This window comes from Ceratotherium simum, chromosome 7, assembly GCF_057802395.1.
Source record: "Ceratotherium simum simum isolate JZ-2026a chromosome 7, ASM5780239v1, whole genome shotgun sequence".
NCBI classification, from domain to species: domain Eukaryota; kingdom Metazoa; phylum Chordata; class Mammalia; order Perissodactyla; family Rhinocerotidae; genus Ceratotherium; species Ceratotherium simum.
In genome coordinates this window covers 57,137,012-57,281,190 of record NC_141906.1, presented here as the reverse complement: position 1 = coordinate 57,281,190, position 144,179 = coordinate 57,137,012, and the positions used below count along the sequence as shown (strand labels likewise).

Here is a 144,179-nt window from a genome sequence, read left to right as displayed (position 1 = left end):
TGTGTGGAGATTAAATGAATTAACATTTGGAAAATGCAGCAAAGGAATTTCCTGCACTAGCATTGTAATTGACCCATCGCTGACTCTTGGAATCTTGTAATTTCCATTGCATTGATTATTTCAGTTACACTAGAGATTAAGGCATCATTAAATGTGTCAGACCCTAAGTGGTCACTCAATAAATATTTAGTAAAGGAATGGACAAACATGAAAGAATAAGCCCACCTATTCTTCGCCTGGGGAAGCTATAAGAATTGAGTAAGATCACTTGTGACTGTAGCATTATTCATTCACAAATGTTTTCACATTAGTTTCACATGATTTCACAATCATGGTCATCATAACTTCTTGACATTATTGATTGGGAAGAAAATAACTAGCAGCAGGTCTGCAATCTTTCCTCTTCATCGTCAAACTGCCCCTCTGTTCTGGTATCCTCACCCTGTACCTCTTTAAAATTACCCTCATTTAGACCTTCGGTTGGCCTGGGGAGGCCAGTTCACTGACCTCTGCCTTATAAATAGATCTGTCCCAGTGTCCCTGAGAGAACACTTGACATTCTGTCCACTCTGCTCACCCAGATAACACCTTAAAGCAAATCCCACATTTATCTGTGGTGGTATTGATTTTTACGGGGCCAAACCCATTGGGGCTGAAGTAGGAAGTGACTTATTAAATGGGAGACAAATGGGATAGTACAGAGGAAGAACTTCAGAGCTCTATTCAATGAAAATCTCTATCTCTTGCTGCAACAATTGTGGCTAAGAAAAGGTAATAATGTGCCAAAAGATTAAGGAGCCAGTCATCTGTCTCTCTCCTTTGGATTTCCTTCTGCTTCTTTTATAATATCTAAGCTCAGGCTTATTGTTCCAGCCTGAGAAAGCTGAGAGTTTGTGGCTTGGACAGATCTACAACAGACATTATGAAAAGATATTTTATGTCATTTTTCTTGAGCGTGCATGTGTATGGGTCTGCGTGTGCTGCAGGCATGCTTGCACACGTGTCCTTGTACGTACATGGACTGCTGTGCCTTGCACTGACTCTTTCACTCATTGGAATGGCAAGATGTGAGATTTTTATCTGGAAATTAAGGAAACATGAAGCGGGTCTTTTTGCTGACTTTGGTTTGAGGATGTGTAGAGAAAAAGAAATACAATGTACAGGAACTCTCTATTGGGCTTTGTGTCCAAATCACTGGGTAATTTAAAGGTTGACTTTACTCTGTTTTCCATTATTTCCTACATATATATATATATATTTCTTCAGGAAACCTGGCAGGTAGGAGAGCTGGTTGGGTCAGGGCAGAATTTAAATATTCTCGGTACTCTGTACAGAATCCCATTATCATATAACATTTTAATGGCATTTCAACCTCTTACTTCTCGAAAAACTAACTTCTTAGGGTTCCTTGAATATGAGCTTAGAGGTATTTTCTTGTGTCTCCTGTTTTCTTAAGGTAGTCTTGAAGTTGGATTCATATTATGAGTGTTCCCTTAAGCTCCAAATCAATTGTTACCCAGGGCTATAGCAATGAACTCAAGGACAACAGGAAAACACTGCCAAAGATAGTAAACAGCTTAGACAGTACAGTAGAGAAAGGTTCACAGCATACGGCATAACTATAGTGACTTTTTTCTTCCTATGATAAGAAGAAGGATGCATCCAGAGAGTGTGGGTGTAACTTATCTTTAAACCCTTGCAAGTGGTTACTATTTTAATTCCTCTCAACACTCTGAAGCTTGAAAAACAAGAATATAAAGACTGACTTTTTCCTGAATTATGATCAGATAGGGACACACTTTTGTTACATTAGTAGAAAAAAATCCAAGCGTGGATTTAGAGTGATTAAAAACCAGTTCATGAAGGGAGTCCCCAATGCATTTCACTAGTATTAATAAAACAGATTTCCTCATAAATCTCCTATGCTTCTTTTTGGTTTCTGTAGACAGGCTAAGTCTCCAGGGTTTCATCTCAATGCAGGTTTAATTTGTCTCATTTCCACCTCTGTGGGAGAATTTCTGATAGTTGTCTAGATTTTCTAAAACATCTATTTTAGAATGGTAGCCCATATTTTCATTTGATACTTAAAATGCCTATTTCTAAAAGAAACGGGGGGAATATTTAGTTGACTGTAATGTAAATTTGAGTTTAAAGAGTTCTGAAGGTTTATGTCCATTACTGAAGGAAATAATATCAATAACTAAGATTTTAACGAAAAGGAAATCCTCAAAATTTGATGCGTATGTATAGATCAGAGATGAAGATCTTTGACCTAAAAATGGAAAGCAAAGTGTTTAATCTAGTCAATCTAAGATTGTTTCCACTGTACACAAGAAGCAAAAGGATAATTTTCCTTGCCATGCAGCCTGTGGATATTGTATTTAATGAGAACAGTGAATAACAAAAGAACACCACTTTGTAAACTGGAACAGAACTGATTTTCATTTATGAGTTCTTTCCTAGAAAGCACTGGGATTTGGAGGTGAATTCACAGGGTTAATGTGAAAGCAATTTGCATAGCACTGAAGAACTCTCCAAGGGACAAGTAAAACAAAAATGCACTTCAGTTAAAAAGATGTAGGAAGATAACTATATAACATTGTACACAGTACCTATTCAATCCTCTACACAGAATTTAATTAGAATTTTTTTCTGAGGTGGAATTCAAACATATTAAACAATGTTTTCTAAAATATTTTAAAGGTTTTATTTATTATTATTCATTAGCCAATCTATTTTACTTTCATTGTAATTATCCATTGCTGTCTTTAGGCACCATGTGTTGACAAGTGTGACCTCAGCACATAGTGTCTTTGGTGCTCAGGCCTATACCATCTCCATGAACAAAGTGTGGTCGGCTACATGGCCTCTATTTTACAGCTATGATTCAAACAGTCATATAAGAACAAAAAAAGACAAAGATCAATAGTAATTTGATTTTGCAAAAAATCTGGATAGCTGACTTAGTCTGTCAGCTTGAAGTTCACTTTTATTGGAGTGTTAAAGTAAATGCCCAACAGGCTAAATTCATGGTAATCAGAATCTTTCTGAGATGGTTTAAATGTGGGCATGCTTTAATTAACGATTGATTTCACAGTACATTAAAATGAGTGATTTCTTAAATTCTCAATGTCTCTTATACTAATTGCCTGAAGCTAAGGAAAACACCTGAAGCTTAGTCAAGGTCTCATTGTATGCACCTTTTCTAGGACCTCACTGCCTCCTTGTCTATTGGCATATTTGGAGGAGATCTAGCCTGGAAATTAAGGCAATCTTGACCACATTAGTTTCTTTGGGCTTTTGTTTCTTCAAAACTAGAATCTAGAATGGGGAACTGAAAATAGATGACATTAAAGCACTAACATTTAATTTCATTTACTTCTCTGTTTCTTTACATGAAAATACTTATAGCTTAATTAATGCTATTATGAGCACTCCAAAGGCTATCGTAATGGTAATAATGGTATATTCAGATTAGGAAAAAGGAGGAAAAAGATATTGATAGATTAGAAGTTTAACTTTTAGCATATAATATATTTCTGTGTATGTAACCATGAAATTGACTTTATCCTGGTTGTATGATAGGTTTGACTTTGAACTTATTTTATGCTTGGTATTTAGCGGACAGTGACTTGATATTTGCCTCATGAGTTTGAAGATCAAATTATCTTCTTCCTTGCCTGACAGATTTAAACATCAGATAATCTTTCCAGCCTTCTGTGACAGAGGGTGTAACACCCGCCCTCATGTGAAACTCCTGAAGGCTCACTTCAACACAATCCGCCTTTCTAGACCTCATCTCGCCTCTCTATTCCACATAACTAACATAATGGTATGATTCATACGTTTTTAGTTTTCTTAGATTTAGCAACCTCTAGAGGGACAATATTATATTTTATGAATTAATATAAAATAATTTTTAAATACTCCTAGTCTAGAAGACAATGGTTGAAAAAAATAAGGCTAATATGAAACACAGTTGTTATGTTCAGTTGTTAGTTCTGATGTAAAATGAAAGTAGTTTTTCCCCCACATTTGATGAAACTCCATCTGTTGGAAAGTCAACAAAAAAGATCATCTGGATGATATTGTTGGGGGAAGAGGGGGAATCTCCCTCTGCTCTTTTCCTTAAGGTTCTTATGGCTGGCCAAATAATTAACAAGACAGGTTAGCAGGAGAAAGTAATACCAAGTTTAATAACATGTATACATGGGAGAAAGCAGGGACACTGCGTTTCTCCACACAATAGCAGAAATTCTCGTCTTAAATACCATGTTCAGCCAATGACAAAGGAGGATGTTGGGGGTGGGGGGAGTCACAGGAGATTACCACTAAAGCACAGTAAACAAGAGTAAGGTTATTATGCAGATTTAAGGCCTCACCTTCCACATTGATAAGCCTCTAGAAATGAGGCCATCCCCCCTCTTCCCAAAACAGAGAGGGAGATACCTTTACAAATGGAGATTTCCCTTATAAATGTAAATGATTGTCTGTCAACTCCTCACAGGGCCATCCAGAGAATGTGGCCAGAGAGACAGAATTTCTGATAAGATGGGCTTGTTGATGCCTTTCCTATTGCAACATTTATCCTACATTATCTTTACAGCCATCATGATAGATCTGTTCCAGGAAGGAGCCACCATGTCAAATTCTTTAGACAGTTAGTGGGGGAGGTCAGATATCCCTCAGAGTAAACAATCAAGGTAAAGAGATATATTTTAGGATGGTCAAATCTTGATCTCCCACAATATCAATGACAGTAAACCTAATTTATTATTAGTAGGTAGTAACTTGCAGAAAACAAAATGAGTTTTGTAAATGTACATTGTTTGTATTACTATCTACCAACCACTATTTTTAGGAAAGGATGAAAGAGTTACACAATTCAATGCAGGAGCAACTAAATAAGAAAGAAAAAATAGAATTTATGGTTACTATTCAGAGGGAGTTTTATAAAAAAATTTTAAAGTCCTAGGCTTACTGAATAAGCATTCTTTTTTTAAATGGTTTGTGATTAAGTTTTAGTGAAAGTTATCTTCTGAGTGAGGTTACTCAGGGAAAAGTGTGAGCCAAACCTTTGTAAATAACTCTAAACTGCTTTCTTGTAGGTAGTTTTGTTTTCAGCAAGCATTTACAATGCACACTCCTGATTTACTCTTCTGTTTTGTTGAGCCTTAAATCTGCATGAAGTGCATGATCAGTGTTCTGAACGTCTGTTGACAAATACTCTTAAAGAAAGGACTGTCACTCAGAATACTGTCTGAGCTCTCACACTGTATTAGCACTGTCATGTCATATTCCTTCCTGGCATATCAAGGTTATATTTAAATCTCTTCTTCTCTGCTCTCATATATTCACACGCCTTATTTGAAAATTCCCCTGAGCGTAGAATGCTGCAATTGCATACAAAAATACATGGGAACTGTGACTACATTTGAAATATGGCCTTAAGAATTGTGTCTGATCCTGGTAAATTTTATTATACGTGTATCAATTCTGAGATTTTCTATATATTGATTATACAGTAGATAATCATTTGTGTCTGGTTTCTTTTGCATGACATAGTGCTTTTGAGATTCAATCATGTTTTTGCCTGTTTCTGTAGTTACTTCATATTTATCGCTTATTAATATTAATATTAATTAATATTAATTATTCCATTGTATAAATTTACCACAACTTGTTTATCCAGTCACCTGTTACTGATCAGTTTGGTTGTTTCCAATTCTTGATGTTTAGGAATATAACTGATGTAAGCATTCTTGTGTAAGTTTTTTGTGGTTACATATTTTCATTTCTCTTGAGTGAATACCCAGGATTGACGTTGAGGGATCATATGGGAAGTGGATATTTAACTCTGAAGTGGCTCTAGACTTTTGCATTCCTGCTAGTGATGCATTAAGGTTCCAGTTACTCTGCATCCTCACCAACTTGGAACTCTCATTCTTTATAATTTTTGAAATTCTATTAGAGGTGCAGTGGATCTAATCTGGGTTTTATTTGGATTTCCCTGATAACTAATGATATTCAGTATGTTTTCCTGTGTTTATTGGCCATTTATTAATCTTCTTTTGTAAAGTTTCTTTTAGTTTTTTACATTGAGTTGTTTTTTAGTATTGAGTTTGTGGGGGAATAGAGAGAATCGCCCTCTGCCCTTTCCCTTAAGGTTCTTATGGCTGGCCAAACAATTAACAAGACAGGTTAGCAGGAGAAAATAATACCAAGTTTAATAACATGTACACATGGGAGAAACCAGGGACACTGAGTTTCTCAACACAATGGCAGAGATTCTCATCTTAAATACTACCTTCAGCTAAAGACAAAGGAGGATGTTGGGGGTGGGTGGTGTTTTGGGATTTCAAAGGGGAAGAAGACAATTTACATGAAGAAAGAAATGTAAATATTTGTCAGACAATGCTTTGCAGGGCAACCTATAGAGAATGTGGTCAGAGAGACAGGAATTATAGTAATCAAGAGTATGTACATTTTGGGCCGGCCCCATGGCTTAGCGGTTAAGTTTGTGCACTCCGCTGCTGGTGGCCCGGGTTCGGATCCCGGGTGCACACCGATGCACTGCTTCTCCGGCCGTGCTGAGGCCACGTCCCACATACAGCAACTAGAAAGATGTGCAGCTATGACATACAACTATCTACTGGGGCTTTGGGGGAAAAAAATAAATAAATAAAATTATAAAAAAAAAAAAAGAGTATGTACATTTAGGTCTTCTTCTTCCGTCCTGATAAGAGTTTTCACAGATAAGGTCACCCCCCTCTTCCCACTACACTGACGGTGATACTTTTACAAATGTGAATATTTGGTAAACAGAACTTTGTTAAGAATGGGCTTAGTGAGGACCCTGTGAGTCTGTCCATACCCAGAGTTAAATTCCTTTAGGCAGTTAGTGGGGGAGGTCAAATATCCATCAGAGAAAATAATCAAGGTAAAGAGACATATTTCAGGGTGGCCAAATTTTGATCTCCCACAAGTTTCTTTTATATTCTAGTTTCAAGTGTCTTCCAGAGATGTGTATTGGAATGTTTTTTACAAGTCTATGTCATGCCTTTCCATGTTCTTTAATGTTATTTTTTGAAAAGTAGATTTTTAAATTTGCTCAAGTTACATTTTACCTTTTACATTTCTCACTTCCTTTTTCAGACATATAACCTTACAGCAGCTTAATTCCATTTACCCAACCTCATCCTTTATGTTTTCATGTATTTTCCATCCACATATGTCATAATCACCACCTAGCACTGTTATTATTTTTCTTAAACTGTTATTACTTATAAAGAAATTACAAGAAGAAACCATGATTTTTAATTATTTCTGAAGCTCTTTATTCTTTCTTGCAGATCCAAGGTTTTATTTGGTTTCATTTTCCTTCAGCATGAAGAATATCTTTTAGTACTTCTTGTAATGCAGGTTTCCTGGTGATAGATTCCTTCAGCTTTCATTCATCTGAAAATGTCTTTATTTCAACATCTTTTTTTGAGGGATGTTATCATTCGAAATAATACATTGGCATTTTCATTATTTTCTTTAAATTTTTCCGAAGTATCACAATTATGTGTCTACATGAGGGATTTCATTTGTTTATATTCATCCCAGTTGAGCTCCAAGAATTTCTTGAATCGGTAAGTTGATTTTTTAAAATCAAATTTGGGACTATCATGCTTTATTTCTTCAAATATATATATATATATATATATTTTGGCTCATCCTCATTCTTTTCTCCTTCTGGGTATCTAATTACTCTTATGTTAATCCATTTAATAGTTTCCCCCATGTTCCTGAGAGTCTGTTATTTTTTAATCCTACTTTGTCTGTTCCTCAGATTGGATAATTTCAATTTACTGCCTTCTATTTCACTGACACTTATTTTCTGACACATTCAAACTACTATTGAGTTAACTTAGGAAAATTTTCCTACTAATTTTGACACTCTTTACAGTTTTTAAAACTGATATTTCCTATCTGTTTATTGATTATGATAATATTTTACTTTAATATTTTGACTATGTTTTCCTTTGGTTCTTTGAACTATTTGCATTAAAGGCTTTGTAAATGCAACATCTATGTGATCTTGAGGTGAATTTCTATTGAGTGATTTGGTTTGCTGATGTGGTAGGTGCAAGTTTAACTATTTAAGATAGTGCCAACCTCTGTTCCGAAGTTGTACCATTTTACATTTTCATCATTAGCATATAAAAGTTCCACTTCTTCCACATCCTTTTTAATACTCTTTGTGTTTTTTATTTTTAATTTTAGCTTTTCTAATAGTTGTGTCTCATGGTGGTTTTAATTTATGTTTCCCTAAAGAAAAATGATGTTGAACATTTTTTCATGTACTTAATTACTATCCACATATCTTCTTTGTTGAAGTATCTGTTCAAATCTTTTCCAATTTTTAAGATTGAGTTGTTTGTTTTCTATGGAGTTTTGAAATCTTTTTATATGTTCTAGATAAAAGTCCCCTATCAGATATATTATTTACAATCATTTTATTCCAGTCTGTGGCTTATCTTTTGATTCTCTTAAAATTCTCTTTCAAAGAGAAGAGCTTTTTAATTTGATGAAATCCAACTTATCCATTTGTTCTTTTGTCTATCATGTTTTCATTGCCATATCTAAGAAATATTTTCTATCCCAAGATCACAAATGTTTTTCCTATGTTCCTGTAAAGGTTTCAGGGTTTTAGGTTTTGAATTTTGACCTGTGATCCATTTTGAGTGGTTTCATATATGTGGTGAAAAGTATGGATAGAAATTGTTTCATTTTGTTTTGTCTATGGATATCCAATTGATGTAGCACAATTTGTTGAAAAGACTACCCTTTTTCCACTGAATTGTTGAAAATCAGTTGTTCATAAGTTATGGATCTATTTCTGGACTCTTTGCCATTCTGTTGTTTTATTTGTTGATCACTATGTCAATACCATGCTGCCTTGATGACTGTAGTGTTTTAATAAGTCTTGAAAACAGGTAGTGTTAGTTATACAATTGTATCCTTTCTCAAAGTTGTTTTGGCTATTCTAGGCCTTTTGCATTTCCATATGAATTTTACAGTCAATTTAAATGGGATTTTGAGATTGCCCCAAATGTTTATATCAATTTAAAGGTGAAATGACATATTAATAATATTGAGTCTTCTGATGCATGAACATGGTATGTAGGTCTTCTTTGATATATCCTAGCAATTTTTTTGTACTTTTAAGTGTACAGGCCATTCACATCTTTTGTTAAATTTATTCATAAGTAATTCATATTTTTGATATTTGATTTTTGTGTATTTATTTTGTATACCTTAAGCTTGCTAAATTCACTAACTCACTATTCTAGTTTTTTGTCTTTGCCTTTTTCAAAAGAGATTCCATCAGAAGTCTTTCATTTCCTTCCTCCCTCCCTCCCTCCCTCCCTCCTTACCTCCCTCTCTCTCTGCCTCTCTGTCCTCTTTCTTTCTTTCTTCCTTCCTTCCTTCTTTCCTTCCTTCCTTCCCTCCCTCCCTTCCTTCCTTCTCCTATTGCCGTGACTAGAACTTTTAGGACAATGTTGAACAAAAGTTGTGAGAGAGAATACATTTACCCTGTTCCTGATTTTAAGGGTAAAGAATTCAATCTTTTAGCATTAAGTATAGTGGTAACTATCAGTGTTTTTAAGATACCTTTTGTCTGATTTAGAGAGTTTTCTTCTACTTCTAGTTTTCTGGGGCTTTTCATCACGAATGGATATTGGATATTGTCAAGTGTTTTCTATGCATTATTGAGACATCACATAATTTTTCTTTTTTAGTTTTTTTAATATGGTGTTTTACATTAATTAATCTTCAGATGTTAAACCAGTCTTGCATTCCTGAAACAAACCCTAGTTTATCATGATGCGTTATTCTTTTTCTATATTATTGGATTTAGTTTACTAAAATTTTATTTAGAAATTTTATATCAATATTTATGAGGCATATTTGGGTTTTTCGTGGGAAGGTTTTTAACTATAAATTAAATTTCTTTGATAGATAGTGGGATTTAGGTTACCTATTTCTTCTTGAGGGAGCTTTGGTAATTTTTGTCTTTCAAGTCATTTTTACATCTCATCTAAGTTGTAAAATTCATTGGTATAAACTTTTTAAAAATATTCCCTTGTTATCCTTTTAATATTTGTGGAATTTGCAGTGATGCTATTGCTTTCATTCCTAATATTGGTAATTTTTGCCTTTTATCTTTTTTCCATATTATTTGGCAAAAGGTCTATCAATTTTAATGATTTTATCAAAGAATCAGCTTTTGGGTTCATTTATTTTCTTTATTTTTCTGTTTTATAATTTATTACTTTCCATTCTTATTTTTATTATTTCTTTTCATTTACTTAGTTTGGGTTTCATTTGCTTTTCTATTTTTAGTAGTTAAGAGTGGAAGCTGAGATCGTTAATTTGGGGACTGTCTTCTTATATAGGTTTTTAGAAGCACTGTAAGTACTGCTGTAGCACTGAATGCCTGGTATTTTAATGACATATTATATAGATATCTTTCTGCCTTCACTGGACCAGAACTCCAAAGTTCCTGGTACAACTTGACATTTTGTATCTTTTTTGTGCTTTCAGTCTCAGAGCAGCTGATCTCTAGTAAACCTTGAACAGTCTCATCCTTAGCCTTTAGACTTCTGCCCCGCTTCCCTTCCCATACATCTCCTTCTTCTCTGATAACCATCCCCACAAATTATAGCTGCTTCAACTGCCCTGAACTCTGATCTTTGCCTACTCAGGTCAACTTGACTTCTTGGTTTCCATTTTATTGTGCTTCATTCTAGAAATTGTTCCTGAAGTACCAAGATGGCCACAGGGCTCACCTCTTGAGTTTTCCCTCTTTCAGGTATCACTGGCTTGCACTGCTCATTTTCAAATGCTGAAAAACAGGTACATTTTATATTTATTTACTTTTATGTTGAAGTAGAGAGAATGAAAACTGATATATTTATTTGAAGGGTCACTATTCAAGACTATCTAATTACCCAGGTGAGACCACCATCTTAGAATGCCTAAACTTTCTGATTCTGTACCAAAGAAATTCTGCTATATTTGAATGTCAGAGTAATTTTGCTATTTCATCAGGTAAACGTCTTTATTATTAATTTTTATTTTATCATTTTATGCTTAACTTTTCCTTGTGCTTAACTTTCCACACATTATAATTTAAGCCCTTTGGAAAGTGCAATATATCTTTATTGACACAAGTTTGAACTGCAGTTATGTAGTTCCAGGTGAATAGGGTGCAGAGAAATTCTTTCAATCACTCTTTCATGCACTCTATCTCTTGAGATTTTTGAATGTTAAATCCCAGCAATTGTTTTCATGTGTTAAACAAATGCAAATTGTAGAAGATGATTACTAAGCAAAAAAGAAACTGCACTCTCTAGTTCTATTATGATGACATGACATTCCAGATTCCATGAAAGAACGGATAAGATGGAAATGGTATTTATAGTTGGAAGAAAAAGACAGTGGTATTCAAATGGGGGTTAAGAATCATCTACTTTGGAGTAGCCAGGGTTACTGAATGGGGAGTATAAGCTACAAAGTGAAAACAAAACAAAACAAAAAAGCATAGTTTAAGCAACTGAGAAAGAAGATTGTGGCAGTGGGTAAGAGATTACTAATGAAAACATAATTAATATTTCCTTAGGATCAATACTATTTTAGACCAAGGACGAAGAACTCTGGTAAGAAGTTTTACTAAACTTGACTCCTAAATGCAATAAAGGTAGACCATAGGTGGCTTATCAAAATAATGTTAAGACTTCTCTGTTTCTAATTTGAATTACATATATTATTTGTCTAAAGCGGAAGGCATTTTGTTAAAAACATAGCTTTGAGGTAAGAAACGTGTGGATTCAAATCCTTGTTCTAGTACTTAAAAGAAATGTTATGTTAGGAAAATTACTTTTGAGATTCAGTTTCCTCTGTAAAATGAGTGTGGTAGCATGAAAGTTTGTGGTAGGAATTAAGAATTAAATGAGTTAATTTATATATTGTTAGCATACGATCTGCTATACAAAGAGCATAAATTAGAAATAATGTGTTATTTTTTTATTATTAATATTGCTATCATTATCATCTCTGTCAGTCAAGAAATCTATCCTGAGAGTTGGTTGCATCTGTGATCATTTGATAAGAAAAGGGGACACAGTGATAAAGGGGTAAGATAGTTCTTAGATGGGAGACACAGGAAAGAACTTAAGCCCTTAGAAGTAGGAAAAATGAGAAGTAGACTGAGGATGTGAGAAACGTGTTGTGCTGACAGTAAATATGAAACCTAGAGCATTATATAGTGTCATAGCTGTAGTAGATTATCATCGCTGTACTCGTCTTTACAAAAGCCAGTTGTATTTTACTTAGTTTTCAGATAAGTAAATTAAAAAATAATTATCCCATACTTTGCCCTTGTTGTGACTATTTGGGTGGAAAGAATACAGAATGTGTCATGTTTGAAAAAACAATGGAAAAAGATTATCTTATATTTCAAGTGTTAAGAACATTTGCAAAAAACATATCGGAAAGGTAATCAATGTATTTCTGTAATTAAAATCAAATTGAAGTGTGACGTAGAACTTTTGGAAAGCAATTTGGCACTCTAATACAATGAGCCATAAACTCCCCATGCCATGTGACTTAGTAAGACTATTTCTGGAAAATCATTCAACAAAAATAATCCAATATATAGGGAAATCTGTATGCATTAATATTTTTGTCTCAGTATTATTCATAATATTAAGCCTCCAACTTACACTAAATATACAGCAATAAGGAAATTATTGATAAATTGTTAAATATTATTTATAAAACCATTTATATCATTAAACTATGTAGTAATATAAAAATAAAACTATTTTGTATATTAAATTCAAAATTTTATGTTTACAGAATTGTTATAATAACTTAAAAGAAATAGAGAGTCATAAAATGGAGAAACGCACTAATGTGTTAGCATACTGGCATTGTGTGAGTAGAGAAATTAGAATAATTTCTTCTTTATTTTTATCATTTTGTCTAAAATTTTTCAATAATGGAGTAATTCTCTCTTATGAAACAAATATTTTCTCTTATGAAAACATAAACTATTTAATTTGAAAATAAGAATTGGTTGTGCCTCTTCAGGAATTCTTGTTTAGCATAAACATACATAAGCTGTAATGACATAGATTCTCTGGTTTAGGTGCAAGTTAAAGTTCATACAATTTAGATTCTAATCTAATACTTATTTCTCCTAGAATCTTCTATATAATATAGTCTTTTGTAGCTGAACTTCCAGCTTCAGCACATTTTATTATGAGAATGGTTATGGTCTCTGTTTTTTCAGTCCATCTTTCAAAGAGCTGAGAATATTCTTTCTTTTGTTGATTCAAAATCAGTCCTCCTATAGTCTATACTCATACTTTTAGAGATATGAGCCCACTTCTACATGACAGTCTTCCAAATGCATAAAGACACTAATCATACAAAAACAAAACAACACACAGATTCTCATTTACCTGCATTGAGTCTCCTCAGTATTTTGATCACACTATTCTGAAAGCATTTGCAATTTATCTCTAATCTTTCTTAAAGTTATTCACTCAGAGTTGAATACATTTCTGTAGCTTTGGTCTCACCAGCTCAGAACAGAAAGAGACCATCATCTGTCTTTCTATTACTGAAGCTTAAAATCCAGTTAGCTCCTTTTGGCTTCATAAGTAAAACATTTTTAAAACGGCATAGTTTATAAACAGAGTTTGCCTTTGAGTTTTAACCTTGATCACAACTGACTTTTTCACGAAAAAGTAAAATCAAAGCCATTTCTATGCTTCTCATCCTCTCAACTTTCAGGGAATCAATACAACTACCAAAAACATCCCACAAAACATGCATTCCAACTCAATAAGGTGTTAGTGAATCAATACAAGAAAAGAAAAATTATTTTATGGGAACAGAAACTTACACTCTGTTAAATTTAACTGCTTAATCATACTGTGGACTACATTTTTAAATATGTCTTGATGGAAAGGGAACTATATCCAAGGCTTTTCTTTGCTATGTTTTCATATAGTTCTTATGGCTAAAAGTATGAAGATATTTATAACACATTTTTTATTTCTTGACCAAAAGATATATTATTCATTGATTGAGGCATATGAGGTTTGTTCAACCTGTCCTTTTCTTACTTAAGATCCTCCCTTGAATCATAGTTGACATAAATTAATGTAAGTGAGTACTTCAAGAACTGGCTCTTTTCAATTCTCTTTAAGTTCTCATTGATGACTTTTTCTTGGATGGAATCTTTAGGATGGATATACAGCATGCAGCATATAACTGTGCTCAATGCACATCAGTAAATTGCTAGTGTACTATGCTTACTAAAGTCCAGTTTTCCAAAAATGTTTTTTAATTGTCACTTTTATTTTAGAGCCAGATCGTCATCCTTGTAATCTTAGGTTGGTCATTTTGTCTTTGTCTGTAGAATAGCTTGTCTACATTTTAAAAATCCTGACAAGGATGCTATATACTTTCCTGGAACTCTTATACACCATACTCTCAGCTGAGTTATTCAGCTCTTATGCAAAAAGACCGTTTGTTGAAGGACCTTGTATCTTCTCACAGTTTATTGATGGACAGTGATGCTGTAGAATAGTGATGACTGGCCAGAGTCACAGCTTTAAACTGTGGACTAAAATTGGACAACCAACAATGCTTGAATTCTCAATCTACAGCTTTAAACACAGGGTACAAAAGAAAATAAGTGGGATTAAAAAGCCATTCTAGAGAGAAGGTATATTATACTGGAGTGAGAAAAATATATTAGTCATCACTTGAAGCACTATGCAGTAGGCGGATATATTTCATAGGCACAGATCAAGAACTAGTCTGTCCTCTCTCAGTACTATACAATAGATTACGTTAGCACACTCTGAAACAATACCTGTTTCTCAGAGGTTGTTAACTAAAAAAAATATTTTCATATTCCGTATGGCCTTTTTTCCAGCATTCTACTTCATTGCTCAAATTTTTATGATTCCATAAGAATACAGTCCCCTTTTAGGCAATGATGGAACTTTGGCTAAAAGCAAGCTTATTTATGTCTCAATTCTTTGGGTCTACAGATAAGGACTTCTCTCTTGATAAAATGTTTTGCATTGTAAAGGGATTCCATAGTGATAAGAAATTAATTGTACAATGGAACACTTAGTACTTTCAGAAAATTGAAATAATCTTCAATAGTATCACCCACCATCACACACAGATTCACACAAACATACATACACACACCACATTATATTTCTTAATATCTTGAACTAAGATTATATTATCATTTTTAGGTTTACTTATTTCTGTCTCTCCAAGTAGAATACAAAGAAAAGGTTTTGTTTGTTCAATTGCTAAAACTACAGTGTCCAGTAGGGTGCCTGGCTCAAAGTAGGTACTCTGTTATTTTTTGTTAAATAGGATAATTAATGATTCATACTATATGAATAGTTATTTAATTATTAAATGAATAAGTGATGGAATGTATAAATAATTGAATTACTAATTGTGATATTAGGACTTATCTTCATTTAACAAACATAGGAAGAAATAACAGGGCTTACTTAAAAACTTAAATAGTAATTAAAAAAAAAAACATTGGGTCTATTGGCTCCAGATTTTCTGATATTTTTGTATCAATGATTGAACTAGGAATTTTTAAAATGGCAATTGGTTTGTTGGCATTGACTTCTTAGCAGTGAATATGAAACAGCAGCAAGAAATCTAAAGGTAAATATCTTTAAAAATTTGGAAACATAGTTTTAATGAAAAGTAAGATGTCAAAGAGAAAAAAAATGGTTATTATTTATGTAGAACTGTTAGAAATTATTTGAGTGCTTATATTCACTGAACAAATCCAAGAGTTAAATTTTTGGAGGTTTAATACGGATATATTTAATAGTGTAGGGGAGCAGAATTCGTCACCCCAGAATGTGTATCTTTGGCCTGATTTTTTTTTTTTTGGTGAGGAAGATTAGCCCCAAGCCAACATCTGTTGCCAATCCTCCTCTTTTTGCTGAGGAAGATTGGCCCTGGGCTAACATCTGTGCCCATCTTCCTCCACTTTATATTTGGGATGCTGCCACAGCATGGATTGACAAGTGGTGCACATGTCTGCACCTGGGACCCAAACCCATGAATCCCAGGCCGCTGAAGTGGAGCATGTGAACTCAACCACTATGCCACTAGGCCGGCCATGGCTTGATTATTTTTAAGAACAAAAAACTCAGGAAGGAACTTTGAGCTTTCCCCTTAATTGCCTACAAGAATTTAAGATAGAAGGCCTGTTTCAGGCAGGAGCTAATACCATATACAACTATAATATAATATGAAGTAAGTGTGGTAGACAGGTAGGAGCCTAGCCAGGCCAATTTGATGAAAGTCCTCTCCCCATTCCATTGTCTTTGCAAGGCATGGCAAACATTTGTTTACCAAACATTTGCTTTTCCATCTCCATGTGAATTGCCTTCCTCCCCTTTAAGTCCCAAACCATTACCCCAACATCCTCTTTTGTCTTTAGCTGCAGATGGTATTTAAGCTGGTGGCTTTGGCTATTTTTGCAAGTCACTCAGTTTTCCTGGGTTTGTCCCATGTATACATGTTATTAAACTTGTCTGATTCTCTCCTGTTATTCCATCACATGTCAATCTAGAAGAACCTAGAAGGGTAGAGGAACATTTCTTCTTTCCCTACAATAGGATATACTCAGGTAATACTGGAAGTTTCTATCAGTTTTCCTGGTTGTTGTCCCTAGTTACCGATTCCTGAACTTAATCTCAAGTGCCACTGGTCTTCTTCTAGTGAACTCAAAGTCTCCAATCTGATTTTTCTTTTAGACTTTACCTTTTAGGTTTCAATCTGAAGCTACTGTTATATACACATATGGATATACACACATATATGCGCATATATATTTATATTTATGTCATATATTTCTCCGAAACTGTCTCTGCATACTCATCCTTTATTCCCACTGAATCTTGTGTTGCCCTGCATAAAATTTTATTTGCTAGATCCAAACTAGTATTCCCATATGCCACTTTAATTTTATCATCTACTTTTCTGAGATGATTCAATGATACATTTACTCAACAAACATGTATAGAATACCTTCCCTAGATTTTTCAAGTATATCACTTTAATGAAAGAGATAAATATCTTTGTTCTCATGGAATTTACGTTATTGCAAGGAGTAACATGTAACAAACACTAGACATCCTAAATAAGCTGATGATGTGGTTTAGTAGAAGCTGATAAGAGCTAATAGGAAAGAAAAAGGAGAGCAGCCTATGGGAGATCTGGAGTACGGAAAGGAAATATTAGCAACGATTTTAAATAGGTTATTATATCAGGGATTATTAAGGAGGTAAGATATGAGTAAGGAGATAAAGAAGGTAAAGAGTTAGCCTCACAGATAAATGACCAATCAGTTTCAATATATGTAAGATAATTTGAAGGCAGAAGTGACCGAATAAGGGGAAAATCATGACTGCTCAGTTTAAAGGCCTAGAGATAATGCATTATTCAGAGACATTTTGTATTTGAAGTTCTTAGTGAGATAAACCTTAAGGGATTCAGTCAACAGTTTGGAATTCAAGTGCAGCTCTTTTTAGCAAATTTAGGAATGAAATAGACTTTCTTTTCTGCATCTGACCACCCTTTCTCTGTTTGGGGCATTTCTTCACCTTATGGGGGAGTTTCTTACTCTAGAAATAAAAAAGATGCCAGGTAAATACTTTCCCAGCCTTTCTTGCAGCCAGAGTCCACATGCATGATCAAGGCTCCACTAATGAGATTTATCTCGATTCTAAAATAGAAAGCCAGTAAGTATGGGTTGTAATTAGTATTTGGGTGGTGAACATGATGTAATCTGTGCAGAAATAGAAGTATAATGATGTACACCTGAAACTTATACAATGTTATAAACCAATGTTACCGTAATAAACAAAAAATTAAAAAAAAAAAAAGAAAGCCGGTAAGTGAAGAAACAAGGATGATACAGACTCCAGTTTTTTGAGGGGGCAGCAGAGCAGCACTTGCATCAGAGGGAGGAATGGATGCAATTAATGATGTTAGAGCTTCAGTATCCGTGCCTAATGGTGCTCTCAGGAGACCATTTCTGTGGAACATTAGTGGATTTACTCCTGGCCGTTTACCTTCCAGACCAAGCTCTGTAGCCCTCCCCAAAATTCTGTGTTTAACCAAATATTCTTTAATAAATGTTTTTCCCGCTTAATTCAGGCAGAGTTAGTTACTCTTGTTTGCAAAAAAAAAATGTATTAACTGATAGGAACCAAAGAGAGATATAGACATCATATACAGATAGGCATAACAATTGAAATCAAAGGATGAAGGTTATTGTATCAGGGATTATTAAGGATGTAAGAAGAATACAAATTAAAGAGTAGAGAACTAAGGAAGACAAAAAAAAGATTGAGTGGGAATATTTCATGAGTTACTTGGAAGAAGAAAGAAGAATCTGAGCAGAAACAGTCTGAATATGGGAGAAAAACCAGTGAATGCTTTGTAAATGGGGATAAGATTAGAAACTATTTCAAGGAAGAATCAAATTCAATAGGGATCATTGGGAAATTTATTGGAAACTTTCAAGAACGTTTTTTGAATAAAGAGATCATTTAATGATATTCTCACAAACTCACATCCACCTAAACTGTGAAAGCACCATAAGGTAATCTGATTATCCAACTAATATTCTTTCTGCTAAACCAACCATATTCACTCACAATTGATGTCATATGATTTAGTGCTTTATTGCTTCATTTATATAAATACAAATTTGCCATGCCTGCTAGGATACAACTTCCAAGAGAGCAGGCAATAGTCTTCATATATTCTTTAGGTCCTAGTCTAAGATACTGCACGGAGGTGTTCTCCAAATTCTTTAGGTATCCTCTTTGTGTTTCCTGGTATCCCTTGCCCCTACCTACTTTTGCTGCCCTTGCCCAGCTCTTAACACATGCATTTTTCAGACTTCATTTCAGACATGCAGGGAATGATCACTCTTTCTCTAGCTTCCTCATAGGGTGTAAGATCAATGCTGAGAAGGTAAGCCCAGAAGACAAGATTACCATCCCTATCCATAAAGCAAGGGGCTCACTCTGACAGGATCAGGCCACTCTCCTTGTCTCCAACTCCAGAGCAAAGGCTCCGATGGTTTCCCCTGGTAGATAGGCAAACCATAAAAACAGAAAGGTCCAAGGCTCTCGCTAAAGGAACAGACTTAATTTGAAGTCGAGTGTGGTGAAGTTAAAGCTGAAAGTTGTTCAAAAACCAAGTCACTTTTGGCGGTAAGCAATGAAGAGCAATAAAGCTAAAATTTAGGCCAGCAATGTTCTCAGAGAGAACCAGGTCAAGAGATAGCCAAAAAGAGCTGTCCTGTGGTCAGAATAAACCTCAAAGACTTGTCTCAAAAGCAGCTCTGATATGGGGCTGAGTTGGATCAGACTGTGGAAGCAATTCATACCTCAGGGCATCATTGAAAACAACAGTGATCAGCCTGCAATTAAAGGGAACGAAAGGACTGGATGTGACACCAGCAGAGGAAGACAACTCAACAGACAGTTGAAGGAATGAGACAGTCAAATTGAATCCTGCTAAAACCAGTCATTCCAGGCTGACTGTCTACTGCCTAAGGCTGCACCCTCTGAGGAACAACAGTAATGGCTTCAAATTGAGGAGGAAACAGACTTTACTAAAATAAACCAACCAAGTCACTAAATAAGGGAAAAACAATGTTGAAATTCATGAATATCTCAATGGTTTGTTGTAAGAAGGAGAGATTTTGACTTAAGTGAAGAACTGAAAAACATTTTTTTTTTTTTGTGAGGAAGATCAGCACTGAGCTAACATCTGCCAATCCTCCTCATTTTTTGCTGAGGAAGACTGGCCCTGGGCTAACATCTATGCCTATCTTCCTCCACTTTATATGGGACCCCGTCACAGCATGGCTTGACAAGTGGTGTGTCGGTGCGCACCCGGGATCCAAACCAGCAAACCCCGGGCTGCCACAGCAGAGTGTGCACACTTAACTGCTTGCGCCCCCGGGCCAGCCCCTTGAAAAAACTTGTTTTTAGACAATGATTTAAAAGGTTGTCAAGGTCAAGTTGAAATATTCATGCACACATGACTGATAAGGAAAAAGATATACTTGCGGCCTGGCCCGGTGGCATAGTGGTTAAGTTCAGCGCGATCTGCTTTGGTGGCCTGGGTTCATGGGTTCGGATCCCGGGTGTGGACCTTCACCACTCATCAAGCCATGCTATGGTGGCAACCCACATACAAAATAGAGGAAGATGGGCACACACGTTAGCTCAGGTCCACTCTTCCTGAAGCAAAAAGAGGAAGATTGTCAACAAGTATTAGCTCAGGGCCAGTCTTCCTGACCAAAAAAAAAGAAAGAGATATGCAAGCCAGAATTTGGGCCAAATATCCAGAAGCATTCCTTTTGTCATATACGGTATGTAGTTTGAATATGTGTCTAGAAAATGTCCTCAGCAGTGTTGAAGCAATGATATTCCTTGGACCAACTCAAAGGCTATACACGATATTTTCTGAATCTCCCAGAATATTTTACAACAACTCTCAGACAGAATATGGGGATGCATGTTACGTGCTTGTAAAGCAATTGTTTTAATGCTAATTCATCACTCCAATCTCATAACAATATTTGAGATTTTTATGTTATTTGAATACAGTAGTTGATATAGTATTTGAATTACTACTTAAAATTCATTATAAATTTCTCAACGTAGATATTTATTTAAAAATGAAAATTCAAGTTGCTACCATCCAGCTTAGTTTCTTAAATGAAATTAATTGAAAAGTATCTAAGAACTACCATGATTCAAGAAATATCATCTAATTTTGTATTACTATCAATAGAAAATCAATTATGTGAATATATGGATTATAACAATACGATTCATAATTTTGCTTAAATAAGGGTCAGAAAAACATGTATGATTTATTTATACTTAACCTTCCGTTACTAGCTAACATTTGTGTAATTTTTATCTTATTTTAGGTTCCCCAAAATCAAAGCCTAAAGACAGCATTAGAGTGCAAATATTTTCTTTGGAAGTTGATCCCTGGAAGCCTTATGACAAAGTGGGGAGGAAGGAGAAGAAAGGAAAACAAACAGAAGGTGGGCTGATTAGCAGGTTACTAGTAAGAGCAGCAGGGGCTCACTGGGGATCCTCTGAGAGGCAAGTTAGAACCCAGATCAGAAGCGTCTCACCGCTGAGCCACCAAACAGAGATATTTAACTCCACATTTCTGCTCCTCCTCCACTGTCAGCCTCTCTACTCTAGAACACGTCAAGCCTGTCCAGTTTCAGATTTCTACCATCTGAACTGCACATGAAAGTTTCAACAAGTCACATATATAGTTCTGATTATTTCTATCTTTCAGGAGGAGGTTTCTCTCTGATCTTTACCTTTTTGAACTGGACACCTGGTGTCTCCATTATGCACGTGTATGTTAGCAGTTAGCCCAAGATTTGAGCAGTTTATGTTCTGAATTTGGGTCTTACTCTTTCTAAAGTTTTCATGCTGTCAGGATTTCCCTTGAAATCTGATCTCTATCATGTTTAACCATAAGGGTGTACTTTCTCACAGATTTAGCCATAGGTATTCAACAGTGCCCTTGGGCCAATAAACCACAAACTCTCAATTCTTACCTGTTCCAGATTTAGTTTTTCAAAATTAGTATTTCCAGCTACTCTCTACTTTTGGAATCTTTTCATTTTCTTGACCTTTTTATTTTTTTATCCAGTGTTTTGTAGTTGTTATCTGCAGAGGTTCTCAGAACCACTTCATTCCTCTATCATTACAGGAACTTGACTTTCAGTAGTTTTGTAAACTTATACCCTGCATCACTTCTCTACCTAACACACCCTACAAAAGTCTCCTCCACACTCTTCTGTGTATAATCCTTGTAAGATAGTTGAACCATCTTTTTAATGCACACAAGTTTTGGATTTATTTGACGTGCATATCATAATTATTTTACTTTTGAAATGAGTTGCTGGAACTCATTCATCTACTAAGTGACAGGAGCAGAATAAAAACTCTTCTGACTCAGAATCTCATGCTGTCTTTTCCTTTTTTTTTTTTTTTTTTGTGAGGAAGATCAGCCCTGAGCTAACATCCGTGCTAATCCTCCTCTTTTTGCTGAGGAAGACTGGCTCTGAGCTAACATCTATTGCCGATCCTCCTGCCTTTTTTTTTTTTTTTACCCCAAAGCCCCAGTAGATTGTTGTATGTCACAGTTGCACATCCTTCTAGTTGCTGTATGTGGGACGCAGCCTCAGCATGGCCAGAGAAGCGGTGCGTCGGTGCACTCCCAGGATCCGAACCGGGCCACCAGTAGAGGAGCATGCGCACTTAACCACTAAGCCACAGGGCCGGCCCTCCATTTTTTTTTTTTTTTACCTTGTATAAAACAGGCAGAGCCTAACAACTCTAGTAATATTGTTCCTACAAGGAGTTTCAGGGTATAATTAAAATATGTGATGTGGGAAGAAAGAGTTGATCTAATTCATATACGCATATTGTGTGTAAGAATTTCCACTGCAGGGGCATTGATTGTTGATCAGCAGCCTCTACTTAAAGGAGTCCAGTGATAAGGAATAAAGTTTTCTATGGACAGTAACATGGAATATCAAAAAATATCATTGTTGGGGGCCGGCCTGGTGGCGCAAGTGGTTACGTGCACATGCTCCGCTGAAGCAGCCTGGGGTTCACTGGTTCGGATCCCGGGTGCGCACTTAGGCACGATTTGTCAAGCCATGCTGTGGCAGCATCCCATATAAAGTGGAGGAAGATGGGCATAGATGTTAGCCCAGGGCCAGTCTTCCTCAGCAAAAAGAGGAGGATTGGCAGATGTTAGCTCAGGGCAGATCTTTCTCACCAAAAAAAAAAAATCATTGTTGGATATCGCTAGAAAGTTCTTTATATAAAACCAAAATTTTCTTTCCTATAGCTTTGAAACATTGGTCTTAATATTGCTTTTTAGAACTACATGGAAAAGACAATTCTCTTTAATTCTTTTCATGAATGGCATTTTTATGTTTGTTATGGACTAAATTGTGTCCACCAAAATTCATAGGTTGAAGCCCAACACCCAATGTGATTGTATCTGAAGATAGGGCCTTTAAGGAGGCAATGAATGCTAAATGATGTCATAAGGATGGGGCCCTAATCCAATAGGACTGATGTCCTCATCAGAAGAGGAAGAGATACACGGGGAGCACAGGAACAGAGAGAAGGGCATGTGAGGACATGGAGAGAAAGCAGGGGTCTACAAACTAAGGAGAAAGAGCTCACCAGAAACCAACCCTGCTGGCAACTTGATCTTGGGCTTCCAGTCTCAAGAACTGTGAGAAACTATATTTCTGTTGTTTAAACCCCTCAGTCTCTGGTATTCTGTCATGGCAGCCCAAGCTGACTAATGCAATGTTGATTTTTTTTTTAAGTGACTGACTATGATTTGTTTAATAGTTGCTTAAGTGACATGAGTTTCAAAATATCCACTCATTTGTTGCAGGATCTCAAAAATATGGTGCTCAAAACAAAGTGCAGATGTATCTTTGTTATTATATGTTATCTTCCAAGTGAATCTTTCAAATAAAACATTCACGTAACTAATATCTTTTCAGGATGATCTGCTATTTATATCATCTATGTATTTTTAATTTCACATTTCTTTTTTTATTTCTAGAATTTTTTTTGTTTCTTTTTGAAATATTCCTGACCAGAATCACTCATTTCCTTGTCATAATATGGGTAACATCATATATTAATTTAAACCTATTAAGTATGATTATATATTATATGTAATAATTCCAGAAGGTATAAAATTTGTGGGTATGATTCTGAGGGCCTTCACTAGTGGTGGCTTGTTTCCTCCAATAATTTTTTGTTTTTCATGTGTGTGTATGTGTGTGAGCTAATATTCTTTGAAGTTTCATAATGGATAACCTTTGAATTCTTTCTCTTTCTCCAAGAGGATTTGTGTTTGCCGGTGCCAGGAACTGGGAGCAACGGCAAGACATGACAATTTGAAACAAAGTATTTGTCTTGAATTTCTTTGGATAACATAAGTAGTAGGAAGTCTGTACTGAATTCACTCTACATGTGAGAAAACTTTTAGTTAGACATTATTAAGGGAGGCTAATATTTTTTTCCTCTCATTCACCCTCAGGTAAAAGATGAATAAGATAAGTAAAGCCCTCTTTCTCTTTTCTGGTTAAGTTTTTTTCCCCTCTAAAGATGTCGCATTTCAGAGGTTCCAATTTTACATGGAAATCTTCCATTTATCTACAATCATTTGACAGATTCCATAAAACTCATTCTTTAAGCCGTAATGAATAGAGTGATGTCCCAAGGGTAAATAGTAGCTTTAATACTTCTCTCTCTGGATTTGTGCTCTCTTGCTGTTTCTTTCCTTTGATGTTTTTCTTTACCATGTGGGTAGTTTGCCTCTGCATTTGAAAGTATACATTTTATCCAGAATTTTCAGTATTCAAAACAAAGTGAAGTTCTATAGACTTTTATCATCTATAGTGCCTAAATGGAATTCTAGAAGACATTCTGTCTTTAAAATTGTGTTTTTATTAAAGCAGACCTACCCTTCTTTTATATGTATAACTTTATTTATTGAACAAAAGTCTGTGATTGTTTATTTATTTCTGCTAAAGTTAATAGTGTTGAATCTATCCTGTGGGAGAGTAAGTCAAGACAATTTTTTTCGGCTCAAAATTTTAGAAATCATTTGTGTTTGTGCTCACTGTATAATTAAAGTAGATATTCACAAATCTATTCTTAGACACAAATTCAAAGGGATTGCACCAATGGCCCCAAGTTAAGAACCATCTCAAGATGGAACTGAAACATAACCTACATTCTGAATTTTCCATTACTTTAAGCAGAACATATAAAAATAGACACTGAATTTCCAATATTATTGAATTAGATCTCACAATTTAATTGACAGTGGATTTTCTGAAGAAGAATTATTTTTAACCACTGGAAATACTGTTATTGCCTGGTTTAAAAAATAGCACTAAACATCTGATCTATAATGAAAACAAGAGTTCACATATTTGGTCACTTTTACTCGTCTCCAAAAGTAAGAAATTATTAAAATTGTTTTGAAAATTTTTGAACCACTCAAAAACAAGTTGAACATCTTTGCTGACCATAAATAGAAAAGAAAACTCAGATTAAGAAGGGGTTGAAGTCAATGAGAGGTCGGTCTCTAGGGAAGGAAGTGGAAGAGGCAGCCAGGAATTCAAACTTTAAAGGAAAAAGGAATCTACTCACTTTATAAAATATGGAGCGACCAGAACATAATGAAAACTGATAAGGCTGTGGTTTGTATTGAATTATTGCTCAGGAGGACAAGGTCAATGACAGACAACCAAGCAACCTAGATCTGGACTGACATCAATACACTTGAACTGCCAATGTATATGTCACCTGGTCTGAGCTGGGCAGTCACATGAATCTGGTGGAAGCAATCAAAAGCTATCATTCGGGGACAAATGAGGAAAGAGAGATTAAAAAAGGAATCAAAAATTATCACACAAATTCCTTCTTAAACTTAAAAGAGAGAAGTCAAAGCATGAAAAGAAAGTTAGCAATTTCAGAAAGCCAATTCACTCAACAGAGGAATTTGCCACTTGAGATCTTCAAGTAATCAAGAAATCTACTGTAGAGGAATAACAACTTTGGAAAGCACATATAACAATGTTATAGAGATAAAGGGAAGAATGATATCCAAAAAATGAATAAAATATTACAAAGGGAGAGAGGAACACAATGATAAAGAACAGCTAGAAATCAAAATAACCATTATAAATAATAGAAATAAAAAAGTCATTAAAAGAAAATAAGGATGAAATAAATTTTAGACTTTTCACACAAAAAAATAATTTTTTCAAGATAGTCTTAAAATTTATCCATAATGCTGCACTTATAAATATGGAGGTTGACATGTTGAAAAAGATACTGAAGAGACTCAATTGAATTTAAGAAAAAATGTCAGCATATGATTTTACAAAAACAAAACAAAATACAAAAATTAGCAAGCATAATGGAGACAAAATCTTTAAAAACACGACTGAGAATTTTCCTGAATTAAAGGACAAAAAGAATCTTCATATGAGGAGTATATTTAAAGTACCAAAGAGAAAAAAATTAAACTATGTGCACATAAAAGTTCATAAGAATAGCAAAACAATAGGATTTCAAATACAGAGAGAAAAAAATTGAAACAACTAACAGGAATGGCAGATTATCTACAATGGAATGCCAATTATCTTATTATCTTATTAGCAATAGCAATTGACTAAGAGTTATACATATTTTAAAAGTGCAAAAGAAAAATAACTGACAATCATTCTAAAACTGTGAACAAAAAATATCTTTAAAAATCTTCACGAAGTTTACTACCCACATGTCCTCCTTGAAATAAACACTAAAAGATATATCTCAGCAAATAAAAATGTGAACACAGAGGGAAAAGGGTGATGTGAGAAGCAATAATGAGCCCAGATAGTGATAAAATATCTTTATAAAATTAATCAGCATTTGGTTTTAAAAATAAATAATTACATCTAAATTTTGTTTTTGGAGAAGACATAAATAACATAAAATGTTAGCTAACTGTGTCATGTTAAAGTGGAAAGAGAGACAAAGAAATGTAGTTAAAGTTCTGATCCTACTTTGTTGGATGATATAAATACTATGGAATTTTAGATTTGCTCAGTTAAAATAAAGTGAGAGAAAAAATAAACACAAAAATAAAACTGATGTCATAAATTTAATTTTATAAAAATAAATATATTATTAACATAAAGAGAGTAATTATGTAAGGATAAAAAACTAGTCAATTATAAAGATATAAAAATCACAAACTTATACGGATCAAGCAATATATAAAGCAAAAACTGACAGAATTATTATAAGAAGTTAGAAAATACATAATTATAATGACAAATTTTAACATACACTTCTGAAAAACTGATATATTAAGAAGGCAAAAATATACTAAGACTATAAAGAATTTAACAGTATAATAAAAATCTAAGGACTCATTAATGGGAAATATGTTATCAAATTCATTTACTCTTGAAGGAAAATAAAACAAAACAAAATGAAAAATTTTGAAAATTAATATATCAAATGATCAAATAAAGATAAAACACAATAAAAATAGGAGGAAAGAAAAAAGTTATAGATGCAATTAATGGAACATACTAGAGATAAATCTGAATAGAAATGACCATCTAAGCTAAAAGCTAGTACTCTGAAAAGAAAGGTATGAAAATTGACAATAACTATAAAGAAAATTGAATCGTGTTTGGAGTACTCCAAAATGGAATATAGTAAAACATTAAAAATTTGAATAATCAAACTAATATAAACATATGTATATTAATAAACGGAAAACAAAATGGATAATTTTCTAGAAAATAATGAATTATCAAATCAGCTCAAACACAAGTAGAAAATCTAGGAAGAATGACATTCATTAAAAAAATTAAACCACTAAACAAAAATTCATATTTAAATGATTGCATAGGTGTTTTTAACAAAAATCCAGTGAACAAATCTTCTTTTTCCCAATTTATTTTAGAAAGGTTAATATAACTTTCAGAAAAAGATGTTCAAGGATTAAAATCAAACAAACATACAAACCGCACACCACAATAAGGTAAAATAAAAATTCCAAAACACATATTAGTAAGTCAAATCAATCAATATAAAAATAACTATTATGTTATAGTTAACATTGATTGATTCTAAGAAGCAAACATAGTTTCACATAATAAACCAATTGATATATTATTTTAATTGATTAAATGTGTCACACCTAATGGTGATCTCAATACATGCAGAAAAATCTTCTGAAAGAATTCAACCCTCATTATTTTTAGAAATAATATTCACATACTATAAAACTCACCCTTTAAAAAGTACTGCAATCAAAAAAATAAATAAATAAATAAAAATAAATAAATAAAATAAAATAAAATAAAAAGTACAGTCTGGGGCTGGCCCAGTGGCATAGTAGGTAAGTTCACGCGCTCCACTTCTGTGGCCCAGGGTTCGCTGGTTCGGATCCTGGGTGCAGACTGACTTACCGCTCATGAAGCCATGCTGAAGTGGCATCCCATATAGAAGAGCTACAACTCTACAACTATGATACACAACTATGTACTGGGGCTTTGGGGAGAAAAAGGGAAAAAGAGGAAGATTGGCAACAGATGTTAGCACAGGGCCAATCTTCCTCAAAAAAAACGTGCTAACAAAAAAAATTGTACAATTCAATGAGTTTTAGTACAGTCACAAAATTGTGCAACCATAACTATGAATTCCAGAATATTTTCATCAACTCAGAAAAAACCCAGTACCCATTACCAACCACTTCTCATTCCTTTCTGCCCTAGCCTCTGGCAACTACTAATCTACTTTCTGTCTCCATGGATTTGGCTATTCTGGATATTTCATATAAATAGAGCATAAAATATGTGGCCTTTTGTATCTGGCTCTCTTCATTAAGCAAAATGTTTTCAAAGTTTATCTATGTTGTGGCACATATCAGTACTTCATTCCTTTTCATAGCTGAATAATGATCCACTGTATGTATATACCACTTTTTTTGTTAATCCATTAATCTATTAATGGAATCTTGGATTTTTTTTCATAAATTAGCTATAAACAATAATGCAATGATCACTGGCACACAGGTATTTGAGTCCCTGTTTTCAATTCTTTTGGATATATACCTAGGAGTGGCATTGTTGAGTCATATGGTAATTCTATGTTTAGCTATTTGAAGAACTGCCAAACTGTTCTCCAGAGTGAATGTACCATTTTGCATTCCCACCAGCAATGTACGAGGGCTTCAATTTCACCATATTTTTGTCAACACTGTTGTTTTCCTCTTTTTTTTTTTTTTTTTAATTTCCCATCCTGAAGATGGCGGCGTAGGCAGACTCGGAACTCACCTCCTCCCGTGGACACAGCCAATTTACAACTACTCGTGGAAAAATTACCCCTGAGACAGAACTGAAAACTGGATGAGAGGAACTCCTGCAACAACAGACACTCCTAACTGGGGAAGAAGAGGCAGAGACTCCCTTCTGGAGAGGAAAAACGCCACCTTCACAAGCCGCCAGCTTCACGGCCGCCCCGGAGCAGCTCACATGTTCGCAGCCCTCCCTGGAGGCGCGGGGTCCTGAGCCGGGGAGCGCCCCCGCTGTGGGCATTTTGTGGACCCAGCACAATCGAGACCAGCGGCATAATATCTGACTTTGCCTGCTACTAAAGCATTGGGGAGTACCCCCAGAAAACCCGGTTCACAAAGAAACTAAAACTGGCTCTTAAAGGGCCCACGCACAAACTCACCCGTTCCAGAAAGCATCCTAAAATCACCAGAAAGAAAGGCGCACAGTGCTTCGGTGACAAGAGACTCACCTAATAGGCCCTGAGTGCATCTCGGTGAGGGGTGAGACCTCTCCAGGGACTGGGACATTGGCGGCGGCCATTGTTGTGGCCTGGTGTGAGCGTGCTGACACAGACGCCATTGGAGTTCTCCCTGAGACCTGCTAGCCCAGGGTCTGCTCCACCCGCTAGAGCACCAATTTAATCCAGCTCAGCCAGGGCAGGCAGCCCACCCTAGAGACTAGCCCCACCCTACAACAAGCCCTCAGGCAACGTGTGGGCCTGCATAGATTGGTGACTGGATTCTCTGCATCCTGGCAACTGAGCCGACTTGAGCTGGGCAGGGTGTGCACAAGGAGTGGGTGGAGAGTGTGGGGTGGTGACGGAGTGTGTGGGGCTCCCGCCGTGGAGAGACTGGGTCCGCTTGGGGAGGTCAGGGCACTCACACGGGGCAGGACTGTGTTGACTGTGTGTGTGGACCTGTGGGCAACAGGGCTTGTCAGCTGCAGAAGACTTGTGCTTCTCAAAGACCCACATAGGAGGTTTGCCCCACCTTCCAAAGCCTGAAACAATTGGGTGCTCCTGTGCCTGAGGCCAGCCCCACCCAGCTGCAATCCTCAAAGAGCTGACAAGAGACCTAATAGGCTAGAGGTTTACAGCAATTATAAGGCCCTGAGACTAACAACCTGCCACACTGGGGGCCTACTCACTTAAAAGAAATACTGCAACACAAATGTGGTATTAGAACTTACAGCCAACTGTGCTGGGGTGCCCCACACCTGATAAAGAGACTGAAGGGCCCACAACAACTACAAGCAGCTGAGCATTACAACAGCTGGCCAGGAGCATAACTCAGCCTCCCTGGGCGCCTATAGGGAGAGCTAACAAGCCACAACAGAAGGACACACGTAGCCCACATAGGGGCCACCCCTGGAACATTGAGAACTGAGGGAAGCACACTGGAAGCCTCCTAAGGCATCACTTACATAAGGTCACCTATCCAAGAGCAGGAGACGTAGCTGACCTACCTAATACGTAGACACAAGCACAGGGAAAGAGGCAAAATGAGGAGGCAAAAGAATACATTCCAAGTAAGGGAACAGGACAAAACCCCAGAAAAGGAACTAAGTGAAACAGAAATGAGCAACTACCTGACAGAGAGTTCAAACTAAGAGTGTTAAGGATGCTCACTGATCTGGGGAGAAGAATAGATGAACTCAGTGAGAATGTCAACAAAGAAATGGAAGATATAAAAAAGAACCAATCAGAAATGAAGAATACAATACTGGAAATGAAAAATTCATTAGAGGGACTCAAAAGCAGAGTAGAGGATACAGAAGAACGGATCTGTGAGCTGGAAGAAAGACTAGAAGAAATTACCCAAGGTGAACAGGTAAAAGAGAAAAGAATTAAAAAGAGTGAGGACAGTCTAAGGGACCTCTGGGACAACATCAAGCGCACTAACATCCATGTTATAGGTGTCCCGGAAGGAGAAGAGCGAGACAAGGGGGCAGAGAATCTATTTCAAGAAATAATAGATGAAAACTTCCCTAACCTAAGGAAGGAAACAGACATCCAGGTACAGGAGGCACAGAGAGCCCCAAACAAGATAAACCCAAAGAGGCCCACACCAAGACACATCATAATCAAAATGTCCAGAATTAAAGATAAAGAAAGAATCCTAAAAGCCGCAAGAGAATGTCAAGTTACATACAAAGGAAACCCCATAAGGCTATCAGCTACTTCTCAGCAGAAACCTTACAGGCTAGAAGAGAATGGCACGATATATTTAAAGTGCTAAAAGGAAAAAACTTACAGCCAAGAATACTCTACCCAGCAAGGTTATCGTTCAAAATGGAAGGAGAGATCAAAATTTTCTCAGATAAGCAAAAATTGAAGGAGTTTGTCACCAAGAAACCAGTGTTACAAGAAATGTTAAAGGGACTGATTTAAGGGGAAAAGAGAAGACCACAAATAGGAAAAATTATCTATTTCTACGATTAGAACGTAATGGATACAAATGCACAAAAATGAGGTTAGATATGATATCAAAAACATAAAAGGAGGGAGGAGGGGAGTTAAAGAGTACAGCTTTCAGACAGAGGTCAAACTAAAGTGACCATCAATTCTGTATAGAAGAAGTAAGGAACAGAGAAGGACTACTAAAACACTGAGGAAAAAAAAAAAAAGTTAAAAATGGCAGTAGGTACATACTTATCAATAGCTACTTTAAACGTCAATGGACTAAATGCTCCAATTAAAAGGCATAGGGTGGCTGAATGGATAAAAAAACAAGACCCATATATATGCTGCATACAAGAGACACACTTCAGACCTAAAGACACTCACAAACTGAAAGTGAAGGGATGGAAAAAGATACTCCACGCAAATGGCAATGAAAAGAAAGCTGGGGTAGCAGTACTCATATCAGACAAAATAGACTTTCAAGCAAAAACTGTAAAAAGAGACAAAGAAGGGCATTACATAATGATCAAGGGAACAATCCAACAAGAGGATATAACACTTGTAAATATCTACACACCCAATGTAGGTGCACCTAAATATATAAAGCAATTATTAACAGACATAAAAAGAGAAATAGACAGTAACACAATAATAGTAGGAGACTTTAACACTCCACTTACACCAACGGATAGATCATCCAAACAGAAGATCAATAAGGAAACATTGGCCTTAAACGACACACTAGAACAGATGGACCTAGTAGATATATACAGAGCATTCCATCCAAAAACCGAAGAATACACGTTCTTTTCAAATGCACATGGAACATTCTCCAAGATTGATCACATATTAGGCCACAAAACAAGTCTCCATAAATTTAAGAAGATTGAAATAATACCAAGCATCTTTTCTGACCACAACGGTATGAAACTAGAAATCAACTATAGGAAGAAAATCAGAAAAGCCACAAATACATGGAGATTAAACAAAATGCTACTGAACAACGACTGGGTTAACGAAGAAATCAAAGAAGAAATCAAAAAATACCTGGAGACAAATGAAAATGAAAATACGACATGCCAGAATTTATGGGATACAGCAAAAGCGGTTCTAAGAGGGAAGTTTATAGCAATACAGGCTTATCTCAACAAACAAGAAAAATCTCAAATAAACAATCTAACAATGCACCTAAAGGAACTGGAAAAAGAAGGACAAACAAAGCCCAAAATCAGTAGAAGAAGGGAAATAATAAAAATCAGAGCAGAAATTAATGAAATAGAGACCAAAAAAACAATAGAAAAAATTAATAAAACCAAGAGCTCGTTCTTTGAAAAGATCAACAAAATAGACAAACCTTTAGCTAGACTCACCAAGAAAAAAAGAGAGAAGGCACAAATAAGTAAAATCAGAAATGAAAGAGGAGAGGTTACAACAGACACCTCAGAAATACAAAAGATTATAAGAGAATACTATGAAAAGCTATATGCCAACCAATTCGACAATCTGGAAGAAATGGATAAATTCTTAGAATCATACAACCTTCCAAAACTGGATCAAGAAGAAGTAGAGAATTTGAATAGACCAATCACCAGTAAGGAGATTGAAACAGTAATCAAAAACCTCCCCAAAAATAAAAGTCCAGGACCAGACGGTTTCCCTGGTGAATTCTACCAAACATTCAAAGAAGACTTAATACCTATCCTTCTCAAACTCTTCCAAAAAATTGAGGAGGGGGGGAAGCTCCCTAACTCATTCTACGAAGCTGACATTACCCTGATACCAAAACCAGACAAGGACAACACAAAAAAAGAAAATTACAGGCCAATATCACTGATGAACATCGATGCGAAAATCCTCAACAAAATACTAGCAAATCGCATACAACAAAATTTTAAAAAGATTATACACCGGATCAAGTGGGATTTATTCCAGGGATGCAGGGATGGTTTAACTTTCGCAAATCAATCAATGTAATACACCACATTAATAAAATGAAGAACAAAAATCACGTGATCATCTCAATAGATGCAGAGAAAGCATTTGACAAGATCCAGCATCCATTTATGATAAAAACTCTGAATAAAATGGGTATAGAAGGAAAGTACCTCAACATAATAAAGACCATATATGAGAAACCCACAGCTAATATCATCCTCAATGGTGAAAAACTGAAAGCTATCCCTCTAAGAACAGGAACCAGACAAGGATGCCCACTGTCACCACTCCTATTTAACATAGTATTGGAAGTCCTAGCCAGAGCAATCAGGCAAGAGAAAGAAATAAAAGGGATCCAAATTGGAAAAGAAGAAGTGAAACTGTCACCTTTTGCAGATGACATGATTTTATATATAGAAAACCCTAAAGAATCCACCAGAAAACTTTTAGAAGTAATAAGTGAATATGGTAAAGTTGCAGGATACAAAATCAACATACAAAAATCAGTTGCATTTCTGTACACTAACAACGAAGTAGCAGAAAGAGAAATTAAGAATACCATCCCATTTACAATTGCAACAAAAAGAATAAAATACCTAGGAATAAACTTAACCAAAGAGGTGAAAGATCTGTACACCAAAAACTATAAAACATTTCTGAAAGAAGTTGAAGAAGACACAAAGAAATGGAAAGATATTCTGTGCTCTTGGATTGGAAGAATTAACATAGTTAAGATGTCCATACTTCCTAAAGCCATCTATAGATTCAATGCAATCCCTATCAAAGTTCCAACAACATTTTTCACAGAAATAGAACAAAGAATCCTAAAATTTATATGGAACAACAAAAGACCCTGAATAGCTAAAGGAATCCTGAGAAAAAAGAACAAAGCTGGAGGTATCACACTCCCTGATTTCAAAATATACTACAAAGCTATAGTAACCAAAACAGCATGGTACTGGCACAAAAACAGACACACAGGTCAATGGAATAGAATCGAAAGCCCAGAAATAAACCCACACATCTATGGACAGCTAATCTTTGACAAAGGAGCCAAGAACATACAATGGGGAAAAGAAAGTCTCTTCAACAAATGGTGTTGGGAAAACTGGATAACCATATGCAAAAAAATGAAAGTAGATCCTTACCTTACACCATACACAAAAATTAACTCCAAATGGATTAAAGACTTGAATGTAAGACCTGAAACTGTGAAACTTCTAGAAGAAAACATAGGCAGTACGCTCTTCGACATCAGTCTTAGCAACATCTTTTCAAACACCACATCTGACCGGGCAAGAGAAACAATAGAAAAAATAAACAAATGGGACTACATCAAACTAAAAAGCTTCTGCACAGCAAAGGAAACCATCAACAAAACGAAAAGACAACCTAACAATTGGGAGAAGATATTTGCAAACCATACTTCTGATAAGGGCTTAATCTCCAAAATATATAAAGAACTCATGCATCTCAACAACAAAACCTACCAACCCAATTAAAAATGGGCAAAAGACCTGAACAGACATTTCTCCAAAGAAGATATACAGATGGCCAACAGACACATGAAAAGATGTTCAAAATCACTAACTATCAGGGAAATGCAAATCAAAACTACAATGAGATATCACCTCACGCCCGTCAGAATGGCTATAATTAACAAGGCAGGAAACAACATGTGTTGGAGAGGATGTGGAGAGAAGGGAACTCTCATACACTGCTGGTGGGAGTGCAAACTGGTGCAGCCGCTATGGAAAACAGTATGGAGATTCCTGAAAAAATCAACGATAGAACTACCATATGATCCAGCTATTCCACTGTTGGGTGTTTATCCAAAGAACTTGAAAACACCAATTTGCAAAGGTACATGCACCCCTGTGTTCATTGCAGCCTTATTCACGATAGCCAAGACTTGGAAGCAACCTAAGTGCCCATCAAGGGACGAATGGATAAAGAAGCTGTGGTATATATACACAATGGAATACTACTCAGCCATAAGAAACGACGAAATCCAGCCACTTGTGACAACATGGATGGACATTGAGGGTATAATGCAAAGTGAAATAAGTCAGAGGGAGAAGGTCAAATACCGTATGATTTCCTTCATTAAGTAGTAGATAATAACAACAATAAACAAACATAGGGACAGAGCTTGGATTGGTGGTTACCAGAGGGGAAGGGGGGAGGGAGGAGGGTGAAAGGGATAATTCGGTACATGTGTGTGGTGATGGGTTGTAATTAGTATTTTGGTGGTGAACATGATGTAGTCCATGCAGAAATAGAAGTACAATGATGTACACCTGAAATTTTTACAATGTTATAAACCAATGTTACTGCAATAAACAAAAACAAACCTAATTATAATTTCCCATCCTAGTGGGTATGAAGTGGTATGTCATTGTGGTTTTAATTTGCATTTCCATAATGGCTAATGATATTGAGCATCTTTTCATGGGCTTCCTTGTCATGTGTGTATCTTTTTTGGAGAAATTCCTTTGCTCATTTTTCAATTGAGTTGCCGCCTATCTTTTTATTGCTGAAATTTAGGAGTTCTTTATATATTATAGATATTAAACTTTTATCAGATAAATTATTTTCAAATATTTCTCTCATTCTCTAGGTCGTCTTTTCACTTTGTTGATAATATCATTTAATGCACAAAAGTTTTTAACTTGAATAAAGTTCAATTTACCTTATCCTTTGTTCACGTTTTGGTGTCATATCTAAGAATCCATTGCTATACCTAAGATCATGAAGATTCGCCCCTATATTTTCTTTGAAGACTTTTATGGTTTCAGATTTTATATTTAGGTCCTTGATATATTTTAGGTCAATTTTTGTATGTGGTGTGAGGTAAAGATCCAACTTCTTTCTTCTTCATGTGGAAATGCTGTTGTAACGACACTATTTATTGAAGAGACTGTTCTTTCCCTATTGAATAGACTTGGCACCCTTGTTGCAAATAAATTGTCCATAAATGTGAGAGTTTATTCCTGGTTTCTCTATTGTATTCCTTTGGTCTATCAGTCTATTATTATTCTAGAACCACACTGGATCTATGTGTCTTGATCACTGTAGCTGAGTTTTGAAATCAGGAAGTGTGAATTCTCTGGTTTGATATTCTCTTTTCAATATTATTTTGGCTATATGGGACCTTTGCAATTCCATATGAACAATATCAGCTTTTCCATTTCTGCAAAATATGCTATTAAAATTTTGATAGGAATTTCATTGATTCTGTAGATTGCTTCAGGTATTATTGCTGTCTTAACAATATTAAGTCTTTCTACCCATCAACAAGGGATGTCTTTCCATTTACTTAGGTATTCTTTAATTTCTTTCAGAAATGACTTGTAGTTTTCAATGTAAAATATTTTACCTTCTTGGTTAAGTTTATTCCTGGTATTTTATTCTTTTAAATGCTATTGTTAAGTCAAATTGCTTTCCAAATTTTCTTTTCAGATATTTTTCCATGAGTGTATAAAACTGAATTTTGTGTGTTGAACTTGTATGCCAGAAATTTGCTGAAATTTTTTTATAGCTCCAGTAGCTTTCTCATGGATTACTTAGAATTTTCTATATAGAATCATATCATCTAAAAATAGAGATAATTTTCCTTCTTTCTTTCTAGTTTAGATGTCTTTTATTTCCTTTTCTTGTCTAATTGCTTTGGCCATAACATCAGTGCAATGTTGAATAGCAGTAATGAAAGTGGGTCACCCTTGAATACGATATTAACTGTGAGTTGTTCATAAATGCTCTTTAACATGGTGAGGAATTTTCCATCTATTCCTAGTTTTCTAAATGTTTTATCATGAAAAGGTGTTGGATTTTGTCAAATGCCTTTTCTGCATCAATTGAGATGATTAATTTTTAATTTGTCATATTAATGAGGTATATTACATTGATTTTCTTAGGTTGAACTGCCTCTTATGCAAGCATTGCCAGAATAAATCTCATTTCGTCATAGTGTATAATATTTTAATATGCTGTCAGATTCACTTTTCTAGTATTTTGTTGTGGATTTTTGCATCTATGTTCACTAGAGACATTAGTCTTTGCTTTGCTTTTCTTATGATGCCTTCGTCTGGCTTTGATATTAGGATAATGCTGGCCTGTCTAATGTGTTAGGAAGTGTTCTCTCCTCTTCTATTTTTTGGAAGAGTTTGAGTGAGATTGGTGTCAATTCTTCCTTAAATGTTTGGTTGAGTCCACCAGTGAATCCACCTGGTCCTGGAAATTTTCCTTTTTGGTAGGTTTTTTCCATCTCTTTACTTATTATAGGTCTGTTGATATTTTCTGATTCTTCTTGAGACAATGTTTTAGCCATGGTTCTCCAGAATAACAGAACTGATAGAATATACATATAGGTATAAATTGTTGTGGCTCCTGGTGAAAGAATTCCTCCCTTTGGAATTAAGACCTCTACACCAGCAGAGCATAATGTTGCAGGTGCATAAGGCAAAATTTTACTAGTGGATTACTAGGGTATTAGTAAGTTGTACTACTCCCATTTCTACCCCTTGAATCCTGGACTGTGAATTTTGAAATAGTATCATATATTACACACTGATTTAGAGCATATATGGCTTCCTGGAGAACCTTTCCCAAGCCCATGAGGATAATGCCATCTAGCTGGCACAGTAACTTGAAACAGCCATTCCACCATTCTGTCAAGCCAGCTGCCCCAGGACACTAGGGAGCATGGTAAGATAAGTGAATTTCACGAGCATGCATCCATTGCCACACTTAATTTGCTGTGAAATGAGTTCCTTGATCAGAAGATGCAATAGTCTGAATAATAGTGTCCCTACCAAGTTTATATGTTGAAGTCCTAACCCCCAAAGATGATGGTGTTTAGCCAGCAGGGTCTTTGGGTGATGATTAGGTCATGATGGTGGAGCCTTTATAAATGGGATTGATGTCTTATAAGAGAGATCGCACAGAGTTGAATGGGGATGTGGTGGAAATCACCACCCCTGCATCTTTGAAGTCCTCAATGGTGGCCCTAATCTCAGCAATTCCTCCAGGAATGCTGATTGCTTTCAGTTTACCATTTTCCTGGGTAGAGGCAGTTGTAGGGGCTTCCATTTGGCCTTTCTTACCATAAAAACCTCATTCCACAAGTCAGGGAATAAATGTGGGGATTCTGTCAGTTGCTGAGTATGTCTATTCCAATTATGCATTTTAGAACTGTGGAAATAACAACAGATGGGTTCAGGGCCCCACTGGACCCACTGTGAGACAAACCTGAGCTAAAATTCCATTGATCACCTGACCTCCATAAGCTCCTACTCCTACCAGTGGACCACAGCGATACTTTGGGTTTCCTGGAATTAGTGTCAGTTCTGAGTCAGTGTCCAATTATCCCTAAAAAATCTGAGTATATCGTTTTCCACAATTCAAGTCTCATTCAAGTGTTCTGGGTCTGTAAACTGGCTCAAGTCTGAAAATTGATTTAGGAGTCATGTCTCTGTTATTATGATTCAAGTTAGGCTTCTATTCACTTGACTTAGAACGCCTCTGCTTATACAGATAAAGTAAGAATTTAGTATACTTTCCATCTATTTCACTTTTAGAGATCCCATGATCAACTAGCCAATGCCATAGGTTTCTGCAAGTCAGACTATTCTGCTTACTGCTTTGACTCTGCTGTCCATTAGGGTAGTCATGCCCACCTTGCCTTTGGCAGTTAAGTGCTGCCTCTTGATGCCTGCCATCCTAGAATCCATTAATCACCATTGCACTTACGTTTCCCAGTTCAGTGGCAGCAGTTCCCACTGTAATTTCTGGCCTACTGAGAAGAGTGCCCACAGAGCTCTTCAAGGATGCTGGAGCTCCCCTCGCAAATGTATTTCTAGAAGCAAAAAGATGGAGATGAGTCCTGAAAAGAATCAAGAGTCTCTTGCAAGGCAATTACCTCAGGGGAGCCCATTACAGTTTCCTCAGGCAAAGCAAGTGAGAACACCTCACTTTGTAGGCGAGAATACTTAGACAAATTTAGGGGTTCAATGACCCCAGTTTCATCAGGTTCTTCACATATGTCCATATTACAGTTTTCAGGATCTCATTCCTTCCCAGTCAATGCTCTCACTTTAACAGTAAACAAACTTCAGGGTTGGGAATTCAATTTGTGTTGCAATTCAGCCATTTGCAGGATGAAACTCTGGGTTTGGTTTTCAGAAATCTCAGCTCTGCAGCTACAGGTGGTAAAGGGTTCTTTCAAGAAAGACCTGGAAATTTTCAGGTCATTTATGTGGTGCTGGAGCATCCCTGAGCTAATCCTTTTCTTTCCCCATTTTGTCCAGTGCAATTAGGAACAATCGACCAATCTCACTGTACTCATCAGTATTCGACCAGAATTATCCAATGGTGGTTTTTTTGTGTATCTCTATTGCCACATCATATCGTGGACTATTAAAGCTCTCTCTGCTATTGGAAATAGAGTCATTAGTACCTTTAAATCTAATCATAATATAGAATCAAATGCAGAAACCTCAGAACAAATTCATAAAACTCATTCTTAAGATTCTGTTGCTGTGGAACCACTCTCAGTGCCAATATCTGTATTAGTCACCGTTCTCCAGAGAAGCAGAACCAATAGTGTGCGTGTGTGTGTGTCTGTGTATATGTATACAAACATATATAGACTAAGAGAGAATCTATGGGTGTGTGTATAGATCTATCTATCAATATATCTATCTATCATCTATCTATCTATCTATCTATCTATCTATCTATCTATCTATCTATCTATCTATCTCTAGAGAGATTTACTTTGAGGAGTTGACTCATGCAATTTGAGGATTGTGGAGACGGGCAAATTTGAAATCTGCAGGGCAAACTGGTAGACTGGAGATCTGGAGATTCAGGTAAGAGGGGATGTTGTAGACTTGAGTCTGAAGGCTGGAAACTCAGGTAGAATTTCTGTGTTTTGTGGTCTGGAGACAAAATTCCTTCGTTGGGAGACCTCATTCTTTGCTCTTAAGTCCTTCAACTGATTGGATAAGGCCACTACACAGTATGGAGTCTAATCTGCTTAACCTAAAGTCAACTAATTTAAAATGTTAATCACATCTAAAAAATATTTTTACACCAACATCTAGACTAGTGTTTGATAAAATAACTGGTCAGTGTAGTGTGGCAGAGTTGACACATAAAACTAACCATCACTGTTACTTTAGATAATTTGTCTCTTTCTAGGAATTTGTACGTTTTGCCTAGGTTAACTAACTTGCTGTTGTGTATTTATTCATACTGGTATCTTATAATCCTTTTATTATCTATAAGAATAGTAGTAATGCTCTCACTTTCATTTCTGTTTTAGTTATTTGCGTTTTCTGTCCTTTTTTTCTTCAGTCTAGCTAAAGTTTTGTCAATTGTGGTTCTTGTTGGAAAGAACCAACTTAGTGGATGCTCTCTATTGCTTTCTATATTTTATTTTTCTCTGCTCTGATCGTTATTATTTCCTCCCTTCTGCTAGCTTTGGGCTTAGTTTGTTCATCTTATCTAGTTCCTCAAAGTATAAAGTCAGATTATTGATTTGAGATTTTTTTTCTTTTTGACAGCTATAAATTTCCTTCTGAGCACTGCCTTTGCTAAATCCCACCACTTTTTGGTGTGTTATGGTTTTGTTTTATTTCATGTCTAAGTATTTTCTAATTTCCCTTGTGATATATTTGACTCATGAAATGTTTAAGAATATCTTTTAATTTTCACATAGTTATGAATTTTCCAGTTTTCCTTCTGTTATTGACTTTTAGCTACATTCCATTGTTATAAGAGGTGATATTTTGTATGATTTCAATCTTTTTAAATGTATTGAGACTTGTCTTGTGGGCTAACATATGGTCTCTACTGGAGAATGTTCCATGTGCCTTTGAAAAGAATGCATACTATACTGTTGTGGGTGAAGTGTTCTACTTGTGTTTAGTAGTTCTACATATGTCTACATATATCTAGTTGGCGTATACTGTTGCTCAAGTCCTCTGTTTCTTTGTTGATCTTCTCTCTAGATGCTCTGTCCATTATGGACAATGGTACACTGAAGTCTCAACTATTATTGTAGAGCTATTTCTCCAATTCTATCAATGATTGCTTCATATATTTTGGGGCAGTGCTCTTTGAGGTACATGTGGTTATAACCATTGAATTTTGTGATGATTTGACTCTTTTATCAATCTATAATGCCCTTCATGCCTTTTGTAACAGTTTTTGACTGAAAGTCCATTTTATCTGATATTAGTTTAGCCACCTCAGCTCTTTTGCTGACTATACGTATGGAATCTTTTTCAGTCCTTTCACTTTCAATTTATTTGTATCTCTGAATCTAAAGTGAGCATCTTATAGACACTGTATAATTGGATTGTGGTGGTGTTCCTGCTTTATCCATTCTGCCAATCTCTGGCTTTCGACTGGAAAGTTTAATCCACTTACATTTAAAGTAGTTACAGAAAAGGAATTACTTACCTCTGTCATTTTCCTATTTATTTTTTATATGCCTAATAACATTTTGTCCCTCATGTCATCCATTACTGTGTTCCTTTGGGTTTAGTTGATTTTCCACAGTGACAGGATTTTACTCCCTTTTCATTTCCTTTTGTATAATTTTTGTGACTTTTTTATGTGGTTACCATCGGGATAACATCAAACATCCCAAACTTATAACAATATGGTTTAAATTGGTATCAACCTAACTTCAATAACCCACAAAAACTCTGCTCCTTTACATTTCTATCTCCCCCTGCTTTATGTTGTTGTTTTCATAACTTACATCTTTATATATTGTGTGCCCAATAACATAGGTTTATAATATTTTTATGAATTTACCTTTGAAATCCTGTAGGAAATAAAAAGTTAAATTATAAACCAAAAATATAATTATACTGTATTTTCTATTTAGCTAGGTATTTACCATTACCAGATATCTTTACTTATTAATACAGCTTTGAATTACAATTGTCCTTTTGTTTTTACCCTAAAGGACTTCTTTTACATCTCTTCTAGGGCAGGTTTGGTGGTAATGAACTCCGTCAGCCTTTGTTTATCTGGGAATATCTTAATTTCGCCCTCATTTTTTTTTTTTTTTTTTGTGAGGAAGATCGGCCCTGAGCTAACATCAGCCAATCCTCCTCCTTTTGTTGAGGAAGACTGACCCTGGGCTAACATCTGTGCCCATCTTCCTCCACTTTATATGGGACGCTGCCACAGCATGGCTTGACAAGCAGTGCATTGGTGGGCCCGGCCCCCAGGATCCGAACCAGTGAACCCCAGGCAACTGCAGCAGAACACGCGCACCTAACCACTTGCGCCACCAGGCCGGCCCCCAATTCTCTCCTCATTTTTGAAGGATATGTTTGCTAGACACAGAATTCTTAACAGGTCTATTTTCTTCAGCACTTTAAATATGTCATCCCACTACCTCTTGACATTCACACTTTCTGAGGAGAAATTGGCTGTTAATCATACTGTGGATCCCTTGTAGCTGATAAGTTGTGTCTCTCTCTCTCTCTTTTTTTTTTTTGGTGAGGAAGATTAGCCCTGAGCTAACATCCATGCCAGTCCTCCTCTTTTTGCTGAGGAAGACTGGCCCTGGGTTAACATCCATGCCCATCTTCCTCTATTTTATATGAGATGGTGCCACAGCATGGCTTGACAAACGGTGCGTCAGTGCACGCCCAGGATCTGAAGCTGCGAACCCCTAGGCCGCCGAAGCAGAGCACGCGCACTTAACCACTGTGCCACCAGGCCAGCCCCCCAGTTGTGTCTCTTTTGCTGCTTTCAAGATTCTATCTTTGTCTTTGTCTTTCAACTGTTTGATTATAATCTGTCTTGGTTGGGGTCTATTTGAGTTTATGTTATTTGGAGTTTGTCGAGTTTCTTGGGTGTGTAGATTCTGTCCTCAATCAAATTTGAGGTATTTTCAGCTATTATTTCTTCAAATATTCTTTCTTCTCTTTTCTTTCTCTTCTTCTAAGAATCTCTTGATATGTACAGGTTCATTAGGCTCTGTTCATTTTTTTCAATCTTTTTTTCTTGCTCTTCAGTTTCATTAATTTCAATTGCCCTATCTTCAAGTTTGCTGATTCTTCTGCCTGTTCAAATCTGCTGTTGAGCCCCTCCACTGGGTTTCTTCATAACACTTATTTCAGCTACAGGATTTTCATTTGACCCTTTTTGATAATTTCTGTCTCTTTATTGATAATCTCATTTTTTATACATTATTTTCCTGCTTTCGTTTAGTTCTTTTTTCATGTTTTCATTTAGCACTTTGACTATATTTGAGACTGTTGTTTAAAAGTCTTTGTCTAGTAATCTGACTTCATTGGGGATAGTTTCTGTCAATTTGTTTTGTTCCTTTGAATGGGTCAAACTTTCCTGTTTCTTCATAAACCATGGATTTTTTGTTGAACGCTGGAGATTAGAATATAATAGTGTGGTAACTATAGTATGGTATAGTGTGGTAATGAACTCCATCAGCCAGATTCTTCCTCTTCCCTAGGATTTACGGTTTTTGTTTTTTTTTTCTAATTATTGATGTTTTATAGTTATCCATTTGTTTTGTGATGTTCAAAAACTATTTTTTTGCAAAGACAATATTCTTTCTTGTGTATGGTTCCTGAAGTCTCTGTTCCTTAGCTTGTGTTCAGCTAATATTTTCACAGAGATTTCCTTGAACTCCAAAGACAATAAAATGAGATACAAACAAATAAACAAATACCTCTGCCAGTCTATGCAGATTGGCTCTGGGTCAGGACATTCATTCAGTGCTTAGCCAGGCTTGCACTGAGTCTAGGGATCAGCCTGAGGTGAAAGATGAGGGTCTTCTAAGGTTGTTTCTTAGTGTACATCTTACCTTGGCCATACATATGTCCTTCTAAATTCTCCAATATACGTGAGTGCTTTTGAATGTCCTGATTTCCCAAAGAAACTCTCCTCAGCATTTGCTTCCAGGTCTCAAGGGTTCTATTGTATATTTCAACCATAATCTTTTGCCCCAGGCATCTGTGGATTGTTAATTTGTCTTTCATTGGTTTCAAACAATGCCCACTCTTTTTTTGGCCTGAGTCCTGAGTAAAGTGAAGCAGAAACAGGCATTATAAGCACTCCAGACATATTTATTATGTGAATAAATTTTTGTCACCCTCTGTAATCTCTATACTTCTTAACAAATAAAGTAAGATGGTATCATCAATATCTTTGTACATCAAAAACATGTATTTTTCTAGGCTTTCATGCAAAAATCTGTAGAGGAAGACAGGAGAACATTGAGAGAGAAAAGAAAGAAATGGACGTGTTTTCCTGTTTGTAATGTTTTAGAAAAAAACTGAAGGCAAATTTGATTTCCTTTCTCATTATAAAAAGAAAAAAAATGCTTTTTCCAATAAAAAAATACATAAACATGGTACTGTGAATACAAAGAAGAATAATCAAAGGCACTACTATTGTTTTCAAGAGAAGATACAAGGAATTATGTCAAGTGAAATAAATGTTTCAATCGATTCCCCACAAGCCATCCAACAGCTGTCTAATAATTTCTATTCAATCATTTGATGATATGTGTCAACACAACAAGTCCAAGCATGATCACTCTCTCTGATTTCCCACCAACAAAAAAGTCTCGGACTAGATGCATGAGAATGCATGCTGAATGTTTTCTGTCAGGAAACTCTTCATAGAATCATGCAAACACTGTGTCTGCTTACGGCATGACAGATATGAAGGTCTATGAACCACCATGACAGTTTCCATCCAAAATGAATGTGATGCTAAAAAGAAAATGAGACAGATATTTGTGCCTTGAGTAAACTGCCATCAGCATGATGATTGGATATTATAATAAAACACTATATGGAAAGCAGCAAATGCTATTCACGGTCTATAGCAATTGATTACCTGTTCCCTGTCTACTGTGAAGTTTGAAACAGAGGCATGTCTTTTTTTTTTTCCTGTGAGTCAATCACTAACATTAAAAAAGCTTGCAGAGTGGTATTCTCAACCACATTCAGAGCTCTTACTCCTCCTATGCAAATTTAATCTCCATTCTCATCAACATTACTTAAGGAAAGTTCAAAGCCCATACTCTGCTATTAATTCCAAAATAAAATGTGAACCCTAAAACGAATTAAGAGGGAGTGGATAATATAAAAAAAATAAAATAAGCTGGCTCATTAAACAACAGCTTCCTTCATATTGGAAGACCTTAAGCAGTAGTGATTACTTATTAGAGATGCTGTCAATGGTATTTCTTCCTAAAGTGGAAAACTAGACTAGACGGCAGATAAATTGTAATAATGCCATTAAAAGTAGTTACTTAGAGAAATCAACTTGATTTTTGTTCTATCTCTTTGTTTTCCTCCACATCTTAGGCTGCTTTCCTGATTATAACTATCTTTACATATTTTGCAAGCATTGTTAATGATTGATGAGACTCAACATTTATTGAGTACTTTCTAGGTTCCTCACACTGTATCACCAAATGTCATTGATCTTTCCTCTTAAATCTACACCAAATGTAGGAATTTTGGGAGAGAGAAGAATGCCATATGACTGAGGTTTCTTACTTAGGCAATTTTTATAAAGATGTTATTCAATAGCTAAGGCAGGAAACCCAGAATGATGAAAAGTTTGAGCCATATAGAGTGTGAGATGTTGGTGGGCATCGGGAGAAGATATCAAACGTGGCTGAGGAGCACTTGGGACTGTGGATTCAAACCACTTGAGGGAAAAGCCTATTACAGGATATCAGCTATATCATAATCTCAGATATCTCGGATCTTGAACATTAGCTCATTGGGTCCACTAGTGAGAAAGGGAACATCAGGGGAGCACAGTCTTCAATATTTGGTTCCTAATAGCTCCATCAATGTGGAAAACTTACATAACTCTTTATTAAGTGTACCTAGACTATGGCTTGGGCTTGGTAGTAAGCAGATTGGGAGGGGTGCATATTCTGCTGTGAAATTATCAAATAAAGGAGTTACAGAAAGTGAAGGTCAAAAATCACATAGCATTAATCAATTCAGGTTTATACAAAAACAATTTTTAAGTCATTCTCTAATTCAAGAATTTATTGAACATTTACATGTGTTTAAGTGTAAATAATACAGAGTATGACTTCACAGACCTCATTTAATTGATCAAAAAGGGTAAATCAGTTTAGTGATGAAAAGAAAACTTACTGCTCATCAAATGCTTTTCTGCAAACTTGCTTTTTAGAAAAATTTGTTAATCTCTGATTTTACCTAATAAAATACAAATTCATGGTAAACATTTTAATCATACTTTTTAGTCATTTGAAACAGTGAAAATAAATGTATCTGATTTTTTTTTGTGGAGGAGGAAAAGAAGCTCTTCATGGGGTCAGGAGTGCTTTTTTTTTTTTTTTTTTAAAGATTTTATTTATTTATTTTTTCCCCCCAAAGCCCCAGTAGACAGTTGTATGTCATAGCTGCACATCCTTCTAGTTGCTGTATGTGGGACGCGGCCTCAGCATGGCCAGAGAAGCGGTGCGTCTGTGCACGCCCGGGATCTGGGCCCGGGCCGCCAACAGTGGAGAGCGCGTGATTAACCGCTAAGCCACGGGGCCGGCCCAGGTCAGGAGTACTTTTGAAGAAAGAATATTTTTACTACTGATAGAATAGATATCAGGAATAGTCTTGTACCTGGTTTAGAGTAGTACCAGCCTAGTTTGGTCCCACCATTTCTCTGCCAGTGTCTTTGACATTTCATATTTTCTAGGCATAAAAGTCTATAACTAGAAAGTTTTTATTCACAGTCTTGCATTTTCAGTTGCCTATTTAATGCCTCCATTCTCAAATTAAAGTACCTGATGATTATGTTGCTGAAGGTAGATGATTGTGATATTGGTCCCGATTATAATATTTTGTTTTACTGATACACAAAATCTGTTTCCTTGGTGACCTGTTCATGCTGGATCCCTGCCAGTTATGCTGCTGTGTGCAAGAATGCTCTGAAAGGTGCGGTCAATGGTTCTGAGCAGCATGGTTGTCTAACCTAATTTAACTCCAGCCTAGACATTCACAACAATCAGGGACTTTCTGATGGGCATTTTGAATTCTGTTGAACAGAATATACTGCATTTCTTCCAATGACTTAACTTCAAGTTCTCTAAAGTCCTTCCAACTTTTCTTGATGGGGTTTCCTTATCCCAGTGTCTGACTCAGATTTTGGCATTGGAACCTTTCTGCTTGTTTCCATAAAGAAAAGACCCATGCTCTGGAATTTGTAATCTCTTTATTTATTTTGTGTATGTGTGTGTCTGTGTGGCAATCCCAGTTATTATTCAAGAAAAATGTGAGATGGCATCATTGTTGTACTAGATTTCAAACAAATCCTTAATAACAATACATGTGGCAGCTTCTAATTTGTGTAATTGGGAACTAGAATTATTCAACTTTTACTATATAATTAGTACCTCTGAGAATAGAGAGAAAAGAAAATCTTAAAATTTTCATGTCCCTAATGAATACTAAATATTATGCTCTGATGGTGCAAGATGAGTCCTCTCTTAACAGACTTTGCTTACATTACAGGCAGATGTTTGTGTTTACCTAGGCGTAACCTAGAGTGGCACATTGTGGTGAAGTCTGAAATTCATTCCTCTGTCATTCATAATGGAGTATAATATAAGCTTGCAAATATATTTCTAAAGAAATTATTTTTTTCTGAAATCTGGTGACATATTATAATTCCTCTTTTTCTATCATATTTAAAAATAAAATTAAAATTAAGTATGATAATAGAAGGCAATATATTCAACTGTCCATTTAATGCAAGAATCTCCTGTCTGAATATGCTTACAAATGGAATTCAGTGTAGTAAAAAGTGGTCCATTCAAATTATAGGTCGGCTCTAATGGTTGGGATGTGTTGTTTTGTTTTCATTTTCTTCCAGGCTAAAAAATGCCAATTACATTAATTACTTCAGTTAGTCCTTATATGGCATGGCACCATTTCTACATCTTCACCACGTTTGTAGTTCTTTTAATAATCTTGGTTCGTAAACACCCTTCTTAAACTTTATTATGCTTTGACAATACAAGTGAAACAAACAAATAAATGTCACCTAACTTGGTAAAATAAAAACTAAAAATTAAAGAAATTTACTCTTTTTAATGTTCTCCTTTTTAAAAAATAAACATTTATTTTAGATTTACAGAAAAACTGTGAAAAGTACAGAGACTTCCTAATATCCCACGCCTAGCTTCTCTATTAATAACATCTTGCATTTGTATGGTACATTTGTTATAATTAGTGAACCAATATTGGTACATTATTATTAACTAAAGTCCATACTTTATTCAAATCTCCTGAGTGTGGTAGGCAGAGTAAAAGCCTGCAAAGATGTATACATTCTAATTCCTTGAACCTGTGTATATATTAGGTTTTATGGCAAAGGGAATTCAGATTGCAGAAGGAATTAAGATGGCTAATCAGTTGACCTTAAAATAGAGAGATTCTTCTGGATTCACCTGGTGAGCTCAATGTAATTACAATGTCCCTTAAATGTGGAAGAGGGAAGCAGAAGATGACGTTAGAGTGAGGCAGTATGAGAACTCAACCCACTGTTTCTGGCTTTGAGAATAGGAAGAGGACCACGAGCCATGGGAAGTTTGCAATCTCTAAAGCCTAGAAAGGGCGAGGAAATGGATTCTTCCTTAGCCTCCAGGAAAGAATGCAGCCTTGCCAACACCTTAATTTTAGTTCACTGAGACTAATTTTGGACTTCTGAACTATAGAACTGTAAGAATTTAAATTTGTGTTGTTTTAAACTACTAAGTTTATGGTAATTTGTTAACAGCAGCCATAGAAACCTAAATATACTTAGTTTTTAACCTAATGGACTTTTTCTGTTTCAGGATACGTTAGATTTAGTTGTCACGTCTCCCTATCTTCTTTCTTTTTTCTTCTTTCATGAAGGTCAGGACTCCTTTCCCATTTTCCCTCACGGTCCTTCTTTCCAATACTTATTTTGCGTGGTTGAGCCCATCTTGGTGTCTGATTCTTAAAGGACATGAACTAACCCAGTTTTTCACCCCATTTGCCAAACTCTCCCCATCATCCCCAGATAGTCTACAGCCAACGACTAACTGGTGGCAGGCCCCCTGATCTTAAAACGAGTCAGTTAATGCTCCAAATTCCAGCTAAGACCACATCCTTGCTTCCTTCCTTCCTCTGCTCTGTCATACTTCTTTCATTCTCTTTCTTTTGAGTTCACTCCTTCAGTAAATCACATGTGCCTGAAACCCTGGCTCAGACTCCACATCTAGGGAATCTTATCTAAAGCAAGCCCCAGTCGTGTTTGAGTGGATAAGATAACGTGATCTCTGCTCTCAATGATAGAGCCCACTATAGGAGAAAAAATAAACAGAGAGTTTTAAAACATAAGTGCTAAGATACTGATAGACATGGGGGCACTCATTTGGTTTCAGGTGTACTTCTTGGTGGCAGTCTTGCAGAAAGTCCAGTGTGCCCTTCCCAAACACTGGTGTCTCTCTCAATTGGGTAAGGAGCTTTTCAAACTTACAAAGAAGAAATTAGGAATGATGGGTCTGCTAAATTTATTAATCCAAGTCACTTAATAAATTTATCCATTGATGATAATTTATTTTATTTGGCTTTACGAGTCCTGGTTATGAAACTTTCCAAGATATCAGATATCCCCAAGCAGGGATAAACCCAAATAATTGTTTAGTGCTGACCACTGGGTCACGATGACTGCCAAGAGCCCTGTTCCTGCTCTTCTTGCTCAAAACTATCACCTTTGTAGTGCATCTTTGGTTTACTAAACATATTTCAGAAGTATTTCTCAACAGTGAGTAACTCTATGTTTTGAGAATTTATTCTAAATCCATATCTAGTGCTATTAGTCAATGAAAATAATTATTTGAGTTTAATATCTACAACCCCATTCCTGTCATGTAAGCAGAAAAATCAATTTAAAATATAGAAACAATTAAACATTTAGTCATAAATCAATTCTTATGATGATATAGAAGCATTATATTTATCCTGATGTTCACATTCTATAATCTGATTACCAGTTAATAACAGATGATGATGTACTGGGACAAAGCAGTCAAAAAAAATTTTTCCTGGAATACAAAGCTTCTGATTAAATTAATTTGAGTCAATGATGTATATAGATGCTGACATTTTAAATATTAAATATTTCAATGCAACAAATGTTAATTGAGCACCTACTCTAGATGAAATTATGCCAGGCACTGTGAGGAAAACAAAGATAAACAAGACATAGGTCCTGTAATTCAAAAGCATGAAAAGTGTTGAGGACACAGATATGTGCGTGAGAAATTTTAAGACAGGTTGTGAAGAGTGCTATAATAGTGCTAAAGAAAAATGGTGTTATTGATAAGAGAGAAGATAGAAAGTAATTAATGAATTCCAATATGAAAGGGGAAAACATACTAATTCCCCAGAAGAGTATAAAAATCCTCTTTGGTCTTAGGATAATGTTAATTCTTCTTCCAATTGGTTCATATTCCCCCTTTGATACTCTGTAACTTAAGTCATGACACATAATAAATATATATGTCATATTCTTAATAAATATATATATTACATATATTTATATATATTTAATTACTATATATTTAAATACATATATATTTAACTACTATGAATTCATCTTTCGTCCAATGTTAAGGAGAAGAAAGAAGGAGAGTAAACAAAAATAATTGATATATACAAACATAATCATATCAAAATAAAGAAGAAATAATCATAACCATTACAATCCTCAGAGAATTCTCAGTGAATTCTCTGAGCGTGGGCCTATTGCTGCACTTAATTTGCTGTGAAATGAATTGCTTGGTCTGCAGCAATGCTGTGTGTAATTCCATGCCAGTGGATAAGGCATTCTATAATCCAAGATGGTAATTTTAGCAGAAATATTGCAATCCAGGGAAGCACATCTATATCCGGAGTAAAGATCTTTTCCTGTAAGAATAAAGCACTCTCTTTCCATGATGGAAGCAGTTCAATGTAATCAACTTTCCCCCAGGTAACAGGCTGATATTCCTAGGGAATGGTGCCATTTGGAGAGCTCAGTGCCGATCTTAAAATCCTTCTCTGCTGAGATCACCCTTTGGTAAGCATTCACATAGGACACAAATATCTTCACATTCTGTGCCCTTTCAGAGAGACCTGTCCACAGATTTCTTTTCCATAACTCCTTGTCACCAATTTTCTAATCATATTTCTTCCAAGTCCTTGATCATCCAGTCAAACTATTAATCACATTTCATGAACTGATGCAGACCCATACCTCTGGTCATCCGTTCTTCTAGGCAAAATGATCAGCTAAGTGCACTGCTCAAAGTTTGGCCCACTGACAAGATTTCCCTTTCTCATTGTCCTTCAGTGTTATCCCACTATGGGGCTGTGCTGCTACAGCTGTCCACTTTTGAATGGTATGTGTATATCGTGCAGAATCATCTGTAAGCCAAGCCTATGTTTATTCATCTTCATTAAACTGGTTATAGGGAACTCCCCATGAGCCCGTAGGTGCACGTAGGGAGAGAGAAGACAAAATATCAGGAGTAGTGGCCATGGGCTTCTAGGCCACTTCTTTGTGCAACTTGTACCTTCAGGCCCTGCTTGAGCCTGATCTCATATATATCGTTTCTTTATTCTTTCTTCTTCTTCTTCTTTTTTTTTTTTTTGCTGAGGAAGATTCGCCCTGAGCTAACATCTGTTGCCAATTTCCTCTTTTTGCTTGAGGAAGATTCACCCTGAGCTAACTTCTGTGCCAATGCATGGCCACAGCATGGCCACTGGCAAGTGGTACAGGTCCATGCCCAGGAACCGTATGTGGGCCGCCGAAGGAGAGTGTGCCAAACTTAATCACCAGATGACGGGGCTGGCCCCTAATATATACCATTTCTATCTGATTATGAAAACTGCTGTCCATTTCCCACTTTATGGCTAGGTGAGCCAGACAACAGTCAGTTCATGATGAACAGTTCAGGTTGTTTGATAACTGAGAAAGGATACAGTCAAAGGAGCAAAGTCCTTGTAGAAGAAAGAAAGCATGAGATCCAGAGCTTAAGTGAAAGGTCTGGCCCTAGATCAAGGCAAAGGTACATTTTTCCTTGGTAATCAGAGAGAATACTGTGTAGGTTCATATGGTGGAGTTTTGACTGTGGAAAAATAAGGAAGTTTCACTTTGTTGACTTCAATTTTTTCAGTCAGGTTTAAAGCCATGTCAAAACTTTTCAAAATTTACCTTCCAAAAGTCAGCTCAGATAACACCTGTACCAATAAACCATGCCTGTACCCCTGGTCTGGCTTAGGTAGATATTTTATTGCTTCTAGAACAACTTATTTCCACTTCTATTATTATGAAGCAATTATTCTGGCTTGGACTACATTAATTATTGTCTATCTCCCCTTGCATATATCGTATCCCTTGAGGGCAAGGGCTATGATTTTTGTTATGTTTCCAGCATTTTCCATAACACAGCATAGTTGTCCATGTTTTTTGAATGAATGAACACATAAAAAATGTAGACAATCATTACACAGAGGATTAAGCTCTATGACACAATTTTCTCACATCCATAGGCTCCAAAAATATATCTCAGGATAATTGAAACTTGTTCATATAATCAGAGAAATACTTTTTTGAAATATAAGAAATCATGAAGAGTTGACAAAAGAGCAGACATCAGCAAACATTGGCTTGCCTCTTACTGTGCTTCACAAAAATAATACACGTCGTGGTAAACAAAACAAATCAAAATGTGTTGATTAAAGTTTCAAGAGGGAGAAAATGTCATGATCTGGGTATCCACAGCTAATCAGTTTTAAATTAAAAGACTGTATAGTTTATGCCTCGTACACCCTTAGTTAATCATTTGTTATTTCAATCTAGAAGTTTGTTTTAGTAAACTTTTACTGAAATACCTAAAATTGAAATTCTACTTCCATTTATGTTGTATTCATTAAAGAAATAAAAGTTTAGACAAAATATTTTATATACTCTCCTCTACTGATAACGGCAATATTGAATTGGAAATCTTACTTAAGTTTATAAATGATTCTTTGTAACAGGAAGAGGGTAATGGGATCCCAATTCATATATTGGTCTATTTTTATTTTGTTGTGGGAGTTAGCTCATGGAAAGTTTTTTACATACTCTTCAGTGCAAAGTATTTCTCACTAAATTTCACATAAATATATTTTTGTCCAGTGAGGTAAAATACTTTAAACTTCTTACATGTAGAATAAAATATCATTCAATTAAATACCTATTTATTCTAATATATTGCTTAAGAATTATTATTTTTGCAGGCATATATATACTTATTAGCAATACTTTTTCTACATTTATATTAACAAGCACACCTACGAAAGAAGAAATCACCTGTTTAATTTTGATAATTAGTTATGCATAGATAATTATATACACTCAAAATTTAATGTTTCAATTTAATGAACATTATTAACTCGTCTAATTGATCTCAGTTTTAAACATTTGTCTGAGAATTTAAAGTGGTCAAATGCTGTGAATTCTTTTGTGTTATACTAAACACATTACTATGTTTTAGAAAAAAAATGATGTCTTTATTCTCTTACAAAGTTCACCTTCAATTGTACACTGCTAAGGCTGATAAAATAGTCTATTTTAAAATACGGATTTATGGGCAAACACAGTAAGAAAATAATCTTTATTTTAATCTCTCTAACACAACTTCAAATGTGAGTTCTGGAAAGATCAAGAAAGGTGATAAAGAACAGATGTATGGATAGAAAATTAATTCAAAACAAGTTAGATTTATTTTTTTGAGCGGATAGATATTTATTGGAAAATAATCAAAATGAATATCTAATACCTTTCTTAGCTTAGGTTTCATCATTTGTAAAATGGGGATGATAACAGTAAACTTCATTTGATTTATTGAGTGGAATCACATGATGTCTGTATTAGCACAGGGCCTGGTCAAAGCAAGCACTCCTTCTAAGTTAGCTAGTTTATCATTATCTACACAAGTAAAGGGAAGGGCAAATGTCAGGCATGAGTTTCCTCCCATTATCTCGCCTAAGGTAAAAGGACCCTTCAGCAGTCACTTTCTTGTCTTCTCTTTGTGTGAGTAGATATTGCTATGGCACAAGACTGAAGTTTTCTAGCCCTGGTAAAAAAATTTCATTTAGGAAACAATGCACTCATCATATTGCCATGGTTGATTGTTTTTCTGACTACACATGGTAGATAATAAAGTGTGTAACTGTTGAGCTGCCATGTAAAATTGAACAACCTACAAACTGGAAGGAATACTCTGAAAGCTTCATCCATTAAGGGCTGTTGCAGACAGAATTCTAAAATAGGGCCTAAGATTACTGACCCTAGGGTGAGCGCCCTTTATAATCCCTTTCCTTAAGTGTAGGCAGACCTGACCTAATCAGATGATCCCTTTTTAAGAGGGTCTAGAGATGAGAGAAAGAAGAAATCAGGGAGATTCAAAGCAGAGGAGAAAAGATGATGGAGTGGGCTGTGTGGCAAGGACCTGAGCAGATCCCGACCAACAGATGGCAAGAATAGAGGATACCTCAGTCCTACATCTGCAAGAAAATAAATTTTCCAACAACTTAAGAGAGCTTGGAAGTGGACCTTTCCATAGCTGAGTTTCCAGATAAAGACACACTCAGCCAACATCATGATTTCAGCCTTATGAGACCCTGAGCAGAAGACCCAGCTAAATTATGCAGGATTCCCAGGGAAACTGTGTTTTGTTTTAGGCTAACTTTGTGTAATTTGTTACACAACAATATAAAACAAATACAAGGGCATAGGTGTAATTCTGGTATGCATCAGGCACTGTTATAGATTCTGCTGTCACAAAGGTGAAGAAGACTTCCAATTTTATGAAACAGGTAAATAAATTTAGGGTGCTAATGATGTGGTAGAAAATAGGTGAAAAGGGTTATGAGACATTCAAGGAGGAGGGTAAGGGAGACTTGAGAAGCAGGGACATTCTCAGAGACTATTTTCCTGGGATTAGATGCCAGAGGAAGGCGAGGGGCTGAGATCACACCAATAGGAGGCCACATAGAGGAGTTTGCTCTTGATCTCATGTATTCATTGCTCAGAAACAAGTCTTGAACTGTGCACAACTAATAGCTTTTTCCACTGTGTTAAGATCTGGAATGCACTGAATATATATGCACTCTTTAATCCCATAGGGAAGTGCTTTTCAAAGTGTGGTCCATTATCTGCACACCCAGCCCTTGCTCTTGTACTGGTAAGAAAGCAGAGTAATTAGTTGAGTGAAAACTCCAGAGGTTCAGACGTTCTTCCCAGAAATTACAAAGACCAGGAAAGTTGTCAATATTAACAACAGTCAGATGAGTTTTGCAAGATATTGACACAGCATTGGTTCTCTTATTTAACGTGGGAAAAAATCACCCAACAACTTGGTAATAGTGAAACTTCCCTGAGTCCCACACCTGGAGTTGGGGCCCAGTGAATCTGTATTGTTTTCAAGCTCTTTGATGATGATTCTTTGCCATATTAAATTAGAGAAACAATGCCTTAGAGTTATGTTGTCAATCCTGTTCTGTTCCTGCTAAGGTGGATAACTTTCTTAGTCTTTGTCACTTCTTGGGAAAGGTATGTGATTCTTGACTTGATGTCAACTCAGCTGATTGTGCTGCTTCCTCTCCAGGAGGAGATAGATTCCTGAACTCCTATTATGACTCAGTAGGACCTGACTTAGATCTGTTAAATATTTCTATCAGAGGTCGTTCAGTTTGATCAAAATTGCTTTGATCTCCTGAGGGATGACCATTGCACACTTTGCTCAGTTGGACAGAACATTTATTAATTTGTAGCAGGATACTACAACACAATAAGAATAGATTTCAGGAAGACAAAGATGAATATACTAACAAAAGGGCTTAGATCTAAGAGAAAGAAAGAGAGAAACTGTCCAGATCCAAAGCATTTATGTCAAAGCTTTTATGTCAAAGAGTAAAAGAAAACGCAGGGGAGCTGATAGCAAAAGGCAGAACAGGGCCTATCATCTATTATGTCTGTGTTTCTTCATGGAGAGCGTTACTTCATATAACTCTCAATCTCGCTTCAAGAACAATTTTCCATTAGTTTCCTGTCAACCAAGTGTCTTTGTTCAGTGTTTCCTTATGATTGGACCCACATCATGCACTTTTGTCCAGAACATCACAGAATCGATGCTGCTTCTTTCATTGCATCCTTCCATTGTGGGACACAATGTTGATTTGTCTTATTATAGCCTCACTGTAATCACTCAGTGAAGTTGGAATCTCTAGATTTCTTCACTGTAAAGTTATGTTTTCCCATTTAAATAATAAATATTTTATGAGGAAATACTTTGAGGTTACATAAAATCCTGTTCTTCATCCCACTTTCTCCCAATATTTCAGCATCCTTCGATGGTTTTATCTTGCCTAAATTTTTACTATGATGATTGTCAAATAGTGATTATCTCATTCCACCATTCTTTCTACATTTATTAGTTGCTATTTTACTGTAAGAAGTAGCTACGTCTTCTAGTTATTTATTTACTTATATATTTCCTTTTTATGGATTCCTAATTTATTCAATTTGTTATAATCTATTATTGCAATTACATATTTTCTGCTCAAATTATTTCACATTTGGCTGTTAGGAGCTCCGTTAATCTACTTCTCATGTCTTTTTATTATGTCTCCATAATTTTTGAGTGCTTTCTTACTTTCGGCACAACAAAATGTTCTAGGTTCATCTTTTATTTTCCCTGGCCCAGACCCGGATCAGCCATTTTTCAAGAAGCTCTGGGTTGTTTTACCACAGAATATAATTAGCGTCCAAGATCTACACTCTAGGTGTGTTCTTTGCTACTGGTGTGCTGCTTTTCAGAGGACTACACAATGTACAGAACTAGAATACACACACATACACACACATTTATGTCTATAAACATCCATCTCTCTATCCAATTCATATTTCTATCTCTATATATTGAAACCCATGAGATTGTACTAGTAACACAAATTTTAATGCAACACTCTGAGATTCATTCTAGGTTTGTCTCTTTCCATATTTGTAACACCGTTTTCCAAGAGTAAGAAGCCTGCATTCCATTGTACTCAATATAGTTTCTTATTTGTTTAACCTGCTTGTGTGTAGCCACAAGGCCACCAATAGGTTTCGTGGGGCCCCAGAAAAATATTTTTGTGAACCGGCCTTCTGTCTATACAAATAATATGATTTAAATGATATTTAAATATTACAGAAAATTCATGGGTTCATGTAAGGTATAGAAACATATCAATGAAGATTTAGAAAAATGGGTGGAGACACATATGTATTTGTTTGTTCTCAAATCAGTGCATGTGGATATTCTTAACATTGTCTAGACACTATCTCTTCCTGTTCAGATCCAGGAACCAGCTTTTCCTGTTCTTTATTATCAAATGCACCATTCCTGGTTAATATCCTATCTCCCAAGAAAAAGGAGCAATATTGTTAATATTTACAATGTCTTGGGACTTCTGAAACTGTTTGTATTGAAACAATATAGATGATCTTATTTCTGCAGTGTCCTAGTAACACTTATTTATTGCTGATTCCATAATTTCTCACGACATTTCATCATCCAGCCTGCAGCTCATGAGTATTGGTTTCCAATGACTCTCTCGAAGTTTGTTACTATGTTTTATTGATAGTAACCACTCATGCAAGTCTTATCCAGAGTGTGCGGGGGTGGGGGGTGCGGTGAACAACGTATTCATTTTCTGGTCATGTGAAATTTACCATGCAGTATTTTCTAGTAAAAATATAGAACAATTTATCCTCTAATCCTGTCTTCTTTTTAACTTTGTAGGCGGTAATCACTGCAATCCTAGAATAAAATCTCTTTCAATGTTGAATCACATCCCTTACCTTCCTGCCTTCCACACAATGCAACCAGTGGAGAGGGTAGGTAAGGGGTCCTGGACAGATCAAAAAAAATGGTGCCATTTGGACAAGGAATGTCTATCTCTCACTTGATATGTCTTAAGATCAACAGAGAGAAGCATGACATCACATCATTTAGGAATAAAAGAACACATGGATTGGAAAGACTGTTGATGGTCATGAATGCCTTTGGAGGAGATAGGCTGACACTTTTCTGGAGGAATGTCTGACACATGCTGGGGAACCTGTGAAGAGACCCCAGTGGTGGTGGACTCCCCACAGTCCTCAGGTGCTAGGTCAGAGGTGGTCCAGTGATCAGAAGGCAGAAGGGCAAGAGCCAGTGTACTGGACACACATTTGGCTCAAGCCAGTGAACTGTCAGTCACCCAGAGCCCTGAACTCTCCTCAGTTCAAAGGATAAAACTCAGCATGCCAGCATCTTCTTGTGCCTGAATCTCCCCCAATCCAGTCAAAGAAATATGGCCCCCGTGGGAGCGATCATCTCACCAACTACTCTTCTGAAACTATGGAGAAGCTATGGAGCCCAGTGACAACCCCATAGGCACGAGTCCTTGTAGTCCTTCAGGCATCTGGCTTATCCCGTGGGAAATTGGAGAGAAATAGAAGATTAGAGAATGTTCGCAAAGGGAGAAACAGGGAGAGCCTGCGTGATTCCTGGTCTAGGCTTGGAGCATCCTTCCTGGATGGCACTGCAAAGAAAGGCATTCCAAAGAGCCAGGCTCCTGAGATGCATGCCCCAGACAGGGACATGCCTAAGTCTAGGACATTCTGTGTAGCCTAACTCTTGACCACTCCAGGTAACTGCCCGTCTGGATGCCCTCCTGGCCCAGGCTTGGCCTCTGATAGGCCGCCTTTCCTGCTATGACGCCTTCCCTGTGTGTTTCCAATTGTCCCTGAGCTGTCTTTCTGCCTCTATAACTTTTAATCATTTGAAATTTCTAATATTTAGATTATTTTCAAAATTGCTTTTATAAACACTGGTATATGAAACAGAATATCATCTTACACAGATCTTGCAATCATCAATGATTATTTTCTTAAGGCACATTCTTGGAAGTGAATTTGCTAGGTCAAAGTATGAACTCTAAAGACTCAGATAGATATTAAAAGGGGCTTGCATGATGGCTATAAGGTTTAACTCAAAAAAGAATTTGAACAACATTTTTACATTCAATATATACATTTTTATTTTATTTCCACTATTTTTTATTCGAGAAAATAATATTTTTCTTTCTTTTTTTACATGATTGCTTTTATTTGGCTTATTAATTTTTAATGAATTCATATTTCTGCTTGATAATTTTTCATAAATATTAACAATACTTGTGTGATATCAAATGCCATCAGAAATAGTAAAGCAAATGGCATCTGAACTATTAAGTCTTGTGTCAAAATGATTTTGCATCTAGTTCTAGGTTAGCCATAAAAGAGCCAGAAACTCACCGGTAATCATTTACAATAATATCAAAATTATGTGGTAAAATTTTTTCAATCAAAGTTATTTGGAGAAAACAAAATAGCTTAGAATCTTGCATAGATCACTGTTACTTGTAATTTTAAGGACAAAATATATCTGTGTGTACATATTACATGCAGGAGAAATGAGTATATTAATTTGAAATATATTTTTAAACCTGAAATTCAAGTTTTATCTTTCTAGTTACGGATGCTATAACAAAATCTACACCTTTTAAAAATTTAATTGATTCATGATTCTTTTATTTTTCAAAGGTAAGATAATTGAATGGTTTATTACTCACTTGTACAAAATGTCTTATGCCTTTTTCAATCACTAGACAAAATTTATCAAGCAACTTTTATCCAATTTTTTTTGTCTGTTACCTCTAGGGATGCTTTTTCTTTAGTCCTATTCTGTTTCATATCTAGTCTATATTTCTTCTAATACTCATTAGATTGTATTTCTCTAAAGTATGAATCTATTTTTCTTCTTGTCTTCAGTTCATATCTCTCCAGATTCTATTTAGAAATGATGTGCATCACTTTATTAACATATTGAGCATCATTTAATTTATTTTCAACAGTTAATTGTGTTCTTGAGGCTTTTGATAAGCTGAGGTTAAAAATTAATTAAAAAATTAAACCAGATCATTAAAATTAGTTCATTCCTTTTCTTTTTTAACTTACACTATGACTTCTCATTGAATTTTATTTTTTTCCCTATTCTTCTTAATTGAAATTTCAAAAGAAAGCATCATTTCATAGATCACGCACTTACACACACACATAAACATAAACCAACAGACACACTTCCATGCTCATAAACTGCTTAGTCAGTAGACTTTGGATTACTATTATTTTGGAATGTTTTAAAATTTTGTTGCTGTGGGGATGGTTGTTATCATTCATGACTGATGTGTATTGAGACTTCACATTCAGTAAAAAATTAAACAAAGTATCTATACATGTAGATATAAAGAAGAATTTCTTATTTTTAGAACATGGCCAATTAAGTTAATTGCAAACACCTTCCCACTACAAAAACCTAGAAATGTTAGGCAAAATTAAAAGAGGGGGTCAGAGTGAACACTTAGGTTCACTCAGCGAAATTCTCAGGTGTCTGAAAAGAAGGAACTTTGAGTACTGTAAATATTCAAAAAATATCATCAGACAGAACAGAAATTATACAGGATGAAAATATGGGTTTACTTACAGGAATAAAAAATGCTAGAAATAGTCCCAAATTCCATCTTTTCCCTATGCAACTTGAAATTGCCAAAGGTCTGCTTGGCTATGTAATCTCTCAACCACCTTGTTGGAAAACGTGGAGCTGAATCTTAATCTCATCTCTCTCCAGTCCCCCTCTCCTCAAGATTTTATCCCTCCACATCCTACTGCCTTATTATTACCAAAAATACTTTTACACAGGTTTAATATTTTATTCAGTTTTTCTAGTTTGTTTGTAATAAGATATTTGGATTATATAAAATATAATATACTGAAAATAGAAGTCCAATATTGACTATTCTTCTTCATAGTTCTTTGCACATAAATATATTAACATATTTTCTTTTATTTATTTATTTATTTTTGGTGAGGAAGATTGTCCCTGAGATAACATCTGTGCCAATCTTCCTCTTTTTGCTGAGGAAGATTGGCTCTGAGCTAACATCTGTGTCAATCTTCCTGTATTTTATATGTGGGACGCCACCACAGCATGGCTTGATGAGCGGTGTGTCAGTCCTCGCCAGGGATTCGAACCTGCAAACCCCAGGCCGCCGAAGTGGAGTCTGTGAAGTTAACCACTATGCCACCAGGCCGGCCACTGAATTTAGACTATTTTTTTTTTTTTTTAATTTTTTGTTTATTGCAGTAACATTGGTTTATAACATTGTAAAAATTTCAGGTGTACATCATTGTACTTCTATTTCTGCATAGATTACATCATGTTCACCACCAAAATACTAATTACAACCCATCACCACACACATGTACCGAATTATCCCTTTCACCCTCCTCCCTCCCCCCTTCCCCTCTGGTAACCACCAATCCAATCTCTGTCCCTATGTGTTTGTTTATTGTTGTTATTATCTACTACTTAATGAAGGAAATCATACGGTATTTGACCTTCTCCCTCTGACTTATTTCACTTTGCATCATGCCCTCAATGTCCATCCATGTTGTCACAAATGGCTGGATTTCATCGTTTCTTATGGCTGAGTAGTATTCCATTGTGTATATATACCACAGCTTCTTTATCCATTCATCCCTTGATGGGCACTTAGGTTGCTTCCAAGTCTTGGCTATCGTGAATAAGGCTGCAATGAACACAGGGGTGCATGTACCTTTGCAAATTGGTGTTTTCAAGTTCTTTGGATAAATACCCAACAGTGGAATAGCTGGATCATATGGTAGTTCTATCGTTGATTTTTTGAGGAATCTCCATACTGTTTTCCATAGTGGCTGCACCAGTTTGCACTCCCACCAGCAGTGTATGAGAGTTCCCTTCTCTCCACAACCTCTCCAACACATGTTGTTTCCTGTCTTGTTAATTATAGCCATTCTGACGGGCGTGAGGTGATATCTCATTGTAGTTTTGATTTGCATTTCCCTGTTAGTGATTTTGAACATCTTTTCATGTGTCTGTTGGCCATCTGTATATCTTCTTTGGAGAAATGTCTGTTCAGGTCTTTTGCCCATTTTTTAATTGGGTTGGTAGTTTTTTTGTTGTTGAGATGCATGAGTTCTTTATATATTTTGGAGATTAAGCCCTTATCAGATGTATGGTTTGCAAATATCTTCTCCCAATTGTTAGGTTGTCTTTTCGTTTTGTTGATGGTTTCCTTTGCTGTGCAGAAGCTTTTTAGTTTGATGTAGTCCCATTTGTTTATTTTTTCTATTGTTTCTCTTGCCCGGTCAGATGTGGTGTTTGAAAAGATGTTGCTAAGACCGATGTCGAAGAGCGTACTGCCTATGTTTTCTTCTAGAAGTTTCACAGTTTCAGGTCTTACATTCAAGTCTTTAATCCATTTGGAGTTAATTTTTGTGTATGGTGTAAGGTAAGGGTCTACTTTCATTTTTTTGCATATGGCTATCCAGTTTTCCCAACACCATTTGTTGAAGAGACTTTCTTTTCCCCATTGTATGTTCTTGGCTCCTTTGTCAAAGATTAGCTGTCCATAGATGTGTGGGTTTATTTCTGGGCTTTCGATTCTATTCCATTGATCTGTGTGTCTGTTTTTGTGCCAGTACCATGCTGTTTTGGTTACTATAGCTTTGTAGTATATTTTGAAATCAGGGAGTGTGATACCTCCAGCTTTGTTCTTTTTTCTCAGGATTCCTTTAGCTATTCGGGGTCTTTTGTTGTTCCATATAAATTTTAGGATTCTTTGTTCTATTTCTGTGAAAAATGTTGTTGGAACTTTGATAGGGATTGCATTGAATCTATAGATGGCTTTAGGAAGTATGGACATCTTAACTATGTTAATTCTTCCAATCCAAGAGCACGGAATATCTTTCCATTTCTTTGTGTCTTCTTCAATTTCTTTCAGAAATGTTTTATAGTTTTTGGTGTACAGATCTTTCACCTCTTTGGTTAAGTTTATTCCTAGGTATTTTATTCTTTTTGTTGCAATTGTAAATGGGATGGTATTCTTAATTTCTCTTTCTGCTACTTCGTTGTTAGTGTACAGAAATGCAACTGATTTTTGTATGTTGATTTTGTATCCTGCAACTTTCCCATATTCGTTTATTACTTCTAAAAGTTTTCTGGTGGATTCTTTAGGGTTTTCTATATATAAAATCATGTCATCTGCAAATAGTGACAGTTTCACTTCTTCCTTTCCAATTTGGATCCCTTTTATTTCTTTCTCTTGCCTGATTGCTCTGGCTAGGACTTCCAATACTATGTTAAATAGGAGTGGTGACAGTGGGCATCCTTGTCTGGTTCCTGTTCTTAGAAGGATAGCTTTCAGTTTTTCCCCATTGAGGATGATATTAGCTGTGGGTTTCTCATATATGGTCTTTATTATGTTGAGGTACTTTCCTTCTATACCCATTTTATTCAGAGTTTTTATCATAAATGTATGCTGGATCTTGTCAAATGCTTTCTCTGCATCTATTGAGATGATCATGTGATTTTTGTTCTTCATTTTATTAATGTGGTTTATTACGTTGATTGATTTGCGAATGTTAAACCATCCCTGCATCCCTGGAATAAATCCCACTTGATCATGGTGTATAATCTTTTTAACGTATTGTTGTATGCGATTTGCTAGTATTTTGTTGAGGATTTTCGCATCGATGTTCATCAGTGATATTGGCCTGTAATTTTCTTTTTTTTGTGTTGTCCTTGTCTGGTTTTGGTATCAGGGTAATGTCAGCTTCGTAGAATGAGTTAGGAGCTTCCCCCTCCTCAATTTTTGGAAGAGTTTGAGAAGGATAGGTATTAAGTCTTCTTTGAATGTTTGGTAGAATTCCCCAGGAAGCCGTCTGGTCCTGGACTTTTATTTTTGGGGAGGTTTTTGATTACTGTTTCGATCTCCTTACTGGTGATTGGTCTATTCAAATTCTCTACTTCTTCTTGATCCAGTTTTGGAAGGTTGTATGATTCTAAGAATTTATCCATTTCTTCCAGATTGTCGAATTGGTTGGCATATAGTTTTTCATAGTATTCTCTTATAATCTTTTGTATTTCTGAGGTGTCTGTTGTAACCACTCCTCTTTCATTTCTGATTTTACTTATTTGTGCCTTCTCTCTTTTTTTCTTGGTGAGTCTAGCTAAAGGTTTGTCTATTTTGTTGATCTTTTCAAAGAACCAGCTCTTGGTATTATTAATTTTTTCTATTGTTTTTTTGGTCTCTATTTCATTTATTTCTGCTCTGATTTTTATTATTTCCCTTCTTCTACTGATTTGGGGCTTTGTTTGTTCTTCTTTTTCCAGTTCCTTTAGGTGCATTGTTAGATTGTTTATTTGAGATTTTTCTTGTTTGTTGAGATAGGCCTGTATTGCTATAAACTTCCCTCTTAGAACCGCTTTTGCTGTATCCCATAAATTCTGGCATGTCGTAATATCATTTTCATTTGTCTCCAGGTATTTTTTGATTTCTTCTTTGATTTCTTCATTAACCCAGTTGTTGTTCAGTAGCATTTTGTTTAATCTCCATGTATTTGTGGCTTTTCTGATTTTCTTCCTATAGTTGATTTCTAGTTTCATACCTTTGTGGTCAGAAAAGATGCTTGTATTATTTCAATCTTCTTAAATTTATGTAGACTTGTTTTGTGGCCTAATATGTGATCAATCCTGGAGAACGTTCCATGTGCATTTGTTTTTTTTTTTTTTTTTAAGATTTTATTTATTTATTTTTCCCCCAAAGCCCCAGTACATAGTTGTCTGTCATAGCTGCACATCCTTCTAGTTGCTGTATGTGGGACGCGGCCTCAGCATGGCTGGAGGAGTGGTGCCTCGGTGCGCACCCGGGATCCGAACCCCGGCCGCCGGCAGCGAAGCGCACGCACTTAACCGCTAAGCCACGGGGCCGGCCCCATGTGCATTTGAAAAGAACGTGTATTCTTCGGTTTTTTGATGGAATGCTCTCTATATATCTACTAGGTCCATCTGTTCTAGTGTGTCGTTTAAGGCCAAATGTTTCCTTATTGATCTTCTGTTTGGATGATCTATCCGTTGGTGTAAGTGGAGTGTTAAAGTCCCCTACTATTATTGTGTTACTGTCTATTTCTCTTTTTATGTCTGTTAATAATTGCTTTATATATTTAGGTGCACCTACATTGGGTGCGTAGATATTTACAAGTGTTATATCCTCTTGTTGGATTGTTCCCTTGATCATTATGTAATGCCCTTCTTTGTCTCGTTTTACAGTTTTTGTTTTAAAGTCTATTTTGTCTGATATGAGTACTGCTACCCCAGCTTTCTTTTCATTGCCATTTGCGTGGAGTATCTTTTTCCATCCCTTCACTTTCAGTTTGTGAGTGTCTTTAGGTCTGAAGTGTGTCTCTTGTATGCAGCATATATATGGGTCTTGTTTTTATCCAGTCAGCCACCCTATGCCTTTTAATTGGAGCATTTAGTCCATTGACATTTAAAGTAGCTATTGATAAGTATGTACTTACTGCCATTTTTAAATTTTTTTTTTTTTTCCTCAGTGTTTTAGTAGTCCTTCTCTGTTCCTTACTTCTTCTATACAGAATTGATGGTCACTTTAGTTTGACCTCTGTCTGAAAGCTGTACTCTTTAACTACCCTCCTCCCTCCTTTTATGTTTTTGATATCATATCCAACCTCTTTTTTGTGCATTTGTATCCATTACGTTCTAATCGTGGAAATAGATAATTTTTCCTATTTGTGGTCTTCTCTTTTCCCCTTAAATCAGTCCCTTTAACATTTCTTGTAACACTGGTTTCTTGGTGACAAACTCCTTTAATTTTTGCTTATCTGGGAAAATTTTGATCTCTCCTTCCATTTTGAACGATAACCTTGCTGGGTAGAGTATTCTTGGCTGTAAGTTTTTTCCTTTTAGCACTTTAAATATATCATGCCATTCTCTTCTAGCCTGTAAGGTTTCTGCTGAGAAGTCAGCTGATAGCCTTATGGGGTTTCCTTTGTATGTAACTTGACATTCTCTTGCGGCTTTTAGGATTCTCTCTTTATCTTTAATTCTGGACATTTTGATTATGATGTGTCTTGGTGTGGGCCTCTTTGGGTTTATCTTGTTTGGGGCTCTCTGTGCCTCCTGTACCTGGATGTCTGTTTCCTTCCTTAGGTTAGGGAAGTTTTCATCTATTATTTCTTGAAATAGATTCTCTGCTCCCTTGTCTCGCTCTTCTCCTTCCGGGACACCTATAACACGGATGTTAGTGCGCTTGATGTTGTCCCAGAGGTCCCTTAGACTGTCCTCACTCTTTTTAATTCTTTTCTCTTTTACCTGTTCACCTTGGGTAATTTCTTCTAGTCTTTCTTCCAGCTCACAGATCCGTTCCTCTGTATCCTCTACTCTGCTTTTGAGTCCCTCTAATGAGTTTTTCATTTCCAGTATTGTATTCTTCATTTCTGATTGGTTCTTTTTTATATCTTCCATTTCTTTGTTGACATTCTCACTGAGTCCATCTATTCTTCTCCCCAGATCAGTGAGCATCCTTAACACTCTTAGTTTGAACTCTCTGTCGGGTAGGTTGCTCATTTCTGTTTCACTAAGTTCCTTTTCTGGGGTTTTGTCCTGTTCCCTTACTTGGAATGTATTCTTTTGCCTCTTCATTTTGCCTCTTTCCCTGTGCTTGTGTCTACGTATTAGGTAGGTCAGCTACGTCTCCTGCTCTTGGATAGGTGATCTTATGTAAGTGATGGCTTAGGAGGCTTCCAGTGTGCTTCCCTCAGTTCTCAATGTTCCAGGGGTGACCCCTATGTGGGCTACGTGTATCCTTCTGCTGTGGCCTGTTTGCTCTCCCTGTAGGTGCCCAGGGAGGCTGAGTTATGCTCCTGGCCAGCTGTTGTAATGCTCAGCTGCTTGTAGTTGTTGTGGGCCCTTCAGTCTCTTTATCAGGTGTGGGGAGCCCCAGCACAGTTGGCTGTAAGTTCTAATACCACATTTGTGTTGCAGTATTTCTTTTAAGTGAGTAGGCCCCCAGCGTGGCAGGTTGTTAGGCTCAGGGCCTTACAATTGCTGTAAGCCTCTAGCCTATTAGGTCTCTTGTCAGCTCTCTGAGGATTGCAGCTGGGTGGGGCTGGCCTCAGGCACAGGAGCACCCAATTGTTTCAGGTTTTGGAAGGTGGAGCAAACCTCCTATGTGGGTCTTTGAGAAGCACAAGTCTTCTGCGGCTGAGAAGCCCTGCCGCCCACAGGTCCACACACACAGTCAACACAGTCCTGCCCCGTGTGAGCGCCCCGACCTCCCCAAGTGGACCCAGTCTCTCCAGGGCGGGAGCCCCACACACTCTGCCACCGCCCGACACTCTCCACCGGCTCCTTGTGCACACCCTGCCCGGCTCAAGTCAGCTCAGTTGCCAGGCTGCAGAGAATCCAGTCACCAATCTATGCAGGCCCACACGTTGCCTGAGGGCTTGTTGTTGGGTGGGGCTAGTCTCTAGGGTGGGCTGCCTGCCCTGGCTGAGCTGGATTAGATCGGCGCTCTAGCGGGTGGAGCAGACCCTGGGCTAGCAGGCCTCAGGGAGAACTCCAATGGCGTCTGTGTCAGCACGCTCACACCAGGCCACAACAATGGCCGCCGCCAATGTCCCAGTCCCTGGAGAGGTCTCACCCCTCACCGAGATGCACTCAGGGCCTATTAGGTGAGTCTCTTGTCACCGAAGCACTGTGCACCTTTCTTTCTGGTGATTTTAGGATGATTTCTGGAACGGGTGAGTTTGTGCGCGGGCCCTTTAAGAGCCAGTTTTAGTTTCTTTGTGAACCGGGTTTTCTGGGGGTGCTACCCAATGCTTTAGTAGCAGGCAAGGTCAGATATTATGCCACTGGTGTCGATTGTGCTGGGTCCACAAAATGCCCACAGCGGGGGCGCTCCCCGGCTCAGGGCCCCGCGCCTCCAGGGAGGCTGCGTACCTGTGAGCTGCTCCCGGCGGCCGTGAAGCTGGCGGCTTGTGAAGGTGGCGTTTTTCCTCTCCGGAAGGGAGTCTCTGCCTCTTCTACCCCAGTTAGGATTGTCCGTTGTTGCAGGAGTTCCTCTTATCCAGTTTTCAGTTCTGTCTCAGGGGTAATTTTTCCACGAGTAGTTGTAAATTGGCTGTGTCCACGGGAGGAGGTGAGTTCAGAGTCTGCCTACGCTGCCATCTTGACTCAGACTCTAGACTATTTTTAAAAAAGCTGTTTCATGTCTTTATAAAGTCTCAAATTTAAATACTCCTTTAAACTGTTTTATAAAGCTATCTGCTATATAAAAATACAAAAGTAAATAGTAACTGTAACTGTTGAAATTCCTTAGGAAACAAAACATATTTTTAGATATCTACATTAGAAATGGCACATTTGAAAGCATACATCTTGGGTAATCTTATCAGTGATAAATTACATATATCAAAATTTTAATAAATTATTTTATTTCTATTTTATTTCTCTTATGAATCCCTACCTGGGATAAATCTTACTTTTTATTTTATTAAACATGCAAGTATTCACACCTTCATTCATCATGAAAGATAATGAGATGTTTTAGAAAGAGTTTTAAACCAGAAAAACATATATCCTAGTTCAATCTGGGGTTTATACACCTTCTGGTTGAATCTACGTCTTTATTCTCCTCAGTTCCTTCGTGAATAAAAGGGGATGAAGTAATATCTAATTTGTATATTTGTAACAAGGACTTCAAAGTATTAGTAAAGTATCTGGTATGTGATAGACACTTAGCTAATTAATATAAGCCTAAGGCTAGCTATAATGCACCGTGCATGTCTCTATAGAGACGACTGATAAAATTTAACAGCTCTGAACATCACAGCATGAGTGATTGTGTCATTAATTTATTCATTCATTCATTTGGAATGTCAACTACATTCAACGTCAAGCCCATTCTGATGCCTGGGCTGCAATATTTCCCCTGTCTGAAATGTTCTGATATTTACATGTCTGACTCTGTTATCTTCCTTGAATATCCTTAAATAGCAGCATCTCTGTCATTCTCTGTCCCCTTACTCTGTTTGCCACTACCTGACACTGTATTACTTATATTTGCTCATTTCCATATGTTTTCACCATTAAAATGTAAACTTCACAAGGGCCTGAGCTTGTTTGTTTCGTTTATAGTTTGCAATTCAGTACCTTGAATTGTATCAAGCACAATACATGTGATCACAAATATTTTAATGAATTAGTTAATAAACTATGCCCTTATTGTAAAATATCCTTTTATAATATTCTTTAATGGTAGAATGTTGTTTCATGTTTACCGATATACTATAGCTTATTTGTCCTGTTTTTGTTTAAATATCCTCCCATTTTGAATAATTCTAAAATAAAGGTTCTTGTACATAAATGTTATTGCTTAAGTCTAATTATTTCTTCAGGACTAAAAACATTCTCTATTATGACATTTTCTCATACTTTTAAAATTTAATAGAGTCTTTAGACAAATGCTCATATCTCAAGTAACTTGGAGCATGGTAAAGACCAAGACTATTGAGGTCACTTCATTCCTTCCATCTGGCACTGGCACCAGACACATAAATGGTTATCAATTAATGTGACTTTTTATTTTTCAAGATCATGGGTTTTGGGAGTGAGTAACACCTGGGTCATCAAATAAAAATACTAGCTGTTTGATCTAGAGTGATTTCTTAATCTATAAAACGAAGATTTAGGTTGTTTCAATGAGTAAGAAGCTCATACATAAACCGGTAAACTAGGGCCTGACAGTGACCAATCAATAAACAGTAGCTATAATTATAACTAAAGTGTGCAAATTCAGTTAAAAATGTAATAAATTTCCAAGTTTCTGCTTTCTTCACTTTATGTAAACCAGGGATTAAAATCACCAAGAACAGACTCCTAGATATTTTCCTAAAGATGATATATTAGAGAAAGATATGGTAAATTTTCACCACTAGTATATGCAGGTGTAAAATATAAAAGCAATTTTTTATGGTTTCTATTTTACTTACATAATTATAAACTGTATTAGGAATATGTCTTCAAACTATTGCACTGGATTATTTATTTGACACTCTGCAAGGCTACTTCTCTACAGAAATAGCTATGAAAAACAATTATAATTCAAAACTTATGTGTTTTCCAAAAGTACTCTAACTACCTCCAAATAATTTCCCTAACAGTCTAGCTGTTTATTACTGATATAAAAAGTTAAAGCTTAAATTTTGCCAGTTTATTTCATAGGTAAACTGTAACAGGCAAGACTGATGAACATTGAGAATAGTTTAATACAAATCCTATCCTGTTGCACTAACATGAATATGTCGAGGTGTTCTTTGTACTTTTGGGTTGCTAGTTATAGCAAAAAGTATGTCATTTTTCCAATGACAAGTGCAAGTCAACATCTAATGGTGAAGCACTATATTCAGACATCAGCTTCCAAAGACTTATGATAATGTGATTATTCTGCCTATATCCTGACAGTATACTAAAAGACGAAAAGCGAAGAAGCATGGTGGAACTGGGAATTGGGAAAACGCTGTCCTAATATTGGCTTACTACCTAAAAGCAGTGGGACCTTCAATAGATGTCTTCCTTTTGGTAGGTCTCAATTTCCTCATCTGTAAAATAACGAGTTTAAATTAGACATTACATGTATAAAGTCAATTTCAGCTGTTAACATGTTATGAATAAATTGTGACCGAATTACTGAAGAGTTTATATTCATTGATTTTTTTTAGGTTCTAAAAGTAATAGAGAGGTGGAATTTATACATATTTTGATTATAAAATAAAGATCATCCAAATCAGATCAGTGCATTTATTAGACAGCTAATAAACTGGAAAGATTCCACCTACTAGAATCTCAAGAGAGCTAAAAAGCTTGCTGGGCCTGGTGCTGCATTACTTAAGATAAGTTATCAGCTCTCCCCAGGGAGGATTAAAGGAAGGGTACCAACAAATCTGGGGTAAAATTGAGACCAACACGTGGGTGTTTCCAGATTTATTTCATATTTTAGTTTAACCAATTTTCTTCTTTGAATGACTGTATTTTGTGCTATGAACTTGAGAATATGAGTATTTAGCCAGATTGTTCATGACTTGGTACATTGAGTGGAAAGTTTCCTAAGAGCTCCGTGAGAAGGTCAGAGGAGGAACAGGGTTAATTGAAGACAAGTGTTTGAAGAAGGTAGGTATTGAACTCATACTTAAAGGAACAGAAAGATGGAACAGGGGTAACTGGGCAACATGAGCAAAACGCTGCTCGACAGCAGTTGGGGTTTGTGAGAGAAGCAGGGTGAGGAACAAGGTTAAGAAGAGACAAAAGAAGGGAGGGAGATTGGTCTAGCTTCAGCACTTTGAAGGTAACTTTCAGAAGTTGGTATTTGATCTGAGCACAAAGGAGACTCGTTGAAATAGAGACATGATAGCTTTAAGAGATTGGTATACAAAATGATTTAGCAATAGTGTGTTACAAACCTGGAGAGAGAAGGAAACAATCTAGAAAGCCAACAAGGAGAAAATTATTGTGTTTTATATCTTAGATAACTCAGCATCCTACAAAAAAGATTTTGTGGGCTAGAAAGAAAAGAACAGGGAAATTAAAACTATGTCATAGAGAATAAAGTTATTAGATTTTACAAAAGTAAAGAATAGAGAGAATGACCACACTTGGAATTAGAATAAACATCAGAGATTATCCCTTAATTTATGAGAAAACTGAAACAGAGAAGCTAGTAAAAGTCCTCAGTTATTTATCTAGTTATTCACAGAGCTAGAAGTAGTAATAACTATTCTGACATCAAGTTGAATTTTATTTTTACTACGTCATGACCTCCTGTCTTGGAAATTGAATATTACTAAAGCATTTGGATATATAAAGGGAAAGAAAATATCATCATAATGTTTCCTAAATTGTTGAAAAAATAGGCAATGTGAAAACAATTGGGTATACAAGCTTCACTTTTGCCAAACAAACTTGGAGATGGCAGAAAGAATTCCATGTATTATTAATTCATTCATTCAATATATGCTTGCCTTGTGTATTGCACTAGGAGATGGGAATAACCATGAGAAAGATTTGGTTCCTGACCGGAAGGCATTCACTGACTGGTGGAGCAGACAAGTGTGAAAACAAATAATGTTAATACAGGGTCATAAATTCCATGATAACATTGTGCACAAGAAGCTATATGAACCCAGAGAAAAGGCAAGCTAACATAGTTTTGTTTAGTCAAAGGAGACTTTCTGGAGGAGAAAATCTTTGAAAATGAAGAGCAGGAATGATTTAGTCCAGGAGAGAGGGGAGAAAGGAGTTTCTCGGGATAAAGACAGCATTGGGATGAGCATGTATCACTGCAGTAAATTACAAGTTCTTTAGAACTGGATATTGGAAGGGTGAGGCTGGGAGTGGAGACTGGAGAAAAGACCAAGATCAGATCATAAAGAGCCGCATATGCAATACTATTGAGACCACAATTCAACTGCCAGTAGACAAGGAGCTAATAAAGGATGCTAAGCAAGAGAGTGACGATCAGATCTGTGTTTGAGGACATTCACTCTGGTGGTAATGTAGAGAACTGTTTGGAGTCTGGGAGACTAGGTGGGAAGCAGTTTCAGAGCTCTAAAAGAAAAACGAAAGAGAGCTTTAACTAGAGAGTTGTGAAGACTAAGTGTAGGATAGGAGGAACTCAAGACATATTTAGGAAGAAAGCTGCAAGGCTTGCTATCCAATGAAGGTTAGTGGAGTGGGGGAGGTAGAGGTACATGTCTCCAAGACTCCTGACTTGGATGATGTGGGAGGTGGTAGCACTATTAGGAGAGAGTGTCTTGTCAATGGTAGTTAGTAGAATAGTGATTTAGTGGAAAGGTGAAGGGAAGGAATTAGCAATAAAAGAATACCTAATATGTGTTAGGTATTGTACTAGACATTTTGTAAAGGTTATCTTTTTAATACTAATGATTAACTTTTGAGCAAAGTTCAGACATATATATATTTCTGCCCAATTTCCAGATATTTTAGAAGCAATTAGAGGTTTTGAAATCATATACTTATGATTCAAAATTCAAGTTCCTTCCACTTTATTCTTCTGAGTGAATCTCAGTAGCGCTGCATCTGAGCTTTGGGGAAAAAAATCACTTAAAAGTTCTAACATTTAATATCCATACTTGTAAAAATGGTGTTAATAAGACTGTCTTCCTCACAGTGATAAGTATCCAACTAGATGATCATGTGAAAGTATATTTGTAAATTGTGGTGTGATAAATATTCATTACCATTAAAGGTTATTATGAAAAACTAAATTTCTCTAAGTCAGATTATTGAGATTAATATGCAATACAGTAAAAGTCAACATTTTTCTATGTATATTTTTATGAAATTGACAAATATATACAGTCACATACCCACTACCACCATTTAGATTTAAAATATTTCCATCACCAATCAAGTCTCCTATGCCATCTTTCAGTCAATCTCCTGACCACATCTCTCTTTCTGGCAACCACTCACTGAGTTCTGTTTCTATAGTTTTGCTTTTTCCAGAATGTCATATAAATGGATTCATCAGTATGTGACTTTTTGTTTCTGGTATCTTTCATTTAGCATAGTGTTTATGAGAATTATCAATGTTGTTGCATATACAGGTAGTTCCTTCTTTTTAATGCTGAGTAGTATTCCATTGTATGGATACACCACAATTTGTTTATGCATTCACCAGCTGATGGAAATTTGGATTGTTTCCACATTGTGGCTATTATGAATAAAGCTCCTGTGAATATTTAAGCATAGGTATTGTGATATATATGTACATACATAATATATATTTTTTGGTAGTGCCGTCGAGTCCATTCTGACTCCTAGTGACCCTGTGTACAGCAGAGAGGAACCCTACCCTGTCTTTCTGTGCCATCCTCTCACCTTCTGGCACTATATCAGACAATGCTCTGCTGCTATTCATAGCGTTTTCGTGGCCATTTTGTGTGGGCGTGGGTGGCCAGGTCCTTCTCCCTAGTCCATCTTAGTCTGGAAGATCCACTGAAACCTGTCCACCATGGGTGACCCTGCTGGTGTTTGAAATAACAGTGGGATAGCTTTCAGCATCACAGCAACACGCGGCCACCACAGTATGACAACTGACACAGGGGTGGTATGGTTCCCTGACCGGAAAATGAGCCAGGCCCACTGTGGCGAGAGCACCAAATCTTAAACACTAGACCCCAGAGCTGGCATGTGTATATATACGTCTGTATATATGTTGTCATTTTTTCTAATACCTAGAAGTGGGATTTTGAAGTCACATGATAAGCGTATGTTTAACTTCATAAGAAACTGGCAAACTCTTCCAAAGTGCATTCCCGTCAGCAATGTCTGAGAATTCTAGTTGCTGCACCTCTTCACTAGCATTTGATATTGTCAGTCCTTTTAATTACCCAATGACTGGGTGTGTAGAGGTATTTCATTGTGGCTTTATGCATTTCCCTAATGACTTAGGATGTTAAACATCTTTCATGTGCTAATTTTCCATCTTTTGAGTGGGTTTGTGTGTGAAGGATCTGTTAAAAAATTGTTCCCCATTTCTGTGGATTGTTTATCTCCCCATTACTAAGTTTGGAGAGTTCTTCATACAACACATTTCTGGATACAGACCTTTATGAGACAGGTGCTTTGGAAATAATTTCACCGAGCCCCCAGCTTGTGTTTTCATTTTCTTAAGGGTATCATTCTAAGAACTTGAGTTTTTAATTTTTTTGAAGTCCAATTTATCGATTTTTTAATTTTATGGATCATACGTTTTTGTCCTAAAAAATAATCTCTGCTTAAACTAATTCACAAAGATTTTCTCATCTTTTCTGTAGTAATTTTATAGTTTTACCTTACATTTAGGGATATAATCTGTTTCAAATGCAATTTTGTATTTGGTGTGCGGTATGGGTAAGATTATTATTATTACTTTTTGGCACATGGATGTCAAATAGTTCTGGAACTGTTTGTTGAAAAATACAATCCTTTTCTCATTGAATTACCCTACAATCATTATTGAAAATCAGTTAACCATGTATGTGTAGGTCTTTTTCTGGTTTCTCTCTTCTTTTCCATTATCTATATGTCTATCCTTATGCTAATACTATACTATCTTGGTTACTGTACCCTTAAATAAGTATTGAAACCAGCTAATGTGATGTTTGAGTTTCTTACAGAAAATCTTTTATCAAATATGAAAATCTCTGCTTTTACTTGCGTAACAGTATAAAGAAAGTAAAATCACATATAAGCCTCATAACAATGATTATTAACTGGGGGTATGGTTTGTTGGTATTTTTATTTCATGATGTTTATATTGTTTATTATCTTTATATATATATGTATAACATAATATCTTAATTTTGTTATATGGCATGAACAACTTATCATGTTTGGGATTATTATCTTTATTTGAAATTATTATTTCAATGGATATTTCATTGTAGAGAAACATCATGTTATGATGCCAGTATTGGAAATTTATGTTGATTTCAATTTTTGGTAATTTAATAATATTGTCATGAGCTCTTTGTTTACATCTCTGGTTATTTCCTACAACTTAATTCCAAAAAGTTGAAATATTGAGTTAAAGAGTATGAACACTTTTAAGACCCCTAAATATTTATCCATGGATAGAAATAGGGATAGAAATAGAGATACATTATTCCACATTGTCCAGTAAATTTATATTTTTGTCAGTCATTTTCCCTGATTCTTGCAAAAACTGGATGGTAAATTTTTTATCTTTGTCAACTTGATGGACAAAAATGAACCCTCTTTGTGACTTTGATGAACTCTCTTTGCCTACTAGTGAGACTGAATGTTTTACAACTTAATTGGCCATTTGCATTTTTCCATGGCTTGACTATTGATGCACACTGACAATTCTACTTTTGATTATTCATAAATTCTATATGATTTGAAAGGAGTCTTTGGTGTTGTTAGCAATATATTTTGCACATTAACTAATACACATACTAACTTACACATACATTACCAGAGTTAACTTGCCTTTTAATTTTATTTATGGTTATTTTTTAAAGATGTTAAAATATGTTAAAAAACATATATGTTACCAAGCTGGTCAGTATTTCACATTGTTTTTTTCTTCCATTTATGACTATTTTATCTTCCATTGTTATATACTTAAAATAGTTCTTCCACACCCAGAGATCAGAAATTCATTCATATTTTCAAAGTTATTTTATAACCATTTTATTTTGGAAATTTTCACTATTTCATATGCCTCTATTTATTTTTGTAACGTTACAATATGGTTTAGTAGCTGAAAGGGCAAGCAATTCCTACTGATCATTTGAGGAACAATATTTCTGGCCATTCTAACATTTTTCAATTAAAAAAAGAAAAAACAGAAAGAAACTCAGGGATAATTAACAAACTTGTGTTTAACCTATAAATTAATTTTGGCAGAACTGTGATTTTAAAAATATCTAGTCTTCTGATCCCAGACGTTATTCAGGTCTTCTTTTATTTTCCTCAGTAATGGATTAAAAGGATTAATTTTTCACAGAGATCCTTAGTTTTTGGCTGTAATTTCTGTATATTTTGTGTGGTCTAGTATTATTGTTGTAATATTTGCTCTCTGATGTCTCTATTTTTAAATAGAGAATTTTCTTGACCAATTGAATTGCATATGGTGAAATATATTTTCTGAAAATAGTAGAATTTAGTTGTCTGTCCGATTGTCCTTTTTAGATTTTGGAAATCAATCTTTTCCCTTCTCCGTTAAATCAGACAACCATTTTTTAGGATTGGTGCAATAAAATAGTGCCAAATGGGAAAAATATTACCTTTTACTTGACTCCCAGGGACACATTTGGACTGGAGAGTTTCTTCCTTGTCTAGATGCAAACAATGCACAGGTATGGCAGGGTCCCGACAGTAGAGCAGGGCCTACAGGTTCATGCCGTGCCTGGATGGAAGGCCCAAATAATAAGAAAAAACAAATTCTTCATTAGCCAATCTTAGGAAGAAGGCCAGCCATTAACAGCTTGCACAATTTCAGTCAGGTTTGGAAATGGTGGCTGTTTATGAATGGGGACACTTCATAAACAAATTTATGCCATTGGATTCCCAATAAATTCTGTCAGTCTTTTTTAAGAACTGAAAAATATCTTCTCTTTTCTTATCATCCTTTGACCCTCCTCAGTCTTACTTTAGTTATGATGAGCAAGAGAAATGTTTACCTAACATGATCAATTTATACTTCTTTGTAACTTTGGATTGTATCTGGTAGTCAACTGTGCTCTTGTTTCAAGAGTGGATGCCAAGATGATCCATCAAAGTAAATTTGACTGGAGAGCTTTACTAACTTAGTATCTAAAAATTAAAACTTTGTAACATGAGTAGGTACTGAATTCTCACTGAGAGTGCACTCCCTGGAATTTCAAACCCAGCATGAAAAAAAAATGCTTCTTCATATAGATAATAAAATAATCGAAAATATACTGCTCAGGGAGCAATAGGATGGATTTTATAATCTATGCTTAATTCATAGAACTTGTTAATATTTCCAGATATTTGGGGCCAGCCCGGTGGTGCAAGCAGTTAAGTGCACGCGCTCCACCACTGCGGCCCAGGGTTCGCCAGTTCGGATCCTGGGCGCTCACAGACGCACTGCTTGGCAAGCCATGCTGTGGCGGCGTCCTATATAAGGTGGAGGAAGATGGGCATGGATGTATCTATCTCCTCACCGGTTTTATATTTATTTTGTTTACTGAAAAATCGCTGAAATAGGAAAGATTTTATTGTACATTTATTCCGAACAAAATATGTATGATGCAATTTCACTGACTAAAAGCAACTAAGAAAATTAGTTGATTTCTGAATATTATTCTCTCATTAAATTTCATGAAAAGTACATGATAGTAATTATTGCTGTATTTGAAAGTAATTTCTTTCATTAGAAAGTGGACCCAAGCTAAGGGTTTTGGATATCTCCTTAATATATAAAGGGACAGGAATTGTCATAGACAATATTGTCAGAGCATCTCTTATCTGAGAATCAGGAGCTAAAGATCTCGTGAGTGGTTGACTCGATCCAATCCTTCAGTTTTATACTTTCTCAATGATGCTTGTCATTCAGTTTCTTTAGAATCCTTGTCTCTCTCTCTCTCTGTCTCTCTCTTTCTCTTACACACACACATGCACACATGCACACACACACAGAAACACTGTTCTTACTGTTTCCTGACAGTCCTTTTATCACACACTAGGCAAGCAGGCAATCGAGGCTTTCTGAGACCTGGATTAAACTGTCATCTTCATTTTTTTCTAAGCTTTACAGGTGGAAATTATAACAAGAAACCAAGTTTCATAGTTAGGCAAAAAGAAGAAATAGTCTGGTAAAAGTTCATGCTTATCCAGATATTTTGCAGGCTGTTGAAAAGGATTTGGAGAAACTTAAGTTCATATGAACAATAAATGCCTAATAAATCACTTGAGTGGACTGGATTGGATTTTAAATTTAACTATTTCAAAGTACTATTATTAACAAGTATCGCAAACACGTCAGTATATAATTAATACCAATGTGTAAATATTAGAAAACTTACTGTATGCTAGGCAATGTACTAGGCATTTTGCATCCATTGTTTCATTCAATACTTATAACAAACCCACAAGAGAGGATTACAATGCCCATTTCACCTGTGGGGAAGTTGAAGCTCAGAGAGAGTCAATGCTGTCACACAGTTAGCATCTCACAGAGCAAGGATCTACATCAAAGTTCAGCCTGAACCCAAACTCCATGGTCTGTGTATCTTCTATACTGAATGCATTTGGTAAGATTGACATAGCCTATTGCTGCACTCCTTAGAGCTCTGTTCTGTCCCGTTTATTCACTCAGAAAATATTGAATGCCTCCAATGTCCCAAGCACTGTTCTGGATGCTCAGAATAAAGAACACAGATGAATACAGCACTTTTTTATATTATATTATATTATATTATATTATATTATATTATATTATATTATCCACGATCTCATGGAGGGTTTAGTTGAGTGAGAATATGTGGTACACAAATTATCACATGGATAAATATATAATTATAACGTGTATTACGTGGTATTACAAAAAAAATAAAGCATGTGATGAGAATATAACAAAGGGATCTTGTTTAAATTTTGGAACCAGTACTCTTAAGGGAAGTCTGTAATGAGGAACTAACGTTAAAGATAGGTCCCCTGCTACGGGTTCACCAGATGAAAGGATGGGAACGGCATCCTGGGCATGAGAAGTAGCATGTTAGCAAGCTCTGTTCTGAGACAGTGACTGGACCTGGGTAAGCAGGACTAAAGAAGGAGCTGTGCAATGTAGAAACTTACGGGCTTTACCAACTGTAACTTATATTTCTCTTCATTTTGCTCTCGGAAATTCTACCTGTCCTTCCAGGCCCTGATGACGTCTATCTTACTGTATGAAACAGTTATGCCCTCTCACACCTATGTTGATCTCTTCTTTCTCTGGTTACTTGTGCATATATCATCATGCATTGCTAGCAAAAATGTTCACGTGTGAAACTAGAGCTCCTTAAGAGCAGAAGCAAGGTCGTATAGTCCTCATCACATAGAGCAGATGAGTAAATACCTTCTAAATTTAAATATGAACTTGAATATTGTGATAGGCCCTCTCATGCTGGGGGATTTAGATACAATTAATAGCCATACCTTTTACTAGAAACCAAAGATGATTTATATGAGATCAGTGGCTTGGCTTCATTAGCAAATCTATATCTGAATGCCTGAGGTGAAACTAGGTGGAATAAATAACATTGAAATGCTATGTAAATGTGAAATACTACATAAAGAACAAAGCTAAAGATATATTGTTATGGAGTATTGAGAATTAGCAAACACCTTAGCATCATATTCTTTTGAAGTTAATGTGTAAATACGATATGCTTTAATAAAATCGAATTCATGCTGCAAAGACTGAAAAAAATACATGGAATTTTAGATCATCCCTTATATGGGAATAATTCAAAAGAGCAAAGACACAAATAAGTAACTTGTGCCAAACTTAGAAAGTTTGTCTTCAAAAACCGAGTTCTAATACTGACAGCAGATTGTGATCACAAAAGATTTTCATGGATGGGGAAACAATAGAAAAGAAACTTCTTGGGACCTTTTGTTTCTATGCCAAAGCTTTGTTTGATAATAGGTAAGATGACCAAGAAAAAGCCTCCCATATTTGAGATTATAATGAAAATATCAATGGGGCTTTCAGTAGTGCTTTTTTTCCTACGAATTATTCTAGCTATTTCATATTTCTTAGTTCCACTGACAACCAACTCACTGGAGACAATTTGGAAATAGCTTCTCACCTTTTTCTCCTATATCTGGGAAGCCTTAAACAAGAACTCTCCTTTAACTCTTTTCTAAATAAGCAGGCATCTTATAACTACAGCACGTTTATAAAAGCTTCTATTGAACAGTTTTAAAATGGCATTTACTGACAATTCATGCAGTCTCTGTAATTCTGAATTTATAATATCTTTTTGGTTTATTTTATAAATTTATAAATGTATTATAAAAGAATATTACGGTGCAAAGTTAAAATTTATGACCAACCAGAAGATTCTATCAAATTACGTGTAATGAATTGATACACTTCTCTTCCCCTCCCAAAATAATACTGCTGTATGATTTGATAGTGAGCCTCTAAGAATAGAGAAACTACCGGATTTCAACCAATAGTAATGCAGCTCTTATCCCATTGAAATCCATCTTCCTAGTCGCTTCTGACCTATTAAATCTCTATGGTAAAACCTGATGAATGCTTCTCATTTTCAGTGTGCTAATGATTCAGTGCTTCCCCTTCTCCTCATGTTCCCCACACTAATGATTAATCTGTAGTCACCCTCTTTCTGCTTTCTCTCCTAAGTTCCCTCCTTACCTCCTATCAAAACATACCTAGCATGTGTCTCATTTCCTCAGTAGAAAATAACCTGACAAATGACTGATAAACAACTATGACACAGGGTGATAGATCCAAGAATGTGATAGGTCCAATGGGAAGATATTTGGAAAAATATGCCTTTTGAAGGTGTGCAACTGAAATCCTACTATGTAGGTCACTCTTTTTATTCAGACATACTATTGGTTCCACTGAAAGATTAATAGTTGAGCATCTTTGGAAAAATTTGACAATCTTCCTACGTCATAATTTCAGCAATACTCATTGAGAGGACATCACTGTCACTTGTAAAATAGACAAATCTAAAGCCCATCAAAAGCTACTCTTTAATATGGCAGAAATGGTCCCTAAAGGTTGCCTTCTAGATTATATAGCTATTTTAAATATCTGTGAAGATCACTTGAATCAGTGTATTCTTATATTGACTCAGCTACCGACGCTTTGGTCAGATCCTTTGTCAAAATATGTGCCAGTTTATGTCCAAGGTACTGTGATAGAAAGAGATGAATATTCACCATTCAATATTGACTAGATTGGAGGCCTTTCCAGTCTAGCGAAGGGAACTGATATATAAATAGATAAATAGTGGGAATTTAGGATGGGGAAGGGAATAATGTTTTTCTGTTGCAATTACCCAGAGACACTTTTGACATAGATGGCAGCATACAAAATTACCCTGAACTCTGTGAACATGAAAAGTCCTATAGAAATCCAACATACTATTAAATCATCATATATCTTGTATATCCTTTCTGGTTTATGTAATATGTAAGCTACATGATATACGTTATTTAAATTATGCAACATTTAGCCTTATTTTCTCCACTTATTCTAGAGGGTCTTCTGAGTTGAAAGACATGTTTTGAAAAACGTTTGCTCATGATCCTGTCAGTTTTGGATTACAGTAAATGTTTTAATTCCAAACTACTGCAAAAAAAAAAAAAAAAAGAGAGAGATAGAAAGGCACCACATGTTATTTAAGGGTTAAATTAATTATTTAACTATGAGAAGTGATTTTACAACAAGTATCATTTCAAAAGAGCTGGAATGTGGTCAAGATTCCTCTCCACGGGGTTCCATAATCACCTCTCCACAAACCAGCCTTCCTCAAGGCCCAGCTTCAGCTGTGCTAATGGTGACTAAAACCTCATTTCATGCCATATTTTAATGGTAAAACATCTTTCTGGCCTTCAGAGTTATCATTCTGCAAGGTGGATTCAATTCAGTGCTCATTGACTGGGTTCACTGTTATCTAATAGTATCAGATCTCTATCAAATTTGATTAAATATAGATAACATCCATTCAACAAATATTTATTGGGTGCCTTCTTATGTATAGGGTGGTGTTCTAATCACTGTAGATAAAACATTACTTCTGCTATCATAAAACTTATGACTCACTGGGAGATAGAGACAAGCATATCTATGCTTACGGGACAGTGGCAGGTGCTATGGGAAAGAAAGATGAAAGGAGCGATGAGGACAGAGAAAACGGCATGTAAATTAGACCACAATAACTGGGAACACTTCTCTGAAGAAGTAATGCTTGAGCATTATCCTGTCTAAAATACATAATTTGGTTGGATGAGGGCATGGTAAGGGTTCTCCACTTGAAATAAAATATACAGTTTTGTCCCTAATTAGCATAACCAATTAAGAGCTGAAGATGGATTGAATGCATTTTGAATATATTTTAATCTATGTGGTAAAATAATCTCTTTATAACCTACTCTGCTGCATACTTTAAGTTATTAAGTCAAAATAAATATGTAGTTGGAGATCACATGGCCAGTGTCTGGGAGTTGGAGTGGTACTAAAGCTGAGCCTTTTGATACTGTATCTGAGTCTATTTTAGCCTCTATTAGGGAACCAGCAAGTGAATTGATAGATCTAGGGAGATAAGGATGGAAGTGTCATAAATTGTCCTTATCTTTCCCCACCGTGTCCATTGTTCTTCGTTAGGTCTTAGTCTTTTTCTATAGCGTTTTTGAGGAGGTGAGCTTGAAAGATTAATTCACTGTCTGAGGAAGACAGACATAGGAGAGATGAAAGGCAAATGCTGCTTAAAGAAAGGATTAAACAACCATAAAGAACTCACCTCTCCTCTTGTTGTATAGAATGCAGACACCATTCATTTATACATTTAATATATTTACTTTATGGACCATATACTATGTGGGCAAACTCTCTGCTGGGATTCACCGATGAATCAGACATGCTCTATGCCTCCCTGGGCTCATGGTTTAGCAGAGAGAACTATATTCACGTCAACGGGTGTGATAGGAAGTAATTGGCCTATTGGTTGATGTATGCATGGGTTAGATGAGCAGGAGCAAGAAAAGGAGACCTGGAAAGACTTCTGGCAGGAGGTGATGCTTGAACTGCTTCTTGAAAGCCAAAAACTGAGGGGCTTGTCCTGTGGCTTAGTGGTTGAGTGCACGTGCTCCGCTACTGTCGGCCCGGGTTCGGATCCCGGGCGTTGAATGACACCACTTGTCGGGCCATGCTGAGGCGGCGTCCCACATAGAGCAACTAGAAGGATGTGCAACTACGACATACAACTATCTACTGGGGCTTTGGGGAGAAAAAGGGAAAAAAGGAGGAATATTGGCAATAGATGTTAGCTCAGGGCCAGTGTACCTCAGCAAAAAGAGGAGGATTAACATGGATGTTAGCTCAGGGCTGATCTTCCTCACAAAAAAAAAAAAAAAAAGCCAAAAAGTGAGTAGTTGTTCAACAGGCTGATGATGGCATTTGGGGCCATGGCAAATCATGAAAAAAGGAACAGAGCTGTGTGGCAGTCTTGGTCACGGGTCTTGAGGTATGTATGAGTTGGGAGAGGAGATTTTCACAAAAGGGTGAGGGAAAGGTCTGGAAAGGCAAGCAGAGACTGAACAAGACCAAACACCACACTGAGAGAAGAGCTTAGTCTTAGTATAGAAGGTGAAAGGAGGCATTAAAATTAGAACAGCTTATTCAAATAAAAACTTGTACACAAATAAAAACTTGTTCATAGCAGCATTATTTACAGTAGCCAAACAGTAGAAACACCCAAATGTCCCTCAATTGACTAATGGATAAACAAAATGTCACCGATTCATAATGGAATGTCATCAGCTGCAAAAACGTGGATAAAGAATGAAAACATTAGGCTAAGTGAAAGAAACCGGACACAAATGGCCACAAATTGCCTCATTTCATTTACATGAAATATCCAGAATATACAAAACCATAGGGACAGAGAACAGATTTGTGGTTACTAGGGGCTGAGGGGAGAAAGGAGCAGGGATTGACCGCCTAACAGGTAAGGGATTTACTTTTGGGATGATGATAATGCTCTGGAACTATGTACCGATGATTGCACAAAATTATGAAGGTACTAAATGTTACTGAAGTATACCTTTTCAAATGGTTAAAATGGTAACCTTTATGGTGTGTGTATTTTACCACAATAAAAATAAAGAAAGAAAAATCTTAGTTTAAAACTAAGGGAGATGGCAGGAATAGCGATGCCATGAACAGTCGTTTTATTACACACATTGTATGGTTACATGTGCAAGATTCAGGGGAAAATGCCTGCTGTTCAAAGCAGAGCAGCCACACACTCCTAATAGGCCTTCTGCCAGGACAAGGAGGTCATTTTGTGTCCCCTTTGTACTCACTATCCTTTGCTAGTACAGCCACTCTGGTACCCCTTTGAGTGTGGGGCCTGGGCCTGTTATATACAGTAGGCATTCCAGAAGCCGACTGCATGTTAATGCCAGAACAGTGGGTTAGTGTTTATTTTGTCTTTAAATCAATATATTATAAATCTAAACCCCTGAGAGACCTATTTCCTTAAGTGGTCCTTCCTCATTCTCTTAAGAGGCCATTCTTCATTTTTCAGTTCAAGTACATTTCCTTTCTTTCTCACGTTATTAAGCATTAGGTTGCATCATAGTTTGTTTTTTCTTCCAAGACAATAATTTGGATAGTGTTTTCTCTCCTGTTGTCTGTATTCTATCTCAATTCCAGAAGAATTTCTAAGTGCTGGTTGGATCATGCTAGCCTCATGTGACCTGTATATACCACATCAATCCAGTGAGTTGACCAAACACATATTCTCCTTAGATTTCCCAATGAAAAAATCGAAGCTCAGGGTAATTAAGTGACATGGCATAAAGAGTAGAGGGCAGAACCTGCACTCAGACCAGGGTCTTCAAGATGAAGATGGCAATGGCAGGCACTCAGCCCCGACCCAGCACTGAGGCCAATTCATGGATGCTTCATCCCAGTAGGCTGAGATCCATCAGCCAGTTTTAGGCCTGATCCTGCACACTGATGTTCTGCCTCTCTCTTCCCTTTGTCATAAACCTCTTACCTTTATTGCGAAGATTCTAACCAGAAATTTGGCCACCCTTTTCTTTTCTTTCTTTATTTCTGTTTTGTGAGGAAGATCAGCCCTGAACTAACATCCACGCCAATCCTCTTCTTTTTGCTGAGGTAGACTGGCCCTGGGCTAGCATCTGTGCCCTTCTTCCTCCACTTTATATGGGACACCGCCACAGCATGGCCTGACAAGTCGTGCGTCTGTGCATGCCTGGGATCCGAACCCAAGCCACCAGCAGTGGAGCGCACACACTTCCCTGGCCATGCTTTTCTACCCTACTCAGAAGCCTCACCCTTAGTCCTTTCTACTGGGTGGTCTCAAGATTTGGGAACATATTAGGTATTCAGAGTGAAGGAAAGTTTGGAACTCATCTTATGGCCTTATTGGGTTTTAAGAAATACTTGTGATCCTGGATATGGTGCATTGTCTTCGTGGCATCAGAACACACAACACTACAGGGATGATCTTGTGGATTGTAATGTATTTTTAACTGCCAAAACTGTAGTTACCATACCACCATAAAATATCACTCACTTTGGATTTATTACTTTTTAAATGAACTTATCGCATTCTAATATGAATTGAACAAGGAAAATATGGTAACTCAAGGTACTTGCTGACTGTGATTGCCTGTGCTGAGGTGGCAAATGTCTTCTTTCTGCTACATTCAAGAATCACAGGCCCCTAAAGAAAAATAAAAAAGAATCACACATCTCTGGGTAAATGAGGCACTCCACACTCTGGTAATGAATTAGACACTTTGGAGGTTGCATTCAGTAAATTCTTGGAGGCTAATACAAATTAATTTTTAGGCTGTGTCTGAATGGCAACATCCGTGGCACCATTGGTAGGTGGTAACTGGTACCAATATATATACTTTGGTTTTAAATGTGATTAAATCAAATTAATTATGTAATGTCTTAGTAATCATAGATTCTGACACTCATAAAGCAGTCAAGGTTTTAATCCAGCCAGCATCAGCATACTTTGTGCAAACTCTTGTTACATACATTATTCTACTAAATCCTTGAAGTAAAGCTATGAGGTAGGTATTTTGCCATTTTTATAGATAATTAAACAGTGTCATAAAAGTTACCAAGTTAATAAGTAAAAAAATAGTACTGGAAGCTAGGCTTGTCTGACTCCAAAGCCCGTTTTCTTAACCACTATTCCATATAAGTATAATTATATTCCATATTTCATATAAGTATATTCCATATAAATCCAGTTACAAATATGTGATTATAAAACTAATCAGCAATATCAGAGACTGCAGTTTCACCACTGACTGTGTAATTCTCTGGCTGCTCGCTGAGTCCCTTATTTCTAATGTTGTTTATCTTTGGCCTTGCCCCATCCCAGAGGAAAGATAAAGCTCTGCTCCTGTTCAGCTTGTGAGAGCTGACACTTTTGCTTTTTCTCTACACAGTGCTTGCATCTAGGTAGAGTTTAAGATCCCAAAGGATGAATTATAGCATATCCCTAAGGCCTGGCCTCCTCTACGAAGGAGACAGCAGTGGGAAAAATACTTCAGAGTGAAATGATGCCTCACAGGCCCACCAGCCCTCTCTAACAAACCCCAGGAGGCCTGTGGACACTCCCGCTGGGCAGTTGGCAGGCTCGGGATGATCTGCGATCCTGTGAGCCTTACGGATAACACTTGTAGTCTGGCTTTGCACTCACCCCGGGGAGAAATCCTGTGGCCTGAAATGTGGAAGCTCAATGAACCTAACGGCTGCTAATCCAGCTGCCATTGGCCTGATTGCCTTTTTCTTGTCTTCCCTCAGTGACAGCACGCCGCCTGGGGAAGCCTGACAATTCCACTCAACTTTCTCCTTTCAGCTTCTCTCTAACCCTCATGGGAGGTGAGAAAGGCTTCAACTTTTCTGTTCGTGCCTGTGGTTCTCCTCAGAGAGGTATGCTCGGGCCTGACCCTCATCCATGAGTCAGTCCTCTCAGCACTGTCTCCACATCATAGCTAGGCTTACCTATTTTGTTTTGTTCTTTGGCTACCTCACACTAAGGCCACTACTTTCTGTTCACATATTCGACTAAGCAGCCTTAAATGTTGAATTGCCACCAAGACACTCTGTTTTTATTTATGCTGTTTCAATATAATCTAACAAACATAGCTCCATGATCTTGGCCCATGAGCTACTTTATCATGGCAAAAGTGAAAGTATTTGAATATTTGAATATTTACCTAAGGAGAAATAGGAATTCCCTACCCTCAGCCTAACAGATTCATTAAAGTGAAATATTCTGACTAATTGTATAATAGTGTTATTTAATTTTTTTTCTTCTTTATGTTTTTCTATTCTTTTTGCATTTAATTTTAAAAAATATTACTTTTACAGTTTTTAAAGCAAAAATTATTTGTAAAATATTAACACACTGGTCTTAGTTTATTCTCATTAGTTTTACATTTAAAAAAATTATAGTGAATATTTATTAGTTTTTCAGAAGAAATTATATACAAAAGCAGTCATTTCTATTCATTGATCTCAATTTTTCTTTTTCAGATTAAAGAGTCTCTTTAGAGGGTTAAACTTAAATCTTTCCAAGGTGGATGCCACATTTTTTAGTTATAAGTAAAGTCACTTTTAAGATCTCTTTATCATCCCCTTGTATCCTTTTCAGAATTTTTCAGTTGGCCTCTGAGTCATTGCATAGAAAACTATCACAAAATACTATTATCTGGGTAGAGAGTAATTTTTCAAACATTATATATTTTGAAAAACATGGTTTTGACTAATTTTCTAGCATGAGTAATAATGCGGTAGAAAAGTTCACATGAATCATCTTATTGAATCCCGTGTGTTGTTTAAATAACTTTTACATACCACAGTATTAGAGGGCCAAGTGGAGACCCAGAAGTTATTTAAGTTTCTACCTTTCAACCTTTTTATCTATGATTAACATTAAGAAATATATTTTATATTGCATCCCAGTATATAGATGCATTTATATTCAAAACTGAAATTAGAGCTTCGTGAAACACCAGGTAACTTTTTCATAAGCAATGCACTGCTATTTATTTTATTCTGTTATGTTGTTTACACCGTCTGCGGCCACATAGGTTGATTTCACAACCTATTAATAAATTGGAAGCTATAACCTGAGTAATACTGTTCGAGTACGATTGTCTTACTTTTCAAAAACCATAGACATTTATTAAAGATTTATGTATATTCTCTGAATTGGTATAACTAGCTAGTGTTAGGACTAGTATTTGAAACGATCTTTTGATTTTCAGCCTAGTGATCTTATTTACTCATACAATAAATTATTTTTGAACACCTAAAAGTATGGGACAGGACATTTTAAGGAGTGTGGTGTTTTCAAACTTTTCACTTACAAAAGCGGATTTCTCCTTCAAATTTAATAAACAGGATAGAACCATATTAAATTAAATTAAAAAATAACAATTGTAGAAAGAATTAGAACAAAATAGTAAAAGGACGAGTACATTATTCTCCACAGAATGTTTATCATTCAGCTTTGAATTTCCATATACATTTATTACTTTTTTATACTTTTATTTTTTCAATTTTAACATCTTCATTGATATTATATAATTGATGTATATTAACCACACATTTAAATTGTACAATTTGATAATTTCGATATATGAAATCATCACTACAATCAACATTTCCATATTTATCATCCCCAAAGTTTTCTCATGGCACTTTGCAAACTTTTCTCTAGTCCCTGCCTATCCAATCCCCTCCCTCTATCCCTAGGCAGATGCTAATTTACTTTGTGTCACTATAGATTAGGTTGCATTTTCTAGACTTTTATCTATTAGGGAGCATATAGCATGGACTCTTTTTTCCCCAGCTTCTCCTACTTAGCGTATTTATTGCAAGATTCATCCACGTTGTTGCATATGTCAACAGTCCACTCTTTTTTATTGTTGTGTAGTATTCTATTGTAAGGATACACCAGAGCGTATTTATCCATTCACATATTGATAGACAACTGAGCTGTTTTCACTTTGTGGGTGATGCAAATAAAGCCGCTGAGAACATTTGTATGCAAGTCACTGTATGTACATGTGCTTTTGCTTCTCTTTGGTTAATCCAAGGAGTGGAATAGCTGAATCATAGGGTAGGCTATGATACGCTTTTTAAGAAATCGCCTGTCTACCTTTGGAGATAAGGGATTGGATTAGGAAGGCAGAGAAAGAAGATCCCTAGCACACCTCCTCCCACGGACACTCCAAAACTACAACTACATATAGAACAACTATCACTGAGAACGATCTGAAGACTAGCAAAACAGATTCTCCACAACTAAGGATGTAAAGAAAAAGACACATCCAGCTAGGAAGAAGGGGTGGAGACGCAGTCTAGTCAGGACGCACACCCCGGAAGCGGGACCTACAAGCGGGAGGGTTATCACAAGCGCGGAGGTCCTCTCGGATGAGCGAGGGGCCGAGCCCCGCATCGGGATCCCCTGCCTGGGGCACCTGCACCGAGAAGACAAACCCTCATGACGTCTGGCTTTGAAAACCAGTGGGGTTTACATCTGGGAAATTCAGGGAACATAGGAAACCAAAACTCGGCTATTAAAGGGCGCGCACGCAAACTCACGCGCTCTTAGTCCCAGTGCAGAAGCAGCAGTTTGAAAAGTGCCTGGGTTATACATGAAGGAGACTTATTGACTAATTTTAGGGTGTGTGCCAGAGGGGCAGAGATCTGTTAGAACTTTCTGCAGGGACGGAAGCACTGGTGGGCCCGATTTTTTTTACTTTCCTTCTACCTAACTGTCCTGCCCTTGGCAGGCGCCACTTCTAACACTCTTCATCTACCTAGCTAGCATCGCTCGCCCCACTTCAGTGTTCCCCTGGGGACCCATCCCAGCTGAGGCCCCTCCAAAGTGGCTCCCACCCCAAGGGGCCAGCCCCGCGCACCAGCGCTCCTGTGGCAATCACATGCAGAAGAATGAAACTAGACTACTTTCTTACACCATATGCAAAAATAAAGCCAAAGTGCATCAAAGACTTAAATGTAAGACCTGAAACCATAAAACTTGTAGAAGAAAACATAGGCAATCAGCGCTTTGATATCCGTCTTCGTAATTTTTTTGTGGATCTGTGTCCTCAGGCAAAGGCAACAAAGGCAAAAATAAACAAAGGGGACTTTATCAAACTAAAAAGCTTTTGCCCAGCTAAGGAAACCATCAACAAAATGAAAAGACAACCTACTGAATAGAAAAAGATATTTGCAAATGATATATCTGATAAGTGATTTATATACAAAATATATAAAGAACTCATCCAACTCAATATGAAAAAAAAAAACAATCCAATTAAAAAATAAGCAGAGGACCTGAAAAGACATTTTTTCCAAAGAAGACATACAGGTGGCCAACAGGCCCATGAAAACATGCTCAACATCACTAATCATTAGGGAAATGCAAATCAAAACAGCAATGAAATATCACCTCATACCTGTCAGAATAGCTACTGTCAAAAAGACAACAAATAACAAGGTTGGTGAGGATGTAATGAAAAGGGAAGCCTCATACAGTGTTGGTGACTATGTACATTGGTGCAGTCACTATGGAAAACAGTATGGAGGTTGCTCAAAAAATTAAAAATAGAAATACCATATGATCTAGCAATTCCACTTCTGGGTATTTATCCAAAGAAAATGAAAATACTAATTGGAAAAGATATATGCACTCCTATGTTCATTGCAGATTATTTACAATAGCCAAGATATGTAAACAACCTAAGTTTCCATCGATACATGAATGGATAAAGAAGAGGTGGTATATGTATACAATGGAATATTAGCCATGAAAAATAATGAAATCTCGCCATTTGTGACAACATGGATGGACCTAGAGGGTATTATGCCAAGTGAAATAAGTCAGACAGAGAAAGACAAATACCATATGATTTCACTTATATGTGGAATCTAAAAAATAAAACAAAACAAAACAGAAACAGACTCACAGATACAAAGAACAAACTGGTGGTCGTCAGAGGGGAGGAGGTGGGGGGATGGGCAAAATAGGTGAGGGGGATAAAGAGGTACAAACTTCCAGTTATAAAATAAATGTCATGGAGATGTAACATATAGCATAGGGAATATAGTCAATAATATTATAACAACTTTGTATGGTGACAGGTGATTTCTAGACTTGTGGTGGGGATCATTTTGTAATGTATGTAAATGTCAAATCACTATGTTGTACACCTGAAACTAATATAATATTGTATATTAACTATACTTCAATAAAAAGAAAGAAATTGCCTTTCCAAAAGAATTTGTTTTCCAAACTGATGATACTATTTTACATTTCCACCAACAACGTATAAGTTCCAGTTTCTCTGCATTTTTGTCAATGATTTATCCTTTATCAGATATATTATTTGCAAAATATTTTCTCCTAGTCTATGGCTTGCCTTTTTGTTCTCTTACCAGTGCCTTCCAAAGACCAGAAGTTTTAAATTTTGATAAGTGTAATTTATCATTATTTTTCTTTTATGGATCATGCTTTTGGTGTTGTATTTAAGAAATCTTTGCCTAACCAAGGTCACAAAGATATTCTCCTATTGTCTTCTATAATTTTATAGTTTAGGTTTTATAATTTAGGTATATGATAAATTTTGAGTACTTAAGAGATGTAAGATATGGATTAAAGCTCCATAGATAGATAGATAGATAGATAGAGATATAGGTGAAAATATCCAATGGTTCAAGCACTATTTGCTTAAAAGACTATTCTTTCCATATGCTCTATTTCTTGGCTCTTTATTCTGTTCTATTGGTATATCCATCTATCCTGATGACAATGACATGCTGTCTTGAAGTCTGTACCTTGTATTCAATCTTGATATAATGTAGTGTTAATCTTCCAACACTGTTCTCCTTTTTCAAATGAGTTTTGGTTATTGTAGTTCCCATGTATTTCTCCACAAATTTTAAAATAGAATGCCAATTTCTACCCAAAAAAAATCCTTCTGTGATTTTACATGGGATTATTTTGATTCCATAGATAAATTTGGGGAGAACTGGCATCTTAATATTTAAGCCTTCTAACCTATCAACATGGTATACATCTCCATTAATTTGGGATTTTTAATTTTTTCCTCAGTAACTTTACAGATTTCAGCATATAGGCCCTTCACAGATTTTTCAGATTTATCCCTAAATATTTTGTACATTTCAAACTATTGAAAATGGCATTATTTTTGTAATTTTACTTTCTGATTGTTCATTGCTAGAAATTATGCTGGATTTTGTTTTTGTTTATCTTATAGCCTGCAACCTGTGTAAATTTACTTATTAGTTCTAGTAGTTTTATTGAAGATTCCATTGTATTTTCCACATAGACAATTATGCCACAGGCAAATTAATATGATTTCACTTCTTCCTTTCCAATCTGAGTGTTCCCCCCGTCCCTTACTATATTTCCCCGGCTAGAACATCTTGCACAGAGTGAAGAAGAGTGAGGAGAAATGATGTCCTTGTCTTTTTCCCAATATTAGAGAGAAAACATTCAGTCTATTACCATTAATTATGCTTCCTGTTACCAGGTAAAGGAAGTTCACTTCCATTCCTAGTTTGTGAGAATTTTTATCAGGAATGGATACTGGATTTTGTTGATTTTTTTCTGTGTCTGTTGAGATAATCATATGTTTTCTATTTTATTTGTTAACATGATTAATTATGCTGATTGACTTTCAAATGTTTCAGCAATCTTGAACTGATGTATCCCACTAGGTCATGATGTATTATCTTTTTAATATATTGTTGAATTCAGTTTGCTAAAATAATCCATAGGTGCATAGTGGTATCCAACGAGAATTTCAATTTGGATTTCTTTTTTGGCTACTGAGGCTGAACATATTTTTGTGTATTTATGTGCCATTTTTATGTTCTCTCTGGTAAAGTGTCTTTGTCCATTTTTAGTTGGGTTATTTTTTTTCTTCTTGTTGAGTTTTGATAATTCTTTGTAGTTTTAGAATGCAAGTCCTATCTTGAATATGTGTTTTGTAAATATATCCCCCCTTTGCCCAGTGTGCTGCTGTTTTTTGGGGAGATTTTTTGTTTGTTTTCTAGTTCTCTAGCAGGGACTTTCACAGAGGAAAACAATTTAATTTTGATTGAATCTAAATTATCATTTTTTTCTTTTGTGAATCATATATTTGGTGTCCTATCTATGAACTACTTAGATAACCCCAGATCATAAATATTTTCTCCTATTTTTTACTCTAGGTTTCATAGCCTTACATTTCACATTTAGATTTATGATCCATATTAAGATAATTTTTGTACCAAGTATGAGGCTTAAGTCAAGGTTCATGTATTTGCCTACGGATATGCAATTGCTTCATCACTATTTGTTTACAAGATGATCATTTTTCAGTGAATTGCTTTTGCATCTTGACAAAAATTGATTGGCATATTGTGTAAGTCTATTTATGGACTCTATATATAGTTCCATTGATCTTTGTGTGGAATACAGTTATAATATCTATTTTAATGTCTTTGCTAATTCTAATATCTGTAGGGTAATTTGGATCAAGCAAATTTGTACTCATTGTGGGCCATAATTTTCTGCTTTTTTTATATTACCAGAAATATTTCGTTGGATGCCAGATATTGTGAATTTTAGCTTGTTGGGTGCTGAATATTTTTATTTTCCTATGAATATTCTTGAGTTTTTCTCTGGGACCAAGTTGGGTTACTTAAAAATAGTTCGGTTTTTCAGGTGTTACTTTTATGATTTGTTATATAGGACCAGATCCATATTTCATCTAGGGCTAATTATTCCACATTGCTGAGGCCAGACCCTTCTGGCCAATGTCCCACGAATAATAATTTTGTCCAGTCTGGTTGATGGAAACAGATCTTACACCCCTCTGTGAGAAACAAGAACTGTTCCTTGTAATCCTTTCCAGTGGTTTGTTCTTTGGCTTCTTGTAGTTTGCTTACATGCAAACGTTGATTAACTCAGCTGAGTTCTCAAGGGAGCGCTTCTGCAGGTCTTCGTAGTTGTTGTTCTGTGCATATCTCTTCTCTCCAGTGCTCTGTCCTTGTGAGCCAGCTCCTATGTTCAACTCAGAGAGCTTCCCTGGGCTCTGCATGTGTACCTCCCCCCGGCACTGTGGCCTGGAAACTCTCTCAAGGCAGTGAGCTGAGGCAACAGTAAGGCTTACTTCATTTGTTTCTTATCTCTCAAGATGACTGTCTACCATTGCTGTTTTTCAGTGTCATGAATATCATTGTTTCACATATTTTCCAGTTTTTTGGTAGTGTCAGGAAGGAGTAAATCTAGTCCCTATTACTCCATCTTGGCTAGAGCAGAAGCCAGAATTTCCGTATTCATTTAATACAATGATATAAATCTTGTATTTGAAAGTAATTGTGTCAAAATTTGAGAAAAACTGAAAAGAATTTCACTCAAATATGCATACATGGAAATATGACTGCTGATTATAATTACATTTAAGGTAAAAAGGGAAGCTTCCTTTTCTAAGGACTGATTTGCTGAGATTTTTTTAAAAGTAGATTTTAATATTTGTTAAAATGAAGTATTTAATAAATTGCACACATTTGTTAAGTAATCATGAGTTTCTTTCTTACTCTCTTCTCAATACCCAATATAACAATGACTAATTAAGTCATTTTCATCAGATTATTGAAAGAAATAGTCAATAGTGTATCTCAATTTTTGAAGCACTTTAATGAAAGTCTTACCTCAAAGTGTGAAGTAAAAAAGAAAAAAAAAAAAAGGAATTAGACTATCTGGAGAATGAAGAGATTTTTTGAACAATGTTTCATAATTTGACAGGGTTCAGTCAGTTGGCAGTTTTTTCTTAACCTAGACTCCGAATAACATCTCTAAAGTGTAAAAAGAAAATATTCAAAATAAATTAAACAGTGCTTAGTACTGGCACCTTAGCCTTTTTAAATTTCACTTCAATTTGTTTTTGCTTTGCTTATATAACTTGAAAAAATTGTAACCAGCTGGAGAGAAAGACCACAGAGGTCTGGAAACATGAGGATGATGCAAAGCCCTACTGTCTTATGACCCACACAGTTACGGGAATCAGAGAAAGTCACTTGCTATTACTTGAGGGATCTGATCACCCTGCCAACTTTAAGCAAAAGGAAAGAGAAAGGAGATATGATAATGAAGAGAAAGAAAAGAACAAAAAATATAGCTTATATTTTTTTTATAATAAGAATGTAGATATTTCACCCAGGAGAACTCTTTCAACTCAAAATCCCTCTAAGGCCTGTGGAACATATGTCACATGTTTAGAGACAGCAGCTGCAATCGTTTTTTCATCAAGTCAGATGATCGTGTTTGGATCGTGTGTCCAAATAGGGATAGTATTTGACCCAGTTTACTCATTCTGCCAGAACCCAGCCTGAACCCCTTCAGAATCTCCATGGTGCTATACAGAAAATAAATTTCTTGTGTATCATACTAAGTTAGCTTGTTTAAAATAGACCTCAAAGATGGTAACATAGAATAATTATCAAGTGGTCATAAATAATCCTTTTTGGTTGTTTAAAAATATAGTAATGTCTTGGAAATATCAAGCATATGTTTATAAAATAGTCCACTGCAAATTACTGTAGCTTCTGGAAATATTACAAGTTTTATGTATTTGTTAACCTTTGGATAGATATTATTGGCCAAATGGAAGAGACCCCAGAAAGTTAGAGTGTGAATACATTTAGAAACAATTTAATATGCTTCTGTTTGAAAAGCCGCTCTATAGAGCAGGGTCTAAATCTCGGCTTTTCCCTCTCAAAATTCACAAAATCAGTCTCAGTATTTTCTGTTTTTTCATATTTTCAATATGTTTATTTTCCAACGTCTCTGACATGATTTTGGGTAACATAACAGATGTAGACAAATCTCAAGAATAAGGAGAAAGTTAATCAGCCCATATCTGCAAAGGAACAAAGGAATCAAAGAAGAGAACAGAAAAAGTACACAAAATCTTGCCCACAAATGCTAGAGGCAACAGCAAAAACTGAAATATTCCAAATTAAACCAACCATTGAATTACATTCAGAATAACATACTACTTGAATTCCAAATATCTTCAGGCCATTCGGTATTTGCTATCACCTAATAAATTAATTAATTATGTCAGTACCTCGACAAAACTATACCTGTTCTGGGAGGAAAACAAGAGATTTCAGAAATTATGGCCCATCCTACAAGTGTTGTTGATATGGTTCATCAGACATCTCTCTGTTATAATATTCTTTTCCTGAATTACATATGGTTCCTACTTTTTCAAAACTTCATGGGATTCCTTGGCAGTTTTCCTCTGTGTGCTTTCCAGTCTGACAGATATTTCCATGTCTACACACTACCGTTAATGGCACTTATGTTTTAAAATAATGACTTTTAAAAATGATGTTAGTAGTGTTTAGAATTACATCATTAATTTTCATGAATAAAATTTTAAATATGAAGAATTTTCAAAGTGAAAAGAGTTTTAACAAAGTCTGTAATTGAAAATATAAAGAAAGCAAAAGAGAGATTCTGATATCAACAGATCAAATTTAGAGGCTGCTCCTTGGACTATCTTTTCTTCATATGATGTTTTGATGGATCAGAGGCATATGACATATTTGAAAATGGATGTCTTATAACATTAATAATGCTACATTGTAAAGGGTACAATATAAAGATTTTAAAATGTAGTCTGTAGTCATTGCAAAACTATTGGCATAATAAATCCATGTGCTGAATATTAAGCATGCAAATTTTTATTGGTATATTTGCCTTACATTTATGTTTTCATAAAAGTAATTCTAATCCTGATTTGGTACTACCTTAGAGAGGTATTTTAAAATTTTTATCTAAAATTAATTTGATTTTTATCCCATTAATGTATGTATTTATATAGGTATGTGTATATATATACGTGTGTGTATATTTTATATATATATATATATAATGGATAGGATATCTCTACTATATCTCCAGATATGGAGACCCCCCCTACACACACATACCCATACGTATCATAAACACTTGCTAAAAAGATGAGAAAGTGAGAAACATGAAGAATTTACCAAAATAAAAAAATAAAAGAACTTTGATAGAGTGCTTCAGTTTCCACAGTATTCAGATGTTAACCATACTTGACAGCACTTACCCCAAGCTGTGTTCTCAATAGGCACTCCTGAAAGATGTCTACTTAGGATTACCCAGTCATCATTGAGGACCTGTCTTTGTCCATTGTGGCTGCTATAACAAAAATACCATAAACTGGGTAATGTATAAACAACAAATATTTATTTCTCACAGTTCTGGAGACAGGGAATTCATGGCGCTGGAAGATTCCACGTCTGGGGAGGGCCACTTCCTGGCTCATAGATGGCTGTCTTTTCACTCTGTCCTCACACGGTAGAAAAGGGGTGAGGGATCTCTCTGGGGCTCTTTTATAAGGGCACTAATCTCATTTGTGAGGCTCCACTTTCACAATCTAATCCCCTCCCAAAAGCCCCACCTCCAAATACCATCACATTGGGAATTAGGTCTCAACATATGAATTTTGAGGGATACACATATTCAGTCCCTAACAAGACCTAAGGCAAATCACTCTTGAATATAACTCCTTCCACTTCCAACTCTATATACACATAACATTTATTTTCAGGTGAAATTATGTTAAATAAGCATTACTGAAGCCCTGAAAGAGACATGTAATTATAAAATTACATGTTAATATGTAAAGGGGTTTCTCTGGAAGTAGGAAAGTAACTCAACATTTTGCCTGGGTAAAGGTGTTGAGGATTGGATTATGGTGTATGTCTATGAATCTCAGGTTTTCCTTTGTCATTAATTGCAGTTAACTCATTCCCTCTAAAGCTGTTTGTCTAGAAACAATAACCCCGAATTCCAAGTCACTATGTCCATTCCACTTATAGTATAGTTACTAAGGATATCCTTTTCTGAAAAGTGTTTACTAAATTCTAAAATAAAGTAAATATCATGTTTCACGTGAGAAAAAGTTGTTGGTAAATTAAAGACTAATATCTATTTTATCTCTCTGTCAATCTATATCAGTTCATTTCAACACATTATATACATGTAAAATAATACATATAATGCAATTAAGGAAACAAAGAACCAAAGAATTACTAAATTGTGTAATTAAAATACAATATAGCAGACAACACATATATGTATCACAAAGATATCCATACATGCACCGCAGTATTTACTGTGGATCAAACGGAAGCCATTGTAGCTTGAAATGGCACATTGGTTTTAAGAAAAATAGGAGAAAAGAAAATATTAACATAGAGTATGAATGTTGTGAGTTAAGACTAGCAATTTGAAGTTAATTTAGAAATTTCTATATTTCGTATATAGTTTGTTTTTCTAGTAAGGTTTGTTAGTTACAATTTTCCTCTTGGACGATCTTGATTGATATGAGCTTATTTTAATAGCAGATGAATCAATTTCATGCTCATGTTTTCTGCTGTGACATACTTCGTGGAATGACTTTTTAAAAGATTTAGTGGTTTGATATACTGCAAAAATGTTAATGGGTAGTATTTCGTCTAATCATCCTATCAATAAGTAAGTTAAGATTTTGTATGCTACACTACCATTTTTTATTTCTCAAAACAAATTTCACATTTTTTTTTCAAAGCAAGCAGCCTCCCTTATTTCTTTTGATAACTGCTACTGCTTTCTGTGCTTGCAACAGAATACAGCTGTCCAGGCCAAAGAGGAAAACACTGAATTCCTCATTGCTGCTATAGCTTCTCTTTCCCCAATATCTCCACTCATTTTTTACCTCCTCTCCACACATTCAGATTAGGAGGGGAGCAGAAAATTTAAATGCTGAAGAATATTCAATAATGGTTTACTCTTTATGTAGCATTGTTCTTTAGGTCACTCAAGGAATTTACAAGACATTTTCTCCTTGACCCTTCCAACATCCCAAGGGCTGGCTGGAAGATATGGTTGTCTTAGGTTTATACTGGGTGAAACAATTTGCTCAAGGTCAAGAGAAGGAACATTTGCCGAAAAGCTGTCGCCCCATGAATTATTTCCACAATGTGTTGTCCTCTATATTAAATAATATGGGATCACTGTCTGAGGGCAACGGGATAACATTGTGATAATGAAGGCACAGAAGGACTTAACATTTACATATTTTTTAAAGAGTTGGAAATGAACAAGATTATTTTTTGCAAGTAATTCTCAAACCTAATGGGCCTAAAAACTTCTCTCAGCCTGCAAAATTGTGTTAATTCTTAACATTTTTTCCAGTAGCACCTGGTGACTCTTCTCACCATCTTCAATTTCTTTCCTTTTCCTCTGGAGGTAAAATCATTGGCATATGCCTGCTGGAAAAAATATAATAACCTTGACTAATGGTTAATGAAATTCTTCTTGAATACTTGAGAGATAGAGGAAAAGAAAAGTAGTTAGGAAATTTACTGATATAGTGGACCAGTACAGATTTCCAGAAGTTTAATGTTATTTGGAATTTTGACATCCTGAATATAAAAGCAGAACACCTTATAAAAATAATAATAATAAACTTTCATTAATTGAAACTGTACTATGTGTCAGGCATGGACCTATGCGTGTAACATGATGTGCTTTTTAGAAATACCCTAAGGTTGTACTTGATCTTTATTTCGTAGGATACAAATCTGAGACACAAAGACTTTATCTTCTCAAGGTCACTCTGCAAATATTACTTGGGCTACCAAAGCATATTTTAATATGTGAGAACTAGATGGTATTTCTAGTATTACTTTACACAGAATATCTTTCTTTACAGTAGCAGTATTGCCTCAAAAGTTTATGTATCTCAGAAGGACTCAAGGCTTGTAAATAATATGATCATTTGGGTCCATGTAGAGGTCATTTAAAACGATCAGTATTCATAATCCAAAAGTCTCATTATCTTAACTATAGTTGAATTTCAAATGAATCCAAGTTGTTTTAAAATTTAAAGTTATCTGTAACTTGCATATTTTGGAGATTCTTGAACTTGAGCATCTATTTAAAAATAGAGACCCTTTTGCATAAAACTCTGGTTATATTTCAGATACTGTTTTCTCAGACATGAAGGTACAAATTTACATTGCAAGCAATGGGATTGCACTTAGGAATGGATCAGTGTGTCCTTTAAAATGCTCCAGAACTCAATTTGCAGCTCAGAATAAAATAAATATTTCTTTTCCTTTGACTATATGTGTACTTATTAAACAACATTTATTTGGCAAAAATCTGCTGTAGGTCAACTATGGATGAGGATCTGGTTTAGGCATTGTAGATACAATAGTGTAAGTTGGTCTCTGTCCCTGAGGAGTTTACAATATGTCTTTCACCATATATTTTTTTAAATGAGTTTGTGGGGTGTGTGAGGTTTGTAGAGTCTCCATGAAGAGTTACCATCAGGAAGAAACAATCTGAAATTCCTTCAAAATGCTGGCCTACTTGTACCACCTTTGAAAATCGCTGAGAAAGTGACACCTACACAGTAATACACTATTTCAATGTAAAAAAGTTATTTTTTTGGAGACTCCAGCCTGGACAGAAATTCTGGTACACCTGCCTGCAAGACTGTCCATTTCTCCAACTTTCTGGAGATGAACTAATGGGCGGAGGGTAAGAAATATCTTTAGGGGAGAATGTAAGTGGATGCCCCAGAAAAGACTGTGTACTTGTTCGTCCCTAAATCCTCACCCCAACATATTATTTTTCCCATTTTGAAGCCCAGTGAGCAGTTTACTAAGTTGATGTTTAATTCTCTGACATCACCTTTAGGCCACCAAAGCTAACTCTCCATTGAAAGGCTGGGGAGGAGATGAGGCAGGGAGGAACGCAGAGCTTTAATGAAACCAACATGGCTTAGGGGTAGGTGTTTAACACCATCCCACCACCATTCACAGAGAAGATGGTCTAGGTCTATAAATGGCAGATGACAGAACCACTCCTGGGGCAGCTGGTACCTGTGTGTGCCTCTGGTTGGGTCTGACAGAGATGAACATTGATTTCTACCAACCCATTATTCCAGACAAAAGTCTAGCTTGACTCAGTCTAGATCTTAGGCAGTAGATGCATCTTGCCTCAAAGGTTTACAAAGTTCTGGTCTTGGAATTGTGCCAGCAATATTAGACCATTACAGCGGATAAATAGGATCTATCTCTCTACAGAAAGCATGGTTTCAAGAGCTCCATCCAACAGCAAGGACTCATGGCAGCACTGACAACTGTGGGCTGAAGAGACATTTGGTGATTTCTAGTGCTGGCTACAGGATAAATTTATAGTCTTCAAGTTCTCATGTATGAGTGCATTATCAGGCACTGGCTCATTTATTTTTATACTAATTCCATAGAGAATAAAAGCTGAGGTTTGGAGTCAGTCAGATCTTCATTCAAATCTGTATCCAAATAGGTCTACCACTCACCTGACCCAGGTCAGAGCAAACCACTTAATTTCTGTAAACTTCAAACACAAAGTGGTAATAATTATAGTAATTACAGCCAACATTTGTGGTTAGAAAGGATCATTACCATATACCATACAACTTTTAGGTGGTAGGCACTCTTCTTGGTTTGGAAAATACACAAGCAAAGAGAAAAGTACAAACTAAGTTATTGAATGGCTTTGAAAACATAAGCAGTCTTCCTGAGATAGTGAATAATTTACTTTGACAACAGTGAAGTATATATAACAGCAACAGAATCATGAAATCTTAGGGGAGCCCCCAAGATGGTGTTATTCAACCAGTTATTCAGAGACAAAATTACTTCTGTGATTTCCTTGACTGAGATTTGCATCTCTGTTTAAACCCTGAAATACAGGGATATTTCAAAAGTAACTTGAAAAATTGCGTAGACTTTAGAGACTAAAGATTCATTTTTTGTCCTGGTCCATTGCTAATTTTAAGATCTTAGTTCCATGGCTCAATCTCTGCCTCAGGTTTCCCACCTATGAAATGGGGGATGTTAATGAAAATATCTTTCCTACTTAATTCACAGGGTTATCGTGAACCTCAAACAAGATAATACATGTAAACGTCTCTGTAAATGTTAAAACTCTGCAAATAATAGTGAATGTTTTTATTTTACTGTCAGCATAAGAAAGAGTCCATTGTTTCAGAAAGAGTGGTTTATTCACTATTCCCTTTAAAACAGCATACACACTTTTATCTCTGTAATTCTTTGCACATCCCTTTTCACTGGCTAGAATTACCCTCACCACTACTGTCTGCTACTTCAAATCCTTATCTTCTTCTTCCTCTTTGAATTCCAATTTCTTCATGAAGTCTAAAAGATCTGGTGAAATTAAGAAAATCAAAGAGACTTGGATTTCAATCCCAACTATGGCTTGATTAAATTATTTAACATTTCTCAGCCTTGGTTTCCTTTTCTATAAAGTTTGGAAATGTGTTTCTATTCTTATTAGGAGAGATTAAACAAGCACTAATATATGTAAATTACTAGCATGTAAATACAACATATGATGTGCTCTTTCTCTCCTCTTGTCCTTTCCCCAAGTCAAGATTTTCTCTGTCTTGTGATTTCCTAGAATACTAATTTTAAATATCAGGGGGCCTTTGCTATTAAGTTATTTTATGTGGCTTTCATATGCTCTAAGCTCACTGAGGCCAGGGACTATGTCTGATACATCCTTCTAACCCTTAGCAGTTCTGAGCACACTGTGGGATCACTAGGAAAATGTCCAGTGAGTCATTGACTTAGTAAGATTAACAACTCATTCTGGTTGTTGACTTAGCTTGACACTTAACTTGACTTTAATTTTGACACTTAAAGTAAGGTGCACAGTGCCAACTTTATTCCCACAGTAAACTTAGGTCCTCCCTGCACCTGATAAGACTATGGCTCAAATGAGACATCAGGAGCCTTGTGACTTTCACAGTGGTGAGCCCCAAATAATGGGATAGGCTTAACCATCCTGATAAGACTGTTGTGTTGGTTGTCCTTGAGGATACAGAAGTTTTGGGATGAAAGAAGGAAAGTGACAGATGAAACTGGTGAGACCTCCCACCGGAAAAGGACATATCTGTCAGGAGTATACAGAGCAACCTTAGGCTTCCATCGTTGTGACTTAGCAATCACCAAGGTGATAGAAATGCAATAATGGCTTGATCTTCTAAAGTGCAATTTAATCAGCTGAGATGACCCCAGCCTTAAAAGGCACTTTAAACTGTGTATGAGGTGAGAACCTTTCTCATCAATGAATCATTTACTATCTCAACGACTGTGTTCTTCTGCCCCTATTTGTCCGTAGTAGTGCCGTCATCTTCAATATAACAGCGTAAAGGGCAGAGACCAGTTCTCTGGGATTCTGTTTGATTATTTATACCTCTCAAGGGCTTTACATCATTAGATGTTACTTAGGTGCTGAGGATGGAGTGTCCAAGGTGAATGTTGATTTTGAGCAAAGAACCTAAAAAAGACTTTCTTGGTACCATAATAGCACTAGGAAAAAGAAATTCTGATGGAGCATTCTTGCAGATAATTTCCAACGATGAGAAACAGATGAAAGACAGAAAGAACGTCTCCCCGTGTTCTCTGGAGAAATGCTGAAAGTGATAATGCGGCACTTACAGCTGCTGAAAACAGATTAGAAAGTTAAAGGCCTTCGTACCAAAGTTGATTTCATTTAAAAGCCTGTGCTTTATTAATCTTGTTGTCTATTACTGTTTAAGTCGGGAGCCACACGGTGGAAGGATGAGAAAGAGAGAGCAGTGAAAAACTCTCTCTGGTGTCACCATGGAATCCTCAGCCTTGGCCACATGGGTGAGGCTACTCCTACTGCACTTTATCCCTGCGTGTCTATCTGAAATATTCCTGAAATATGTAACACACATACCAACTGATGATGATGTATGTATATGATGTATGCATATGATGCAAACATGGTATAATGTTTTCCTTGAAATAAAGGATAATCACATAGCACAAAAACCAAATATAGCATGATATAACTTTGCCCCTAGGCTAAATATCTTATCAGTCTTGCATGCATCAACTTTATTGAATACACAGTAGCAGACACTTGGGTTCCATAATGATCAGTAAGAAAAATGAGAAATCCCTCCTCTGGGCCATTTGGCCTACTGACTATGAATGCTGCTCCAAGGACTTCAATCTATAATGGAAAGAGACAGCAGAAAATAGCACTGGCCTATGCTTTGGAATATCTGAAGTTTTGGAATAATAGTAGCTCTTAATCAGGGTATCCAGAAGATGGCTTAGGAAACTGTCTCAAAGCACATCAGCCTGGATTCCTCTTTAATTCAGTGAGTTTGGCTAAGGTGAGCTAGGGTTGCGTATTTTGAAGACACTCTCCCAAGGGATTTTAATGTGTACAACAATTTAAGAAATATGGTGGTGATATAACATTTATGCTGTGCATTGCAGGCAAACATTTAATCTCTCTGAATATTAGTCCCGTCATCTGTAGATAATATCTTGTATTACCATTACTTGATTTTAAGTCTTAAGTTCTCCGGTACACTGAAGTTCTCTTAGTGTACTGGAGAAGTTTTCTGGCAATGGAAAAGTCTTGTTTAATTTTGTGATTTTTGTTTTAGATGAGTCTTCAAAATACCAAGAAACATACAATTAGCTGTTTCAACTATCAAGCTACATTATATCTAGATCATAAGACAGCTACTTTATATAAAAATTAGGGGTGCTCTGATGGCTTAACATATTAAATTGGCTTTCCCATAATTTAAATTTATAGTTTAACAATATCAGATTAGGCTTTCCCAAATGGCATAGACATATGTCCTTGGCAAGTGATTTGAAAAGATCAGCTATACCATGTGCTCTCTCTGAAAAATCTGCCATTGACCTCAAATTTCTACCATTAGAGATTCATTCTTAAAGTATATACATAGGTATATGTATGTACATATGTAGATTTATTTCAAGGAATTGGCTCACCCAGTTGTGAAGACTGACAGGTCAGAGATTTGTACGCAGCCCAGCAGGCTGAAAACTCTCGAGTCAGCGTTGATGTTACAGTCTTGAGACATGATGTCTTCTTTGGGAAACTTGTTTTTACTCTTAAGTCCTTTCAACTGATTAGATGAAGTCTACCCACATTATAGAGGGTAATCTCCTTTACTTCAAGTTAACTGATTATAGATGTTAACACTATCTATAAAATGCCTTCATAGCAACACCTAGAGTAGAATAGAATGGAATAGAATGGAATAGAGTAGAATAGAGTAGAGTAGAGTAGAATAAAATAGAATTGAATCGAATCGAATCGAATCGAATCGAATCCTGGGTACTATAGCTTAGCCAAGTTGACGCCTAAAACTAATATCATACAGGTTGACAAAATGTAAATGAGGGAATAAAAATGAGGGGAAAAATCCCCGAGCACTAAGATATTTTACTAACTTTTGTTACTGGAAATTTCAAACGTATATACAAATGGAATAGTATAACAAAGATCCCATGTGCCTGTCGTCTAGTTTCAACAGTTATCAACTTGTAGACAATCTTATTTCTTTTATGACCCTAATCCACTTTTTTCCCCTACTCAGTGATTTACTTTGAAGCAAGTCCTAGAAACCATGTTATTTTACTCATAAATATTTAATATATATATATTTAAATGCTAAGGACTATTCTAAATAAGATAACTAAAACATCATTTTGACACCTAAAGACAAAACTGTTAATAACTCTTTCAATGTCATAAAATGTTCAGGAACTGAATGTAGGGACAATGCTTGGGAAAAGAGATGCTGGAATTTCATGACTCAATGGAAGTAGCTTAAAATTAAGGGGTGGAGTGATTTACGTAGAAGAAATGGAGGCTAGAAACACAAAGAGGGCAGGAGAATGCTATATACTGGCTACACTTTTTATTTCTAAATAACCTGGCTCGGTTAACTATATGACATTCTAAGATACTCAGGAAAATGTTGTGTGACAAATTTCATTTTTATTATCAATTTTGTAAAAATTAATTAATAAAGATGGTGCTCCTTGTCTTCTCTAGAATCATCTATCAGAAATAAATATTATACAGGAAAGTTATTTGTCAAGATCCCACTGGTTTTGAAACTCTATGGAGGAAAAAGATTGAGGATTTTTTCATCTCTGAAAATACACACCTAACACAGTCTCTGATGCATAACAAGAGATTAGTAAATACCTGCTTTTAAAATATCAAAAAATTAGTTAATATCATCTATGAGGAAGTGTCATTACAGGGAGTTACTTAGCTCCATATTGAGGTAGGAAGAGAGGTTTGATACTATTCCAGGACAGTGATTTGAAGGCTTGGTCTGGGAGGAAGGAGTAAGGGGGAGGATGAGGTTATCAGAATCACCTGGGGGAGCTTATCAACATGCGCTGCTCCATCCCCACCTGAATTAATGGAACAGAATTTCCAGGGTGGAGCGGGAGAGCGGGAGAGTAGCATTTTGAAAATAAAGCTACTCAAGTAATTCTAGTAAACTCCTCCGTAGGAAAGAAAAAGTAGACTCTGGCCTACTTCAAATGTTACCATGAAAAGAGAAACTTTCTGTTCATAGTGGGGTTTTTCCCCCTTCTCTAGACTCCATTACGACATTAGTCCCTGATCACAATTATTTGAAGTAAGAGGAGAAGGACATTATGTTCACTTTCTTTTTCTGTTGTATGTGTTTCTCCGCCAGTTCCAAAAAAGCAGATATTTGGTACCTGGGTGGGGGTAGGAGTGGGGTGGAGAAATCACTTGTAATGTCTTAGTTATTGAGAAGGATGGCTCGTATCTTGTTTGTTTTTCATTTGGTTATTGCAAATATTTGGAGATTCTCCTAGATTCTTGAATAAAGGTATATGCAGGTTGCTAGGTACGGCATTGCAGACTACATTCATTGAGTAAGAAGTGAGCAAATACACTTATATAATCGTATCTGTAATATGATGTATCTCTATACACAGAAAAATCAAAGCCTAGTATATCCTTTGAAAATGAGAATGATTTTACCATTTCTGTGACATAGTTCCATCTCCATCTTTTTTTTAATGGAGTTATATACACACAGATAGGAAGGGGTTACATTTTTTGTGTTTTAAAGAGGATTTTTCCATTTTGATAATAAAGACTTAAATATGAGCTTTTGCTTTTGCTTAAGTGCAACTATACCATCTCTTTACCCACAAATGTGAGAGAAAGATGATTCTTCTGAAAGAGAATCATAAAACACCAAAAAGAAAATTGTCTTTTATTTCCTAGTAGGGAAATAATTTCTTATTAGCTTTGACATAAAATTCTTTGGCTCTGACCACCGTGCAAAGCAGAAACAAGCAGAAAAATTGGGACCTGAAAATCAAGTGATGCCAAAGTTATCATTGAAACTCGTGAAACAGAACTCCCTCTTAGAAGTTGTTGGAATGGAGGAAGGAAGTTAATATTTAAGCAGTAGTCATCAGATGCCAGAAATTATAGGTACTGTACCAATCTCATTGGAGATTTGTACCACTCATTGTACCACTCATTGGAGTGGGGCACTAGGGGCTGACTATGAGGAGAGAGAGACGAGTAAAAGGCTTCTTCTGCAAGACAGAAGGGAGGAGCAGCATGTGAAGAGAAAGCGCTTTACAGACACACCACATACCGCAGGGAAAAGGAGGGTCTTATCTTCTGACTTCAAGACACAGTAACATAAGGCAATAGATAAACATGCAAAAGGGATAAAAAGAGAAGAGCCGATATAAGAAACAAATTTAAGGAGAAATAAATGTATAAATCTTTGTCATTTAGAAAACAGCCTTGCATACTAATCACATTTGGGAAGACTCTGAGGCCAGCAACAGAAACATTATGACAAAGAGAACCAGCAGAACATCTCAGTACAAATACAAAATAAGAACAGTAAGGGAGCATTGAACACTGACAATGTATTTTAAACATGCATTTCATATAGGCTATCTTTTTCTCACAAAAATCCTATAAGAAATTTCCCCATTTTACAAATAAGGAAATTGAAGACTGTAATTATAAAGAAGACCAGATCTAGGCATGAATCTTGAGTTCCATCAGACCATGGCTGGGTTATTTAACATAAATAATGCATATTCATTAGAGATTTGCATTTACATGAAAATCACTCATGAGAGAATGGAATGAAATCCCCTTTAGGGCAAGAGTCCTGACAGCTTTAGTCACCTCTCCAGGTATTCTGGAAAATATTGGATGTTCAGTAATAACTGTTGGATGAATGCAATCTCTATGTTCGTTTAATCTTTTAGGAAACGTGTACTGCTTTCCATTGTTTTGTTTAGCTTTTCTGAAACTTTTTGCATTTCTAAAGTCTTAATCACATCTCTTACATACTTTTTTGACACAAGAGGAACACTCTTGAGTGATTTGAAACAGCTCTTACCTAAACTTGTGAGTCTTATCGTTAAATAGACATCAGTAGAAAGAACATTAGACTGAGAGTCAGAAAACTGGAGTTAGAGTCTTCACTCCTTGGCATCTTACTTGTGAGAATATCACTTAATCACCCAACATTAGATTTCCTTTGTTACAAAAAGGGGCTCCACTTATCCCATGGAGTACTTTATGGATGCAATCAAAATGGTTTTTACTTGCAAGAGCCTGCATACTTCAAATACAATATAAATGCACTGTGACAATATGACTTCATAGTGACCTCAGGTGGGTTGTTCCCGTGCCTGGCAGTCCCTATGTATACTTCCCCACACTACTCTGTGAAGCTCGGCTCATCTAAGACCCTCCTTTCCCTAGAGCTACTGTGGTCACCCGGAGTTGACAGTGGATCAGCTCCTCCTCTAACTGATGTGTCCTGCTCTAAATTCTAATGAAGGGGCAAAAGTGCTTTATGACAAAAGCTTTTATTTACAAACTCTCTTCTGATGGAATCTGAAAGTTTAACACCTACTTTGTCTTCAGGGCATGGTAAAAGTAAACTAAGATAATTTGGTTTTGCTTATATTAGGCTTATATCAGGATGCTGTAGTATTCATTTTTGCTACAAATAACACATATTGATGTGCATGAAACAGATATGATGTCTATGAAAATGGTTGCGAAGAGTATTGTTCAATAAATGAATATTCAAATGAATACTTTCTAAATGCCTATGGAACTCTAAGAAGAGAAACAGTGCTCCTACCTAGGGGAATCGCAGAATTCTTCGAGGAGGAAAGAAAAAAATGTTTGGAGGTTTAAAAATGCATGCTAGCAAAACTAATATCAAAACAACTAGCATTTTACTAATATACAAAATAAAATTCTCCTTGAAGTTACTTGAGAAAGGGGTGAAAAAGATAGGGCTTAAATTATTTGTGGTATTTTACCAGTAGCCAGTTTATTTGGATTGCTATGGCTAAATAATTTAAGGAACGAGTCTAATATTCTACAAAACACATTTTGGGAAGATGCTTCAAAAATCTGAATAAACCCCAATTGATCCATTGGTAATAGATAAGTATATGTGTCCAAGTATGATTATATAAACAAACTATGTATCCATACAAAGAGTTTATCTAACAATCTGGAATCTAATAAAGGTTGATATTTGTGTTTCTCCTTACATACAGTAAATCATTCCCTTGATAATCCTCAAAAAAGTTTTATATTGACCCTTTCTATCTAATTCTACTGAAAACACTCAGTCACTATAGTCAGTGTGATAGCTTATTTCATGTGTCAACTCATCTGGGCCACAGTGCCCAGATATTTGGTCAAACATTATTTTGTATATTTCTGTGAAAGTGTTTTTTTGGTTAAGATTAACATTTAAATCAGTGGACTCTGAGTAAAGCAGATTACCTCCATAAGGTGATGGCCCTCACCCAAACAGCTGGAGGTCTGAATAGAACAAAGACTGACGTCCCCTGAGCAAGGTGGAATTCTACCAGCAGACTACTTTTGGACTCACTCTGCCCACACATCCCGTCAGATTTTGGACTCATCAAGCCTCCATAGTCACATGAGCCAGTTCCTTAAACTAAATCTCTTTCTATATATCTAATATCTTTTTTGATCCTGTTTCTTGGGAGAACCCTAATACAGACCATAACTGCAAATCTCAGGGATTCTTTTGTCTCTTCTACTAATCCCCTAATCTAGTCCACTCCTGGATGAGCCCAGCCAGTGTAAGTGTAAGAAATGGGAGAACATCTAGGCAGTGTATTTTCTTCCCAGCCTCCTCGGGCTCATCTAGTGAATGGGCTTCTACATTTTCCTAGTCTGTAATTTCCTCTAGACCTCTGCCAGATGAGTAGAATGGAAGACACAATGTGGGTATATAACTACATGATTTAACATCTACCTTGACTTGACAAGAGTAGTAAGAAAAGAAAAGAAAAAAACCAACAAAAGGTCAGCAGAAACCAGAAGCTGTTTTGTACCTAAATGGTATTTGTCCCCATTATAATATCATTTTGGAAACACAGTTCTTCCCACTCACTTCCCTAGACCATCCTCCAAGGTCAAGCAGCTGCACCACACATGTGGCTACTCACTATATCTTTTACTGCTATTTATTTCATTTACATATGGTTAGAGTTTCCTTAATTTTTAAAAATGTTCTTTCTTTTTTTATCCCCTCCCCCATTACAATGCTATTACCCATTACTGATAAGGCAAGACTTCCATGTCAGAGCAGGAGGATGCAATGAATGTTTGACTCTGTGTGGTTAATTTTCTACCATATTCTTCGCTGGCTCATTCTTGTGGTTAAATAATGCAAGCTCTTTCACAATTGTGCCTGTGTTTTCTACTTGTTTTCTTTCTCTCTACTTCTGGTTTGACAGAACTGTTCTGGTACTCATAACTAGCTTACCATCTTGTATTTCTACCAGCTAACTTTGACACCTTTTCTTCTTTCTGTACTGTAGAATAGTCTGCCTTCTGATCAATATTTCCCTATAAATATATACATATATTTTACCACAGTCTTCCTAAAGGATTGGTTTTACTGAAAATTATAATCATTAATTCATCCTTGCCTACGTTTCTGATTCTTCCTAGCTAGCAAGAAATTACTTCTAGAATATTCGAGCAGAGCATCGGTTTGTTTTCCACCCTGTAAAGGTTAAAAATTAAAAGAAAAAAAGTAGAGTACTGTTGACCTGAAACAAATAGACAGCAGGTTATTTCTCCAGCAAAAATGGATTTATTTGGGCTCAACAAAGAATTGCAATTCAGGATCTGCAACAATGGCGAATCATCTGCAAGTTCCAAGCAACTGGAGGAGGAAAAACTCTCTTATAGAGGGGAAGAGGAAGTTGGGAGGGCTACTGTAAACAAAGAGTCCATTGGAGGAATTGAGAGTTTGATATGTAGCGGCTTTTAATTTGCTGAGTTGCGACAGTCTGTCATTGGCTGAGCTTTTGCTGGGCAAGAAAAGAAAGTCTTTCTTCTTCTTGAGCTCTGCTATCCACATAGGGCATGAAAGCTCCCCCTTCTGGACTCCTGACTTCTTTTTAAATAAGGTTTCCACTTATTAATGTTCATAATACATATGTCTTTGTTAATATAACAAATGTTTATATAACATTACCTTCCAGGGAAAATTTACAGTTGTCTTTAACAGTTAGGTGAAGTATCTGCCTACTTTTATGCCTATACCCAGGCCAGCCTCCTGGAGATGACAAGGCAAGCAGCCTGTAAAAGTGAGCTTTGGGTACCGAGTATGGTTCATAGAAAATAGTTGCCTCATCCCTTCCTTCCTCCCTTCCTTCTTTCCTCTAGCTTTCTTGCCTTTTTTTTTTTCCTTCTTATCTTCAAGCTGTTGCTTTGCTTTGACTCTGGCTCCTCACTTCCTATTCTGTTCCTAGACTTACCTGGTTCCTGACATTTTGGATTTCTCTCTTTTATTCTTCTCAGATACTTCTCTCTGCTTGTAACTGGGAAAAATGACTTCTTTGCCTTTTAACCTTGAACAGGTTAGGATAGGATAGAGTATACTTATGCCCATTGGGATAACTTATACTTTGCACTTACTGTCTGGATAACCACTCCAGGTGACTCCAGGAGGTCTCTCACTGCATCCAACCACTGATCAATGTCCTATCAACCCTACTCCAGTATCTTGAAAGAAAACTCAAACAATGGTTGAAGCATATTTTACTACTGCATTTTACTTTTTTGTGTGTGTGAGGAAGATCAGCCCTGAGCTAACATCCATGCCAATCCTCCTCTTTTTGCTGAGGAAGACCAGCTCTGAGCTAATATCTATTGCCAATCCTCCTGCTTTTTTTCCTTTTCTCCCCAAAGCTCCAGTAGAGAGCCGCATGTCATAGTTGCACATCCTTCTAGTTGCTGTATGTGGGACGCTGCCTCAGCATGGCCCAGCAAGTGGTACATCGGTGCGCGCCCGGATCCGAACACAGGCCGCCAGTAGCGGAGTGCGCACACCCAACCGCTAAGCCACGGGGCTGGCCCTCTACTACCCCATTTTAAAGGTGAGAAAATCAAGGCAGAAGAATATGAAATAATTTGCTTAAGGTCAAATAACACATTAGAAACAGACAGCTCTAAGACTGACTTCTTCCTGATTAACATCACTATTGCATATTTAGTTTCAACATCTTTAAGAATAGGAAGTTCAGGAAATAGATTTTATTTCTACAACGATCAGATTCAAAAGTAAATTAAGAAATGCCTTTTTCACTTTAAGTAGCAATTTAGTCAGGGATCTACACCCAGATGTGCTTTAGCACATTCCAGATGTGATATAGCTCTTTCTGGAAATGTTATGTGAGAAATATAGAAGGGTCTTTACTGTAAATCATGCGTTCAGCAAATTTTTATTAGGTTTCATCTGTGTGACAGACACTGAAATAAGTGCTAGAGATAGAACTGTGAATAGGATATTATCCCTGACAAAGGACTTTACAGTTTAGTGTATGGTAAAAGTAAAAAATAAAATAAAAAATAAAAAGCAGAAGAAGAAAAAAGAAAGAAAGAAAAGAAAAGAGGTTTCTAAATCTATTCCTGAGAGAGTATGACAGGGGTAATTTACATCTAAATGCACAAATGATTCTTTGCATAAGTCTGAAGATGACCTAAAAAGACGATACAGAGTAACTCATGCATTCTCAAAGGTCCACGTTACATAAAGAGATATCCAGTATGTCTGTGGAATTAAAATGTCATTTGGGGCCGGCCCCGTGGCTTAGTGGTTAAGTGCGCGCGCTCCACTGCTGGCGGCCCGGGTTCGGATCCTGGGCGCGCAGCCACGCACCGCTTCTCCGGCCACGCTGAGGCCGCGTCCCACATACAGCAACTAGAAGGATGTGCAGCTATGACATACAGCTATCCACTGGGGCTTTGGGGGAAAAATAAATAAAAAATTAAAAAAGAAAAAAATGTCATTTGGGGGTTTGACCATTAGGAAAAATATATTTTAAAAGTCTCCTGAAGAGAGAGATAAAGATTTTCTCCTTAAGAGAACAAAAGGTCATAAAATATTGGTTAATCTCTTTGTGAAATTTGAGTCATTACCAATATTTTATTGGTTTATTGGAATTACTAGAAACCTATCACAAGTAACATAGAACATATTTTCTATTTGATTAAAAGGAAATGAACTTTAATATTATAGTAAAAGATCAATCAGAGATATCGCAAGTATTTTCTAGGAGGACAAGGACTCTTTTTTAGACTTTTTTTTTTGAGTTGATACTGATTTTATTTTGTTCTCTGTACAAAACCAGCAAACGATATAGCTATAAAACTTGTTTCTTTCTCATTTTTTTTCAGGTTTAATACACTCAACCTAGTATAGAGTACATCTTATGTCATTGGTACTTAAAGGAGTTACCCTCCCCATCAGATTCAACAAATTCAATATAAAGTCTTTATTTTCAGTATATTTTCCGTCCTCATGTCAATCATCTACTAATATAGTAAGAAATCTAGTGTTGACCCTAAATCACTGATGCTTTTTTTTCTGTTGTTTCTTTAGAATTTATACTTCAGCTCTGCCATATCTGATGTATATTTTCTTCCATTGGAATAGTTTATCTTCAGGCTCTTTTTTGTTAATTTTGTTATTTTTTTCTATAGTTACCCATGCCCCTGATCTTTTTAATCCATTATCTGTAGTGGTTATAGTCTATAAAATAGAAGGTATCCCATACTAGAAATAACTTAAGATAGTATAGTGAGCAAATGTTTAATATCATAAAGTATTCTTTATACATTGAATACAATTGATAAAAAAGGACTGCCTCAAAAAAATCACAAACTCCTCTCCACTTGAAGTATCCAAGTTAAGCTATATGAATCCTGGCACTTTTTCTGTATTTTTTTCATAATAATATTACCAGGGTCTAACAGAGTGTCTGGAAAATCATAAGACCTTAAAAAATATGTTGAATGAAAGAAGGAATGACTTAAAAATTCAGATTTCCTTTCTTTATTTCTGGTTAGAAATTCTTAAGATGGAAAAATATGCATATTTTTTCAAATTAACTGAAAATCATTATCCTATGTTTATTTAACTGACTGTATTTGGGAGACTAAAGGATAAGAATTTGAAACAGAAAATCCCAAACACTGAAAAAACTTTCCATTCATTTTAAAAAATTGTAGTTCACAAAGGTTTTGATTTTATAATACTGCCATCAGAGGGAGAAACTTAATTTTTAAGCCCCTTCATTTGCATAATTTTTTATTTAAGGTTTTGTATTGTGTTTCTTAAAGAAGACCTCTAACTTGTGTATGCTTCAGTTCCCACAAAACCCGGATCAGATCCATGCCTGACTGCAGTAGTGATTGCCTCTCAGCTCATTCATATTTTATGGCTCAGTCTTGGGGAAATCCTAGCCTACTTGACACAAATGCCAAACTGATCTTTCTGCTTGCCTTTTTCCTCAAAAATCCACCCCACATTGCTGCCAGATCAAATTTCTTAATACCCGTGTCTTCTTATAACTTCACTTCTCGAAATGTTCAGTTCTTTCCCTAGCTCCCAAAATTAAGTTCTCAACCTGGCCTTTGATACCACCCACAAAATGGCCACAACTTCCCCACCTTCCTCTTTCTGCTAATCCACTTTACATAACCTGCTTAACTGGGCCAGTCTTCCTCCCTATTGTGGCTCAGATGTCTACAAATCCTTTCTTTTCTCATCCTCTTTCATTTTTTTTTAAATGCTTTCTAGAGTGGCTCTTCATAAAACCAATGCCATTTTCTGGGCTGCCTAGTAAGGGCTGGGGTCAGGGGAAATGCGAGGATATGGAGTCCAGCTGCTCTAGGATTCATTAACGTACTCCAGAGTAACCCTGTGGTAGCTTGCACGACATTTGCCGTAGGATGCTTCACTTTTCTCCTGGTTGGCATGTTCATGTCAGATTTATTGATGCATGTTATGGAACAAGGGGTTAAGCACCAGGACTTCTAATAAAGGCTGCATCCATGTTTATAGACAGATGACCATAAGATGCACATAACCCCAAGAAAAAGACATGGGTATTTCTTACTCAAGAATGCAAGTGTGAACGCAAAAGAGATTTATTTGATTCCACTATATGGATTGATAGTGTGTTGTGTAGAAAAGGGACTACACTGAGAAAAGACTGTGAATTGTTCACTGGAGAAAGGAATTTCCGGTGGATATGTACATTTTGGCTAAATGTGAGGTTTAAGGCATCACATTGCCTGTTTCTTATAAGGTGTTTTGGATTCCCAGGGATTACAATTTATAAATTTCCATTGGAGTTTATTTGTCTTCCTTTATGTTACTCCAGAATCAAAAAACATAACAAACTCTGAAAAACAACTCTTTGTAGTAGTAGCAATTCCCTCCACCTTCCCAAATTAGCCTATAAAAATCCTGCCGTTACTGTTACATGTCCGTCTCAATGCTTTTGTCTTCTAGGACTTCCTGAGTCCCCACTTACACGCCCCTCTTCCTCCCTTGGTCTCCACTTCTGCTATATCACATTTCTTTAAATTTTAATATTTCTAAACAATTGCTCATCAAATTAGCTTATAAATTCTGTGAAGACAGTATTTTTAAAATTTTTTACAAAGTATACTCTGAAGACCTTCCAGGTATAGATTAAAGGTGTACAGGGAGAGATTTACCACCTTTTCCTTTAAAACCTGCTTCTGTTGACAGTATTTTCCCCTCCAATGTCTGCTCATCATTCATTTTATTGTATTGATTTTAGAGCAGTTAAAAGAGTCCTTTACCTCCCAGGTCTTAAGGGAAGTAGATGTTGTATTTCTTATCCTCCATGTCATAGGCAGTGAATTCCTTTCATCACCCTCCATTTGTCAGTGCCCATAATTCCACAGGTTACTTGATACACTTCTGCAGACTAAGGCATAAATATATACAATGTTTGGATATATTGGGAGGAACTCTACAGGTTTTTAATGACTTTCTGTGTTTCTATGCATTTTATTTCTTCCTCTCCAGATTGTTCAACTACTCCTTTTCTTATCTGAAGCTAAATGTTTTTTCCCACTTTGTTTGTATACCAATATTTCTAAGCTATTCTGTCTTCCTGTTGTTACTTCACAGCCCACAGTGGTGTCAGTGAGAGTTTCCAATCTGTTATCATCTGTGAATATCATTATTGTGGTGTTATTAACACCCTCTTTTAGCTCGCTAATGAAGATGCTTGGTAGATTGGACCATACATCAACTATCTAGAGACAGTACAATGAAAGTTGCCATTTTTCATTATCTTTCATTTTTGGCCCTTGGACTTTACTGCAGCATGCATCTAAACTTGAGAAGCAAATGTCCTTGAGGCAGGCATAATTCCTTTAATCCATTCCATATCTGGTTCTTTTAATTCCACAAAAAGTCATATGTATTCAACAGGATTTTTTTCCTCATAATTCAAGGATCATTATTTTTTTTGTGTGAGGAAGATCAGCCCTGTGCTAACATCTGCCTATCCTCCTCTTTTTTTGCTGAGGAAGACTGGCCCTGGACTAACATCCATGCCCATCTTCCTCCACTTTATATGGGACGCCGCCACAGCATGGCTTGCCAAGCGGTGCGTTGGTGAGCGTCTGCGATCTGAACCGGTGAACCCTGGGCCGCCGCAGTGAAGCGCATACACTTAAGCGCTTGTGCCACCGGGCCGGCCCCTCAACGATCATTATTTTTTTGAGATGGTATTAGTCTAATTCTAGGAGTAACTTGCCTTATTGCATTCGGTTTGTTTGCACAGCATGTGAATGTCATGGGCATGACAAATACAATGCTAAATTTCATTGTTAGTGCTTCTGCCCATAGGATAAATGGTGCTGTTCTCACAAGCCATTGCTCTTTTATACCTCCATACCTTCACCATTTCATTCCTTTTACTTCATCTGACCCTCTTTCTTTTTGCACTTACCAAATTCCTTCCTACCTAGCTCTCATATCACTTTCCCATTTCCCCCAGGCAATTATTTATTCTCTTCATATTACAATTTCCCTGTATTCCAATTATAACTCTACTACTGCTCTTATGTAATAGTGGACCTCTTTTTATTTACTTGTCTATCATCGCTCTGGGCTGTGAACATCTGGAGGGCAGAAATCTTGTCGTATTCATCTGTATTCCTCAGTGTTTAGCATAAAGGAGGCACTCAGTAAAGGTTTGCTGACTGAATGGCTTGTTTATAGGGGCATCAATAGAGGCCTTAATTTAAATAAATCAACTTTTTGTAAGCAATTTACATCAGAATGGTTTTCCTCCAAATTAGTCCTGTTTATTAACACTTTATTAGAAAATGTCAAGTTGCCTTTGCATCTCCACACAGGTTCAGTTGCTTTTAGTTGTTCATGAAATGAACAAAAAAGCAAATAAAAAAGCAAATAATACATAATCAATTACTGTTATTATTTTAACCACAGAGGCCCTTAGATGACAGTAACTTTTTTTCTTTTAAGAATGGAAAACAAATATCGAGGAAATGAGCCTTATAGTATATTTTTAAAAACTTCCTTAATATGTTCTGCTTTCAATAAAATGTTAGACTAACATCCACTCTGGTTTAGATTCATATCTTTTGAATCTATAGCTATTGGACTGATATTTAGTCGATGACTTTTGGATAGTTTCCGTCCTGTGTTTTCCAATATAGATTCAATTTTATGTAGTAGATAATATTTGTTAAAACGTATTATGGAGTTAAGAAATTATTTTAACCCAAATGTAAAAGGAAGAATGATTTTCTTATTTAGTTAACCAAAATGAATGAGATTTTTCTAATGTTATGCTGATTTTAATTTACATGTTGGCATTGTTTTAAATACCAGGTGCATTCTTATAGGGAAAAAATAATAGAAAATACAGGATTATCATTATTCTTTTAATTCAGATGCCATGAGGATTCCCTTATATAAGAGATTTAGATAACCTTGGCTTGAATTCTCAATTTTAAGGCTCATGGAAAATCTGAATATTTATCACTCTTACCAACTTTACTGAAGAATTGAAGGACTATGAGGCAATACTTAAAAGTTAAGGGGTGGCTTGGGAGCAGGCTTTAACACATTCCCTAAATTATATCCTTAATTTATACTCTCACCACCTCTAAGATATCTGAAATTTAAGATCTAAGTTAAAACTATATAGTCTCTATTATGAAAACTCAGCATCGAGTCAAGTCTACCAGCCTCCCTTTCATGCCAGATTACCCTCAAAAAGACAGGACACCATCAAGCTTATCACGTGATATGATGCATATTCTTCTTTATTGTGCTGGGCTTCACTTTTCTCTTTAGCTGACTCTGTCCTCTCCTTGCTATTGGAAACAACAAGATCCTACCTCCTTTGGTGGAAGGATACCCAGGATTTGCATAAAAAAGGTATGGTAAGTGGCCGGCCCAGTGGCTCTAGCGGTTAAGTGCGTGAGCTCCCCTTTGGTGGCCTGGGGTTTGCAGGTTCGGATCCCAGGCACGCACCGACACACTGCTTGTCAAGCCATGCTGTAGTGGTGTCCCATATAAAGTAGAGGAAGATGGACACGGATGTTGGTCCAGGGCCAATCTTCCTCAGGAAAAAAAAAAAAGAGGAGGATTGGCATCAGGTGTTAGATCAGGGCTAATCTTCCTCACCAAAAAAAATTAAAAAAACATATGGTAAGACACACAGACACAGAAATGACTGTCATGAGGAAGAGGATTTTTCTACTTACAGATCCCTAGAAACAGGGATCTAGAAACAGGGGACACAGCACACCATGCAGGACCACACAGGGAAACACCAGGGTCGGTCAGGAGGCAGAGGGAACAAGGCAAAATATGGGCAAGAGCTTTTATGGTGGTTTCCTTGGGAAGGAAGGGGCAAGCAGAGTAAGTAGGCTTAAGATTGGCTAGTTTGAATAAATTCAGTGGGTTCTGAGGCATAGGGGCTATCCCTAGCTGTCTGATACCCAACCTTGGAGTGGTTAGGGCAGATAAATAGCGGCCTATAGTGTAATCGCTCTGCAAAAGGCTCATAAAAGAGATGGTTAGGGATAGGGCTCTGGATTGATTGGTTTACATACGAAAGGCGCGCTTGCAAATGAGTCCTTTGCTAACTCTAGGAAATAGCTAACCCTGGAGGGGGCAGTCCCTTCAACAGTCAGCAAGGCCCCAAGATGTCAAAGCATTAAATACAAAAACTAGAAAATATGATTTTACATCTTTTCTTCTGTAGTGCAAAGCAATCTGCTAGAAGCATTTAAATATATATTTTTTCCAAACCAGCACACATCAATTCTGTTGTGAAGTAACCTAAGCCAATTATGTTGTACACACTTATTAGTACCTTCTGTTTATTTTTTATTTTAGTAAATATTGGTAAACTCTCAGAAGGTTCTATATCTCCACCCTACCACCTCACTACTAGATTACAATGAAAGCAAGTTTATAGATAATAGAAAATATATATACTGTTCTCTGTTCCTGGTTCATGGCACAGAGCTCCTGAAATCCTTGTGATTTCCTGGGTGATAGGTGTGTTTTTGATTCTAACAAGGCTGCTCTGGGCTCCTGGATGGCTTCCGGATGAGGGATGGTCCCTGAAAAGAACAATCCATGATTAGAAGCTTGGAATTTTAAACTTCAGCCCCCGCTCCTCTCGAGAAGAGAGAAGGGCTAGAAATGGAGTTAATGATCAATCACGCCTATGTGATGAAGCCTCCATAAAAATCCTAGAAGTACAGAGTTTGGAGAGCTTTCAGGTTGGTGAATACATTTATGGACTGGGAGGGTGATGTACCCTAACTCCCCAGAGACAAAAGCTCCTGCTCTTGGGACCCTTCCAGACCTTGCCCTATGTATCTTTTCATCTGGCTGTTTATCTGTGTCTTTTATTATACCCTTTAACAAACTGGTAAATTTAAGTCTTTTTCAGCATTCTATGAGTCGCTCTAGAAAACCAATTGAACCTGAGGGAATCTTTGATTTGCAGCCAAGTCAGACAGAAGTTGTGGGTAACCTGGGGACCTGCTACTCGCTATTGGCATGTGAAGTGGCGGGCAGTCTTGTGGTTTCTGAAGCTATCTCCAGGTAGATAGTGTCAGAATTGAGTTAAATTGTCAGAACTCAGCTGCTGTCAGAGAAGTGCTTGGTGGGGGAAAATCTCCCCGCATCTGATATAAGAAGTGTTATGAGAGTGGTAATATGTGAGAGTAAAGGAGAAACACAGGAGGGAAGACTGGGTTTTCCCCAACTCATAAACTTACACGCATATGATATATTATAAACATATAATATACACATATGAACAATTATTGGCCAGTAGGCACAAAGACAGTCATGCAACTTGTTTTGTAATCTAAATGAAGCCCCAATTCTCAGTCCTTTTATTACTCCGATGACACCTTTTGTGAAAAGTTCACCAGAGGGAAATCAACAATTTCCTAAAAGCAAGTTTTATCAACAATGTAGTAGATATCAGACAGAAAGAATCAGTTGGGTTAACAATCAGACACAGAACTGTTTCTGAATCAACCCTCGAGTGCCACTCTGAAAGGTGAAGACTATTGAAGTCTTTGGCTCCTGATGTCCTCTTTATGCAAGGGCGATTGCAGTTGTCTCTAGAATAGTAGTCCTAGTTATTTCTCATAGCTTGAATGCCAATATCTCATCAAGAAAAAGCATTTCTAACATCAACTGCGCTAGTTAACAAACCTTGTATTGTTGATCCCAGAAAAACATAGCCACATAGCCATGGCACGGTGAATTTTGCCTCTGGAATACGGAAGCAGTTAACCATCCCTGAAGTGTGTATTCCCAATTAGGAGTGCTGGTGACTCCTAGGTTGTAGATTAAAACTAACACATACATAGGCACGTTGTTCTATGCTCAAGTGCCTTGAAGAAATTACAGACTACCTAACAACTTCCCAGAAGAAATTCTAGCAACAGTTGCTGCTTCTTTTACCATCTTGCTAGATTCCTCTACGGGATCACATTTGTGTGCCTAACATTGGTCAATCTTAAATAAAAGGAAGACAGAGCTTTCCATAGGTCCAGCAGTGATAAGTGGAACAGTCTTTGTGGAATAAAAAGAAATGGGATGTGGGCCGGCCCCCTGGCTTAGCGGTTAAGTGCGCGCGCTCTGCTACTGGTGGCCCGGGTTCGGATCCCAGGCGCGCACAGACGCACCGCTTCTCCGGCCATGCTGAGGCTGCGTCCCACATACAGCAACTAGAAGGATGTGCTGCTATGACATGCAACTATCTACTGGGGCTTGGGGGGGAAAAATAAAAATAAATAAAATCTTTAAAAAAAAAAAGAAATGGGATGTAAAAAATAATAGTGTGTACTCCGCAAATGCAGACCCGTTGTGACAGTGCACTGAGTCTAAGAGAAAGAGGAAATGGTATCATTAAACCAAAGTACATTTTATAATCAAATGGTAAAAATAGCTTATCTGTTGTTTGGCTGAAATATTTTTAATCCCTGTATCATAGCATATAAGTAAGGCCTGACTTCACTTCACCTATTAATTCTATCCTGAATTAATAGACACCCTGTTTGACAGTGTAAAAGCCCTATGGCCATTAATTCAAGCTTCTAATGAATAGAACACACAAGAGCTCCAAAATATTATTTTAAATATACTTTTGCCGCACAATAACCACATAGCAGATTTTGGAGTAAGAGGTCTACGCTTGCTTGTAATTTCATTTCAGTTCAGTTCAATTTTCATGATACCACGTATTTCAATAAAAATAAATACTACAGATTTCTTTTTCCTTAGAATTCTAAACATATATATCTGAAAAACTTCATCATTTGCCTAATTTTTTCATTCTTCATCCTTACTTGTGTATTGAATAGTCAGAAACCTACTCTAACAATTTGATGGCATTAACAGAAGTGTGAAAATCTCTACGGTACTTGGAAACTTGGATTGACAAAATCTCACCCACATAAGGCAAATATTTCCTCCTCTGTATTATGTTGTTGCCACCAGGTGATTAGTGACTCACTGAGTTAATCTTTTCCCATGTAAGCCTTAAAGAGAGAAAAGAAAAAGAATTCTCCTAACATAGTTTAAAAGTTAAATTTATATACTAAATATAAACGTAAATATGAGTAAAATATTAACATTAAATTATTAAACATGCATAATAGGTTTTCTAATGTTGTCCTAGGTGCTAAAGGAGACTGTGAAGAACAAGATAAAATGTACCCTGCTGTCAAAGACACTACACTCTGAGATGGAGGGTGGCAAACAATAAATAGGTAAACAAGTAATATCACAACATCACCTCAGATTGTGGTAGAGGTTAGGAAGCAAATAGTCAGGGGGATGTGATAAGTATCCTGGAAACTGGGGAACGTGGTATGGTACACGGCATATGCAGTTAAGGAAGGTGTCTCTGAGGAGGTGAACTTGGAGCTGAGAAAAAAGGATGAGAAGGAGTCAGCCATGATAAGAGCTGGGGAAAGAGCCTTCCAAGCACATAGAACATTAAGGCAAAGACCTTGAAGAAGAGAAAAGGTTAAGTTTTTATTTTATTTATTTATTTATTTTTTTAAAGCCCTTCACTTCCACGTAATTGCTTTTTTTTTTTTTTTTTTGTGAGGAAGATCAGCCCTGAGCTAACATCCATGCTAATCCTCCTCTTTTTGCTGAGGAAGACCGGCTCTGAGCTAACATCTATTGCCAATCCTCCTCCTTTTTTCCCCCAAAGCCCCAGTAGCTAGTTGTATGTCCTAGTTGCACATCCTTCTAGTTGCTGTATGTGGGACTCCACCTCAGCATGGCCGGAGAAGCGGTGGGTCAGTGCACACCCGGGATCTGAACCCCGGGCTGCCAGTAGCGGAGCGCGCGCACTTAACCGATAAGCCACGGGGCCGGCCCCAAGGTTACGTTTTTAATGACCAGAAAGAAAATAAGTTTGCCCAGAGTTGGCTGAGCAAAGGAAGAATGGTTCAATACATGTTTGGAGAGGTAGACAAGGAACAGATCGCCAAACATGTCATTAAAAAATATCAGACTCCTAAGTACAAATTTAGTACCTATCCCATATGAAATGCAACTAGTATTAATCATTCATAAAATTAAGAGTATACTTCCCATTTTGCATTAAGTGAAAATCTTTATTTATTTTGTTCTTCCACAAACATTAGTTGAGTACTTACTATGAGCTAGACACTGTCCTACGTTCCAGGAATGGACTTATGAACCAAAGAAAAAGAAGACTGCCCGCTTGGAACCTGCCTTTAATTCTCTTTCTTTGTTTATTGTGCTTTGGGTGCCGAAAAACTGCAGGTCTATATTGCTGTCTGTTCTAATTTTGCACACAAAAGTCTTATGTAACTTTCAATAATCCTAGAAATAAACAGTTAATATACTTCCTTTTCATAGGAAAAAAATCCTCTAACAAAGTCAAATTTTGACCTTGTAAAATACAGTTCCTCACTTCCTGTTGGACAACAGAAAATAATTATAGAATATGAAGCTATTAACTGATTTTACATCTGAAATGCTATTACTTATGATAGATATTCCCACAAGGTGGGCTGTACTCACTCTATTTCCTTTCTGGAGGGGCAGCCATCCATTAATCCCTTGATACTATTCACTGTGAATGTTTATTATGATGTAGAAGGTCTTGAAAAATGTTTTGAATGACTGCCTTTTTAAGTAAACCAGCATTTTCTACCTTCTAAATCATTTGAAAAAAAAATGGCATAGAACAATTTTAAAATACAGACTTATGATAGTTTCTTATAACTTCCAAGCCCTTTCTATAAAGACACATCTCACAGGCTTGATTTTTTAAATGCCGACAATTTTGTCACCGACATATGTAAAGACTACTTGAAGTCTCAATCTAGGTCATCAGTTTGACAATAATATTGCAATTGTAACATTAGGTTGACCAGTAAGTGTGAAGAGAGGGCTATGAATTGAAAGGTTATTTCAAGAACTCAGAAAACTATCACCCTGTGGGAATGAAAGAAAAATGACTTGAGAAATGTTAATTACAGGATAATAGTTGATGATTTAAATGTATATAAAAAAATAAATAAGTAACAAATGAAGATATGATAGGCTTCATGGGCAAAACAATACAGCGCTCTGATCTTTATGTAGGAAATGCAAAACTTTACTAGGTTTTCACTCAAGTACATCCTGTGAGTGCCCTAAAAGAGTTTAAACAAGGTCTGTTCTCTTCTGTTCTTTGTTTTAGTATAAAGTGAAATAACTTTGATATAGAGAAACAGTGCTGGCAGAATTTTCATATATGGAACTTAATTTAGAAAAAGTCATCCAATATAATGCACCAAATGACTCCAAGGGTCACTTGTAGGAAGCATTTCTCAAGTAACTTTAGGTATGATTTATAAGTATCATATATTGCTTCATAATAGTTTTCATTTTATTTCTGATTCTTCATTCTCTGCGGATACATAGGCAGCACATTAGGTCACAGTGGGTCAAGAGTTTTATAGATGATTTGATTTTTAACCCAACAACTGTACAATGCTGGGAAAATAAACAGAAGGTGAAATCATTACAAGTATACTTGTAATTAAATGTATACTTTTGCAAGCTGACTTCAGAGATATAAGATTTTTGTATTAGACTCTCTGAATTAGTGAATAATATGTCTTCCATGAAATTATCCTTTCTCAGTCTACATCTGTTTTGGGAGTCCCACCTCTGTTCTCCAATAGCTCCCTGAGAATGACCTCTTTCTATACTTTTCGTGCTGAATTATAATACAACACCAATGGCAAGTAATTTTTGAGGTCTTATTGTGTTCCAGTGCTGAGCTAAGTAATACATCACACAATATTATTAAATCCCTAAAACAAACAAACCTGTGGGGTAGATTTTATTATCTCCATTTTACATCAAAGAAAACAGTATCTGAGAAGTTAAGGATCTTATGCAAGGCCACGTGGCTAGGAAATTCTGGAAGTGGGATTAAATTCCATGTCTATCTTATTCCAAAGCCCATTACTTCTGTTTATTTATATCTATTATATTGGGAATTTTTATGAGGTCAAACTTTCACACAGCATCTTCAACAAAAGCCACTGTCCTTGTGACATGAAAAAAGAAAACAAAAACAAAAAACAACAAATAAAGTATAGGAATTTTAATAAGCCACTCATTCTTCCAATCCAGTGCTAAAAACTTGCTGTACACATTGAAAATAGTGCATACATCATTAATGAAGTGCTACTCATTGATGTTTGGCAATGCTAAAGGAAGACTTGAGACTTGGGTACATGTGCAGCTTGCTTTTTGTTTTTTTTTATTTTATTTTTATTTTTTTTGGTATGTGAGGAAGATCAGCCCTGAGCTAACATCTCATGCTGATCCTCCTCTTTTTACTGAGGAAGACTGGCTCTGAGCTGACATCTGTGCCCGTCTTCCTCCACTTTATATGGGACGCCGTCACAGCATGGCTCGACAAGCAGTGTGTCTGTGCACCACCGGGATCCGAACCCGCGAACCCCGGACCGCCACAGCAGAGCGCGGGCACTTAACTGCTTGAGCGACCGGGCCGGCCCCCTGCAGCTTGTATATGAAATAATGAAGTGTCACAATTTATATTCTGTTATAGTCTGTTACAGTGATCTTTAACCTTGTTCTTTATACTTTTGAGTCCCATGGATAAGTTTTTAAACAGTACAGATGCCTAGACCCCACCTAAGATCAATTAAATCAGTATTTCTAAGTGTGAGGCACAGTCATCAATATTTTCAGAAATCTACCCTGGTGATTCTATAGTTGAGAACCACTCAGAAATAAGTGGTTCTCAACTTATTCTCGAAGAATAACACCTTCTTCACAGTCTTATATTCAAGGAAGTCAATTTCCCTTATCCACCTGAGAATTCAAAACAGTAATATGCCGCAATAGACACAAAATAAAAATACTATTGGCATCATAATTAGTGTCCATACTTCACAGGGGATAATTAGAAATTGGAGTCTAATTAACAAAATGATCATATTTCCTGAATGCTTGTAATTTCCTTCTATGTAGTTTGACTAGGTTTTGTGAGAAGCCAGCAGCCTGTAGCCAGCTCCACAGTCATCCAGTGGAAGGTCGAAGCTAGATTTAGACAACTGCAGTTTCCTGGGTGTTTTAACCTCGCTTTTCAGGTAACCCATCTCTAAGTTATACCGTTTTACATAGATCAGAGAAGTAAGAATTATATATTTTGAAGGAATAGTTGCTATCTAAAATTAGGCCATAGTGGAGGCTGGGACTGCATTTCTTCAGGCTGTCTGTGATCTTCATTTGTCCAAACTTGAGCAAGTTACTCAACTTGTTGTGCTTCACTATCTTCATCTATAAATGTGGATAGGATAATAACTACAGTCATTTTGTGTTTAGCAATTTACCTGTGTTATATAAACCTTCAACAAACACTGTAAGGTAGCTACTAATTATTACTCTTATTTTACAGATAAAAAAAAAATTGAGTCACACTGAGGTAGAATAGCGTTCAAGGTCACAGAGTTAATAAACAATGGAGCCTGCAATCAACACCAGAAGTTTAACACCAGAGCAGCCACACTTAACTGCCCCAGACAGCCGCCATAATTATGTACACTATTTCAGAGGAGTCTTTAGAGGATACTGTGAGATACACAGTGGTTTCCAAAAAACTCTGATGCCTGGTCCCATCCTTGGACATTCTGGTTTCATTGGTATGGAGTGCAACCTGGGCTTCAAGTCTTCCCAGGAGATTATAATGTGTCACAAAGTTTAGAAAGCAATCATATAAATACTTTAGCATAGAGTGTGGCCCACAATGGGAGGATAATAAATATTATCTCTATTAAGATTTTTATTATTATTAATATTATCATTCGACACTTGTCTGAAAGCAAAACAGATGGACTTAAAAGAATAAGAGTAAAGGAAAAACAAAACAAGAACAAATTAATTGGTATATGTCCAAAATATTTTTACTGTTAAAAAACAATTTTAAAATTGCTTTTATAAAGGATAAACTAAAAGAAAATTGGAAGCTTAAAAAACAAACAAGTCAAACAATATGTACGTGAAACTTTGCTTTCAGTTGAGTTTTACTAGATTCTGTTATCCTATTTGAGTCAGAGACAATCTTCTTTGGTGCTTCCCATTTAAGTGGCTGCATAAAAACTTTCAGGAATACAACCATTTCTACTTAGGGTTCATATTTTCCATGAGCCTTTGAAGTGTTCCATAGTGGTTACTGACTCATCTATGGCTTTACAAAGAAGAAAATTGGTATTCAAGGAAGACAGGCAATGCTCAGCAGTTTCCTAATCTTTCCATGGTATTTCCAAACTGTTATACCTGGAGGCAGAGATTAAGATTTCTTAAACTCGCAAGGTTGATTTGAGCCTCACGGTTCTTTTCTTAAGCCTATGTAGTAGTAAAAACTAATGTTTTTATAATAAATATACAACTAATGAAGCACTAGGCACTATTTCAAGTCAGAGTGGGCCTCCCTTTGTTTCTAGTCTTCCATCCTTCAGCTGCCACTGCTTTAGGCAAAGGACACATGGTTGCTAATTTTAGTTTGTCATTAGTTGAGTTTCCCAAGGTCAGCTAGCTTTGGTGACTAGAAGGAAATGCATATGTGAGTGAGTGTGTTAGGCAGAACAGAGGAATTATTTTCACAGTAATCTCTAGTCTGTATTCACTTGTCCTGGGGGATGTGATTTGTAAATATTTTCATATAATCTATTAAATTTAACTTATTTTATATGTGATATTTGAAAACTCTGTACATGAAATAGAATATTGACAATTTTGACTCTAAGGAAAGAGTGAAAATATTAACATAATTTGCCTTTTTTCTCTCTCTCTGAGTCTCTATGACAGCTGAGGAGTGTATTTAGTCTATAGCTAAAGCTACTAAATTTATAATTTTCCAGATATCTTAATATTGTTAGAATATATTCTATATACATACAATAAATACAATTCTATTATCATAATTACTACGATTGACATTTCTGCCCACAAAGAGATATATTATGTTCTCATAATGTATTAGACAGAACAAATGTGCAAACTCCCTGTGCAATTTTGTCAGGGACAATATATGACCTAAAAACTAAGGTTTCTTCAATTTGGTTACAGTCAATGGATCCAAACAAATCAGAATCTTCAGAGCATGAATTTAATCAGTTTGAGCCTAGCTATTCTGGTTTAGAAAAGTCAACTCAGTTATTTCCAGTCATTTAGATATTTTCTTAACAAGACAGCATTTGGTTGTTTAAACAACATTGCAATAAATATATATATTACCTGGAAAATATGTTTCTCATATCTGATTCTGTACATAAATGTATAGAGTCAGATATACAACCTAAGAAAATTTAATTTTCTACACACAAAATAAGAACATCAGCAAAAATCTCAAAGATATTTTACTCGTGTGTGTTATGTACACTTGTAGAAAAGAACTTCCGTCCTTGGATTCACTGCTGATTTTTAACAGTTCTGACAGTTAGTATCAAATGAAAGAGAGAATATCTTTCAAGTAGGAGTTCAACTGTTATTTAGCCTATAAAATTCAAGCTTACAAATGTCTTAATTTTTGATATTGCCACCAAGCTGAAGTTATTTTAAACCACTAATACACTTCCTAGTCACCAAGGGATTTTTGTGATTTACAAGATTAAAAATAAATAAATGAGTGAAGAAATAATAAACAAATTAACAGACTATCATCATTTTTCCTTATAAAAGCCATGTGTCTAGGGGCCGCCCAGTGGCATAGTGGTTATAGTGGTTAAGTCAGCCTGCTTCGCTACAGCAGCCCAGGGTTTGCAGGTTCGGATCCCAGGCATGGACCTACACACTGCTTATCAAGCCATGCTGTGACGGGTGTCTCACATATAAAATGGAGGAAGGTGGGCACAGATGTTAGCTAAGGGCCAATCTTCCTCAGCAAAAAGAGGAGGATTGGCAACAGATGTTAGCTAATCTTCCTCACAAAAAAAGAAAACAAAGTCATGTGTGTAACTAACTTAGAGCCTGCTCTTTAATTTGCAAAGTTTGATGTGTTTTTATATTAAAATGGTTTATCTTTCCACCAGAGAAAATCTAACAGAATTATCTTTAAGAAACCCTAAGAATCATGAAAGAATATTTTAGTCATTATTCTAATACTGATTTGATAGTTGACCTAGCAAGAGTATTAGTAATTCTGTCAAAACCTAGTTCTCACAATCTTGAAGAAGTCACTCATTACCCTTTGCTTTCACACTATTCCCTGACTCAAAGCACCTGGGGTCCATTCCTGAGGGCTGTCAGTATAACTCACTTCCCTCCCTCTCTCTCTCTCTCTATATATAGTACTTAACCCCATGCAAAGATGGTCACTGTCATGTTGGCTGACCCCTACGGTAAATTACTTAATCAAGATCTCTTTCAATTCTAAAAAGCTCTTCTTGTTGTCCAAGTTATTATAGCATCATCCCATATCAGTGTATTAACTCCTTTAGCAGCTTGTGTATAGGAAACCTCAACTAGGGAGAGACATTTCACTAAGTACGTGAAGGAGTGGGGATGCTAAAAGTGAAACAGCAGTACTGGATCAAGCATCTGAACCTTTTATTTTAGAGGGCATATAATTAGAAACTTTTGGAGGAATTGGGATAGTCTTAGGATGGCCAGGAAAGGAAACTAAGGGTCACAAAGAGAACCTTTCCAGGGCCAGGATGTGTTTTGTAGGAGAACAAGTTTTGTCCAAGTGTGGCATAGGCTTGAAGCTACTTGACCCCCAACTACTTTAGCACAGTGGTTGGACTTTGGGAATATTGGCTCAGCATGTAAGTGAAGCCAAAAAGATATCAACTGAGACACCAAGCATATGATATTTTGTACTGACATCTAGGTAAATCAAATCATTTCTGTATCAGTGCACAAGCATCTACAGAAATGTGGGATCAGTTTTCAATAGAGACATCAAAAGGCAGTGACTGAAAAAACTGGCTCATTGAGGCCTCCAATCCACTTTCACCCAATACAGCTATGCCTCCAACTCCCTTCTCTTCTACCTCTACCTACACAGTAGATTCCGCAGTCCATGGTTACAATCACTTCTTTGCAAATACCTCCAACTCTTTCAACTTTCCACCTCCATTGTAGTCACATGGAATGGCTATAGGTATACAATATCACAACTTTGCTTATAGTGTCAGCTTGAACTCTTGATTGCACACTCAAAAGGGCACTCAACACTTCCTGACAATCCTATCATTTCTTCAGTGAGTTTACTTTCTCTATTTTTGGAAACAATTATTTTATACCTACTTTTCTTTTGTCAAACCACCAGCACTGTCTCCCAATTCACGCTTGCCTGATGACCTCACCTCACACTTCATTGATATAATAGAAACCAATAGAAGAAAAACACTCCCTCATCTTCCATCACCACGGCCTTCACTTCTAGGATGAATGAAGCAGTCCTGCCCCAAGCAAAGTCCTCTCTTCTTCAGCTCTTGACTTCACCATCTCCTATTATCTTCTAGACTCAGCTTCTGCAGGCATTCTTTCCTTTTGCCTTTCAACAACTCCTCTCTACTCAATGTTTTATGATGATGCATAGATACATTCAAAAATTTAATCATCTTTAAAAAATTCCTCCCATATCTGCATTTTGCCTTTCAGCTACTGCCCAATTTCACTGTCTTCTTTTAAAGCAAAACTCTGTACTCAGTCTCTATTTCCACATCTCCAGGTCTCACCGCTTCACTGAATCTTCTTTTCAAGGTTGCTAATGGCCACAGGTGTTGCTTTCTGCACTGGTCACATCCCATTCTCTCTTCATTAAACCTTCAATAGAATCTGAAATAATTGAGTACTTTCTGCTTCTTGAAATATTCTCATCTCTTGGCTATAGAGAAACTATGCTGTTCCAAGGTTTCCCTTCTGCCTTTACCACCTCAATCTGTTTATTGGTTCTGCGTAGTAAAAAGTGACCTTACCCAGGCCTGGCCCAGTGGCATAGTGGTTAAGTTCACACTCAGATTCCGTAGTCCAGGGTTCACAGGCTCAGATCCCGGACGTGGACTTATGCACTGCTTGTCAAGCCATGCTGTGGCAGGCGTCTCACATATAAAGTAGAGGAAGATGGGTATGGGTGTTAGCCCAGGGCCAGTCTTCTTCAGCAAAAATAGGAGGATTGGTGACAGATGTTAGTTCAGGGCTAATCTTCCTCACCAAAGAAAAATAAAATGACCTTACCCAGAGAGAGGGCTGGCCTTTGTCCTACGTTACTGGGAGGCGGTATCTAGAACTTGGGATGTCCTACCTGACAAAAGTGTCCTTGTTTATCAGGGGACCTTGGCCACTGTACAGTCTAATCGTGTGATTTATGATGGGGACTTCGGAGTCTGCAGGACCTGCTCCACTTCCAGAAAGGCTAGAGACTAAAGGTCACACAAGCACGCAGTCAACCATGAAGGCACACTAAAAACTTTGGACACCAAGGCTCAGGTGAGCTTACCTCCAGGAGTATTGTCACACAGTGATTCCAGGAAACAACAACTTTGAATTCTGTGAGTCATTCCAGAGAATTAGGAAAACTGAGTGTGGTTTTGGGAATGCAATGGGTGTTAGAAGTGAGGGAGGACTTGTGGTCTGTGTTCCCTCAAACTCCATAGGCTCCTCCTGTTCTCCCTTTTAACTATTGAAGCGCTCTAGGGCTTGATCCTTGTCCCCTTTTCTCTAGCTACACATTCTCCCCAGATTATTTCATAGAGTCCTAGAGTTTCAAATACCATCCAAAAATCTATATTTCTAGCCCCAAATTCTCCTAGAATTTCAAGATAAATGATCAGCCTCTTATGTAACATACATGCTTTTATGACATTTAGTTGTTCAAATTCACATGCCCCACAGAAATCTCTTTATTACCCCTCCCCACTCTGTTTCTCTTTAATCAACATGATGATCAGTTAACAGCACCTGTTTGCTCAAATTAAAACCTAGAAGTTATTCCTGATTTGTTCCTTCCCTTACCTCACTACACAGAACTCATTAGCAAGTCATATTTTAATCAATGCTGATATTCAGTTCATATGCAATGGTATGGTCATCTTGATCGTTAAAACATTGTACTACCTCTGTGTTGATTGACAAAGATCCATTGCTCTGAGCAAGACCCCCTTTGCCCTCTACCATCTGACACAACATCTCTGGTCCCATATCCAATTGCCTCCCTAACTGTCCACTATCCAGCAGCTAAAGGGAACCTCCCCAGGACCTGACCTTGTTCTAGCTCTGTGGCCAGCTTCAGTTATGATTAGTTGCTGCTAGTGCCAGCTATATTTCAAAATATTTTCCTCCTGAGCAGTTCCCTTGGCACCTCTTGGGACTACTTAGGGCTGATTATGCCACTCTGGCACCTGCCAGTCTGCTGGATTTCCCATCAACTCATTGTTGCTTCCCTGGGAAGGCCCATTTTCCAATATATCCTTGGCCAAAGTGGCCTTGAACTCCAGTGCAGGAGACAGACAGCCTGGTAGCCATGATGGTACCTCAGCATGTAAATGCTTAATGGCCCCCTGGAATCCTGAGATTATAACCACAGGCTTCTGGCTATTTCTGTCCTGGAATCATTCTTGCTTATGTGGCTTATTATGTGAATTACAGCCTTCTCGGGACTTTTTTCTATAAAATTTGTGAAAGAAACCTGGAGAGTAGGTAGGTTGGTCCTAATGAGGGTCACCAAAGGCAGTAGCAGGGCACTGCACACTCTGCAAATACTAGGGGTGCTCCATAGAGAGAGTTGGGAGGCTTGGGGAGATGGATGGAGTTTCTAAGTCTGTTTGAAGCTGGGGGTGTCCAGAACACAAATATCTCTTTTCATCCTTCCCATTAATTTTTTTTACTCAGATAAAATTCAAATGCCAAAACGTTTACCCTTTTAAAGTGATCAATTCAGAGATTATTAGTATATGCAGAAAGTTGTGAAACCACAACCACTATCTAATTCCAGAACATTTTCCTCATCCCCCAAAGAAATCCCAAAACCGTTAAAGATAACTCCTTATTTTCCTCTCTCCCCAGCCTCTGGCAACTACCAATCTACTTTCCATCTCTTTAAATTTGCCTATACTGGACATTTTTATATAACTGAAATCATACAATATATGCCCTTTTGCGTCTGGCTTCTTTCATTTATAATATTTTCAAGGTTCATTCATGTTTTAGCATGTATCAGTACTTCACTCCTTTTTAAGGCTGAATCATATCTCATTGCAGGAATAAACCCATTTTGTTTATCTATTCAACATTAGGGTTGTTTTAATTTTTTGGCTAATATGAACAAAGCTGTGATGACATTTATGTACACATTTTTGTGGAAATTATGTTTTAAATTCTCTTAGTTATATACCTAATTGTAGAATTGTTTAATCGTATGGTGACTCTACGTTTAACTTGTTGTAGAGTTACCAAAATGTTTCCAAATTGGCTGCATGATTTTACACTCCCATGAGCAGAGTATTAGGGTTCCAATTTCTCCATATTCTCACCAATACTTGTTTTTGTCTTTTTTATTAAAGTGATTCTAATTTGCATGAAGTAGTATCTCATTGTGGTTTTCATTTGCATTTTTTTAAATGACAAATAGTATTAAGCATCTTTTCATGTATTTATTGGCCATTTGTATACAGTCTTTGGGGAAATATCAGTTCAAATCCTATGCCCATTTTTAATTGAGTTGTCTTTTATTTATTTATTTATTTTTTTATGAGGAAGATAAGCCCTGAGCTAACATCTATTGCCAATCCTCCTCTTTTTTTTCCCTTTTTCTCCCCAAAGTCCCAGTAGTTACTTGTATGTCATAGTTGCACATCCTTCTAGTTGCTGTATGTGGGACACTGCCTCAGCATCACCAGACAAGCAGTGGGTTGGTGCGTGCCCAGGATCCAAACCCGGGCTTCCAGTAGTGGAGCACGTGCACTTAACTGCTAAGCCATGGGGCCGGCCCCTGAGTTGTCTTTTATTGTTGAGTTTTAAGAGTTCTATGTATATTCTGAGTACTAGAAACTTATCAGATATATGATTTGCAAATATTTTCTCTCAATCTGTGGGTTGTCTTTTCATCTTACTGAGAGTGTTCTTTGAAATAAGAAAGTTTTCTTAATTTTGATGAAATCTAATTAATCTATTTTTTTCTTTGGTTGGCAAATTCAAGGACATGAAGACTTACTCCTGTGTTTTCTTCTAAGAGTTCTACAATTTTAGCTCTTACATTTAAATCTTTAATCCATCGTCAGTTAATTTTTGTGTATGATGTGAGGTAGGGGTCAAAATTCATTCTATTTTATCTTGGTATCCCGTTGCCCCAGCACCATTGGTTGAAAAGACAATTCTTTCCCCATTTAACTATCTTCGCATGCTTGTTGAAAATCTACTGACCGAGGATGTATAGATTTTTGAACTCTAAATTCTTGTCCATTGACCTATATGTCTATCCTTATGTCAATACTGCAGAGTCTTTGTTGTTGTAGATTTGTAGTAAATTTTGAAATCAGGAAGTGTGAATCCTATAACTTTATTCTTTTTCAAAATGTTTGACTTCTGGATCCTTTGTATTCTCATGTGAATTTTAGAATTAGGTAATCAAGTTCTGCAAAAAAAGGCAGAGGACCTTTTGATAGGGATCGTGTTTAAAAATTGTAGATGAATTTGGAAATTATTGCTATGTTAAAAATATTTGGACTTCTAATCCATGAGTGCATGATGTCTTTCCATTTACTGGGTTTATTTTTTTAATTTTAATTTCAACAATAGTTGTGGTTTTCAGTGTACAGGTCTTTCATTCCTTTTATTAAATTTATTCTGCAGGATTTTATTCTTTTTGATACTATTGTAAATCGAGTTTTCTTAATTTTGTCTTTAGATTGTTCATTGCTAGAGTATGAAAAAATAATCATCTTTTCTGTATCTATACTGAACTCCTTTATTAGCTCTATCAGTTACTCAGAAGAACTCATTTATTTGCTCTATCTGTGTGTGTGAGTGTGTGTGTGTGTGTGAATTCCTTAGGGTTTTTTAATATAGTTTTATTTCTTTTTTTCAATATGGAGGCCTTTTATTTTATCTTCTTGCCTAAGTACTTTAGCAAAAACCTCCAGTGAAATGTTGAATATAAATGGTGAGAGCAAACATCCTGCCTTTTCCTGATCTTAGAGAGAAATCTTCTGTCTTTTGTTGGGTTTTGTCAAAAGCTTTTTCTGTGTCTATTAAGATCATCATGTGAGTTTTGTATTTTATTTTATTAATAATGTGTATTATATTGCTTGATTTTCATATGTTGAACCAATTTTGTGTTACTAAAATAAATCCCACTTTGCCCACAATGTATATAATCCTTTTTTATAAATTGATGGATTTGTTTGGCTAGTATTTTGTTCAAGATTTTTACATCTATGTAGTTTTCTTTTCGTGAGCTATCTTGGCCTGGTTTTGGTATTAGGATAATACTGGCTTCATAGAATGAGTACTGAAATGATCCATTTTCCTCTGTTTTTGGAAGAGTTGATGAAGGATTGCTGTTAGGTCTTCCTTAAACATTTAATTGAATTCACCAGTGAAGCCATCTGGTCTGGGGATTTTCTTTGTGGACAGTTGCAATTTTTTGATTACTAATTCAATCTCTTTAGTTATGATAAGTCTATGCACATTTTCTATTCTTTCTTGAGTCTGTTTCATTAGTTTGTGTTTTTCTAGGAATTTCTTTATTTCGTTTAGGTTATCTCACTTATTGGCATACAATTGTTCATATTTTCTTATAATCCTTTTTATTTCAGTAAGGTAAGTAGTTTTGACCCTCTTTAACTTCTGATTTAAGTAATTTAAGTCTTCTTTCCTTTCTTTCTAGTTATCTCGTGATGTTTGTCAATTTTGTCAATGTTTTGACAGAACAAACTTTTGGTTTTGCTGATTTTCACTATTGTTTTCCTAGCTTCTATGTCATTTATTTCTGGTCTAATCGTTATTATTTTCTTCCTTCTGCTCGTTATTGTTTTAATTTACTGTTCTTTTTCTAGTTTCTTAAGGCAAAATGCTATGTTATTGATTTGAGCTATTTTTTCTTTTTTAATATAGGCGTTCACAACTGTGCATTTCCTCTTAAGCACTGCTTTCACTGCATTTCATCTGTATTGTTAAGTTGTGTTTTTGTTTTCTCTCAAAGTATTTTCTAAATTTGCCTTTTTATTTCTTCTTTGACTCATTGGCTATTTAGGAATGTGCTGTTAATTTCCACATATTTTGGACTTACCCAAATTTCCTTCTGTTCTTGATTTCTAATTTCACTTTATTGTGGTTAAAAGAAGATACTTTGTATGATTTAAGTACTTTTAAATTTATTGAGACTTGTTTTATAGCCTAATTTACGATCATTCTTGGAGAAGGTCCACATACACTTGAGAAGAATGTGTGTTCTGCTATTGGGAGATCTTTCAATGGCTAGAACAAAATCTCTAGAATAAAAATCCAAACACTGTTGCATAGTCTATGACGTTCTACATGCTCTACATTCTGCCTATGTCTCTGCCTTGTTATGTATCATTCTATCTCTTTTCCACTAGTGTCTATTGAGGTTAGCCTCATTTCTGTTCCTTAAATACACTAAATTCCCACCTCGATGTCTTTACACATGCTTTTCCCTCTGTTTAGAACATTAAAACCTAAACTAATTAATAATATTCCATGTGGTATGCATTTTGATAACAGCCTCACATATTTTATCAAAGCAATAATGCTTTATAATCCTCATTTTACATATGAGAAAACTGAGGTCTAAAGAGATTAATGTACTCATCCAAGGTACATAGATAATAAAATTCTGGGAAAAACTGGAGAATTTACTATTTTTGATGTAAATTGCCTAATGTCTCTTATCTACTATATCGTGGAACCAGGATTCAAACCACATGTGTCTGACCCCAAAGTCGAAACATTTTACCACTGTCCTATTTTGCTGCATTAGTATGAGTGTCAAATGAAATGATACATGCCATCCCTACTTGCACAATTTAAACTTTCTTTAAATATTCTAAAATGTATATTGTTATAGGTAGAACGATGGACAGGTAGGTTGTGAGAGAATGAGAGATATTCTTGCTCTACTTCTCAACTTTTGGTTTAAACATCATTTCCCCCTTAGATTTTATGCTGAAGCTAAATTTTTCACTATATATATATATATATAGCTAAATATATATGAATACAATGTGCTTCTATCTGCTACATGCTTTGCACACACTATTCTTACTGCCTGAAATGCCATTGTCAAAATGGAGCAAATCCATAGTGAATTTTTTTTCTAATTATATTTTATTGTGCTAAGAACACTTAATATGAGATCTACCTCATTAACGAATTTTTAAGTGTACAATACAGTACTATTAACTATAGGGATGATGTTGTACAACGAACCTCTAGAAATTATTCATCTTGCATAATTGTGACTTTATGTCCATTGTTTAGCAACTCCCCATTTCCCCCTTTCCATCCCCTGGCCACCATCATTCTACTCTGATTCTATAAGATTAACTATTTTAAATGTCTCACATAAGTGAAATCATGCAGTATATATCTTTCTGTTATTGGCTTATTTCACTTAGGATAATGTCCTCAGGGTTCATCTATGTTGTTACATATTGTAAGATTCTCTTCTTTTTTTTTAACTACTGCAGAGTTCAGGCCCCGTATATTATTTTGTTTTATTTTTATTCTTTTTCTTTCAGTTGTATTAAGAGATACAAGTTTCCCTCACTATCTTAAAGTAGAATGTTCCTATGAAACCTTTCATAAGCCGCAATGGTGTAAAGCAAAGAAACAATTACCATTAATTTATATGGGAAAGGTTTTTGAGTGTTCCCAGACCCAAAAAATAAGCTATCAAAATAAATTGAGATAGAGCATAGATGCTCATAGACACAATTCAAAGCTATGGTGGCTTGATGCTGAGTGTAGTGCCCAGAGAGGGAGCTTGGTGGCACCACTCTCACAACTTGGGGATGTGTGCTGTCTCTATGACAGCTTACTGCAAAACAAACATATTTTCTCTTTACATCTTTTTTTGTAAAAGCAAAAGTCGTGTCCAGATTTCTTTCGGTTCGCGAAAACAGGTACTAACATATGTCTTTCCTACAGGCGAAGTGCCATAAGGCGAACTTTCAGATAGTGGGGAAAACCTGTAATGGACATACAGCACTGTATAAGTTTAAGATGTACATCATAATGACTTGACTTACATATATTGTGAAATGATTACTACAGTAAGTTCAGTTAACATCCATCATCTCATACAGATAAAACAAACAAAGAAAAAAAATGTTTTTTTCCTTGTGATGAGAACTTTTAGGATCTACTCAGAAACTTTCAAATATAGCATACAGCAATGTTAACCATGATTGTAATGCACATTACATCTCCAGTACTTATTTATCTTATAACTGGGAGTTTTTACATTTGAACTACCTTCATTTAGTTCTCCCACCCACCAACCCCTGCCTCTGGTAACCACAAATTTGATCTCGTTTTCTATGAGTTTGAATTTCTTTTTTTGGATTCAACATATAAGGGAGATCATACAATATTTATCTTTCTCTGTCTAACTTATTTCACTTAGCATAATGCCCTCAAGTTTCATCCATTTTGTCGTAGTTCCTGACAACTGGAAAACACTAATATTAGCTCTCTTTGATATATATTTATTATTCACACATATGTATATAAATATATTTATAAATTTTTATTATTATGAAAAGTTACATGCAAGTGTTCCTACTTGTCTACCTATTTTATTTACTTCTTGAAAGCAGGAAAATAGCTTTATTTTAATTTTAAAATCCTGCTTCTTCTCTCATTGCATGTGAACAGTAAAAATAAAATGTTAAATAAAAACGTGAATTACTGCCTCTGTCACCAGTTATGCAAGATTAGACAAATGATAGATTTCAAATTTGTGAAAAGAGTTGTTTTGGAAAAAATAGTTTTAAATCTCTTTGTTCTGAAAGTATCTTTTTTTTTTTTTTTTTTTTGCTGAGGAAGATTCATCCTGAGCTAACATCTGTGCCATCTTCCTCTATTTTATATGTGAGTCACCACCAAAGCATGGCTGCCGATGAATGGTGTAGGTCCATGCCTGGGATCTGAACCCACGAACCCAGGTTGCTGAAGTGGACTGTGCTGGACTTAACCACTAGGCCACAGAGCCAGCCCCCCTGAAGTATCTTGTATAACCTGAAGAAAACTCTGGAACATCTCCCAAGAAAAATCTACATTCATTCGTTTCCATATATATTTAAATATAAATGACTGTGTATATATATTTACATATAGTCTCACCAATAATTTTATGGTTCCACGCTCATAAGCTACTTTATGGACACGTCTGAGTTTCTTTGGCCATGTTAAGAAATCTAATCTAGCCACTATCTCTTCCTTTTCTTTGAAGCATTAGCTATATCAACTTGCTTAAAGCTGTGAATTACATTTTCAAAATCCCCTTTACTGTATGCTTGTGAGTGGTAATAAAGTGAGTATAACAGCAACCGTTAATCTTGGAAGGTCACTCTAGTTGGATACGATGATGGACAGATAAAGAGGGACCTGGCAGATCCCGTCCCAGCTTAACTTCACTCTCCTTTGCTCTGCCTCTTGCTTGTCTTCCCAATTACCAGCCCTATTGACCAACAGTGGCTTCAGGCCCACCACACAAGACCCTCGACCCAGAGATGTGGTACTTACACTGAGATAACTTCCCTTACTTCTTGCCACATCTTCCCTTTCACAGTCCTACTTTGATGGCTCAACTTGATTGATTTCTCACATTTACCTGCAAGCTCCAATTGAACCATCTGCACTAATTCTTCTTGAAGATTGGTTAGTGATTTTTTCTCCGATCCTCCAACTCTCCCTTTCAGTCTTTCATTTCCTATAATAAACCACTCATTCCCACAATACTTATTATGTTCTGCTTCTTCAAGTAAACCCTGACTGATACATTCCCAAAATTTCTGGTATTTCATGCTTTTATTGTCTCTGAAGTTTCCTCATTTATTTCTAATGGACTTTATGTGGTGACCCTTGAAGAGATTTGATTCAAAAAGATGCTTATGGTTCTCTTCAATAAAGTGATTTATAAAGCTGAAAAAGGCATAGAGAAGGCAGAGTAGGAAGAAAGAAAATAGGCATTTTCCCCCAAATAACAGAATTTTATGGCACCCCATAATTGAGGAAAACTCTTTGTAATATCTTTTTCTTCTCTTCCTGGTGAACTTTACATGTACTTTAAAGGCTGTTTCAAATATCATTGCCTTTAATTTTTCAAATGCAGATTTCAGTTCACAACCATAGACACATTGCAGGCACTAGACAGTAACAGGCTCATCTTGGTCTTAGCTAGAATGTGTACTTTAGTCACTGTATTATCTAATTATATGTAACAGACAAAGAACCTAGAGTCAGATTTAGCTATATTTAGTGGCACAATGCAATGAACATGACTGTCTTATGTAAATAGATTGCATTTGAAAATTGGCCTCATAATAATGTCCCATATTCAATAGCTGATAATACCATGAGTCTACTCCTTAAAAATAAGTAGCAGATTTTTTTCTAAATGCACCATTTGATTGCATTAGCAAGGACTAAATATTACTATTTTTTGAATTAGTATGAAATTAGGTCCGTTTTTGCTCTTTTCAATTTGCCGGTTAATGAACTTTGAAAGGATTTTCCTTGCAGCGATTTGCTTCTAAAATCCTGTTCTCTATTGATTTTGTTCTCTGTTGACTCACCTTTGATCTCAGGTTTTTCTATATTTATCACTACTTGTTTCAAAGGGGTTCTAATCATAGACCTTGAACATAAGCTCATAACCATGGGAATATTACCTATAACTAGTATGTTAAAAAGTTCATGGAGAAAAGAACTTGTATTTTTACTTCTAATATGAAAAAATTGGTCAGTAATGTTAACAATGCAGTTATAATATTTACAATATAATTAAAAATAAAATTTTAGTTGAATATAGTAGTGTGCCCAAAGAAAGCTTTTCTAATAAAATTTAGAATATCATGACAATAAAATAAAACTGTAGACATGGAGCTTTTCAAATTATCTCTCTCAAATAATTTCTAAAAAATTAAAAGTGAAGTTCTCATCTCATAGACATGATTTTCCTTCAGCTGTCTTAACTATTTTTCCAAATTATATAACTCAACTCTACATTTTTTACGTTAATTGACTATTTTAGAAAAAAAATTCATTCTTATTTTTATTTACAGAGTTTCCACTCTCTCTGTTTTGATTATTTTATATAGGGCATGACTAGAGAGTATTTTCAAAATAAAATGACTCAAAAGAATTTGTTATGTTTTCCCTAGCTAGTGCATAAAATGTCTTTCTGTGCTCATCAATCTCGGAAATTTCACAATTAAATTTTGCTCCTGGATTAAAAAAAATGATTATAAACATATATTTATCTATAAAAATTCATATAAAATAATAATATTTACCTCACAGCATTGGATTAAATGATGCAATGCATACAAAATCTGCAAAACCTGTTAAATAATGTGTGCTAATAAACGGTCATTGGTATGCTATAGTTGTTATTGCGATGATTTTTGCTTTCATATAACCTCCTCTGGGCAGGTTATTCATCATACTACAGGTGCAGGGAGAAAGTAACTCAGACTTAAAGAAGACAAACTTCTTAAATATTTTGTTTTACTATTTTTAATAGGAATTTTAAAAAATAAAAATACAGAGAATATAATAAACATCTGTTATCCAGTATCTGAAATTAGCAAATGTTAATATATTGTCATGTTTTCTTTAAATAATTTTTATGAAAGAAATTAAACGATGTGGCATTTCTCTTTGTGCCAGTTGCCTCTCTGTTGCTTCAGAATCAACCACAATCATGGTTTTGATACCTACCTTCATAACTGTATTTTAGTGTTTTTACTGATTGTGAGTGGTATATGACTAAAGCCTGTTTAAATTTTGGAAACGTTGTCCTACAGTTATCACTTGTAACTTTCTTTTATTCATTGAACATTAGAGTTTCAACATCTCTCCAAATTGAAAAAATAAAGGTCAATAGAAAACATAGAACTTTATGACTTGAGTATAAAGATGTATTTTTAAAACATGATATTAAAAACACAAATAATAAAAATGAAATATTGATTGACTTAAATACTCAGTTTAGAGTTGCCAGTCTGACAGATGGGTAGACACTGCAATTAGGTCTCCAGCTACACTCAACCCCTCTACGGAAGCCAGTCCTTTGGGATAGGGCCAGGTTTCTCCAACACGCACGTGAAGGTGGATCTCCAAGGATATTAGAACCAGTCCTTCCACCAGACCATAGCGGACTTTCATGTGAGTCATCCTTACTAAATTGTGTTAATAGATTAATTATTTGAAAGCAAAATTCTCAGAGGTTAGGGTCCAGGAAGATATGTTTGTTTTTGTTTTCCCACATGGAAAATGAAATCAGGAAAGATCTCATGCTTTTCAGAGATTGTAGCTAGAATCAATGTCCTAGCTCATATTAGACATGGAACCTCTTGGATGGTTGATAGTGGGCAGTAAGGAGAAGAAAGTGGTAGCATTAGGAAAGGATATAGGGATGCTACAGAGAGAGGCTCTTACAATTTAGCTTAAGGCAGGCTCTCTGTAGGGAAAACATGTATTTTTTATCCCTTGCTTCCATTTTGAGTTAATTATAATTTTCACTATAAAACTATCCTGGCCATCATGGTGGGTTGGCAAGTGGTGGGAGGGGGAACATAGACCACTTAGCTTTTAAAAAGTCAAATTTTTAGGCAGAAAGCATGCCATATCCAAATGTCTCCTGTGTTTTAAAGAATTAATGGGAGTAGTGAATGGTTTTTCTTAGCTAACCCGTAGAATCTGAAACA

The 144,179-nt window shown here is 36.2% G+C and overlaps 1 long non-coding RNA gene across 2 annotated transcripts; it reads left to right on the top strand.

Moving 5' to 3' along the window:
• The first annotated feature begins 67,835 nt into the window (after positions 1–67,835).
• Positions 67,836–133,342, top strand: LOC147916680 (uncharacterized). Of its 2 annotated transcripts, none has more exons than XR_015552716.1 (3): positions 67,836–68,156; positions 70,948–71,064; positions 132,556–133,342. It is a non-coding gene; the product is annotated as an uncharacterized LOC147916680 (long non-coding RNA). The 2 variants fall into 2 exon arrangements; XR_015552717.1 differs by lacking the exon at positions 132,556–133,342 and adding an exon at positions 87,581–88,070.
• Positions 133,343–144,179: the final 10,837 nt, after the last annotated feature.